The sequence below is a fragment of the Dipodomys spectabilis genome, unplaced genomic scaffold (assembly GCF_019054845.1).
Source record: "Dipodomys spectabilis isolate Male_0828 unplaced genomic scaffold, ASM1905484v1 ptg000360l, whole genome shotgun sequence".
Taxonomy (NCBI): domain Eukaryota; kingdom Metazoa; phylum Chordata; class Mammalia; order Rodentia; family Heteromyidae; genus Dipodomys; species Dipodomys spectabilis.
The window spans coordinates 2,327,958-2,458,413 of NW_024871037.1; the positions used below are offsets into that span (position 1 = coordinate 2,327,958).

At 50.8% G+C, this 130,456-nt stretch overlaps 9 protein-coding genes across 15 annotated transcripts; 3 read left to right on the forward strand and 6 right to left on the reverse strand.

The window, feature by feature from the left end:
* The first annotated feature begins 9,171 nt into the window (after positions 1-9,171).
* Apeh (acylaminoacyl-peptide hydrolase) lies at positions 9,172-19,641 on the forward strand. The gene is made up of 22 exons (XM_042666010.1): positions 9,172-9,228; positions 9,307-9,439; positions 10,401-10,527; positions 10,926-11,019; positions 11,124-11,199; positions 11,292-11,455; positions 11,606-11,743; positions 11,842-11,933; positions 12,008-12,048; positions 12,139-12,260; positions 13,666-13,726; positions 15,333-15,430; positions 15,913-15,964; positions 16,558-16,646; positions 17,261-17,399; positions 17,786-17,869; positions 17,958-18,038; positions 18,421-18,509; positions 18,613-18,803; positions 18,916-19,018; positions 19,132-19,238; positions 19,348-19,641. The coding sequence occupies exons 1-22, from the start codon at positions 9,217-9,219 to the stop codon at positions 19,451-19,453; spliced, it is 2,199 nt and encodes a 732-aa protein (XP_042521944.1). The 5' UTR covers positions 9,172-9,216; the 3' UTR covers positions 19,454-19,641.
* Positions 19,642-21,002: 1,361 nt separating this feature from the next.
* Positions 21,003-26,947, reverse strand: Mst1 (macrophage stimulating 1). Its single transcript, XM_042666012.1, is given in 19 exon segments — positions 21,003-21,220; positions 21,359-21,498; positions 21,596-21,702; positions 21,785-21,931; positions 22,084-22,161; positions 22,314-22,434; positions 22,539-22,574; positions 22,672-22,802; positions 23,121-23,223; positions 23,332-23,462; positions 23,605-23,773; positions 24,185-24,303; positions 24,426-24,546; positions 24,880-25,016; positions 25,096-25,210; positions 25,298-25,410; positions 25,490-25,637; positions 26,858-26,914; positions 26,917-26,947. Coding segments are annotated over 19 exon segments (2,166 nt in total). The 3' UTR covers positions 21,003-21,058.
* Positions 26,948-27,830: 883 nt separating this feature from the next.
* Rnf123 (ring finger protein 123) lies at positions 27,831-56,798 on the forward strand. 3 transcript variants are annotated; one of them, XM_042665965.1, is made up of 39 exons: positions 27,831-27,842; positions 29,617-29,860; positions 30,125-30,209; positions 34,116-34,192; positions 34,324-34,418; positions 35,031-35,085; positions 35,187-35,272; positions 35,470-35,556; positions 35,775-35,842; positions 36,011-36,136; positions 36,678-36,792; positions 36,904-37,008; positions 37,710-37,835; positions 37,966-38,058; positions 38,161-38,234; positions 39,159-39,276; positions 39,442-39,541; positions 39,926-39,987; positions 40,156-40,227; positions 40,388-40,508; positions 41,408-41,509; positions 42,927-43,033; positions 43,754-43,952; positions 44,146-44,291; positions 44,538-44,621; positions 45,943-46,050; positions 48,226-48,403; positions 49,035-49,109; positions 49,246-49,333; positions 49,436-49,523; positions 49,614-49,698; positions 51,114-51,253; positions 51,354-51,542; positions 51,652-51,727; positions 51,915-51,999; positions 55,231-55,373; positions 55,507-55,601; positions 56,299-56,384; positions 56,457-56,798. In XM_042665965.1, the coding sequence occupies exons 2-39, from the start codon at positions 29,779-29,781 to the stop codon at positions 56,572-56,574; spliced, it is 3,939 nt and encodes a 1,312-aa protein (XP_042521899.1). In that variant the 5' UTR covers positions 27,831-27,842; positions 29,617-29,778; the 3' UTR covers positions 56,575-56,798. The 3 variants fall into 3 exon arrangements, with proteins under 3 accessions (XP_042521899.1, XP_042521900.1, XP_042521901.1); XM_042665966.1 differs by having other exon boundaries at positions 29,664-29,860; XM_042665967.1 differs by lacking the exons at positions 55,231-55,373; positions 55,507-55,601; positions 56,299-56,384; positions 56,457-56,798 and having other exon boundaries at positions 51,636-51,727.
* Positions 52,338-54,743, reverse strand: Amigo3 (adhesion molecule with Ig like domain 3). Its single transcript, XM_042665968.1, has one exon. The coding sequence runs from the start codon at positions 54,741-54,743 to the stop codon at positions 53,214-53,216; it is 1,530 nt and encodes a 509-aa protein (XP_042521902.1). The 3' UTR covers positions 52,338-53,213.
* Gmppb (GDP-mannose pyrophosphorylase B) lies at positions 56,769-59,518 on the reverse strand. Of its 2 annotated transcripts, none has more exons than XM_042665972.1 (9): positions 59,183-59,518; positions 58,989-59,069; positions 58,851-58,899; positions 58,572-58,714; positions 58,216-58,374; positions 58,049-58,127; positions 57,849-57,976; positions 57,242-57,424; positions 56,769-57,150 (listed from the first exon to the last, which is right to left on the reverse strand). In XM_042665972.1, the coding sequence occupies exons 1-9, from the start codon at positions 59,309-59,311 to the stop codon at positions 57,019-57,021; spliced, it is 1,083 nt and encodes a 360-aa protein (XP_042521906.1). In that variant the 5' UTR covers positions 59,312-59,518; the 3' UTR covers positions 56,769-57,018. The 2 variants fall into 2 exon arrangements, with proteins under 2 accessions (XP_042521906.1, XP_042521907.1); XM_042665973.1 differs by having other exon boundaries at positions 58,989-59,065; positions 59,183-59,266.
* A 378-nt stretch (positions 59,519-59,896) lies between these two features.
* On the reverse strand, positions 59,897-88,101 carry Ip6k1 (inositol hexakisphosphate kinase 1). Of its 2 annotated transcripts, XM_042665970.1 has the most exons (7): positions 87,908-88,101; positions 69,003-69,353; positions 68,602-68,812; positions 66,334-66,426; positions 66,047-66,228; positions 63,857-64,032; positions 59,897-63,140 (listed from the first exon to the last, which is right to left on the reverse strand). In XM_042665970.1, the coding sequence occupies exons 2-7, from the start codon at positions 69,223-69,225 to the stop codon at positions 62,631-62,633; spliced, it is 1,395 nt and encodes a 464-aa protein (XP_042521904.1). In that variant the 5' UTR covers positions 69,226-69,353; positions 87,908-88,101; the 3' UTR covers positions 59,897-62,630. The 2 variants fall into 2 exon arrangements, with proteins under 2 accessions (XP_042521904.1, XP_042521905.1); XM_042665971.1 differs by lacking the exon at positions 66,334-66,426 and having other exon boundaries at positions 87,908-88,100.
* A 2,257-nt stretch (positions 88,102-90,358) lies between these two features.
* Cdhr4 (cadherin related family member 4) lies at positions 90,359-100,516 on the reverse strand. Of its 2 annotated transcripts, none has more exons than XM_042666080.1 (19): positions 100,468-100,516; positions 98,980-99,164; positions 98,702-98,861; positions 98,531-98,622; positions 97,044-97,154; positions 95,888-95,991; positions 95,630-95,766; positions 95,060-95,243; positions 94,807-94,960; positions 94,467-94,560; positions 93,761-93,967; positions 93,541-93,680; positions 93,154-93,304; positions 92,858-93,078; positions 92,508-92,650; positions 91,731-91,787; positions 91,549-91,636; positions 91,339-91,366; positions 90,359-90,421 (listed from the first exon to the last, which is right to left on the reverse strand). In XM_042666080.1, the coding sequence occupies exons 1-19, from the start codon at positions 100,514-100,516 to the stop codon at positions 90,372-90,374; spliced, it is 2,355 nt and encodes a 784-aa protein (XP_042522014.1). In that variant the 3' UTR covers positions 90,359-90,371. The 2 variants fall into 2 exon arrangements, with proteins under 2 accessions (XP_042522014.1, XP_042522015.1); XM_042666081.1 differs by having other exon boundaries at positions 90,372-90,421; positions 91,339-91,369.
* Positions 100,517-103,662: 3,146 nt separating this feature from the next.
* Positions 103,663-105,485, forward strand: Inka1 (inka box actin regulator 1). Its single transcript, XM_042666082.1, has 2 exons — positions 103,663-103,854; positions 104,642-105,485. Exons 1-2 carry the CDS (start codon positions 103,804-103,806, stop codon positions 105,443-105,445), a joined length of 855 nt encoding a protein of 284 aa, XP_042522016.1. The 5' UTR covers positions 103,663-103,803; the 3' UTR covers positions 105,446-105,485.
* A 171-nt stretch (positions 105,486-105,656) lies between these two features.
* Positions 105,657-116,061, reverse strand: Uba7 (ubiquitin like modifier activating enzyme 7). Of its 2 annotated transcripts, none has more exons than XM_042666079.1 (24): positions 115,906-116,061; positions 115,654-115,822; positions 115,421-115,555; positions 115,191-115,297; positions 114,816-114,906; positions 114,589-114,721; positions 114,307-114,395; positions 114,056-114,202; positions 113,309-113,479; positions 113,031-113,138; positions 112,814-112,894; positions 112,392-112,547; positions 112,136-112,301; positions 111,845-112,050; positions 111,704-111,768; positions 111,431-111,614; positions 111,279-111,353; positions 110,568-110,751; positions 109,143-109,225; positions 108,604-108,696; positions 108,325-108,516; positions 106,481-106,573; positions 106,283-106,383; positions 105,657-105,874 (listed from the first exon to the last, which is right to left on the reverse strand). In XM_042666079.1, exons 1-24 carry the CDS (start codon positions 115,959-115,961, stop codon positions 105,718-105,720), a joined length of 3,042 nt encoding a protein of 1,013 aa, XP_042522013.1. In that variant the 5' UTR covers positions 115,962-116,061; the 3' UTR covers positions 105,657-105,717. The 2 variants fall into 2 exon arrangements, with proteins under 2 accessions (XP_042522013.1, XP_042522012.1); XM_042666078.1 differs by having other exon boundaries at positions 114,298-114,395.
* Between the last annotated feature and the right edge of the window lie 14,395 nt (positions 116,062-130,456).

The following is a 130,456-nucleotide window of genomic DNA, read 5'->3' on the forward strand; positions in this document are numbered from 1 at the left end:
CTTATCATATGGTTATTTTGCTTATTTTATTCACTGGCTGACTTCACTCCATGTGTGTTTTCAGATAATGAGTAGATGTAATTATAAATGATGTATATAAACTCCAGGGATTGAGTTTTGATTCAAGTGCTTGATGTAAAATATATCATAAAAATAAACATACTTTAAAATTTTTTAAAGAATCTAGCCAGGCACCAGTGGCTCATGTCTGTCATCCTAGCTACTCAGGAGGCTGAGATCTAAGGATCACAGTTCAAAGGCAGCCCAGGTCAGGTCAGAAAGTCTATGAGACATTTATCTCCAATAAACCACTCAGAAAACCGGAAGTGGTGTGGTGGCTCAAGTGGTAGAGTGCTGGCCTTGAGTTGAAGAGCTCAGGGACTGTGTCCAGGCCCAGAGTTCAAGCTGCACGACCAGCAAAAAAAAAGAAAAAAAAAAAGAATCTAGTCTTTAGTGGCATGAACTAGAACTATAATGTGCTTTTCTCATATAATGAGAATATGGAAAGAAAAATGAAGCCAGCTCAGTAGAAGTCCCCAAGAAACAAGATCAATGTCCTTTGTCTTTTTTTCTCTTTCTTTCTTCCTTCCTTCCTTTCTTTCTTCCTTCCTTTCTTCCTTTCTTCCTTTTGGTTGGTTGTGGGGCTTGAACTCGGCCTGGGTGCTGTCCTTCAGCTCTTCAGCTCAAGGCTAGCACTCTACCACTTGAGCCACAGCACCACTTCAGGTTTTCTGGTGGTTTATTGGGGGTAAGAGCCTCACGGACTTACTTGCCCAGGTTGGCCTTGAACCGTGATCCTTAGATCTCAGCCTTCTGAGTAGCTAGGATGACAGGCATGAGCCACCGGCACTCGGCTCTGCTCTTTTCTTTTCTTTTCTTCCTTTTCTTTATTCTTTTCTTGTGGGTCATGGTGCTTGAACTCAGGGCCTGGGTACTGTCCCCGAGCTTTTTTGTTCTACCACTTTTAGCCACAGTGCCACTTCCAGTTTTCTAGTGGTTAATTGGATGTAAGAGTCTTACAGACTTTCCTGCCAGGGCTGACTTTGAATTGTGATCCTCAGACCTCAGCCTCCTGAGTAGCTAGGATTATAAGCATGAGCCACTGGTGCCTGGATCTTTGTCTTTCTATTTCCTTATTTTATTATTTATTATTATTATTTTTTTTTTTTTGCCAGTCGTGGGGCTTGAACTCTGGGCCCAGCGCTGTCCCTGTGCTCTTCAGCATGAGGCAAGCGCTCTACCACTGGAGCCACAGTGCCACTTCCAGTTTTCTGGTGGTTTACTGGAGATAAGAGTGTCACAGAGTTTCCTGCCCAGGCTGGCTTTGAACTGTGATCCTCAGATCTCAGCCTCCTGAGTAGCTATGATGACAGGTGTGAGCCACCGGTGCCAGTATCTATCTTTTATCTCCTTGAAGTGCTCTCATAACTGTGGGCTGACTTAAGTTATACATAGGGCTCCCTGGCACAACTCCTTTCCAATGCTCTTTTGTAACTGCTCCATAGGTTCTTAAAGACATAAAGAAAGATATCATTGCTGTGGAAAAATCTCTGGAGTCAAAGGCCTGGGCACAGCTCTGGACTCTGCGTATAACAGTGAGTGTTGACCAAGGTGGAATGATAGGACAGAGTAAGGTGCAGAGGGTCAAGGCCTGAGTGAATGAGCCAGCCTCTACAAAGGACCTGATTGGCTTCTTCAGGTGGGATGGGCCAACAGCCCCTTGGGAAACAGGCCAATCAGCTGTCTGAGATGGTGGCAAGTAAGTTAAGTGGTACCCTGGGGGAAAGAGGCCTCTGGTGAAGCCAATTGTGACATACATCTGAAGGTATGTATGCTAGGCACTGAGTCCAAAATTATTTTGGATAATGGGGAGGCCATGGCAGTTCCCTGACATCTGGTACTGATGCCCTTTGCCAGAGTCCCCAAACTCCGCAGAGCTTAGAAATTTTGGTCATACGGTCAAGACATTGCTGGAATGAGGCAAACAGAAAAAAGACAGAGAGAAAAAAAGGGGTCACTGGCCAAGCAGTCTTAGTCCCAGACTAGGTCAACCTAGCAAGGGTCCTAGTTCTGTCTGGGCTGCTGAGATCTGAGGATCGTGGTTCAAAGCCAGCCTGGGCAAGAAAGTCCATGAGACTCTTATCTCCAATGAACCACTAGAAAACCGGAAGTGGCGCTGTGGCTCAAGTAGTAGAGTGCTAGCCTTCAGCTGAAGAGCTCAGCGACAGCGCCCAGGCCCTGAGTTCAAGCCCCACCACCAACAAAAAAAAAGAGAGAGAGAAAGAAATATGAAAACATATGTGTACTATCCCATGGCAGGCCTCAATAATTACCAGATCATTTCAAGTAAGCCTGGTTAAAAAAAATAAAGAAAAAGAAAAGAAAAAGGAAAAGAACCCATCCTCAGGGTTAAAAGCATGGCTCTAATAGTAGTATTTACCAGTGATTGAAAGTGTTAGGCACTAAGTTCAAGTCCCAGTCTTGGACCTAAAATAAAAGAAAGAAAGTAAAAACGATAAGCAAGCCTGGTCAACACAGTGAGATCCTGTCTCAAAAGAAAACAAAACAAAAAGCCAGTACCTGTGGCTCATGCCTGTCATCCTAGCTACTCAGGAGGCTGAAATGCGAAGGTCACTATTCGAAGCCAGCCCAGGTAGAAAAGTCCCAGTGAGACTCTTATTTCCAATGAACAATGAACCACTCAAAAACCGAAAGTGGAGCTGTGGCTCGAAGCGGTAGAGCACTAGCCTTGAGTGAAAGAGCTCAGGGACAGTGCCCAGGACCTGAGTTCAAGTCCCACCACTGACAAAAAAAAAAAAAAAAAAAGGGAAGTTATGTCTCTTCCTGGCAGATTTGGTTCTTTTCTACCTGTCCTTTTCCAATCTGTCCAAGCACCTGTCTCTCCATGCCTGTGAGTCCTTTGGAACAAGACGTATGATCAATATCTGAGAGGAACGTGAGGGAGGGAAGCAGGTACCCAGGAATCTTGACAAAAACCTTTTTTTCTTCTTCTTCTTCTCTCCCTCCATCCCTTTCTCCCTTCTTCCTCTTCCCGCCTCCCTCCCCCTCTCCCCACCCCCTTTTAAAAAAATCTTTCCCAAGCATCTACAATCTAGCAAACCTTTGGCCCAAAGACTCACAGCCAGGTGGGCTACAGCGGACCAGGTCTCAAAGTTGAGGACAGGATGTGTTCTAAACGGCAGCTGCCCGGGTGAAGTATCTGCTGGACAAATGGGACCATTGCCCACCCCCCCTCCAAGAGGGGGGGAGGAAACCTTTGATTGTCTTTCCAGAGAAGTCTGCCGTCTGCTGCTCTTCCCACAGCTGCCTCTCTGCGGTCTTGGCCAACGCTTCCAATGCGTTATACACAGAGTTTGGGCAAACCAACAGCCCTCCCTCCGAGATGCCAGACGTTTTTCCACAGCCTTGGAGAGGATCTTTGAACTGAGGGCTGAGGGGCAGGGGGGTGGTGGGGGGGAGAAGGGGAAGGGGCATGGCCCTCCCCTCGCACCCCCACCCTACTCCCCTCCAGCCTGGGCTCCTGTTTCCTTCACATTCCAGCTGGCCCAAATCCTTCTGTAGCCACAGGGCCCTGCCCCTCTCTGCCCACCCCCCCCCCCTTCACCCTTTGCCCTCTGGGTGAACATTGGAGGAGATCTCCATGTGGCCAGCCTGGGGTTGGGAGAACTTTACAAACATTTAGGACCTACCACTGTCTCATCGCTGAACCAATAAGAGGCCATAGCACCGACAAAGCAGCGTGGGCGCCGGCTGAGATGTCTCCCAGCCCATGGATGGCAGCGTGTTAGGCACGCTAGCTATCACCTTAAAGCCATCCTCCCCTCCCCACCCCACTTCCCCCCCACCCCCACCCCCAGCCATCATTATTTCAACCAGCCGGCTCCTCATCTGTCCAACCTGGGGATTTCTTTTGATTTCAAGAACAGCCTTAATCATTCCAGTTTGATTTACGTGTATACCTCATAAACATATTTCTCTTCCCCCCCCTTTTTTTCTCCCTCTCTCTCTCTCTTTTATTTTGTTTGTTCATCCCTTGCCTCTCCCCTTGTGACTGATGGTTTGGTTTCCTCTCTGCTCTGCCCCTGATCAGCACAGGGAGAATGTTGACTTAGAAGCAATAGGGGGCAGTCGGCCATCAAGAGCACAACCCCAGAGCCAGGTCTAGGGAAGCCTCTCAGCCCGCTTCTGTTTACTGTGCAATTCTAGTCCTTCTTAAGCCATCACCAGTGGGTATGCTCAGAGCAGAGGGGTCAAAGCTCCTGCCAGCCGAGGTCAAGGCCCAGAGCCCTGTGTAGAGGAGTATGCTATTGTCCATCCATCTGATGGACAGGACAGTAGTTCTCCCCCCCAAAAAAAATCCTTCCCTTGGCTCTGACACAACCACAAGTCTCATCTCTGATGTTCTATGCAATGAACTATTAAAAAAAAAAAAACCCTCAAAGACAACTGTTAATAGTTAATCAATTCCGTGTTACGTATAAGGAATTAATTGCACATGTGCAATTGAGAAACTGAATAGATATGCTCATATCACACACCACCCTCACCCTGACCCCTGCTTCCCCTGTGTGTGTGTGTGTGTGTGTGTGTGTGAGTGTGTGCGTGTGTGTGTGCGTGTGACATTCTCAGTCTGTGGCATGTTTGACCTGTGGCAGGACTCGCTGCTGTCAGGTGAGTCACCGCCTGCCCTGCAGCGGAGCATGCGCAGCTCGCAGCCTCTTTGCACGATTTCATCCATTTTTAAATGCTTTGACCCTCTTGCTTGGAGTTCTTTTTGCCTCCGAACCTCTTTTCCTTTAGGAGCACTTGTGGCTGTCTTCTGCATATGCTAGTCCAGGACCTGCCAGAGTTGTTGTCTGAGTGTACCAGACTGGAGGACAAGCAATTTGAGGTCCCACACGGCCTGACATTTTTTCTACCAGGATCACAAGCTTTTTTTAAAAAAAGAAAGAAAGAAAGAAAACCCCAGAGTAGATAGAACTGTAGGAGCCTGCACAAGATATAAGTGTATGAATGTTATGCAAGTTCGATATAGGATTTCTATATGTATGTTGTTTTCCTACCCAGTCTGAAGCTAGAGAAATCTGGCTGCCCCTTCCCAATAGGGCACCTGTCAAGGGCAGAGATGGGCTGTGACCATCATCAGAGACTAAGGACAAGACCCAGAGAGCCTAGCTGTGATCTAGGGCCCCTAGGTCCTGACTGAACCTATTCCATGCTTCTCCTTTAAAGTTCAAAGGACTGGTGGCCGGGAGATCGAGTCAGAGCCGCCGCAGGATCTGATCTTTAGCTGAAAAAAAAAAAAAGTCTTCTGGAGCAGATGAACTGTTCACCTAAAGAATGGTTTCAAACAACTTCTTGGGAAGCCTCTGGCGAGTAAAGCATCTAGAAGGCTCTATGTATCTTTCTCCCCAATTGCCCTTGGCATACCTATCTTTCCTGTTCTACCCTCTTCTCAGAAACCCAAATATTCCATTGTTGTCATTCCCCCTCCCCCCCACCAACTGAGCCAGCAATGGGGCAGGCAGTAGGTGTCTGATCCCCCTTGAGGCTTTTCCCCTAGTGTGCTCTAGTGTGCACCGTGCATTTTTCTCAGGGGTCTACATTTCTCATGCTTCTCTATAAGGCCTCCATATCTCCTTAGAGGGGGGGGGGGGTCTTGGCCTACTTCTGGCGGCTGTAGACGGCACAGTCTGCTGCCTCCTCCTATGTTGTACCTAATCCTAATGGCTGCCTTCCCCATGCCAGGGAACAGCTGCCTCATCCCAGAGATCAGGCCTGAACTGTGAGACCATTCAAGAATGGCTAGCAAGGACCAGGTTCCTATGGGATGGGCCTAGTGGCTAGATACTTTAAAGAGACCAAGACCAGTTTACTAATGGCCAAGAAGATGGCAGCAGGCCATCCTCTAGCTCTGGCTTTTCAACAAATCCCCTTGTTAACCAAACACTCTTGAGTTTGAAATTTCGGACACGTGCCACTCCTGATCTAACCCATCCATACCCACAGGACACCCCCAAGTTGGCATTCTGAAGAAGGCTGCAGTAGGCCCCTGGGTCTTGGGTATTCTAGGCCTTGTGTGGCTATGGCTACGACTCTGGTGGAATAGGCAAATCTCCCAATGGGTAAGAAGTCTCTGGGAGTATAGTCCAGGCTTTCCCCAGGACTCCCCTTTCCCACTTGAGGGCCTAGTGAATCATTTCCTAGAGCTAGTGCTCCTCCTACCACCACTGTCTTAGTCCCTTGGCGAGAATAGGTGGTAGTTCCAGGACCCACAAGGAAAGATCAGCAGAGGCAGCAACTCTGGCTTATTTCTGGAGGCTGTAGGGAATTTCCAGGCAGGTCTTTTGCCATGCCAGTGCAGTGTTTCCTATTGGTCCCCTTCCCTTGCTCCTTTACCCTACTCATGCTGTAAATACTTATGGTCGTGGACTCCAACAGGGTTAGAGGGATAGGCCTAATCAAATGAAACCCCTTGGAGATGCCATCTCCGTCTCTCCCCGGGTGCCAGCATCCTGCTGCTCTGTGCATTGGAGATGGCACAGGTGAGCCATGGAAGTGGTGAAATATTGTGTGTACACATGTGAACGCCCGTGTGTGTGTGTGTGTGTGTGTGTGTGTATGTGTGTGTGTGTGTGTGCGTGCCTCATTCAGCCTCTGGGGTCAAAACAGCTTCTTCTCTCCAAATTCAGTACCCTGGAGAGTAGTGGTCACTCGAATAACTTTTCCTCTAGCTTCCATGTCTTGTTTTTGCTTCTCCCTTCCCACCTCTCTCCCTTCCCTTTCTTCTTTCCTTCTCTCCTTTATCCGAGGGAGGGAAGAGTGCTGTACAAAGTCAAACAAACAAGTTTACAGTTGTAAGTGCAATGACCCGAGTCCTCCACATGACCTTGTGAACTCCGTGCCGTCCTCCTGTGCTCTATGAGAACTCGTGGTACTTCTGTGTCCCTTCCCCCCTTGTATTGTGACAAGGTATTTCTGTGGTATCCGAATAAAAAGGACTTGATATAAACAATCTGCAGACTTGTCTCTGGGTTGGTTTCTATGGCTAAAGGAGTAAATCCCCAAATGTGTGATCAGTGTACCCCTCCCTGTCAAATGGGCACAACTAAGAAAAGGCAAAAAGCTTCACGTGTGCTGGCCTGAATGGGACTGAGTTCATCCCAAGGAACTCAAAACACAATGGGTCCTCCACAAACCTGCTTGAGGGTGGGTTCAAATAGGAGTTTCAACCTGAAGCAAGCAGTTTACTGCGCAGACTCTTGAGATATAATGGCTTTCCATGCTGAGCATACAGCTTTCTTAGGCCAGGTTCCCGGTAGACCAGTGTGAAAGTCCAGCCAGGCCTAGGTACACATAGGGGACTGGGCTGTTTTCCTGGCTCTCCTGCTTTCCATTGCCACCTGTGCCATGTGCATTAAGAGCCTTCCTTCCTAGCTTCTTTTTTTCCACAGGAAGCTCTTGGATCCTGAATGGAGGCCCTTTGCTCCAGGGGAAGATGGCTTAGGGCATAGTCCACTCATGAGTGGATTCCCTAGCTAGGTGCCACTGAAAAGGGTGGGTAAAGGCTGCAGGGACAGATATCTCTAGGAGCAGGATTGGTGACTGATAAGCAGAGGCAGCTTGACCCTGAGAGCTCAATATCTGATCCACAAATCTGCTCTGTATGTTTCTCTGGGACCTGCCCCATTCCCCTCCCAGGCCAAAACATGGGCCTGGCACCATCTGGTGAATGTTTTATCGCAAAGTGGGTGGGAACCTCACAATCATCCCCAGAGCTCAGAGAAAACCACACATGGACAGGCTCTGGCTTCTGTAGAGTCCTGCATCCTTAAGGCTTTCATTGAGCCTCAGGATCACTGTTTTCAGCTCCTGTCTTTCCCCTTCAAGGACCATTTGGTCTGCGTTCCTCTTGGGCCCTTCAAACATTCTAGAGACCTGGCTGCTAATCTCGCTGTCCTGTCCAGACTCAAGCCCCGCCTACCTTGCTCCTCTACACTCCTGTATTCAATGGCCTGACAGCTTCTCTCCTCCATGATCTCTCTTGCCTCCACTGAAATAAAAGGCTGGTGTGTGTGTGTGTGCTCAATAAACTCCCAGACTTCCCACTTGTCCAGCCTGACCTCTAAAAAGCCATAAGCAGCTAGGCACTGCTGGTGGCTCACTCTTGTATCTTAGATACTCAGGAGTCTGAGATCTGAGGGTTCAAAGCTAGCCAGGGGGTGCCTCCAATGAACCACCAGAAAGCCACAAGTGGAGCTGTGGCTCAAAGTGGCAGAGTGCTAATAACCTTGAGGAAAAAAAGAAAAAGAGCTCAGGGACCAGTGCCCAGGCCCTGAGTTCAAACACCACAATCGACAAAAACAGATACATAAAATAAAATAAATAAATTGGAGGGGAGGGGGGAGGAGCTGGGAAGGTGGCTCTGGTAGAGTGCTTGCCTCGCATGCAGGAGGCCCTGGGTTCGATTCCTCAGCACCACATAAGCAGAAAAAGCCAGAAGTGGTTCTGTGGTTCAAGGAGTAAGAGGGCTAGCCTTGAGCTGAAGAACTGAGGGACAGTGCCCAGGCCCAGATAGATAGATAGATAGATGGATGGATGGATGGAAGGATGGATGGATGGAAGGATGGATGGATGGATGGATGGATGGATGGATGAATGGATAGATAGATAGACAGACAGATAGACGGAAGGTGGATGGATGGATAGATAGATAGATGGATAAATGGATGGAAGGATGGATGGATGGATGGATAGGTAGATAGATAGACAGACAGACAGACAGGTAGATAGATAGATCGATAGATAGATTTGGAAGTGGTGCTGTGGCTCAAATGGTAGAGTGTTAGCCTTGAGCACAGAGTGACACAGCCCAGGACCTGAGTTCAAGCCTTGGGACCTGCAAAATTAATCCATCAATTAATTAAAAAAAAGAGACATAGGCTTTTTTTCCTCCAGGTTCCTGCTCCCTTTCCTCTCCCCCTCCCCCCTTCCCCCTCCCCCCTCCCCCCTCCCCTCTCCCCCCTCCCCCCCTGCCCTCCAGGGCCTCTTCCCCCGGGCCTCCCAGGCCCCGCCCCTCTCCCGGGCGCCTGCGGGCTCTAGCGGAAACGGGGCGGGGTCGTCGCCGGCTCCGCCCCTCCCCTCCCGAAGCCTCACTTCCGGGGTCTTAAGCACTCCCGAGATTCCGCAGACTTCATGGAGCGTCAGGTGAGGGCTCGGCCCGCGGCGGCCGCGGCGGTCTGTGCAAGCCGGGCCGAGTCTGATCCTGGTGTGTCCCCTGCGCAGGTGCTGCTGAGCGAGCCCGAGGAGGCGGCGGCGCTGTACCGGGCCCTCAGTCGCCAGCCCGCGCTGAGCGCCGCCTGCCTGGGCCCGGAGGTCACCACGCAGTACGGGGGCCGCTATCGGACCGTGCACACGGGTGTGTGTGGGCCGGAGGGGGACGGAGGAGGGGAGGGGAGGGGCGGGGGGGGACTTCACTGCTGGACTGTGCAGACGAAATGTGTGGAGGAAACTGAGGCTTGGAGGACATCCCCTCCTCTCCCCCCGACCCCCTTCCCTGCACACAGGTAGCTATGCTAGTGAGTGTCCAAAAGTGCATGGAGTGTGGAGGATCAGAGGGCTGGGAAGGTGGCCCCAGGGCCTAGCGTGTGTGAAGCCCTGGGTTCCATTCCTCAGTACCACATCCACAGAAAAAAAAAAGCCAGAAGTGGCGCTGTGGCTCAAGTGGTAGAGTGCTGCCTTGAACCAAAGAAGCTCAGGGACAGTGCCCAGGCCCTGAGTTCAAGCCCCCCCAGCGACCCCCTCCCCACACCACCAAGCATACATCTTGTGCCCAAGTCTACATTCTTCTCTGATACTTTTTTTGGCCAGTCCAGGGGCTTAAACTCAGGGTCTGGGCACTGTCCCTGATTTGTATTTTGTTTTTTTTGTTTTTGCTCAAAGCTAGTACTCTACCACTTGAGCCACAGGCTCCATTTCCAGCTTTTTGGTGGTTCATTGGGATAAGAGTTTCATGGATTTTCCTGCCCTGGCTGGCTCTGAATGACGATCCTCAGATCTCAACTAGGATTTCTGACATGAGCCACTGGCACCCGGCGAGGGGTTATGCTTTGTAGGGTTTCTCCCCTGCCACTCTATTCCATACACATGGCAGGCTGCTCTTAAGATCCCAGAGTAGACGCTGGGGGTAGCAATGAGTTCTATGCAAGCAACTGTCAGTGGAGACACTGAAGGCCTGGATTTGGCCAAGTGTTGTCCAGCGTTCCTTCAGGTTGTCTGGAGGCTGATTGGGAGAGGTGGATCCGGGCCTTCTTGGGTGAAAAGGGTAGTGGTCCTTCCTGGCCAAGACAAGTTGAGCAGCCTCATGCTTTTCCTTGCAGAATGGACCCAGAGGGACCTGGAACGTATGGAGAATATCCGATTTTGTCGCCAGTACCTGGTGTTTCATGATGGAGATTCAGTGGTGTTTGCAGGGCCTGCGGGCAACAGTGTGGAGACTCGGGGGGAGTAAGTTTGAGGGAGGAAGCTTATGAGCAAGCTATCTGCCATGCCAACCTTTTATGAATACCCACAGACACTTAGGTGTGGGTAGGGCCCAGAGGGAGGCCTGGCACCAAGTGTTTGATTGCTTGGGTGCTCATTTGGTCTCCATTAACATGATCGGATAAGCACTGGAGTCTTATTCCAAACTTAGGCCCAGCTTTGAGCCTATAGAGCCCTGGGAATCTGAAGAGAGTAGAATAGAAGCTGAGGGAGAGAGGCAAGGCAATTCTAAGGTTAGGGGTACTATAAGGACTGATACAGTATCCAAACCTCAAGAATCTTGTCTAGGAGGTTATGGGAACAGCACAGGACTATTTGGGAGTAGGAGACAATCCTAACCTGCTACTCCATATCTTCCTCAGAATGATGAGCAGAGAATCGCCATCAGGCACCATGAAAGCTGTGTTACGTAAGGCTGGAGGCACAGGCTCTGGGGAGGAGAAGCAGTTCCTGGAGGTGGGTCTGTGATAGGACAAGGGGGTGGGTGATAGAAGCGCTCAGCCTCACTGATCAGAGCTCTCTTGAGGGGAGGAGGCATCCTGACACTCAGATTTCTTCAGGTTTGGGAGAAGAATCGGAAGCTTAAAAGCTTCAACCTATCAGCACTGGAGAAGCATGGGCCTGTTTATGAGGATGGTGAGGCACTTGGTCGGTAATTCAGGCAGGGTGGACAGGAGGAGCAGCCATTAACCCTGGACACTTCCCTGATCCACCCTCCCTGTACCCAGACTGCTTTGGCTGCCTATCCTGGTCCCACTCGGAGACACACTTGTTATATGTGGCAGAGAAAAAGCGCCCCAAAGCGGAGTCCTTCTTTCAGACCAAAGCCTTGGACGTCAGTACCAGCGATGATGACATAGCCAGGCCGAAGAAGCCAGACCAGACCATTAAGGTGCTTGTAGTGTGGCCAGACTAGAAGGCTTTACCACATCCGGGGTTCTGTGTGTTTCTTTGCCACAGAGCACCTGTCAGAATCGGGCACTGGCTTTTAGGAGGCGGGGCAGTACCTTGCAGACAGGCATTGAGTTTCCTATGTTCGCAGGGGGACCAGTTTGTATTTTATGAAGATTGGGGAGAAAGCATGGTTTCTAAAAGCATCCCTGTGCTCTGCGTGTTGGATGTCGACAGCGGTAACATCTCGGTGCTTGAAGGGGTCCCTGAGAATGTATCCCCGGGACAGGTTAGCAGCCACTTGCCTTATGTCCCTCCTAAAGTCTGGGGTTTCCTTGCTGCACGACTGTCCCTTGCTCCTATTTGCCCCTCTGGTCTTGTTTACAGGCTTTCTGGGCCCCGGGTGACACTGGTGTGGTGTTTGTGGGCTGGTGGCATGAGCCCTTCCGGTTAGGCATCCGCTTCTGCACCAATCGCAGGTAAGGAAAGTGGGATGAGCTTGGGGCCTGCGCAGTTCCCGTCATGAAGCTGAGTGTCTGTCTGCCCATTACAGGTCAGCACTGTACTACGTGGACCTCCTTGGGGGGAAATGTGGTAAGTGGCTACTGCCCACATGTTGCTTTGCTGGCACCTGTTCACCTTGCCAATGTGTGTGTGATTCTCACCTGTCTCTGTGTGGCTCAGAACTCCTCTCAGGTGACTCCTTGGCGGTTTCTTCTCCTCGGCTGAGTCCGGACCAGTGTCGCATCGTCTACCTGCAGTACCCCTCTCTGGTCCCTCATCATCAGTGTAGCCAGCTGTGCCTGGTAAGCTGGAGGTGGTGGGGAGAAGGGCATATGATCCCAGTAACCAGGTTGGCCTAGGGATTTAGTTCCTGTGCTCAAGTTTACAATTAAGATTTTGGTTTCGGGGCTAGGAAGGTGGCTCAGTGGTAGAGTGCTTGCCTTGCATGCATGAAGCCCTGAGTTCGATTCCTCAGAACCACGTCAACAGAAAAAGCTGGAAGTGGCACTATGGCTCAAGTGGTAGAGTGCTAACCTTGAGCAAAAGAAGCTCAGGGACAGCGCGCAAGCCCTGAGTTCAAACCCTAAGACTGGCAATAAAATAAAATAAATTGCTTTTTCCAGTGTCTGCTTAAGAGGAGCTGACAGACAGAATGAGCCCTTTCTCCAGGGATGGGAAGAGGGAACCAACAGTGTGTCAGGTTCCTAGTAGCTAAATGAGAACATAAGGGCCAGGAGCTTCTTCCCATGGATCCTTAATGGCTGTCCTCTTCTATGGAAGAGTGCTGTGTTGCTGCTTGTTTTTTCAAGGCAGGAACTGGGAGACTAAGAGTGCTGATACGGATATGACAGCATCTATACCAGTGCCTTCTGGGCTATATCCCACACCTGTGATCCTAGCTACTCAGGAAGCTGAGATCTGAGGATCTTAGTTCAAAGCCAGCTTGGGTAGGAAAGTCCCTTATCTCTTATCTCCAGTTAACTAGCACAAAGCTGGAAGTGAGAGTGTGGTTCAAGTGGTAGAGTACTGGCTTTGAGCAAAAATATAAAAGCTCAGGGACAGCATCTAGGCCCTGAGTTCAAGACCCAGGACTGGTGCACACACACACACACACACACACACACACGAATTAAAGCCTGTGTTCTGGGTTGGAGGTATGGCTCAGGGGTAGGACCCTTGCTTAGCAAGTGTGAAATCCTGAGTTCAAACCTCAGTACTGCCATAAAAGAAAAAAAAAAGTTCCTGGGCTGGGAATATGGCTTAGTGGTAAAGTGCTTGCCTAGCATGCATGAAGCCCTGGGTTCGATTCCTCAGTGCCACATCAACAGAAAAAGCCAGCAGTGGTTCTGTGGTTCAAGTGGTAGAGTGCTAGCCTTGAGTAAAAGAAGTTCAGGGACAGTACCCAGACCCTGAGTTCAAGCCCTAGGACTGGCAAAAAAAAAAAAAAAAAAAGCTCCTGTCCTTGGTTCTCATCTGCAAAGAGCTAGGCTCTGCAAGGAATTAGATGTAGTAGGGTGTTACACAGTCCCAGGAAGAGCTTTAAACCCCTAGTGAAAGTCAGAGGGACATGCCTATAGGAGACCCCTCTGGACATCAGGAAAGGAAATACATAAGACTTAGCCCTAGTACACCCTTGCTCCCCTGAGGCTACCCAGATCTCTGCATTGCCCATTTCCTAGTGGATCTGACCATTGTGTTCTCTTGCAGTATGACTGGTATACCAAGGTCACCTCAGTGGTGGTGGACATTGTGCCCCGGCAACTAGGAGGTAAGGTGGGGGGGGTCCCTGGTTTGGGGAGTTGGGGGGTGGAGATTCGGTGGCACCTATAGCTCTGTGAGTTCTGCTGTTTGTGAGTTCTGTTGTATGCTCCATCTGTGCCTAGCTTTTCCTTCCTGGGTTCTTTGGGCTTCCTGCTGGGCCAGCCCTGGGCCCAGCCTCCACAGGGAGCAAAGCTGTCTAGTGCTGAGACTGGAGATTTAGATGCTCTCATCCTTGTATTGAAATTCACAATTAGGCTTCTTATCTTTCCCAGTAACTGGGGAAAATCATTGCCTTAGAGTGGGTCTTCGCTAAGTTGGGATGTCAGAGGGGGTCTCTGGGCCTGAGGGGTGTTGTTAACCCTGTCCTCAGTCCCAGCTCAGTAACCTTTGTCAACTGGAAAAGTAGCACTTGGCTAATCCAGGTGTTTACAAGCTCTGCTTGGGATCTGGTCCGTCCCAAGGACATGAGCAATGGAAGTCTTTTGCTTTCTGAAGCCACCCAGAAAGTTCCAGGAAGCCCAAGGGCCAAGTTGAGTGGACAGTTCCAGGATTACAGTGAGGTTGTTACTAAGTGCTTAGCCTGTACAAGGCCCTACGTTTAATCCCCACCACCCACAAAAAGAGAGAGAGTTCAAGCCCCACGCCACGACCGACCAAAAAAAAAAAAAAGAAATGAATTATGTCTTTGGAAGTGGCGCTGTAGCTCAAGTGGTAGAGTGCTCGCCTTGAGCTGAAGAGCTGAGGGACAACGCCCAGGCCCAGAGTTCAAGCCCCACGACCGACAAAAAAAAAAAAAGAGAGAGAGCTGGGTGCTAGTGGTTCACATTGGTAATCCTAGCTAGCTACTCAGGAGGCTAAACTCTGAGGATTTCCGGTTCAAAGCCAGCCACAGAAGGAAAGTTCATGAAACATTTCCCATGAACCACCTCAAAACCGGAAGTGGAGCTGTGGCTCAAAGTGGTAGAGCACTAGACTTGAGCAAAAGAATTCAAGGACAGTGCCCAGGCCCTGAGTTCAAGCCCCATAACTAACCAAAAAAAAAAAAAAAAAAAGGTGAGAGGAAGACAGACAGACAGAGATGGCCTCTTTTTCTCTTTGGGATTCAGAGATGAAGTGGAGAGGACCTAGATCTGAATCTCAGCCCTGCCCCAAATGAGCTGTGTGTCCTTGGACAGGACCTGGGAGCTTCCATTTCTTCATCTGCGAAGGGAATGGTTGTCTTGACCTTCCTTGTAGGATTATAGTGAGGGCTAAATAGGGAATGATATTCAAGGGTAGGATTTATTGAGCCCCTGTGCCAGGTGCTACACTCAGGCCCATAATGGACAGAGATTTTGGTTATAGCCCCTGATGTTGCCAAAAGCCCCGTGGAAGTAACTCAGGACATTTCCTTTTAGTAGTTCTGCCTCTTCTGGGTCCTCTATCCTCCCCCCCCGCCCCCCCAGCTCAGTCACCTCCTCTTCACCACCGGTGCCCTGATTTGTGGGACTGCCATCCTACGTATGTTATAGGTACCCTGGTCCATTCCCCAGTAGCCTGGCCTGCCCCACCCATGGTCTTGATCCCTTCAACCTACACGGTTGGATCCATACCAAGTCTTCCCATCTTTGCAGAGAGCTTCTCTGGGATCTACTGCAGCCTTCTGCCTCTAGGATGCTGGTCAGCTGACAGCCAGAGAGTGGTCTTTGACTCTGCTCAGCGCAGCCGGCAGGTAAAGGCCACACACTGTGCGGATAAGCAACTCCTCCAAATCAACTACTAGAAGCCTGGGACCTGGGGCAGGGCATATGCATGACCCTGAGGTAATACCCAGCTCTAGGTCTCACTGGCCCCTTGAAGGACTAGGTACCCTGGTACCCAGCAGCAGAGCCTTTGACCTTTTTGTTCCAGCCAGGAGATAAAAGAAAGCTGCCTCTAAAATGAGTTCCCGAATATACTGTAAGGACATGAGGGTGAAGGCATTCAGTCATGCCACACTTCCTTGAGGTATATCATTTGGCTTCACATTAACTCCATGGCATTCGTTACCTTGTCCCTTAACCTAAGCACTCAGGCAACTCCTTACCGCACTAAGTAGACATTACACATAGGTGTCTTTGGTCATAGCTTGGCCCTAGGGTCCCCAAGAAGCTAGAAAGGAGGTGAGGAACTCTTGGATGTACAACTTCATGTTATCTTTCCCTTCTGCCTTAGGACCTATTTGCTGTGGACACGCAGACAGGCAGTGTGGTCTCCCTAACAGCTGGTGAGCAGAGTTGGCGCAGTAGAGGCAAGGGCCAGAGCTGGTGAGCCAGCCAGCCATCACTTAGAGTGTGAGCCAGAAGTAACACTCTCACCACTGGCCATTCTACAGCCTTAAATAAGTCCTTTGAGGATCCCGTCCATGCTGCCCCTGCCCCAGCCAATATACCATATCTTCAGGGGCTGCAGCGTCCAATCATGGGCCCTGGCCCAGATTCCACACATTGGCCCCACCCCTACCCTAAACCCTAAACCTCTCTCTTGGCCATGATCTGCCAGTCATCCTCTTTCTCCCCCTGCCTTCATACCGCACTCTACTCCCTAGACCCAATTGCTATCCCTTCCCACTGAGGGGAGGGTAGAATGAGGTTGTAACCTAGTATGTCGCCATGTCTGGCAGTTCCTGGACATAGCCAGTGTCTACCAGATAAACCAGGGACTAAGCACTCATCCAGGGCCATTTGCAGTTGAGTGTCTGTGAGAGACACCTCTCTGGGTGGATGGGACACTGAAGAGTCTCCATCTGGAACTCTACAGATAGCACAGGAAAATGTGGCTGCCTCTTAGTGACACTTAGTGGGCCTGTGTTTTCTCCAGGAGGGTCAGGTGGAAGCTGGAAGCTACTGATGATTGACCAAGACCTTATGGTGGTACAGTTTTCTACACCCAGCCTGCCCCCAAACCTGGTAAGTGTTGGTACGTGGACACAGCATGATTCATAAGGTTTGCAACTCATGGGAGAGGAACTCATGGGCTAGGCAGGGTCTGTTCTGTCCTGAACAGGGCACTTTGGAAGTGCCCAGTTTTCTGCCATTACAAAGCACAGGTAGAAAGCAGAGCTTAGAGGCTAAGGAGGGCAGGGAAGGGGGAGGTGTTCATATGTGCCTGTGAATACCTTGGGTATATAGCACTCACACAACAAGAGTCCATGCTCAGGTTGGGCATGTGGCTTAGTGGTAGAATGCTTGCCTGGCATGCATGAAGCCCTGGGTTCGATTCCTCAGTATCACATATAACAGAAAAAGCCACAAGTGGCACTTTTTCTCAAGTGGTAGAGTGCTAGCCTTGAGCAAAAGAAGCTCAGGGACAGTGCCCAGGCCTTGAGTTCAAGCCCCACGACTGACCAAAGGAAAACAACAAAAAGAAGAGAGTCCATGCTGTATTTATCCTCTGGAGGTTGGCAGAAAGACCCCAGCTTATTAAATGGGCAGTTAGAGCCGCCCATCTTCTACACTGGGAAGAAACAAGGTCAGGGAAGGCATAGCCAGGTCACCTGTGACACTTTCCTTCCCCTTGGCAGAAAGTTGGGTTCCTGCCTCCTGCAGGGAAGGAGCAGTCGGTGTCATGGGTGTCCCTGGAGGAGGCGGAACCCATTTCTGATATCCACTGGAACATCCGGGTGCTACAGCCACCCCCAGAGCAAGAGAACGTGCAGTATGGTAAGCTGGGCCATCCTTCAGCTCTTGTATCACCACCTGGCTCACATGGCTGAGTTTCCTAGGAGTTCCTCTAGTCTGTGGTCATGGGGATTGCCATCTGGGGATCTGAACACTTGCACTTGGTATTATCAGGCCAAATCATTTGTGATGAGAAAACTTAAGTCCCAAAGCAAAGAGACCTCATACAGTCATTCAAGGATAGTGTGACCACCCATCGCCCAGAATACTGTCCTGTCTCATTGAGGCTTCTTGACAAAGGCAGTAAGGCAGGTCTGTGTTCTACAGGTCAGCCCCCAGACCTACAGCTACAGACAGGGGCCTTAGTGGGGAAGTCCCTGAGAGGTAGCATTGCGTTGATCCTGCTCCCCGCTGCCTTCTCCCTGCAGCTGGCCTTGACTTTGAAGCAATCCTTCTGCAGCCCAGCAGCCCTCCGGATAAGACGCAGGTGCCCATGGTGGTCATGCCCCACGGTAGGCATTTTGCCTGAAACCTTGTGCTCTTCCCCCTCACCCACTCCTCTGAGCTGGTCCATTGACCCTCTGTTCCCTGTCTCTGCAGGGGGACCACATTCATCCTTTGTCGCTGCCTGGATGCTATTCCCCGCCATGCTTTGTAAGATGGGCTTTGCAGTGTTGCTAGGTAAGCAAGGAAGGTCCCTGCACAACTCTCTTTGGATTGGGGTGAAGTGATTGGGCTGCGCCTGGTTTGTATAAGCCGGGGGGGGGGGGGGGGGGGGGAGGGGAATTTTCTGTAGCCTGGATTATTTTTCTCTAGTGACCAGAACCTGGGACCCACTCTGAGCCAACAAGTGCTCTGTGGCCTGGTTGATCATGTGAATTCATTTTGAGACTTGCTTGGCAAGAATGCTGTGATTATTGAGTAGCAGACTCAGATCCTTTGGTCAATTCCCCCTGGTGGGTCTGTGGTACAGCTTGGTCCCAGGGTCCACTTCCCAGATGTGTACTGTGGTATCCGGGAGGGGCTGAGAATATTGCCTGAATACCCTGTCCCTCCCCTTCAGTGAACTATCGCGGTTCCACGGGCTTTGGCCAGGACAGCATCCTTTCCCTCCCAGGCAACGTGGGCCACCAGGATGTGAAGGATGTCCAGGTAGCAGGGGTTGGGGGGGCTTCTGGAGACAGAACTGGAGGGTTGGACATCAGGAGAACGATATTATTCGTCTGGTTACAGCATGCTCTGCCCTCCCCTGTAGTTTGCAGTAGAGCAGGTGCTCCAGGAGGAGCATTTTGATGCAGGCCGAGTGGCCCTGATGGGTGGTTCCCACGGTGGCTTCCTCTCCTGCCACCTGATTGGTCAGTACCCAGAGACCTACCGAGCCTGTGTGGCCCGGAACCCTGTGATCAACATTGCCTCCATGATGGGCTCCACTGATATCCCTGACTGGTGAGTCTCTCTATCCACACGTCCCTGTCCTCTATGCCCATATGCCCTTGGAGCGCCCCCTGCAGGTCTCCCCTCAGGATTCCCGAGGTTGCAACAACTCGCTTGCTTGCAGGTGTGTGGTGGAGACCGGCTTCTCTTACAGCAACGAGTGCCTGCCCGACCTCAGTGTGTGGGCAGAGATGCTGGACAAGTCACCCATCAAGTACATCCCTCAGGTACTCAGCCCTCCTCCTTTCTCCAGGCTGCCACTCAACCCATCCAGAAGAGAGAGCCCAGCTTCTAACTACTGTCCTGTGCCCTTCCCCCTCCCCTGCTCCCCAACCCCTAGGTAAAGACTCCAGTGTTACTGATGTTGGGCCAGGAGGACCGGCGTGTACCCTTCAGGCAGGGAATAGAGTATTATCGTGCCCTCAAGGCCCGGAATGTGCCTATTCGGTGAGTGCCACAGGATAGCCCTGGGGTAGCTGGTGGGCAGGTAAGCAGGGGAGATTTCCTCCAACCCCAGATGTTGCTGCCTCCCCCCCCCCCCCCCCACCCTTTACAGGCTCCTGCTCTATCCTAAAAGCTCGCACGCACTGTCAGAGGTGGAAGTGGAGTCAGACAGCTTCATGAATGTCGTGCTGTGGCTACACACACACTTGGGCAGCTGAAGCCCTGCCATTCTACGTGAACTGGTCAACCCGTCACATTCTTGCTCTTGGGGAGCTCCAGGGTCTGGCAGAGAAGCCAAGAGGTTTTCTGGCCTCTGGACTCCAGAGGTGGGTGGAGGAATGTAAACTACATAGTCATAATAAATGAGGACCCGTAGCTTGGTTCCAAGCCAGCCTCAGCCCTGAGAGACCCTGGGTTTTCAGTGTAGTAGTCCTGTGGGCTTTACCTGTTTCCAGTATCAGAGGGGAAGGGGTTAATAAGAGGCTCCGCCTCTGTCTGTTCTACCCAATTGGAACTCTGCACCAGGCTGGCTCTTTCTGCTATAGTCCCATCAGTTAGAAATTGCTTTGCAAGCTAAGTGCCAGTGGTTCACGCCTATCATCCTAGCTACTCAGGAGGCTGAGCTCTGAGGATCACAGTTTGAAACCAGCCTGGACAGGAAAGTCTGTGAGACTCTGATCTCCAATAAATCACCGAAAAAGCTGGAAGTGTTGTTGTGGCTGAAGTGGTAGACCACTAGCCTTGAGTAAAAGGAACTCAAGGATAGTTCCCAAGCCCAGAGTTCAAGCCTCAGGATAGGCAAAAAAAGAAAAAACAAGAAACTGTTGTGCAATACTCCTCTACTCTCATGACTGCTTCTGTAGGACCAGCAAGGCCCTGCCCTTCCACAGCACCCAGAGGCTAAAGTAGCTGCAGATTCAGATCTTCCTGGCCCTCTCAAGTAATCATTATTGGGTGCTAGAGGTTCACACCTGTAATCCTAGCTTGTCAGGAGGCTGAGATCTGAGAGATCAAGGCTCAAAGCCAGCCCGGGCAGGCAGACAAATCCAAGAGGCTCTTATCTTCTGTTAACCAGCAAAAAGCCAGATGTGAAGTTACGGCTCAAGTGGTAGAGTGCCAGCCTTGATTGAACAAGTTAAAATGTCTACACTGAAGCACCTAGTACCAGCACAAAAAGAAAAAAAGAAATCATCAATTCAGCCTCATGCCTGTAAACCCACCTGCTCAGGAGGCTGAGATTTGAGGATCATAGTTCAAAGACAGCCCAGGCAGGAAAGTTCCCTGTAAGACTCTCTTTTTTTTTGGGGTGGGGGGGGGGGGTTGGTTGTGAGGCTTGAACTCTGGGCCTGAATGCTGTCCCTCAGCTCTTCAGCTCAAGGCTAGAGCTCTACCACTTGAGCCGCAGCACCACTTCCGGTTTTCTGGCAGTTTATTGGAGATAAGAGTTTCACGGACTTTCCTGCCTGGGCTGGCTTTGAACCGCGATCCTCAGATCTCAGCCTCTTGAGTAGCTAGGATGACAGGCGTGAGCCACCGGCGCCCATCTGACTTTTATTTCCAAGGAACCACTCAAAAAGCCGAAAGGGCACTGTGCTTCCAAGTGGTAGAACACTAGCCTTGAGCTGAAGAGCTCAGGGACAGTGCCCAGGCCCTGAGGTCAAGCCTTATAACCAGCCAAAAAAAGGAAGGAAGGAAGGAAGGAAGGAGGGCAGCCAATTCAGTCTCTAGAAGCTGCAGCAGGTAAGAAGCACTGTGCACAGGTTTAAAGAGAAATTACAGCTTTATGTCTGACATATTCCCAAAACAAGAGGTCAGGGCCAGGCCTACTCCAGTTGCAGCACCTTCTGAATCCAGTCCACAAACACAGACACACGCATGAAGATGGCTGGCCAGCGGGGCCGGGCACACACTCGGTTGGGGATTATAATTCCCTGTAGGACCCAGCAGTCGTGGGTAAAGCAGGCAAGTGGGCCTCCGTAGTCACCCTGGGCCAGGTAGAAGAACTGATGAGAACTTTGAGCTTTGGACACCTGCAGGGACTACTAACTTCCTTCATGATGACACAAGGACCTTTCCAGACCTTTCCCCACCCCTGGGCTGGCCTCAGAGCCTCTACCACTCACCTCACAGGCCCCTGTAGGGACCAACAGCCCTTCCGTGCACATCTCATTCTCGTGGACACGCCCTCGGTGCTTTACGTTACATTCCTGGTTGGAGATGACGTTCATCGACGCTACATGTAAGACTGAGGCACTGCTTGATCCTGCTGTGAGGAGATTCAGAAGGGTGAGGAAAAGAACCTGGGGCAGGAGGGCCCAGGACTGGGCTTCTGAGCCAATGTCCTGGAAGAGTCCACTCACCTTTGCCCTCTCCCCAGCCTGCGATCTCACACTTGGTCCTCGGAGGTACCACATACCGCTCCGGGGGCAGGCAGATGAGGGCCACACGCTGGTTCAGGGTCACTGATCTTTAGCAGGAAAATGAGGGCAGTAAAGGGGCCGGATATCTCAAGACCCCACCCATTTCCCACTCTCACCTTGTCCACGTACCTCGCCAGCTTGAGCAGTACAAGCTGGGAACTCGAAGGGCCACACACCATCTTGGCTATAGGAACCCGCTGCAGGTCTGGCTCTCCAGGCTGTGGGTTCTGGAACAGGGTACCCGACCAGACTTCATATCCAGTGAGAGGTTCGTGGCTGGGAGAGAAGCTAAGTTAGGTCATCCTTGACTTCTAGTCTCCTGCCCCCATATTTTGGCTTGCCTGGGAGAAGGGTAGAGGTGGGGGACATGGCGGGGGGGGCGGGTAGCTAAAGGAATTAGGGGGTCTCCAAACCCTAGGGAGGCTTACCAAGATGAGAAGCATTGCCGGGCAGTCAGTACCCACTTCTCCTTTACTAGAGATCCCCCACAGAAATGTTCACCTTTTCTGGAAGAGTGAGGATCAGGAGAAGGAAACTGAGTCAGGGGCTACCTCCTGGACCTGCCAGCTTCTGGCTAGGAAGTCGGTCAAGTGGCAGGCCACACGGGACACTCTGGAGGTGGCGGGGGAGGGGGGGGAGTCAGGCATCTGGGCCTCACCGATTACGTAAGCTGACCGTCCAAGGTGAGTTCCCTGGTTGGCCGCCTACCACACGCATCATGGAGCGCCGCCGGTCCATCCTGTCTACCCGCTTGCCACACTTCTCAAACTGCACCGGGACTGAGGAATGGGATGGCGTGGGGGGAGGAAAAACCCTCTTGGATGGAGGTAAGGTTCAAAGGGGGTGGTAACCCCACCTCCCCAGAACTGGCTCAGATCTGTACCTGGGGGTTTCAGGATGGATGGTAACTGGTCTTTATCTGAAAGATACACATTGACCCAAGTTAAGGGAGGGCAGTCTTGGAGAAGGGCGGGGGAGGGGGGGTAAACTAGGGGAAAATGGTCACCAGCACCCACTACAGTGTTTCAAAGCACAGTAGTCAAATAGCGTCCCTGGGTCCGTAGTATAACACCAGGGCCCGTGGCTGTCTCCATCTGGGTTCCGACAGAAGTTTTTCTCCAGTTGTGGAGCAGAGGCCGGTGTGAATCTAAGATGGGAAGGGGGCGAAGCAAAGCTGTGGCTCAGCGTTGGTCTGTAATCCAAACTAGTCAGGAGGCTGAGAGCAGAGGATCGTGCTTTGAAGCCAGCCCGGTCAGGAAAGGCTGTGAGACTCTTCAATTTAACCAACAGAAAACCAGAAAGTGGGGGCTGTGGCTCAGAGTGGTAGAGCCTTGAACACAAAGTACTCAGGGGGCCCTGAGTTCAAGCACCATGACCAAAGTTGGGGCAGAATCAGAGCAAAGCAGTCCCAGAAGTCTAAGCATGTCACCTTGTCAACCCCCAAAACACCCACACAGAGACTCACTGTGGTTTGTGGGGTGTCTCTGCAGACCAGTGCTGACACGGGATACCCTTGCGTGTCTTGTTAACTGAGCCACGGTACTGCTTTCCTGAGCCCTGGTAGCAGTCTAGTGGGTAGGCCAGAGTGGCTCATCAGAGCCAGTGCTCAGCCTGGATCCCGCTCAGCCTGGAAGTTTCCAGCCCTACCTCTCACCCCCTCCTCTCCACAGCCTTACCCTCGGGCAGAATTTCATCCGTACAGCGTGGGATCTGGTAGCAAAAGGCCACGCGCATGCCCGGCCGGGTTGTAAAGCACCAGGGTGCTTCTGAGCCATCCGGGTTCCTGCAGAAATTCTCCCGAAGGTCCCTGAGCAGTGGGTGGCAAGAGTCACCATCAATGCTTGGGGAAGGTCTCCCCTAACCCTTGAGCTTCAGATTGGGGTGCAGCTTTGAGCTCCACCCAGGCCCCTCTCCCCCACCCCCCCCACCCTTCCTATCCATCAACCCACTTGCATGCGTATTTCTCCGGGGAGAAGCCATGTTGATGTGGGCTCTGAGAATCCCAGCGTTGGCAGGGTACACCGGCGGTAGTGGTATTGGCCGTACCCCGGTAGCCCTCACCCTTCCCTCGGAAACAGTTGAACGTTGTGACCACCTGATCTGGTGGTGCCTTGGACCCTGAGATGAACCGAGACTGGAATTGTTTTGTTTTGTCGGTGGTGAGGCTTGAACTCTGGGCCTGGGCGCTGTCCCTCAGCTCTTCAGCTCAAGGCGAGCGCTCTACCACTTGAGCCACAGCGCCACTTCCACTTCTGGATGGTTTATTGGAGATAAGAGTCTCATGGACTTTCCTGCCCCGGGCTGGCTTTGAACCATGATCCTCAAATCTCAGCCTCCTGAGTAGCTAGGATGAGAGATGTTGAACCATTGACACAGCCCGAGGCTGGAATTCGAGCTGAAAGATTTTTGTGCTCAACTCAGCCCCCTTCTAGACCCTCCCCTAGGCAAGCCATGTTCTGTTCCCCTCACCCCTTCCCCAGCGCCTCTGCCCTCCAGACCCTGTCTCCCCCCCCCCCCCCCAAAGTCTACCACAGCTGGGAATAGTGCAGAATTCCCGCTCAAGCTGCGGGTCTGTGGTGTAACACCAAGGCCTTTCTGATCCATCTGGATTTCGGCAGTAGTTGTCATCCAAACCTCGCTCCATGAACCTGAGAGTGGGAACTGACTGTAAATAAGACTCTGGAATTCTGATGAGGGGGGCTTTCTCCCTCCTTCCCTCCCTCCTTTCCTCCCTCTGGAGGTGTGGACTCTGCCCTTAATCCACACATACTTGCCAGGATGGAAGGGATGTTGATGAGGGTATTGCAGATCCCAACGCTGGCACTCTCGTCCTGACTCTGTGTGGTCTACAGAGCCACGGTAATCTTCACCATTGCACCAAACGCAAGCAGCTGGAGAGAGAGTTGGTTTTTTGGTTTTTGTATTGGATCGATCAGAGAGGCCTAGGATAGATCTGGTAGCTGCAGCCAGGCGCCGGTGGCTCACGCCTGTCATCCTAGCTACTCAGGAGGCTGAGATCTGAGGATCACAGTTCTAAGCCAGCCTGAGCAGGAAAGGCTAGGAAACTCTTATCTCCAATAAACCACTTAGTAAACCAGAAGTGGTGCTGTGGCTCAAGTGGTAGAGCGCTCCCCAAGAGCTGTGAGACAGCACCCAGGCCCAGAGTTCAAGCCCCATGACCACCACCACCACCAACAACAAAAGAACTGGTAGATACAGCTTACCTTCCTGGCAGGACTTGATACCACAGCTTTGGAAACGCACAGAAGGGTTTGTTGTGTAGCACCAGGGACCTCCAGGGTCCCCATCGGGATTCCGACAGAAGTTCTCTTCCAGGCCATTCTGGAGTGTGGGCGTGTACCTGCCAACAACGAGCAGCAATGGCAGTGTGTGCTGAGGGAATGCTGCAGGCAGAAATGGCAGGAAGATGGCCGTCTCACCTGTGATCATTAGGAAACCTGTGGTTCCAGCTTTGGCAGGTCAGGCCACCTGCTGTCGTGGCCACAGTGCCCCGGTACCCGACCCCTTTGTCCATAATACAGGTCCGGATGTAGTCTGGAAGTTAAGAGGGAAAAAAGGTCAATAGGGACTGAGGTTAAGGTTCCTCTCTCTCCAACCTTGCTGCTTCTCACTGTTACTTGCCTTTCTTCTGGAAGAGATCACAGCACCCAGAATGGTGTATTTGGGTGTTGGGGGAGTTCTGGGTCCATGGTAACAATTGGCAACCGTGGCTACTCCTATTGTAGTGGAAAGCCCTGGGGAAAAGGCATGGGTGTTCCCGAGTGGCTCAGGTTGCCATGACACCAGCCATACCTAGGCTACTTGGCCACTCACCGGCAATCCAGGAGAGGCCCACAGAGCCTAGCACATTCTTCAGCATTTGCTACGTCCTCTTGCCAAGGCCCAGGCACCACGGCATGTAGCAGATTCTGCAGCTGGGTGCCCCGGAGCAGCTGGAAGTCATTCAGTGGTGAGCGTTGCCCTATATGGGTGGGCATAAGGTTAAAGGGGACATGCATGTCAGCTGATGTATATTGACTCATTATTCAAATGCAAGGCCTCGAGGGTGGGCCTTAAGTATTCTTTCTTTTCTTTTTGGTCAGTTGTAGGGCTTGAACTCAGGACCTGGGCGCTGTCCCTGACGCTTTTTGTGTTCAAGGCTAGTGCTCTACCATCTGAGCCACAGCTCCACTTCTTGTTTTCACAGAATTTCCCACCTGGGCTGGCTTTAAACTGGGATCTTCAGATCTCAGCCTTCTGAGTAGCTAGGATCACAGGCATGAACCATTGGTGCCTGGCTTATTTTTATATTGTTATTATAAAGGTGATATTGTCCTTTTGGGGCAATGTCCCCACTTTCCTTGGTCTTGCCTAGTATTTCCCTTCCATCCCCACCCACAAGTTGTACAGCTCATTTTCCACCATTTCTAGTGAGTACCACTGCTGCATTTGTTCGCCCTTTGTCCCTCCGTTTCTTTTTCTTTTCCATTTTGTTGTCGGTGGTGGAGCCTGAACTCTGGGCCTGGGCGCCGTCCCTCAGCTCTTCAGCTCAAGGCTAGCGCTCTACCACTTGAGCCACAGTGCTGCTTCCAGCTTTTTCTGCTTATGTGGTGCTGAGGAATCGAACCCAGGGCCTCATGCATGCAAGGCAAGCGCTCTACCACTGAGCCACCTTCCCAGCCCTGTCCCTCCATTTCTGTGCCCTCCCCCCCACCCACCCCCAAGTCTCCCTCCCAAAGACTTTCAAAGGGAGAAACAGGCCCAAATATGGTGGTTAAGAGTACCTACATTTAGTAAGCCAAGCACTGGACTCAGGTGGGCAATGGCGCTTTCCCTGAAGACCTTACCCTATCTCATCTCTCAAATGAGATCATCATTACAGTACCCAGAGAGGAACCTTAGCATTCTGACTCCAAGCGCTCATCAGCATGGAAGCATATTAGAGGGAGAGAAATAGTTGTTGTCTGTACATCTGTCCTAGCACCAACAGCAGACATGCTAGTTTAGCAGGCCCAAGTGGCGGTGTGTGTACGTATTCCCAAAGCTTCCCAGCTCATCGAAAGGAGCCAAGGTCACTGCTTTTTTCCCCTACTAGGAAAGTGAACTCTTGGCAAGCATAGTGTCGCATGGATTTGGCGCCAGTCTCCTCCTGAAGGCAGATGGGGAGAAGGGCAGGGTTAAGGGGACAAGGGGGCCACTCACCGAGAGGCCCTAAGCACTGCATCAGAAGCAGCAGCAGTGCAAGCCACCCCATCCTCCTGGAGGCTGCACTGTCACCCACCACAGCCCCATCCAGGAAGTTGTGAAACCTGTCACTACAGGATTGGATGGCTCTACCTCCACACCCCCTACTCCAGGCATGCTGGGGCCTGACCTGAGACCTTGCTAACCAGTCAGATGGGGCCAGGCCCTCAGTGCTCTGTGGGAGCAAGTGCAAATACTTTCACTTTGGTATAGGTAGACCCCCTGAGAGGCCTCCCTGGGTAGCAGGAAGAGGCTTCGTAGGTTCTGTGGGTTTATAGGACGTGGTGTGTGTGTGTATGTGTGTGTGTGTAGCTTCCTTGAAGCCTAACCTGTCTGGGTTCTAATCCATGCAAATGGTGTTATTCCACTTTCGCCCCTGTAAAGTGAGGAACATTTCTGCCTTCCCCTTTATCTACTGGGCCCCAGCTGTAAGCAAGTCAGCCCACACCCCTGGCAGCAAAGCCTGCCAAGCAGATCATCCCATGGAAGGTAAGTAAGCAAGGCGGCCTTTTGAGTCTTAATAGAGGTAGCTTGGCTCCTGATAGAAATAACCTGGCCTTCAAGTAAGGTAAGAGTTGTTGAGACAGGTAACTTAGAAAGCCTGGTGAGGGCTTCAATCTCCAGCCTCTGAGATGAGGTGAGCCTGGGCAGGTGGGGGGGGGGGAGCCCAGGGAGGCTACAGAGTGGATCCCCCCCCCCCCAATCCCATCCCTCGCAGTCGTTAATAGGACCTGGGCAGCAGGCCGGGCCGGGCTCTCCGCGCGCGTGCGCAGCTGGAGGCGCAGCGCGCCAGCGGGCGGGCGGGCGCGGGGTTTGGCTCCAGTCGGGCACCGTAGCGGCGAGAAGCCGGGCGGATGTTGTGAGCCGGTGGTGGCGACCGACGGACGGGCGGACCAGCCGGCCGGCGGGGGTTGGTGGTGGTGGTGGTGGGGGGAGGCTGAGGGTGAGTGAGGGGGCCGCCCGGGCGGCGAGGCTGGGGCCGGCTCCGAGGCGCTGGCGCCCGGCGGGGCGGGGGGGGGGGGGCGGGCCTGACAGGTCCCGGGGAGCCCTGGGGCGGGACGGGGGGGGGACCCGGGCGCTGCCCGCCCCGGCCTGGGGCTCCCGGGCCCGCGTCGGCCCGGCTCCGCGGCCGGGGGGTCCCGTCGGCCCTCGAGCCGCGGTGTCGCCGGGGTCCGGTAGTTTCCACCTGATGCCCGGAGCCGGCTTCGGGCCGGGATTGGCTGGGCCGGGCTGCGGTCCCGCCCCCCCCCCCAGGCCCGGCCCACACCTGAGCGGCCCGGGAGGGCGTCCGGGCGCGGCGGATCGCGGGCGGCCCGGGGGCTGCGGTAGGTGACGAGGAGATCGGGCGGCCGGACGAGGAGAATCACCTCCCCCTTCCCTCCCCTTACTGGGCAGACAGACAGACAGATGGACGGACGGGCGGGCAGGCGTGGTGCTGAGGCCGGGCCGGGGCCGGGGAGGTGGTGTCCCGAGCCTGTCTGCGGTGAGATCGGCGTGAGCCGGCCAGAGGCATCGCCCGAGGTCCACGCGCGGGAGCCCGCGGTGCCCGGCCCCTCCGGCCACACGTGCGCCTTTTAACTCTGGGGAAAATGCGGCTTCGTGGAATTGAGATCTTTGTTTTTCCGCTCCCCTCAGCTCTGGGGCAGCGGTGTCATGGTTATGTTTCCAACACCTGTTTGCAATGAACCATCATCCCTCCTACCCCTCACACCCCACCCCATCCTTCTCCTTGAGTTTTTAATTAGTACTTTTTTTTTGGGGGGGGGGGGCCAGGCCTGGGGCTTGAACTTAGGGACAAGGTACTTGTTCTTTTCGTTTTTCCGCTCAAGGCTAGTTGCTTTTATCGTTTGAGACACAGCCCCATGACTGGCTTGTGTGTGTGTATGGTACTTTAGAGATAAGAGTTTCACAGACTTTTCCTACCCCTGGCTTAGTCTTCAGATGTCAGCTGCTTCCTGAGTAGCTAGGATTACAGGTGTGAGCCTCCAATGCCTGGATTTTTTTTTTTTTTTTAAACACCACATATAGCTACTGAACTGGATGGTACAGCCCCCAATAATGAAGCCAGTAGCAGGTTCTAGAGCAACTGCAGCAACAGCATGCTATGTGAGGGTTAGATAAGCAATAGGAAGACCATTGGCGTGTTCTTGGGGGAGCAGGGGCGGCGTGGTTCTGGGAAGAGGAAGGCAGGCCCATGTGTGTGATTGGAAGCCAGAGCATGAGTGTGGACTAGAGAAAGCAGGAACTTGGGGTGAAGGGAAGAAGTCGCAGCCTTGCTGGGCACCAGTGGCTCAAACTGTAATCCTAGCTACTCTTGAGGCTGAGATCTGCAGCCTGGTGGGGCAGGAAAACCCACCAGACTCTTGTCTCCAGTTAATCACCAAAAAGCTACAAGTGGCTCAAATGGTCACCAAAGCATCAGCCTGGAGATTTGGGCAATGTAAGGGCTGTAGCTGACCCAATTGGTCTTGGCTTACCATAGACTTGGAGGAATGTGCTTTTTTGTTTTTGGTTTTCTGGATATGATCTGGATTCTGTGTGGCAAAACTGAGCGACCCCCTCACTTTGGACATTGCCATTTGATGTCCTCAAGAGCAGAGGCTTTGGGTTAGGAGTCAGCAGACATGGCTGACACGGTCCTTGGCACTATGAGTGTATGCCCCAAGTGCCCTCCTTTGTGTTGGAAGCTGGAAGTCCCTTGCCTTCTCCTTCCCTAGATTGGTTTGTGGGAGACTGCATGAATCTGACCTCACCTGCTCCCAAGCCTTCCTGCCTTTGCAGGGCTCGGGTCTGGAAGAGTCTGTGGCTCGCCTGCAGGAGACAGACCACATCCGGGCTCAGCCTCCGGGACCACTGGCCCTGCCCATGACCGATGAAGGATGGCATCCAAGGGGGGCGGCGTGTCCTTCTCCAGCAAGAACTATAGACTGAGCTCAGATGCTGAGAAATCCAGGGTTACAGGTAAGGATGCACTTGGGATAGGGGGAAGGAAACGAAAAGCATCAATACAGCCAAGACCCCGATCAAGTGAGCCTCAGGCCTTTTAGCAACCCCTTTGTCCCCGTGAATCAATTCTTCACTAGCACCTATGGAATGCTGCACCCAGCATGGCTACCAGCCTCACTCCTGTGCCTGGCTAAACATCAGTGATCTCTAGGGCCAGCAGGGATCAGGAATTGTGCTAACCACCCCTGCTCTTTTTCTCCCTTCTGACCTGCGGTCTAGGCATTGCGCACAAGAAACTGCTGAATGACTACCTGTACCACATCTTTTCCTCTCCTGACCATGAGCCCTCCACGACTACCAGCAGGTATGCTTGGGTGGGGAGTCCGTCCTTGCTCTGTTGGATCAGGTGAGACTAGACAGAAGAGGGTCACTGGGCCTCTTCCTTCCTTCCTTCCTTCCTTCCTTCCTTCCTTCCTTCCTTCCTTCCTTCCTTCCTTCCTTCCTTTCCTTCTTTGTGCTAGTCCTGGGCCTTGAACTCAGGGCCTGGGCACTGTCCCCAAGCTTCTTTTGCTCAAGGCTAGGACTCTACCACTTGAGCCATAGCACCACTTCTGGCTTTTTCTGTGTGTATGGTACTGAGGAATCGAACCCAGGGCTTCCTGCATGCAAGGCAAACACCTCTACCACTGGGCCTTTTTTTTTTTTTCCCTTGCAAGCTTAATACTTTTCAGTTTAGTTCTTGTAAATGAAGTACACCTTTAGCAAAATCATCAAGTCAGAGAGGCAAAAGCACCTGCCATCTTGTTATTCTGTGTGATTGTCTGAATGGGATTCCAGTTTGGGGTTTGGTTTTTGCCACTACTGGGTTTGAATTCAGGGCCTTATGCTTGTTCAGCTTGCTTGCTTAACTGGTACTCTACCACTTAAGCCACGCCTCAAGGCTGGCTTTTTGCTGATAATTTTTTTTTTTTGTCGGTCGTGGGGTTTGAACTCTGGGCCTGGATGCTGTCCCTCAGCTCTTTAGCTCAAGGCTAGTGCTCTACCACTTGAGCCACAGTGCCACTTGTAGTTTTCTGAGTGGTTTATTGGAGATAAGAGTTTCATGGACTTTTCCTACCTGGGCTGGCTTGGCACCATGATCCTCAGATCTCAGCTAGGTTTACAGGCATGAGCCACCGGCGCCTTGCTCTTCTTCTTTTTTTTTTTAAATCTGTACTGAGGTTTGAACTCAGGGCCTTGTGCTTGCTAGGCACATTAGCATTGCCCCCAAGTCCTTTTTACTTTATTTTTTAGATGAGATTTTACATTTTCACCTAAGCTTGCTTCAGACATTGATCCTTCTACCCCTACCTCTTATGCAGCCTGGATTATATGCATGAACCACCACACCTAACTCACTTTGAGAAAGCCCTAGGCTGGCCTCCAACTGTGATCTTCTATCTTGGCCTTCTAGGTAGCTGGGATTACAGGCATGAGCTACTCTGCCCAGCCCCAATTACTGCTTTACAGGTTCATGTAGTTCTCTCTCCCTGCAGTAAGATATGGCCGCCCTTCAGCAGCTTGAACTTAGGGCCTGGGTGCTGTCCCTGAGTTTTTTCATTCAAGGTTAGTGCTCTACCACTTTGAGGCACAGCACGACTTCCAGTTTTCTGGTAGTTCATTGGAGATAAGTCTCACTGAAGCCGGTGGCTCACACCTGTCATCCTAGCTACTCAGAGGCTGTGATCTGAGGATTGCTGTTCAAAGCCAGCCCGGGCAGGAACATTCGTGAGACTCCTATCTTCAATGAACCACCAGAAAACCGGAAGTGGTGCTGTGGCTCAAGTGGTAGAGTGCTCACCTTAAGCTGAAGAGCTGAGGGACAGCGCCCAGGCCCAGAGTTCAAGCCCCATAATGGACAAAAAAAAAAAAGTCTCATGGACTTTTCTGCCCAGGCTGCTTTTGAACCGTAATCCTCAGATCCCAGCCTCCTGAGTAGCTAGGATGACAGGCGTGAGCCACTGGCACCCACCAGCATCATTGCCATTTCGATTCAAGTAGCTGTGGTAGTCAGAAGGTGCCTGGCTTGTTCCCAGGGCCATCTGATCCCTGGCTCATGTGATACCAGAAATGGGTCCCGCTGTGGCTGGGTGCTGTGACCGCCAGGAGGGAAAGCAGGTGGTAGGGCCATCACTCAGTGGTTATGGAGATGGAAGGCCTTGGAGGTGGAACCCGAGAACTCCAGAAAGGGCAGGCAGGAGCTCAAGTTGGTCAAATGAGAGCTTGGGCACCCAGTGGAGGCTGCCTCCCGCCAGCTGCCCACAGCTGTCTCTGGAGGCAGACACCAGCCATAGCTCTCCCATACATGGGCCTGGGATCACTTCCAGATGTGGGGCTGGTGCTTAGTCTTCCGTGCATCTGGCCGAATAGTCCATTTGCATTGCTGGCCCTTGGCCCTGAAGCTCCGTCCTGAAGCTCCAGGTCAGGTAGTGGCTTACAGCCAGTGCATGTGGGGGTCCCTGAGCCTGGGTCATAGCTACTTTGCGGCCCATTTGTGTTCCCAGAGTCTGCTGGCGAGGTGGATGAGAGAGGTAGGCTCTGAGATTAAAGGGGGAAAGAGCAGGTGCTGGCAATCCAGATGGCCCCAGGCCACTGCTTGCTATTCTTAGCAGCTGAGCTCAGGACAGAAGTGATTAGGTGTTAAACCAGGCCTTTCTTTTTTTGTCGGTCATGGGGCTTGAACTCTGGGCCCTGGGCGCTGTCCCTCAGCTCTTCAGCTCAAGGCGAGCGCTCTACCACTTGAGCCACAGCGTCACTTGCGATTTTCTGGTGCTTAACTAGAGATAAGAGTCTCACAGTCTTTCCTGCCAGGACTGGCTTTGAACCACAATCCTCAGGTCTCAGCCTTCTAAGTAGTTAGGATGACAGGTGTGAGCCACTGAAGTGCAGTTTTTTTGTTTTGGTTTTAAGTCTTGGTTATATACTTCAGGTTTGCCTCAAGCTTGCAGTCCTCTTACCTCCAGCCTCCTGAGTGCAGATTAGACACACCCACCACCACAGCTGGCCTAATAGGCCATTTTCACTCTTGGTGTTTGTGTTGAGAGGATAAAGCAGCACCAGATAAAATTTCCCAGTCCCTCCCTCCCTCCCTCCCTCCCTCTCTCTCCCTCTCTCTCCCTCTCTCTCCCTCTCTCTCCCTCTCTCCCTCCCTCTTTCCCTCTCTCCCCCTTCCTCCCTCTTTCCCCCTCCCTCCCTCCCTTTCTCTCGACCTCCCACTCTTCCTCCCTCCCACTCTCTCCCCCTCCTTCCCCCTCCCTCCCTCCCTCCCTCCCTCCCTCCACCTCCCTCCCTCCCTCCCTCCCTCCCTCTCTGTCCCTCTCCCTCCCTTTCTCCCTTGACCTCCCACTCTTCCTCCCTCCCACTCACTCTCTCCCTCTCTCCTTCCCTCTCCCTCCCTCACCCTCACTTCCTTTCCCTCCCTCCCCTCCCTCTCTCCTTCCCCCTCCCTCTCCTTCCCTCTCTCCTCCTCTCCATTCCTTTCCTTCTCCTTCCTTCCCTCCCTCCCTCCTTCTCCCCTCTCTCTCGCTCTCTTCCTCTCCCTCCCTCCCCCCTCTATTTATTTATTTTTTACCAGTCCTGGGGCTTGAACTCAGGGCCTGGGCACTGTCCCTGGGCTTCTTTTGCTCAAGGCTAGCACTCTACCATTTGAGCCACAGTGCCACAGCCAGCTTTTCTGTGTATGTGGTACCAAGGAGTCAAACCCAGGACTTCATGCGTGCTAGGCAAACCCTCTATCACTGAGCCACATTCCCAGCCTCCCAGTTCCCTTTAGCTACAGCAGATGGTGGGTAGGTAGGTCATAAGGTATGTAGGCAACATGTGTTATTCCTTGGGGCTGTTCACGAAATCTCTGATACACAGCTGTTCCCTTTTTATAGATGAGGTCATGAGGCTTACAGAGAACTGTTATTATTGTGGTATTCAGGGTTGCTAGGTAGGCACTCTACCACTTGAAAATCCCCGCCACCCCCCCCCCCCAACATTTTTGCTTCATTATTTTGGGGATTGGGCTTCATGTATATGGCTAAGCCAGCCTGGACCACGATCCTCCCATTTATGCTTCCTCTGTAGCTGGGATGACAGACGCATGCCACCGTACCTAGCAATTGGTGGAGATGGAGTCCAGACAGCCACGCTCTGAAAGCTCAGGGGAAAGGGGGAGGGAGGGGCATTGTGTCAGCCGGCCGATCACACAGACTGTGGGTCCCTGGCAGCCTCTTACTCTCCCTAGGAAATCCCTGAACTTCCAGAACCTGCCAGAGCATTTGGATCAGCTGCTACAGGTGGACGAGGATGAGGCGGGCCAGGGTAGGTAGCATCCTGGAGAGAGGGGGGAGGGTTGCAGAGCTGGGCCCCGGCGTGTTCCCTGGGGAGCTCAGTGTGTGCCCTGTGCATCTGTCAGACCTTCTGCTCAGCCTCCCCTCCTCCCCCCTTTCCAGGACAGGTTGAAGGGCGGCTTGGCCCAGCCACTGTGGTTCTGGACCACACAGGAGGCTTTGAGGGTCTTCTGCTGGTAGATGATGATCTTCTGGGGGTGAGTGACAGTGGGGTTTGGGATCCCTTTCTGAAATAGCCCCGAGCTACATCTGATATGGCCCTATGTCTGACCCCTCCTTTTTTTTGGTGTGTGTGTGTGTATGTATGTGTTAGTCCTTGGGCTTGAACTCAGGGCCTGGGCGCTGTCCCTGAGCTGCTTATTTTGCTCAAGCCTAGCACTCTACCACTTGAGCCACAGTGCTACTTCTAGCTTTTTTTTTTTTTTTTTTTAGTGGTTCATTAGAGATAAGAGCCTCATGGACTTTCCTGCTGGGGCTGGCTTCAAATCACGATCCTCAGATCTCAGCCTCCTAAGTAGCTAAGATCACCACGTAAACCACTGGCACCCAGCCCTATAGTCTTTTTATCCAGATGTGGCACTAGACAAGGATATTCTCAGCCCCTAACGCCCTCGACGTAGCCCCAGCCTCAAACCCTTCCCAACAAAGCCTCCAGTCCCTTCCACCATGCCTCTGGCTTCAAACCTCCTAACATAGGCACAGGGCAGTGTGGGCCCCAATAGACCAATCCCGCCAGAGCTGGCTCCACTGAGGATGGGGCTGGGGACCTGGGGGAAGCTCACTGCCCTGCCCCCTCCTTCCTCCCTCAGGTGATTGGCCACAGCAACTTTGGCACCATCCGCTCTACCACCTGTGTGTACAAAGGTAAGCCATCCCTCCTGGTGGAGCTGGGAAGATGGGTGGGGACCCCTGGCCGGAAGGCCGCCTTCACTCACGTACCTGCTGGCCTCCCTCGCTCTCTCCAGGGAAATGGGTGTATGAGGTGCTCATCTCCTCCCAGGGACTCATGCAGATTGGTTGGTGCACCATCAACTGCCGCTTCAATCAGGAGGTATTGCGCAGCCGCGGGTCTCCTTATAGCGAGAACAGCCCCCCCCCACATAGAACCCCTCACCCATCTGCAAGAATAGCAGCCTCCCTCTCAAGCCATGAGGACCCAAGATGTGATTGGTGATTGGGGGGCCTCTGCTCCTCCCCACCCCCATGGCCTCCCCCCCCCCCACTTCTCACAGCACTTCCTTTCTCCAGGAGGGTGTGGGAGACACGCACAACTCCTATGCCTACGATGGAAACCGGGTGCGCAAGTGGAATGTGACCACCACCAATTACGGCAAGGTAAAAGGCCCCGCCCCTCGGTGCTCCACCAATCGCAAGACGTTCTCCTAGCCTGCTGGGAGCCTTGGGGAAGCCACCAAGGGAGGCCTGTAGACCCCAGGGAAGGGACAGGGATATTTATCTTTCCACGGGGCCAGCCACCCCCCCACACCAGCCCCCCCCTCTCCCCGTGGGTGGGCCTGGAGATGCAGCTTGAGCAGGCTTCTCTGCTTCTGCAGGCCTGGGCGGCGGGGGACATTGTGAGCTGCCTGATTGATTTGGATGATGGAACTCTGTCCTTCTGCCTGTGAGACTCCCTCCCACCCCCGTAGCGCATGCCTGGCCTCTGGGCCTTCCCTAGATTGGCCCAGGTTCACCTGCTCTGTGGAAGGAGGCTGTGTGAAGTTCTAGTAGCCTGAAGGTGGGTGGATCCCTCCTTCCAGACACAGCTCACCCACCCATCCTTCTCCTCTAGGAATGGTGTGTCCCTGGGCACTGCCTTTGAGAACCTGGCCAGGGGCCTGGGCATGGCCTATTTCCCAGCCATCAGCCTGTCTTTCAAGGAGTCTGTGGCCTTCAACTTTGGCAGCCGTCCTCTGCGATATCATTTGGAAAAGATGCCCATGGGTGGCTTTAGCATCTAGGATGAAGGCATTCTTCCCCCCAGGAGCACTGTGGGCTTGGGGTCAGGCCCTGGCTATTGAAAGAAGTCCACAGGGTGTAATTTAGGTCTGTGGGTATACACAGCAGTCTTACCTGTTAGATAGATGCTGATATAAAACACGTTAAGGGCTGAGAAGGTGGCTCAGTGGTAGAGCGCTTGCCTTGCATGCCTCAGGCCCTGGGTTCGATTCCTCAGCACCACATAAGCAAAAAGAAAAAAGCCAGAAGTGGCACTGTGGCTCAAGTGGTAGAGCGCTCGCCTGGAGCCAAAGAGCTGAGGGACAGCGCCCAGGCCCAGAGTTCAAGCCCCACAACTGACCAAAATTAAAATAAATGGCACATTAAGTGTCAACAGTAGTTTGCCTCCCAGAGATGGGAGTTGAGTTGCAAATGCGGGAACCCCTCCTTGGGCACGCTTGGGGAGGGGGGGGCCACCTCTGAAGCTCAGATCAGGCGTTGCTGGCTTAACTCTGTGGCACCTACCCAGTGGCGGGCTTCCGGCCCCTGCAAGACCCGCCCCATGCCGACCTGGTACGGGCACAGAAATTGTTGGGCTGCTTCCGGGCAGTGCTCAGTGTGGAGCTGGACCTTGTGGTGAGCCAGGGTTTGGGCTGGGTGATCAAGGAGCAGGGCAGGGGTGGGGAGGTGAGCGGGGAGGTCCTGGCCCAGCCCTCCTCCCCTCACCGTCTTCTCCCCTACCCACAGGAAGGGCGACTGGTACCGAAGGAGAGCTCTAAGTGGCAGCTACAGGGCCAGCCCACCGTCCTACTTACATTGGCACACATCTTCCACCGCTTTGCCCCTCTCCTGGTGAGGGGCACCACCGATCTGGGCAGACCTGGCAGCGCCTCCTCTAGCCAGAGGGCTTAGCTATTGGGGTGACACTTCTAGTTCTATCATGGATCTCCTAGAGAGAAGATGGAGCCACCTGTAATCCTAGTTGCTCAGGAGGCTGAGATCTGAGGATCCTGGTTCAAAGCCAGCCCAGGCAGGAAAGTCTATGAGACTCTTCTCTCCAATAAATTCTTCCCAAAAAAGCTGGAACACCTCAAGCCGGGCCCACGGTGGCTCACGCCTGTAACCCTAGCTATTCAGGAGGCTGAGATGTGAGGATCAAGGTTCAAAGCCAGCCTGGGCAGGAAAAAAAAAATCCCTGCGACTCACAAAAAGCCAGAAGTGGCGCTGTGGCTCAAGTGGTAAGAGTGCTAGCCTTGAGCGGAAAAAAGGCAGGGAGAGTGCTCAGGCCCTGAGTTCGAGTTCCAGGATCAACACACACAAAGATGAAAGGGAGGTAGCATCCCAGGTGAAGGACACTGGCCAGCTCTAAAAGGATTATGGGACAGTGGCCCTTCTTGTCTCAAGCCCTGAAGGGCTCCTCTGTCTGTCGGGGTGGTTTTGGGGGTGGTACGGTGGGGGAGACCCCAAGGCTTTATGCCTGAGGCTCTGTCCTTCAGCATGGGTCAGAGGAGAGGGACTGTCTGCTCACTGTGCCCATCCGCCCTGTGGTCCAGCGCAAGGTGTACCTGGTGGAGGCCGTGCTCATGAGCTTCCTGCTAGGCGTAGTGGAGAAGGGGGCACCAGAAGAGACCCACGCCGTGGTGCACCAGGTCCTGGACCTCTTGTGGCTCTTCATGGAAGTAAGACTGGGTGGCAGGCTCATGCCAGGCACTCACCCTTCCCGGGGGGTAGCAGGGAGGGCTTAGGCAAAGTTCCCCCCCCCCCCGCCCCATCTTCCCCCTCAATGGCGGCCCTGGTATCTGTCTTCAGGACTTTGAGATTCAGGATTGTCTCAAGCAGTTGATGATGTCTCTGCTGCGACTGTACCGGTTTTCACCCATCGTTCCAGATCTGGGACTGCAGGTGAGCCACATTCGTCTATCTAGAAGTCTTCCCCCTCCCTCCTCCCTCCCCCGCAGCCCCAGAGCCCCGCCACCTCCATTCTGAGCATTTGCTTCTCCCCAGATCCACTACCTGAGGCTCACCATTTCCATCCTGAGGCATGAGAAGTCCCGCAAGTTTCTGCTTAGCAACGTCCTGTATCCTCCCCTTGTTGCCAGCGGTGGGGATCACGGCCTCTGTGCAGGGGGGGAGGGGGGGTCACGGAAGTCAAGAGGAGGCAGTGGTCATCTGGCCAGGGCTCCCCAAGCAGGCTCAGGAGGACCAGCGCTCAGGCCCTAGCTCCAGGCCTAGCGTTCCCAGCACCATCTACAGATCAGAGAAGCCTGAGGCGCCTAGGTGTGGGAAGGCCCCGGGGCCCCAGGGCCTGCCCATTTCAGCTAGAGTCTGCACTTTTAATTTTTTGATAAGTTGTGGGGCTTGAACTCAGGGCCTGGGTGCTGCCCCTGAGCTTTTTCACTCAAGGCTAGCACTCTACCACTTGAGCCACAGCGCCACTTCATTGGAGATAAGAGTCTCACAGATGTTCCTGCCCGGGCTGGCTTTGAACCATGATCCTCAGATCTCAGCCTCCTGAGTAGCTAGGATTACAGGTGTGAGCCACCGGTGCCTAGTTCCCATAGTCGTTATGAAAAAGGTTTTATTATGTACTTATTGGATATTGAGTTTGGTGGGATTAATAGCCCTAGATTTCTGTGTGTGTGCGCTTGCATGCGTGCGCGCGTGCGCGTATGCCAGTCCTGGAGCTTGAACTCAGGGCCTAGGCACTGTCTCTGAGCTTCTTTTGCTCAAGGCTAGCTCTCTACCACGTGAGCCACAGTGCCACTTCTGGCTTTTGCTGTTGATGTGGCACTGAGGAATCAAACCCAGGGCTTTATACATGCTAGGCAAGCACTCTGCCACTAAGCCACCTTCCCAGTCCAATAGCTCTCAGGCCTGGGGAGGCAGGCGGACCCATGCTGACAGGGCCCCCCTTTGGTGGTGAGAACATGGTGGACACACCAAGGTGGGCTTTCCAGGGACGGTTACTTTGGCGAGCTGAGCTGTGCCTTGACCACCACCAGCTTTGACATGCTCCGGTCTGTCGTCTTCTTTTACATCAAGAGCCCCCTGCGCGTGGAGGAAGCTGGCCTGCAGGAGCTCATTCCCACCACTTGGTGGCCCCACCGCTCCAGCAAGGAGGTAGGCAGACCCGGAGTGGGTGGAGAGCCACCCTCGGGAGGGCCGGTCTGCGGCATGGGAGCGTTCCTCTCCAGCCCTGCTCCCTGGAGTCCTGAGGGTGGGTGTCTCGGCCTGGGTGAAGCCCCTGGCAAGCCCTGCTCACTTCGGTCCTCTGACCCTGCCCAGGGCAGAGAAAGTAAGGAGGTGAAGGAGGAGACCCCGGAGGAGCGGCAGCGACGGCGAGCCTATGAGCGGGGCTGCCAAAGGCTCAAGAAGCGCATTGAAGGTGGGCCCTCTTCGGGCTGGGAAGGTGGCTTAGCGGTAGAGCACTCGCCTAGCATGCATGAAGCCCCGGGTTCGATTCCTCAGTACCACATCCCCAGACAAGGCCAGAAGTGGCACTGTGGCTCAAGTGGTAGAGCACTAGCCTTGAGCAAAAGCAGTTCAGGGACAGTGCCCAGGCCCTGAGTTCAAGCCCCAGGACTGGCAAAAAAAAAAAAAAATGGTGAGCTTTCTGCCTTGGACACTTGATTAGGGTGTGGGGGTTCACACCCAGGTTCTTGGGAGCATTAAGTAGTGAACGCACACACCTAGGTTGGGTTCAGGAAACCTGGTTGGTAAAGAAGAGATTGGACCTGAATGTCTACCTTCTCCTATTCCCCACCACCAGGGGTAGAAGAGTTACAGGTGCAGATCTTGAAGCTGCTTTTGGACAATAAAGATGAGAATGGGGTGAGTGGCTCTAAGCCCCCTGTTGGGTGCCCGGCCGGGAAGGATGCCATCTTGGCAGAGCTGGTTCACCGTCCCCTGGCAGAGTTTAGGCTGCGTGGTGGCACTGAGCGGATCCTGTCTGAGTAGTGTACTTAGCCTTTCACAGCGTTATTTCTCCTTCCCTTGAAGGGTGAAGCTTCTAGATACATCTTCCTGACCAAGTTCCGGAAGTTCCTGCAGGAGAATGCCAGTGGCCGGGGGGTAGGTGCAGACCCAACTTGGCTGCTTTATAGCTTTATGACGCACCTCGCTCTGCTCCCCTCTCTGCCCAGCCCAGGATCCTGGGGCAGGGCCTTGGATGAGGAATGAGCTGGACTGTGGGGGCTGGCGCCAAGGTCTGTTTTATGCCCTGTGCCCATAGAACATGCCCATGCTCTGCCCTCCTGAGTACATGGTGTGTTTCCTGCACCGGCTGATCTCTGCACTGCGCTTCTATTGGGACGAATACAAGGCCTCCAACCCCGGAGCTGCTTACAGTGAGGGTGAGTTAGCACCAGACCCCAGGTCAGCAAGGCGGGCATCAGACCGAGGACAGCCTCTGGGGTTGGTGTCTCCAGCCTGTGGCCTGATTGAGTCCTTCTCTACCCGTACAGCAGCTTCTTCTCCACCTGGGGCAGCGGGAGCCCTGCACCCCCAAACCACTGCAGCCACATTTGCTCTGTCTGCATAGGCTCCTGCTCATTCTGGGTTTGAACTCAGGGCCTGTCCCTTAGCTTTTTCACTCAAGGCTGGCTTTTTTTTTTGGGTCCGGTCGTGGGGCCTGAACTCTGGGCCTGGGCGCTGTCCCTCAGCTCTTCAGCTCAAGGCTAGCACTCTACCACTTGAGCCACAGCGCCACTTCCGGCTTTTTTCTTTTTGCTTATGTGGTGCTGAGGAATCGAACCCAGGGCCTCGAGCATGCAAGGCAAGCGCTCTACCACTGAGCCAACTTCCCAGCCCAAGGCTGGCTTTTTTTTGATGGTTAGAGATAAGCGTCTCACAGACTTTCCTCCCTGGGCTGGCTTTAAACCTTGGTACTCAGATCTCAGCCTCCTAAAAGAAACTAGAATGACAAGTGTCAGCCATCGGCACCCCAGCTCCATTATGGGCTCTTTTCCTCAGTCCAGACTCATCCAGTTCCTCTATGTTGGTCAGTCTCGGATGGGTGCTGGGGTGGGGATGGGGTGGGAAGAGACAGGTTAGCCAGGGTTCAGAGGAAGGCTTATTTACCCTGGATTGGGGAGTAAGATATAGGTCTGGACCCTCCCTGGCCAGATGCTAAGAATACCAAGCTGTGCAGTGGTGGACAAGGCAAGGCCAGAGTCTGGCTGTGCATAGGACAGGAATATGGAGAAGGTCTTCCTGCCAAGCCCTAACATCTATCTCGGCCTCCCTGTCACAGAGGCTTACATCCCTCCTCAGATCTTCTATAATGGCAAAGTGGACTACTTTGACCTGCAGCGCCTTGGGGGTCTCCTCTCACACCTTCGCAAGACCCTCAAAGGTACGTGGAGGCCTGTGGATGATGAGCAGGCCTGTCCCAGTTGGGGCAGTGTCTAGCTTGTGTCCGCCAGAGGGCGCTCAAGTCTACTCATTCAGGCAGAGAGCTGCTGACCCACCAGTGCTGCCTCTGGTCCACCAGATGGCGCTCGAGTCTCTTCATAAGTCAGAGAGCTGCTGGCCTGCCAGTGCTGCCTCTGGTCCACCAGAGGGCGCTCGAGTCTCTTCATACAGGCAGAGAGCTGCTGGCCTGCCAGTGCTGCCTCTGGTCCATTAAAGGGTACTGGAGTCTCTGTTCATGCAAGCAGGGAGCTGCTGGCCTGCCAAGTGCTGCCTCTGGTCTTGGGTCCAGTCCGCTATCTTTTTCTTGGGCAATCATCCCCAAACAAGGTGGGGAACACAGTGGTGAGGTGAAGGAAGGTGCACGTATTGCCTGAGCTGCCTTCAGGCTTCTGCACAGATTGTTCCAACACAAAGGGCTGAGGGCACCGTGCACCCAAGATCAAGAAGCCAGAAGCAGGCCAGCACGGCCTGGGGACTGAGAGCAGTTAGCGTGTTGGGGAGTGAAATGGGAGGGGAACAGTGGGAAACGAGGCAGAAGCAGACCCAGCCTGGACTAGGCAAGGCAGCAAAGTTGGGTCCCCGTTGTTAGACAGCAGAGTTCAGGAATTGAGAAAGGGGACAGCCATGGAGGATAATGGCCTGTATGAGGGAGGTGGAGGAGCTGAGGATGGCCCCCATCTTGCCAGAGCTTGTACGGCTTGGGTGTCTGGAGGCAGGAGGACTAAAAAGGGAGGGAGGGGTGGTAAAGTCATCACTGGTAATAAAGCATCTGCTGAGGGAAGGTGGTTCTGTTGGCTGTCAGCTAAAGGCAAAGAGAAGCTACCAGAAGCAGAGTCAGCCTGGGTCCTCCTTTATTTGTGTGTGTGCCCATCAGAGACTCGAACTCAGGGCCTGGGCACTGATCCTGAGATTTTTTTTTTTTTGGTCACCCTACCACTTGAGCCACAGCTCCACTTCCAGCTTTTTGGTGGTTAATTGGCAATAAGCCTTATGGGACTTTTCCTGTCCAGTCTGGCTCTGAACCACAATCCTCACATCTCAGCCTCTCAAGTAGCTGAGATTAGAGGTGTGAGCCACTGACCCCTGGGACGGGGAACTCCTTTGGTTTGTAAAGTGGTCAGAGAGTAGAGGAGGCCTTGAAGATCTCAGGAAACAGATGGCACGGACAGGAGGCGTTGGGATGGGGGATGCTTCCTCCTGCCGAGTTGCTGCTAGAGGAGGAGCAGAGAGGGGCCGGTCAAGGGGTAAATGGGGTCCTGCAAGGCCTCCTGCCCAGCCTGCCAGTGCTCTTTCCCCATCTGGGCAGTTCCACCCCTGGTACAGGCCTGAGAACCCTCTTGTCTTGCCATTGCTCCCAGATGATCTTGCCTCCAAAGCTAACATCGTGATTGATCCAGGAGAGCTCCAGGCAGCCGCCATGGATGACTTGGATGAGGATGAGGAGCCAGCCCCGGCAGCAGCCCAGGTGGGATTGTAGACACGGGGTGGAAAGTTGCTTTTCCTTTATTTATTTGTTGCTGCTGGGCCTGGAGCTTGAACTCAGCGTCTGGGTGCTGGCCCCTGAGTTTTTTTTTGTGTTTTTTTTTTTTTTTGGGTCCGGTCGTGGGCCTGAACTCTGGGTCTGGGCGCTGTCCCTCAGCTCTTCAGCTCAAGGCTAGCGCTCTATCACTTGAGCCACAGCACCACTTCCAGCTTTTTCTGCTTATGTGGTGCTGAGGAATCAAACCCCAGGGCCTCATGCATACAAGGCAAGCGCATTACCACTGAGCCACCTTCCCAGCCCCATGGCCCCTGAGTTTTTGTTCCTTAAGGTTAGTGTTCTGCCACGTGAGCCACAGTTCATTTCCAGCTTTTTTGGTAGCTCCTTGGAGATAGAGTCTCATGGCCTTTCCTGCCCAGGCTGGCATCGAACCTTGATCCTCAGCTCTCAGCCCCCTGAGTAGCTAGAATGACAGATGGGAATTACAAGGTTACACCAGCCTCCCAGCTTGGTTTTTCCTTTATTTTGTGGGCTGGGGAACTGTACAGGGACATCACCCCTTCATGCACATCGGGCCTTCTCTTTGCTGTGAGTGATGGCATAACCCCCCCCCCCCCCCCCGACCCCCAAAGATCAGAGAGCCCTTGGAGAGCTCCAATCTTGGGGAGCTGAGTAACCTCCTACCTCCTCCTCTCTCCACCACAGCGCCCCCTGCAGGCCTTGGCCATAGGAGGGGCACTGCCTCTGCCCCGGCCCGGTTGGCTCAGTTCTCCAACTCTGGGCCGAGCCAACCGCTTCCTCAGCACGGCCGCGGTGAGTCTCATGACCCCACGGCGGCCTCTGAGCACATCGGATAAAGTGAAGGTCCGCACGCTGAACGTGGAGCAGCGGACCCGTGATGACAGTAGGTGCTGGGTGGGGTTGGCCACCTGGGTAGAGCCAAAACACACACCATCCATCCCCCCTGCCCCCCCCCACCCCCCCAGCTCCCAGCCCCACAGCCCCGCCACATCCCAAAGGCCCAGGAAGCACAAGCTGCAGGCAGGAAATCCAGGAGAGAACCAAGATGGCCCAGCTCTGATCTCCCTACTCCCCAGTTGAGGGCAGCCACTGGAACGAGGGCCTGCTGCTGGGGCGGCCCCCCGAAGAGCCTGAGCAGCCCCTCACCGAGAACTCACTGCTGGAAATCCTGGACGGCGCCATCATGATGTATAATCTCAGCGTCCACCAACAGCTGGGCAAGGTCTCCCCCTCCTCTCCGCCCCCCCCCCCCACCCCGTAGATTGAGGAGCATTGGGGTGAAGGTGTTCTGCATGGGAGCATACCACCCCCCACAAAGACAGAGCTCCCGACATGGTTATCTGGGGGGAGGAGGCTGTCCTGGGCTCAAGGATGGGAACCTGACAGGACTGGGGTTCAGGCTGGGTTTGAGGAAGCCGGGTTGAGGGGCCCAAGGGTCACCCTAAATGTGTGGTGCGCACTGCTCTAGATGGTAGGTGTGTCTGATGACGTCAACGAGTACGCAATGGCTCTGAGAGACACAGAGGACAAGATCCACCGGTGCCCCAAGAGGGTAAGACCTCGGTGGGCAGAGAGGTCTGGGGACGGGGTACCCCAGGGTACCCCTCAAAGGAAATCTTGTCATGAGGCTGCCTTGGCAGTTGTTGTGTGTGTTTGTGTGTGTCTGTCCATCTGTCCGTCCTGGCCTTGAACTCAGGGCTTAGGCTCTGTCCCTAAGCTGTGGTGTTCAAGGCTAGTGCTCTACTCCTTGAGTCACGGCTCCACTTCTGGCTTGCTTTTGGACACAGAGTTTCTACCCAAAGCGGGGTGCTGGTGGCTCACGCCTGTCATCCTAGCTACCCAGGAGGCCGAGATCTGAAGATTGGGGTTCAAAACCAACCAGGGCAGGAAAGTCCGTGAGACTCTTATCTCCAATAAACCACCAGAAAACCGGAAGTGGTCCTGTGGCTTAAGTGGTAGAGTACTTGGCTTGAGCTGACGAGCTCAGGAACAGCGCCCAGGCCCAGAGTTCAAGTCCCATAATGGACAAGAAAAAGTCTCATGGACTTTTCTGCCCAGGCTGGTTTTGAACTGTGATCCTCAGCTCTCAGCCTCCTGAGTAGCTAGGCTGACAGGCGTGAGCCACTGCCTGGCCCTCCCTCCCCGCCTTGCCTCGACAACTCTTGTCCCCCATCCCTGCTGTGACCCTACCACCATAGTGCGAGTGAGCCTGACAACAGCCTGAGCTCCATCCCCCAGCCGCCCTCTGCCAGGGTGCTGCCACCCCAGCCCACTAAGTGCTGATGCACAGTCCTCATCAATTATGGATGGGCCTTGAGTGCTTCCTTGGCTACTTGCAAAGTCAGCAGGAAGTAGGACTTGCCCCCCTCCCCCGGGGCCGGCTGCTGCGGCTTTCCTGGCCTGGGCTTGGCTTCCCTGGAAGGCTGCCCCACCCCCACTGTTAGCAGCGTCCTCCTGAGCCACAGCCCAAGCCGCCAATTCAGACCCCGGGCCGGGCCTCAAGGTCACCACCAGCATTAGAGCTTAGAAAATGGAAGCTGGACACTAGCAGCCCACACCTACTATCACTATCCTAGCTGCTCAGGAGGCTGAGATCTGAGGATCATGGTTCAAAGCCAGCCTAGGCAGGAAAGTCCATGAGACTCTGATCTCCAATGAACCACCGAAAACCAGAAGTGGCGCTGTGGCTCAAAGTGGTAGAGGTAGAGCACTAGCCCTGAGTACAAAAGCTCAGGGTCCAGTGCTCAGGCCCTGAGTTCAAGCCCCAGGACCTGCACATTAAAAAAAAAAAAAAAAGTGGGGGGAGGGGAGCGGCACTAGCAGGGCCTGGGCAGAGGCTGGTCCTGAGCGTCCTCCTCCCCCTCGTGTGGCAGAGAAAGGACATCCTTGAAGAGCTGACCAAAAGCCAGAAAGTTTTCTCGGAAAAGCTGGACCACCTGAGCCGTCGTCTCGCGTGGGTGCATGCCACCGTCTACTCCCAGGTGAGCAGGTGCCACCCAGCTGGCTGTGCTTCAGCCTGAGGGTACCACTCCCTGGCGACAAGGAGCGCTGCAGGACCCTGGATGCCCCTGTACACCCCCTAAGATCCTCCCCTCCCCTCCCCTCCCCTCCGTTCCCCTCCCTTCCCCTCCCTTTCCTTGTCATGGGGCTTGAACTCAGGGCCTGGGCCCTGTCTGAGCTTTTTAAAGCTCAGGCTAGCAGTCTAGCACTTTGAGCCACAGCGCCACTTCCAGTTTTCTGGTGGTTCATTGGAGGTAAGAGCCTCACAGACTTTCCTGCCTGGGCTGGCTTTGAATTGTGATCCTCAGATCTCAGCCTCCTGAGTAGCTAGGATGACAGGCGGGAGCCACCAGCACCCAGCTAAATGGGGATCTTTTTCTAGACCTTCAGTACCCTCCAAATCATGGGGCAGTGTCTACCTGCCTCTTCTTTGTTGAGGGGCTCTTCGATCTCTCCTAAACCAACCAGGGCTGTGTGGACTTCCCTGTGCTTCATCCACTCTTCAGCAGCTGATTCATTTAATAACACATACCCAGAGGTTCACCTGTGCCAAATGCAATCTCAAACACAGGAGACACACAGCAGGAACCAGAAAGACCTGACCCCCCTCCTCCCTAGTTTCCTTTCCCTGCCTGCCCAGCCCACTCATGGAGCCCCAGGGGCTGTAAGCAGTTGCCCGTGTTAGGGTATCTGTTTTCTTCTTGGCCTTGCGCCTCCCAACAACTAGACGATTGAAGCTCATATCTCTATCCTGCCGTCTCTTCCTGGTTTATTCTAACTGCTTGTGTTCTTAATCTTTAGGGTTTTCTACACATAAGACTGTGTTTGCAAGCTTTGAGCTCAAACTTGCCACTTTCCTTTCCCATTCAAATGCCTTTTGTTTCTCTTTCTTGTCTAATTTGTTCTGGGTACTCTGTTGAGTAGAAATGGGTAAAACTCAGGCTTCCTCGTCATATCCTCAATTCCAAGCTTTTGCTGTTGAGTATGATGTTACACGCAGGCTTTTCATACATAGCTTTTATTATATTGAACTGCCTTTTTTTTTTTTTTTTGATGGTACTGGGATTTCAATTCAGGGCTTCATGCTTGCTAGGCAGGCACTCTACCACTTGAGCCACACTCCTAGGCCTGTTTTGCTTTAGTTATTATTTCAGATTGGGTCTTCTGTTTTTGTTGGGGGATAGCCTCAGATTACAATGTTTTTACCTAAGGCTCCTTCACAGCTGACATCACAGGCACAAGCTGCCCCACGTGGTGATTGATTGACATGAAGGTCTTGTGGACTGGAGGCATGGCTCAAGTGGTAGAGTACCAGCCGTGAGCGAGAAAGCAGACTGAGAGCCTAAGGTCCTGAGTTCAAGCCTGGCATAAGCACAGAAACAGAAAACCTGAACCTCAGTTCTCTCTGCTCCCCAAAACTATAAGGATGAGCCATCATGCCTAGTCCTTTCTTTTGCATCTTCAGTAGCCATTCATCCATCTGCTTTCAGAAATGTTTCCCAGAGGAAGTGTCTGAGACCTTTCCCGGACTCTACACCTGTCCCTTCAGGTCCCTATCATCGCCTTTACCTGTGTCTTTTTCTGGTCATGGGGCTTGAACTCTGGGCCTGGGCTCTGTCCCTGAGCTCTTTTGCTCAAGGCTAGTGTTCTACCCCTTGAGCCACAGCGCCAGTTTTCTGTGGTTCATGGAAGATTAGAGTCTCCCAGCCTTTCTTGCCTTTTCTAGCTTCCCACTGAGATCCTCAGAGCTCAGCCTCCTGAGTAGCTAGGATGACAGGCGTGAGCCACCCTCGCCCAGCCTCTAAGCACCTTTGATCTGCATGGAGGCCCTGCCACCTCCTAAACATAACCTCCTCTCCCCTCCCCCCCCCCCCCCCATGGCATCATCCTCTTGCGAGCTTGAGCTCTGGGCGGTCTGATGGCATCATCCTGTTGCGAGCTTGAGCTGTGGGCGGGTCGCAGCGCTGCTCTCAGCAGCCTCCTGTGGAAAGGTCTCATGGCTCCTGCCTCCGCCACCGCGTCACCCTTGCTGGACTCGGGGCGTCAGTTCTGACGTCACTGTCCTGGGAGGCCTTCCTGATTCCCCAGGCCAGAACATGTCCCCGTGACCCTTCCAGTGACCCGCCCAGCAGCAGCACCTTGTGTGCCTCCTGCAGGAGAAAATGCTGGACATCTACTGGCTGCTGCGCGTCTGCCTGCGGACCATTGAGCACGGGGACCGGACCGGCTCGCTCTTCGCTTTCATGCCCGAGTTCTACCTGAACGTGGCCATCAACAGCTACAGTGCCCTCAAGAATTACTTTGGCCCTGTACACAGCATGGAGGAGCTCCCAGGTGAGGGGAGCAGATAACAATCCCCCCCCCCCCCGCAGAACCCTGACCCCCATACCCCAGAAGCACCAAGCAAGTCTTTGTCCCTGGTCTGGTGCCTGTAGCCACAGACAGAGCAGTTTTTTCCTGGGTCCTGGAAGGAGCGCAGATAGGTGTGGACACCGACCCTCCCTTCTCTCGATTCTGCTGAGGAGCTGCCTAGTCCCCGTGGGCTGCAGGCCCCTCGGTTTGAACTGAGATCCTCAGGTCTCAGCCTCCTGAGTAGCAAGGATGACAGGTGTGAGCCACGGGTGCTTGGCTGGCTTTGTCTTTAAAAACAGCTATGGGGACTGAGAGCTATGCTGGGTCATCCACTATGTACCAAGATGGGTGAGAGGCTAGGTCAAGGCTCTGGCTAGGACCTTCCTGCCCGCTTCTTCCCACAATGAATCTGAGCATTGATTGGCTCTTCCTCAGCTGTTAGTGAATGCCTTGACTGATGTCCCTAGATACCAACATGAGTCCAGACTGGTCCCAGGAGCCAGTTCTAGGGCCACATACCCAAGCCCCCCTACCGTCCCTCCCCACTGCCAAGGGATGTGTTTATTCCTGGAGTCCCCCATCCTGCAGCTGTTTTCACTGCCCACCTTTGCAGGCTATGAAGAGACCCTGACACGACTGGCAGCCATCCTGGCCAAGCACTTTGCCGACACGCGCATCGTGGGCACCGGTGAGGGCCCGAGGGGACAAGGATGGCCTGGCCTGTCTAGAAGATTGATTTCCATGCAAATTGACAGCCATGTGGTGTGAGGCGTGGGCTAAGGTTCAGGCTGATTACCTGCTGAGACATAAGCTTCTCCCTGCAGATATCCGAGACTCGCTGATGCAGGCCCTGGCCAGCTACGTGTGCTACCCACACTCGCTGCGGGCTGTGGAGCGCATCCCTGAGGAGCAGTGAGTATGAGTAGGGAAGGATCCAGCACGGGGGAGGCACCCCATCTTGCAGAGCCCTGTCCCCACACTCGCCCTGAGTCTGTCCCTGCCCTTTCCCGTCAGGCGCATCGCCATGGTGAGGAACCTCCTGGCCCCCTATGAGCAGCGGCCTTGGGCTCAGACCAACTGGATCCTGGTGCGGCTCTGGAGGGTAAGCCTGACCTAAGGCAGAGGTTGGGGCCAGTGCAGAAAGGGTGCCTTGCCCTCCCCCCCAATCAACTCTCGCTCTCTCCACTCCCAGGGCTGTGGGTTTGGGTACCGCTACACCCGGCTGCCCCATCTGCTGAAAACCAAACCAGAAGATGCCAACTTGCCCAGCCTCCAGAGTGAGTATCGAAGTTGGTGACATCTGAGCCACCACCAGGCAAGACAGATTTGGGTGGCTCCATTTTCAGTTTTCTGGGAGTTAATTGGAGTCTCATGGACTTTGCTGCTCAGGCTGGCTTTGAACTGTGATCTTCAGATCTCAGCCTCCTGAATAGCTAGGGGTTATAGGTGTGAGCCACTAGCACCCAGCTTCCAAAATTTTAATCTTATCCCCAAGGTATCAATGAAAAGAAGCTGGCTATTCATTTGGGGAGACAACTGTCTGTCGTCCTGTATACTTCCAGTCTTAGTTGAGAACAGTGTTTTGTTGTTTTTTAATTGACTGGTGCCAGACTCAGGGCTTGGTTTTTAGGCCTGGGATCTTCGAGTCAAGACAGGTAGTGGAAATTGTTCAAAGCCCTCAGAGGGCACTCCTAAGGCTTCCTGGAGTGGAGTACTGGGCTGCGAGCAGAGTACCTCTCCTCCTCCAGTCTTGTGCGTTTGAGGGCCTGTACCGGGCCCAAGGCTTGGCGATGTGCGATTTGCAGAAACCCTGCTACACATGACTGAAGGCGCACACAGAGTGCTTTGCCCTTGCTGGCAGTGTTTTGAGCTGCAGGATTGTCCCGGGAGAGGCTAAATGCCTTGTGCAATTCCCACAAGCCTTTGCCAAATGCTTCTGTCCTCTACCTCGAGGACAGAACTGAGCTGCAAGTGGAGAGGGGCACCGGGGCCAGATACCATCCTGTGGCTGCAGGAACTATTGATTCGCATCAGAGAGCTCTGGTTACCACCGCCCGCCAGCCCAGACTTGGCGCCCACCATCTGGGCCAAATGCCAAGGGCAGCAGAGGACAGTAGAGGACAGCAGGGCTCAGACTACCCTCTTGAAGAAGCTGGTCTTGACGCTAGTGGAGAAGGGTCTAAGTCCTGGCTATGTCTGACCCTGTCTTTTGGGGTGTGGGGCCCAGAGCTTGCTGGGGGTCAGGCTGCAGCTGTGACACGGGGAATAGGAAACACCTCCCACCCTACGGTTGCCTGGAGGAGGAAACAGCTTTAGTTCTAACCCCTGGGCAGTTTGACACCCTGTTCTCCATGATTTGTGTTTCCAGAGAGCCATCTATTTTATTTTTAGTTTTGGTGCTGGTTCCAGGGCTGAACTCGGGGCCAGGGCGCGCTCTCTGGGTTTCTTTTGCTCAAGGCTAGTGCTCTACCACTTGAGCCACGGCTCCACTTCCGGCTTTTTGGGTGGTTAGTTGGAGAGAAGAGTCTCATGAACTTCGCTGCCTGGTCTGACTGAACTGCGATTCTCTGATCTCAGCCTCCTGAGTAGCTAGGATGGCGGGCATGAGCCTGGCCATCTTTCTGTCTTTATACTCAATGGATGAAGACAGATAAACAGGCCTGCTAATGCTGCTTCCCCCCTCCCCTCCCAGAGCCCTGCCCCTCTGTCCTGCTGCAGCAACACATGGCAGATCTGCTGAGGCAGGGTCCTGACGTGGCCCCCAGCTTCCTCAACAGCGTCCTCAACCAGCTTAACTGGGCCTTCTCTGAGTTCATCGGCATGATCCAGGAGGTGGGCCACGGCAGGCCACGGCGGGGCTGGGATCCAAGCATAGAGCCCTGCAGGGCAGCTAGGCCTCTGACGCTTGCCTGTCTACCTGCTGGCTGCTCAGATCCAGCAGGCTGCTGAACGCCTGGAGCGGAACTTCGTGGACAGCCGGCAGCTCAAGGTCTGCGCCACCTGCTTTGACCTGTCGGTCAGCCTGCTGCGAGTCTTGGAAATGACCATCACACTGGTGCCTGAGATATTCCTCGATTGGGCCCAGCCTGCCTCTGAGATGCTCCTGCGGCGTCTGGCACAGGTGTGTCCATCTGGGCAGTGAGGGGGAACCCTGGGGGGGGGGGGAGGAGGGAGGGGCGAGGCTCCAGTGGTGAGCTCGCCCATCCACCATCAGGCTCCCGCCCTCACAGCTGCTGAACCAGGTGCTGAACCGAGTGACGGCAGAGAGGAACCTCTTTGACCGTGTGGTCACACTGCGGCTGCCCGGTAAGGATCTAACTGCTCTGTGTTCCCGCACACCACGGGCCTTGGTCCTGCGCCCATCGCTTCCCACTCCCAGCCTCAACTTGACCTACTGAAGGAAGGACAGTGGGAAGGGTGGATGGCATCAGCCAGGCCTGGAAGCCCCTGGCATGAAGCATGTGAATGGTGCAGCCTCCTTCCCCCCCCTTAGGCCTGGAGAGCGTGGACCACTATCCTATCCTGGTGGCAGTGACAGGCATTCTGGTGCGACTTCTGGTGCACGATTCAGCCTCGGAGTAAGTGCTGGGAGCTGCTGGCTCGCAGGGGAGCTAGAGTTGCCTTTTGAGGGGGGACAGGGCAGGGCCTGAGGTGCCTAGAGACTGGATCTCAGTAACTAGGAGGCGGTGGACCAGTGGTGGCCTGTGAACTGCCTAAATTGGCGCTAGAAGCAGCTGCGGAGTGGGAGGGTGTGTCTTAGCTTGTGAGGCTGTGCCTCTACTAAGGGATCGGGACTGGGCACATTCACGCGTGTGTGCATGCATGCATGTGTGTGTGCGTGTGTGGGTGGTAGCCTGTCATGGCCAGGGCAACACAGCTGGATCAAAAGCTGAGCACACAACGCTCCCTGTGTCTGTGAAGGCTCCAGTGATGCGCACGGACAGTCTTTATTGGGAAACACCGTTAACAGCGTGGCCTGGGGTAACCATGGGGATCCCCAGCTCAGCCCTGACACCTGAGGGGCCCCTGCAGTGGGGATGCTAAGATGCCTGTGGAGCCAGGACACCGCCTTAGCTATTAGGCTGAGACTAATGCCAGTCCTTAAGAGGCTCCTGTCCTCTGGGGACATTGAGTTCCAGCTAAGGCTCTCTTCGTTTTCTACGCTTGCCAGGCTTTTTACTGCCCTCAGAGGGCCTGCCGGAGAGCAGGGTCCCTCTGGTTCAGGCTAAGGCTGGATCCCCCAGGGGTCTCTTGGAAGTGTGCCTGACTCACGCTTGCCCCCCAGCCTGCACGTGAAGCATTGTGCTTGCAGACTGGAAGGTTTGCAGACTGGAGACGGGGCTCGTTCACTAGAGGGAGGGCTTGTTTTCTCCTTCCACCTGGGGAGAGTGCGGATTTTCTGAGCCCTCCTCCTTTTCTCCTGCCCTCTGGGACATGGTTGGAGGAGAAGGTAATGTGAATCCATTCCTTGACATCTGCCTCGGCCTGAAGATGGCGGTCCCGGGGCTCTTAGGAGAAATGCTTATTCCCCAGCCCTCACCCCACACCTAAGCGCTAGGAGGTCCTAAGGGAAAGCAGGCACTAGTGGGCCCTATGCTAAGCTGTGGGCCTTGAGGTCTCGTGCTAGGCAGAGCAGGAGGCAAGTTGGGGACCTCAACCCCATTACCAGTGGGTTGATTGAGGTTAAGGCCTATATAGGAGCAGGTTTGTAGGGCTTCGCCCCCAGCACCTGGCAATGCTCTGGACTAGGGAGGAGGGCAAGCAGGAGGGCTATGGGCGGGGCCGGGGGGCCTCAGGCAGACTGAGTCATCATGAGGCCCTCTGAGCCTGTGGAGCTGGCCGTCTCAGAGCCAGCCTTGAGTGGCAGGTCCACAGTGTTGCAGAGATCGAAGTCCTCGGCCACTGCCAGCTGCACACGCCCATTGAGGCCTCTCCGGCTGGGTTCCAGGAAGACCACATGTTTGTGGACACTAGCCTTCCGGCTGGGTGCGTCTGGCGGCGTGGTGCTGAGCATGGAGGACTGGGCGCTCAGCTCCTGGAGCGGGCTGGGTGTGCGCGGCCAGCGGCGGCGGCAGGTGTGGCAGCGGCGGCCGCAAGCCCTGCAGGGCGGCGCGAACAAGTAGAGGAGCACCAGCACCAGGCCCACGGCACAGCCGAGGAGGGTGGTGAAGCCGGTGTTGAAAGCCTCGGGCTCGGGGCGGGGGAAGTGCACGCTCACGTTGTACTCTAGCGTCTGGTTGTGGTGCAGGTGGGGCCCGCTGGCCAGGCACACGAAGACCCCCGCGTGTCGCTGCTGTACTTTGGCGATGGCTAAGCTGCCGTCGGCCAGCACCACGATGCTGCCATCGCGAGATCCGGGAGCCACGAGCAGCTCATTCTGGGGCGACACCCAGGCAATGCGCACAGCCGGGGCGCTGGTGTTGCAGTAAAGCCTCAGGGACCGACCCACCTGCGTGTCCAGCTGCTCTTCCGGCTGCTCCAGGTTGGGAAGCGAGGCCGCCGAGCAGTTCTCAAAGACGCGGCTGTGCTCAAAGAAGCGCACTTGGGAGCCGGGCACGGGGAAGGCCAGGCAGGTGTACTGGCGGGCGAAGTCGCGCACGGCGCCCAGGCCCCGCTGGCGCCAGCGCCGCAGCAGGTGGTAGAGGCGGCAGTCGCAGGGCAGCGGGTTGTCGTGCAGGTAGAGGCCGTTCTTGAGGAAGGTGGGCAGGGCCGCCAGCTCGGGGACCGAGAGCGGCCCCAGCTGGTTGGAGGACAGGTCCAGCGTGCGCAGGTGCGCGGGGCCCAGGCCGTGCAGGTGATCGAAGGAAAAGGAGGCGAGCTCGTTGGAGCCCAGGTACAGGTGGCGCAGCGCGGGCAGGCCGTGGAAGCTGCGCGCGTCCAGGTGCACCAGGCAGTTGTTGAAGAGCAGCAGCCGCTCCAGCGCCCCGAGCCCGTCCAGGTCGTGGCGCCCCAGCGCGCGCAGCGCGTTGGAGGACAGGTCCAGCAGCGTCAGGCCGCTGGCGTTGGCGAAGACGTGGCGCCCCAGGGCGTCCAGCCGGTTGTGGCCCAGGCGCAGCGCGCGCAGCCGCGGGAGCGGGGCCAGCCAGCCGGGGCGCAGGCGCCGGAGCCCGTTGTGGCTCAGGTCGAGGTCGGCGGCGGTGGGAGGTAGGGCGGCCGGCGGGTCCCCCAGCCCGAGGCCGGCGCAGCTCAGCACGTCCGCGGCACAGACGCACGGAGCGGGGCAGCGGCGGGGCAGCGCGGGCGGGAGGACCTCGGGGTCCGCGGCGCCCGACCCCGGGCGCAGCGCGCACAGCAGGGCGCCCAGCGGCGCCAGCCAGACCATGGCGGCGACCCCGGGAGGAGCGGACCCCCGGCTCCACACTCACCCACTGCTGCTCTGGCCAGCTCCGCTCGCCTCTGGGTGGCCCATGGCTAGGGGAGAACGGCAGGCTCCTCTCGGTGTGGATGGGCTGTGAGGCGGGCTGCGCTCCGCTCCAGCCGCGCGCGCCCGGAGCCCTCACCCCGGGGACGGCCTAGGGGCGTGGACCTGGCGCCTATTGGCTACTGCCGCAAGAGGGCGGGGCATCGGCTTTCCCCATGCTTGGTCACCAGAAAGGGTTCCCACAGGGGCCAGCTGCCTTCCATCTCAGCTAAAAAGGGGACTCTAGGGAGACTGTCTTCATGCTGCTCTTTGTTAGGTGATGGTGCTCTGGTGTCTCGTATTCTGGGCTTTTGATCTGGGCTGTATGGGATCTCACTGGGATCCAGGACTTAACTTTCAGGCAGACCCCCAAGCTTTTTGACAACCCTTGCAACCCTCCCCTACATAGGACAGAGAGAGCCACGTCAGTGCTCCTGGCTGATCCCTGCTTCCAGCTCCGTTCCATATGCTATCTCCTGGGGCAGCCAGAGCCCCCAGCGCCTGGCACCACCTTGCCTGCCCCTGACCGGAAGCGCTTCTCCCTGCAGAGCTGTAAGTGGGCAGGCGTGGGTTAGGGAAGACGTTTGGGATTGGCTGGATTCAGGACCCTCCAGCACAGCAAACTCCCAGGCTGGGAATATTCAAGAGGCCACATGGAGCCTGACACCACCTACCACTAACCCAGATACCGATTATATCAGCGCTGAGGAGCTGGCCCAAGTGGAACAGATGCTGGCACACCTGACAGCTGCATCTGCCCAGGCCGCGGCTGCATCCCTGGTGAGCAGAGCGCCCAGCTCCATGCCGCTTTATTTTTGGTGTGGGGGGGAGGGTCCGGTCGTGGGGCCTGAACTCTGGGCCTGGGTGCTGTCCCTCAGCTCTACCACTTGAGCCACAGCACCACTTCCGGCTTTTTTCCTTTTGCTTATGTGGTGCTGAGGAATCGAACCCAGGGCCTCAGGCATGCAAGGCAAGCGCTCTACCACTGAGCCAACTATCCCAGCCCATGGTTTTTAGCTACTCTACTTGGTGGTCAGCGTGGGCTGCAGCTCAGTGGAGGCACCTGCCCACAGACTAAGAGGAGGGATTTTTTTTTTTGCTTATGTGGTGCTGAGGAATCGAACCCAGGCCGCAGGCATGCAAGGCAAGCGCTCTACCACTGAGCCAACTTCCCAGCCAACTTCCCAGCCCATGGTTTTTAGCTACTCTAGCTACTCTACTTGGTGGTCAGCGTGGGCTACAGCTCAGTGGAGACAACTGCCCACAGACTAAGGGATTTTTTTCTTATGTGGTGCTGAGGAATGGAACCCAGGGCCTCATGCATGCAAGGCAAGCACTCTACCACTGAGCCACCTTCCCAGCTCTCCATGCCACTTTTAAGACATGTGTGCGCGCGCGCGCGCGCACACACACACACACACACACACACACGCATAGATATCCAGCCCACCACCCTACCCTTCGCTCCTCCCTGTAGCCCACCAGCGAGGAGGATCTCTGCCCAATCTGCTATGCCCACCCCATCTCTGCTGTGTTCCAGCCCTGTGGCCATAAGTCTTGCAAGTAAGTGGGCCCCCTGGAGTCGGGTTGGGGCCATGGGAACACCCTGGGCAGCCCTCGTCCCTCCTGTTGTAGAGCCTGCATCAACCAGCACCTGATGAACAACAAGGACTGCTTCTTCTGCAAAGCCACCATCGTGTCTGTAGAGGACTGGGACAAGGGAGCCAGCACAAGCACCACCTCAGCTGCCTAGGTTGCCTAATGCACACAGCTTACAGACCAGCTTCCACCCCTGAACCCACCCAGGCCGAGCCCTGTTTAAGAGCTCCCTTGGCTCTGTCCCCATGGCCCTCATCCCGCCCATCCGCCTCCTTACCTGCGAGCAGCCTCAGTGGAACCCCAGCCACGGCCCTAATTATGCCTGAGCTTGACTTTCAGTCAGGGGTGCAGTGAACATTAAATTATTATTCCATACAACCCTGACCCCGGCCCTTTTTGAGGGAGAGGGGTTTGTGGGGAGTGCCCAGCAGGTACCCTGCCAGTTTCTGTCCACATGAGAAGGAAGGCAGGTGTCCCATGGGTGCCGCCTCATCCAGTCCTCCCCAGACACAAGTCCAGGGCCTTCTGCTGTGTCATGACAGTGCCTCCCCCTGCTGACAAGGAAGTGGGGGCTCTCAGCCAGCCCCCACATACTCCCTCACATGATGATACGAGGCTCGGGCACTGATTCACCAATAGACTTGTGGGGCAGCACACTGGCTCCATTGAGGTAGAGTTCATCGTTAACTATGACATCCTCACCCAGCACTGTTACGTTCTCCATGCGCACCTCGGGGAGGGGAGGGGGGGAAAGTAAGCCTGTCAGTCAGGCAGACATATTCCCTGCCCACCTCCCCAACCTGGTCTAGCCTGAGACTTACCCACTGGCCAACACGACAGCGCCAGCCCACAATACATGACTCTAGCCAGGAGTGGGAGCGGATATGGGCATCCCGAAGCACCGTGCACCGCCGTATGCACACACCATCCTCCACCACCACGCCAGGACCCAGGCTCACATTGGGGCCAATGCTGCAGTTCTGGCCAATCCGGGCACTTGGGTCCTGAGATTCATGGGGAGATAAAAGTGGGCCACTTAGCTGGCTGCAGGTGCCTCCTGCCTGTAATCCTAATCAGGAGGCTGAAACCTGAGGATTGTGGGTTGAAGCCAGCCCTGGCAGGAAAGTTCGTGAGACACTTGTCCCCAATAAACTACCAAAAAAAAAAGGTGAAAGCAGGGCTGTGGCTCAAGTGGTTGAGTGCTAGCTCTGAGCAAAAGATGCCCAGGGACAGTGCCCAGGCCCCGAGTTCAAGTTGCAGGACGGGCACTAAATAAATAAAAGCATTTGCTTTCTAAATCTAAGGGGATTCATATCTTGGTTTTGCCCAGGCTCTGAGTTCAAGCCCCAGGACTGGCACTAAATAAATAGAAGTGTGCCATTTGCTTCCTAAAGCTGAGAGGATTCATGATCTGGGCAAGGGCCTTACCACAAGCACATTGCCCACAATGCCAGGGCCTGAGCACAGCCGGTCTGGTTGCTTCTGTCTCACTGATTGCAAGAAGAGGCACATGCCGGTGAGGAAATCCTTGGGTTGCCCAATGTCCATCCAAAAGCCTGTAAAGGACACATCAGGAGGCTAAGAGCCAGCCACAGACCACCCCCACCCTGAGGACCTCCTTGACTCACCCTGCAGCTCCATTGCATATAGCTGCCCTTCCTTGGCCATAACAGGGAAGACCTCCTTCTCAATGGAAGTTGGCTGCAGCTGTGGGAGTAGGCAGCTTGTGAGCAGAGTCATGGCAGCAGAGGCCCACTCTACCCTAAACCACCACGCAGCTGCCTCCTATATATACCTGGATGCGTCGCAACACAGCAGGGCTCAGGATGTACATGCCTGCGTTGATCTTATTCGACACAAATACCTGTGGCTTCTCCACAAACCGGTGAATGCGACCCGTGTCAGCCTCACATACCACCACACCATACTTGGAAGGTTCCTCCACCTTGGTCACCTGAACACAGGGGGACCACAAGCCTAGTAATGAGCCTTGATATTCACTATCCTCTTAAGGACCCTGTCCTAAACACCTTTAAAAACATAATGCAGGTCTCTACACACACACACACCCTCAACAACATACTGAGAGTGTTCAAGGCTAGGGCACTGAAAGTGAGAATGACAAAGGAGAAGGAAAACTTAGTCCCTTACCAAAATGGTGCCCTCCTGGCCATGGTGCCGATGAAACTGCACCATAGCTTGAAAGGGAAAATCACAAATGACATCACTGTTGAGGACGAAGAAAGGGTCTGAAGTCTCACAGAGCAGGTCTCGGGCTAGTGCTAGGGGTCCAGCTGAAAGGAGCAGATCATCAGCTTGCTGGGGGGCTGAGAACCTGAATCCCAGACTTAGCAGACCCCATTCCAGGCTAGATCATATCTTCTGCCTAGCCTTAAACCCTATCCAAGTCGTCTCCCTGTCTGCACTGACCTGTTCCCAAAGGTTCCTCTTCATGGGACATGGAGATTCGGATTCCCAGCTGGAAGGAAAAAGCCACCCCATGAGGTTCGCCCTTCAAGGATTGAAGCTGAGCAGAGACCAAGGGAAAGGGCTGGGTCCGTGACTCACCCTCTGCTCCTGAGCCTTCATTTCCTTCTCCAGCACCTGTGACATGTAGCTCACGGCCAGGATCACGTGGTCCACGCCTGCCTGTCGAACAGAACGAGACTCAGACAGGCTCCAGGCGGAAGGTACGGGGGTACACCCCTCATTTCCAGGCGCCGTTCGTCGCTCTTCCCACCAGGTCAGACCCCGAGCCTTACCGCTGCAAGCGCCTCTACTTGGTGCAGCAAGATGGGCTTATTGCAGAAGTCCACCAGTGGTTTCGGGGTGCTCAACGTCAGCGGCCGTAGCCGCGTCCCGTAGCCGCCCACCAGGATGAGAGCCTTCATGGCGCCTGCGGGCGGTGGGATGGGGTCCCGGACGCCAAGGTGCCTGAGCCCGTTCGGTCGGCCTCGGCCGAGCAACTTTCGCCGCCGTGCTCGGACCTGTTCCTCTTACCAGTTAGACAGAACAACTCGAGTCCCGGCTCGTCCTCCGGGTCAGTCCGGACGCGGGGCACGGCCGCCAGCACCCCGAAAGCGACGCTAGCCCGGAACTTCGGCCGGACGCGGCGCGGGCAGTGACGTAATCCGGACGAGCCAATCGGATGCCGCCTACGTGGCACAGCCGCCGGCGCCGGATCTGCGAGCGCAGCGTGGCTGCAGACGTAGCCAATGAAAACGCGAACGCTCCCGGTTGCCGTGGGGACCGGGATGAACCCGCGGGTCAGCTGCTCATTGGTGCATCCGAAGGCGGAGCTGGCGCCAAGGCTGAGGCCGGGTTCTGCGGCCACGCGCGGCAGCTTCCGGCCCCAGCCAGCCAGCCAGGGCCTCGCCCAGGCTCCCCGGCTCCGGGAGGCGGCTCGCCCGGGCTGCCGGTGGTTCTGAACCAGCCCACCCGGAAGCTGTGGGATTTTTACAAAAACCCGAACAAACTTCAGTTTCTAGCGGTTTTATTTGGACGTATACGACCTCAGACACAAGCGGGCGGGCAGCACTAGATGTACAGAAAGGGGTAGGCTCCGCCCGAACCCCCCTCCAAGATCTGGAGGAAACACAACTGTGCCTAAACGCAACCGAAGCCACGAGGAGTATCCGGGTGCAGGCCTACGGGCGCGGACGGACGGCGGGACAGGCTTAGCTTCCAGGAAAGAGAAGCAGGGAGCGAGGTCTTACATTTCCCCCGAGAAGCAAAAGGACCAGGTCCTTCCCAGGGCTCTCCTCCCCCCACCCCCCGACATAACCACATTGTACAGCTGCAAAGTTCAGTGCAATCTGCATCCAGGAAACGTGCACGTGGCCAGGAGCGAGCGCGAGCGGCGCTAAAATCCCCACCCCCATTCCACTGGCCGAGGTGGGGGGGTCCCTGGCAAGTTGCTACTACTGGTCCCATCCCCCTGTAAGCACCACCTACCCTACCCCATTCCCCTCACGCTGGACTGGTGTCGGCAGGGGCTTCCGGAAAACTTGCATGGGTGACCTGGGCTCCCCAGCCCATGATCCCGAGTTGCACTTTGGTCCCAATTTGGGGCTGGGAAAGCAGGCCCTGGAAGGGACAAGGCTGTAGCCTGGATCAGAGAGCAAGTAAGCAGTGGCAGAAAATGTGTGCCCACACATTTGCCACCACCCAGCAAATCAACAAGGCTGCATCACCAGGTATCAAAAGTGCTGAAAAGTGGGGTCCTGTCCTGGAGAAAAGCAGTGAATCCCAAAGGCAGAATAAGTGAGTATAGCTTCTCTTACTATGACCAGCACAGAATGGGGCAGCATCTGCTCCCCGATTTTAAGGAGGCACAGCACATCCCCAGCTATCTCCAGTGGATAAGGCAAACTTATCCTCTATCCTGCCAGGGAAGTAACAACTGTCTTCTCTGCCTTATCATTCTGTGGCTTCAGCCACAGGGGATGGGAAGGCAGCAGCTCTTCCTTAGTGTAGACAAAAAGACAAAGCTGTACCTCCCAGGCCCAAGCAATGGGAACCTGCCCACCACTGACAGGGGAGTCTGAAGTCCAAGAGATTGAATCAGTCAAGGATGGATCTGTACGGACTGAAGAATTTGTCCATCATTTACCAATGCCTCTCACAGACACAGGCTGGCAGGCTTACCTTGAATGCCCAAACAGGGACATGTCAAAGTGAGACAGTGGCCCTAGGCTTGGAGGGTGCTAACCTTGACAATGGCTGAGTGTAGTGTAGCCACTGTTGCCTGTGTTACAGACAGCAGGTTTTGTCACAAAAGGGCTGGCAGCAAAAAAAAAAAAAAAAGACTAGAACCATGGGATAAGATCGCTCCTTGAATTTTCACTGTCCCACCATCACTACTGAAAGCCATACTCCAAACCCATAGGGAAGGTGTTAAGTAAGCAGGGAAACTTTACCTGCAATTCATTCTGTTACCAGGACTTTATAAAAAGGTGGTATCTTCTGAGGAAGGGCATAGGGGCAAAAGCTCACTCACATCAGAAACAGGAGTATTTTGCTGAGGAAAGCATGACGGAAATCAATATATACTAACAAGCAAGGCTACACCCTAAGGGAAGGCTCCCCATGAGAAGGGGGCTGGCAGGTGGACAAATGAACAAACTGACTAGGATTAAGCAGACAAAGCTCCCATTAGCAGAATCTGGGCACTTGCACCAGGGCCCGATGTCTTAAAAGCAGACAAGGTTAAAGTTCTCCCTTTCCAAGCTCAGGGCTTGGAATGCTCCCCACAATGGGCTCCTGCTTTGAGCTTGGCCTGGGGAAGTGTACAACCCTGAGCGGACCACAGCCCTTGAGCCCTAGGAGAAGCAGCCCATCCACAGGCAGCACAGCTGCCCAAACTAGATGGAGGGACGGAGGGAGACTCCCATCCACAAGCACAAGAACTGAAATACTGTCTGGGCCAGAGCCCCTAGAGGCCCTGAGACCTACGGGGACACCAACTCTCCTCGGAAAACAGAGCTGTGTCCCCGTGGGGCAGGAGGGAGTAGCCTCTCTTAGCAAGAGATCTTGGTGAGAAAGGCTGGCTGGGGCTGTGGGGCAGAGGAGGAACAGGTTCATGAGCCAGTTGGTGGCTAAGGAACCCCAGGCTTGCCCTCTTGTCAGTTGGCTTCAGCTCAGTTTCATAAATCCAGCCCCATACCAAGATCGGACCTAAGGATGGGTCCAGCTTTGTAGTTCGCCCTGGGGTATCCTGAGGGCCTCTGTTCAAGAGCTAGCTGACACCAACAACATGAGACTGGCAAGCCTACAAGAGATAGGCTCCCCGGTCCCCTCTACTTCTGAGAAACAAGAAATGGAAGGACCCTGTGCCAGCCCAGGGCTTCAGCAGCAGCAGGGCCCTGCAACCACAGACCCCCAAAGACTAGGCAAGAGGAACCAAAGTCCAAGGGTATCCTGTCTCTGCTGCCAAGCCCACCAGGGGCACCTCTTCTTTCCTAAGTCAGCCTGGACACAGCAATCAGAGCCACCGAGCTGAGGAGCCTGGCTGAGAGGACGGATGTTTTCTGCCCTCCTTCACTTTATATATATGGATTCCAGGCTACAGCTAAAAACATTTCTTTTAGTTTACACCAAAGAGAAATATAACCCTTTAAAAGCAAGTCTGTGTGTCCTCACGGCAAGTTCAGAGCAATGGTCCCTGCCTGCGGGTGGAGAGGAAGGGGTCCTGGGAGCCCAAGACTGGGCCTACTGGTTCTCGTCCCGCATCTGTTCCATGATGCTGATGAGATTCTCCAGGCCAAACACGTAGCCTCTGTCTGGCCCATCATGCACAGTGGGGTCATCCCGGAAGCCCTTGAACGTGCTGTGTGCAAAGTCAATCATGCGGACATCCACTTTGGGTGGAGAGGAGAGGCCAGCCTCAGGGTTGGTGCTGCTGGGGCTGGTACTGGGGCCACAGAGTGGTGCCACCTCAGAGAGCCCCATGTCCGGGTGCTTGAGACGCAGCTCAGATCGGCATTCCTTGCCATCATAGATGACAAGCAGAGAACTGGAGTAGAAGCGGTAGGAGGCCTGCCGCTCCAGCACAGCTTTGAGGCCCCGCAGTTTGCTCAGGATAGGCTCAAAGAGGTCACGTCTCAGGTCCAGGCCATTATGTAGGTACTGATAGAGGGCATTGCGGAAGCCTTCAATGGAGAGCCCACGGCCATAGTACTTGTTCCTGCAGAGGTAATGGCCTGTATCCAGCTGGTACACCTGAAATTCCAGGAGACAAACAGGGTGAGTACCACCAATCTTGGCCCTGCAGCTCCTCCACTGGAACAGGCGTAGGCTACATTTACCCAGGGTTTTCCCATCACAATTACACAGGCCAGCACTGGCCTAAAGCCTTTATCTTTGAAGTCCTACTCTAAGCTGCTGTGGGGCTCACTTACTAGACTGTTTTGTTTTTTTTTTCATGCCAGTACTAGGGCTTAAATTCAGAGCCTGGGTGCTCTGACCTTTTTCACTCAAGGCTAGCCTTCTACCACTTGAGCCAGATCCACTTTCAGCTTTTTGGTGGTTAACTGGAGATGAGAGTCTCTCTCTCAGACTTTCCTGTCTGGGCTGGCTTCAAGCTCCATCCTTGGAGCTCAGCCTCCTGAGTAGCTAGGACTATAGGTATGAGCCATGGGTGTCTGGCTTCAGCTAGAGTCTTTACTAGCTGCTGACCGGCAAGGCTTAACTTGTCCCCAGGTCAAGCTCTCACAACAAATATGCACCTGCCAAATCTGCATCTGTCAACAGGTAAGACTGCAGGACTCAGGGATCCTATCTACAAGGACATACTCAGCACCCTGTGGGGAACTCACCCTCTCGAGGAGCCTCTGGAAGAGTGGGGCCAGGACACTTGGCATGGGTGGCAGGCAGGTATGGGCCCAACCTAAAACATGCAAGTGGCAGCGCTAGGCTTTCACGTGCTGGCGACTTACCTGCATGCCACAGACCCTGACCCCCAGCGTAGCAGATGTGCTCTGCTCGCACTTCCTCATCTGCCGGGCTGCTTTCTCAGCAGATGCGTCATCTCCATGCTGCCGAGTGCCCATCTTCAAGTCCAGTACACAGGGGTACTTGAAGTGGTGTACCACATTCTCAAGTAGGAGGAATTCTGGGCCACAGTCAAGAAGAATGACAACAAAACTCATTGTACATCCCGCCCAAAAAAGCACAACGAAGTTTAACACAAACTAGATTTACCTCAGACTCTTAAATGAGCATTTCACACCTCTGGCTTTAATTTCTCAACAAATTTTGTGGTTAAAACAATTATATACTTAGACGCACACCAACATCTAGACATGAACTACCAGTGTCCAGCCCTACTGATCTCTTTAACTTATTTTGATTATTTAGGTCTTCTTTTTTTTTTTTTTTTTTTGGTCTGGTTGTGGAACCTGAACTCTGGGCCTGGGCGCTGTCCCTCAGCTCTTCAGCTCAAGGCTAGCGCTCTACCACTTGAGTCACAGCACCACTTCCGGCTTTTTTCTTTTTGCTTATGTGGTGCTGAGGAATCAAACCCAGGGCCTTATGCATGCAAGGCAAGCGCTCTACCACTGAGCCACCTTCCCAGCCCCTATTTAGGTCTTCTTTGTAGGCAATAAAGAAGATTTGGCAGATTTTGCTACATCCTGCCACCATCAGTCAACCTGCCCTCCTTAAGCCAGAACTTTACACAGGCCTAAGAAATGAGTGAAACATCTTTACAGCACTACTACAAAAATGAGTAAATCATGACAGGAGCTGGTAGCTCACGCCTGTCATCCTAGCTACTCAGGAGGCTGAGATCTGAGGATCATGATTCAAAGCCAGCCCAGGCAGGAAAGTACATGAGACTCTTATCTTCCATTAACCCCCAGAAAACTGGAAGTGGAGCTATGGCTTAAAGTAGCAGAATGCTAGCCTTTAGCAAAAAAGCTCAGGTACAGCACCTAGGCCCCAAGTTTAAGCCCCATGATTTTTTTTTAAAAGCAAACTAAATTCTAATGGTCATAATTGAAAATTTTAGAAAATGCTTGACTTAAAATATCTATAAATAAATAAATATCTTGGAGTTGGGCACAGTGGTTCATGCCTTCTTGAGAGGCAGATTGAGAGGATAGAGGTTGGAAGCCTGCCTAGGAGTAAGACTCCATATCTTAATAACTAAGCCAGAGGGCTGGGGATATGGTTCAAGTGGTAGAGGACCTGCATAGCAGGCTGTGAGTTTAAACTTTACTACCATCGAAGAGAAGAGGGAGGGAGGGAGGGAAGCGAGAAGGCAGTGAGGGGAGGGAGAAGAGGGAAGGGAAGAAAAGGAAGGGGAAGGGAAGAAAAAGCAGTTAAGTCAGGCATAGTGATGTACTCCAGTGACCCCAAATACTCAGGAGGCAGTAGGTAGGAAGACTATGGTTTGAGAATGCTCTGGGCAAAGACACAGATCCTACCAGAAAAATAACTAAAGAAAAAAAGGTTGTGGGTGTATCTCAGTGTTCAACATGCAGAAGGCCCTGGGTTCAATCTCAAGCACCAAAAAACATTTTTTTTAGAATTTAATATTGACATTTTCTCAGAGTTTCAAACTAGTGGACCATTTAAAAATATCCCACAGCACTGTTACAGACCACCAAATTTTAAGCTTCATTCTTACCATATCAAAAAGGCAAAATAAAAATAAATAAATAAATAAAAACTACAGTAATCAAAGTAAGAAAAAGGCTGGGTACTGGTGCTGATGCTCATTATCTTAACTATTCAGGAGGCTGAGATCTGAGTAGTACCCTTTGATGCCAGCCTGCGCATAAAAGTCAATGATTCTCTCCTTACCAATTAACCAGCAAAAAGCTGGAAGTGGAGATGTGGCTCAAGGGATAAAAATGCTAGCCTTAAATGAAAAAGCTATTCACAAGGCTCCGAGTTCAAGTGCCAGAACAAACACATGAACGAACACACACACACACACACACACACACACACACACACACACACACACACACACACACACACACACACACACACACACACACTAAGATAAAGAAGATGAAAAATCTATTAAATGAAGAGAACTTCAGTCAGGGTCCAGAGATAGCCATGACACAGGCTCCAGAGACCTGAAAGCACTACTGAAGGAGAGCTGACAAGGATACTGTAGAGCTTTCGGTCCTTGGACTCTGAGCGCATGCGGCTCAGCTGCTGTTTGTGACAGCGCAGGCTCCAGGGGTTATGGCTGATCTTCTCAGAACTCACACCACTGTTGCCATCTAGCATCTGGAAAGGGACATCTGAGTGGCTGTGTAGCTCCACCTTTGGACTCTTTGCCTCCTGGGAGCTAGAAAGGAAGAACACACACACGCACACACACACACATCACTAAGGGACTTAGGCCAGTGATCATCAGGGAGACGGGGGAGAGGAGGGTCAGATCAAGTCTAACCTGCCTCCTTCAGGCTCTGCTAACAGGTGGCACAGAGGCCCAGATACGTGAGACAATAATCTGGAGTAGTGCTCTTGTGTCTCTGAAAACTGCCTGAAAAAATAATTATTTGTATAAAATTACATGATAAACATTCATATGACAAAAACTATACAAGGCAAGATGTAGATTCACAATAAATACACAGGGTAGAGCATGGAATGTTCTTGTTAAGGATGGGAATAACTGTCCTGTTTTGGTCTACAACATTTAGGAGATCTTCCTTTAATACAATTTTTTTTAAGTATATGCTATCATGCTTACAAATGTCAATCTGCATCAATGCTTTGTAGAAAGAGGAAAACAGCAAAAAAAACAAACAAACAAAATAGTAATTCCATTTCCTTTGTGATGAGGAGGAAATGCTTCTCCCTACTTCAATTCTGTCATACTAAAATAAATCCTTGCTACAACTTAAAAAAAAAAGTCAAGATGGACTACCCTGAGTAGGCCAGTACCTTTGTTTATCTAAGTAAGGTTTGCTGGAAAGCCATTAGAAGAAGAGAATTTTATTCTGGAAATAAATCAAACCAAGAGGTTTTGACAGAAAGATGACTCCAAATGAAAACAGTGAAACTATCACAATTTTGTTATGCTCCAACAAAAACCTTTGGAAGTAACTGGCATTGCTAGTTTTCACACTGGTAAGCCTACAACAGCACACCACTGCCGAAGCCACATGCCCTAGAACTGTGGAGCAAGCCTGTGGCTCAGAGCAGCGGGGCAGCGCAACAGCAGTTATCAAATGCCACTCTGCCCTCCAGAACTGTGGGACGAGTCACATGGACTCTGTATGAAGTAGGGCACTGTCTTCTTGATACAAGGGACCTCTTCCTGGTGGGAGTAAGAACGCCAGGATGCTTTGGTCCTGAAAAGGCTCTGAGAGCTAGGATGGGCAGTATGGATCAAGGAACTGAACCCACTACCACATCTAACGTGTAAGAAAATGCCCAATTTCAACTTTATCACTTTTTTTTTTTCAGTGCTAGGTATGGAACCCACGGTGGCTCCATGTATGCCAGGCAAGCATTCTACCACTGAGCTACACCCACAGTGCACACCCTAAATTCAACTTCCAAACACATCGCAGAACACTTTATTCGCTAAGACTTTTTGAATAAAATTAACTGTATAATTTTTATTTCACTTTGCTTTTGGAAACTCATATTATTTATTGTTAGTCCACATGATTTTTTTTTAACCATTTAGTGGGATTTTTTTTCCCTTCGGTATGGATATTCACAAGTTTGTAATTTTCAGAATCATTTTTTCACCCCAAAAGCAAGTAATTCCAATGATCCTTTACCAACAGAAAGCTAACATTCGCCTGCTCTTTTTATATATGGGTTTGCCTGTCCTAATTATTTTATTTATTTATTTATTTTCAGTAGTGGGACTTGAACTCAGGGCCTGGGCACTATCCCTGAGCTTTTTTGCTCAAGGCTAACACTTTGAGCCACAGAGCCACTTCCAATTTTCTGTGGTTCACTGGATATAAGAGTCTCATGGACTTTCATACCCAGGATGGCTTTAAACTATGATCCTCAGATCGAAAGCCTCTTGAGTAGCTATGATTACAGGCATAAACCACCAGAGCCTGGCTTCCTAATCTTTTTATTTTATTTTTTTTATTTTTTTTTTTGTCGGTCATGGGGCTTGAACTCTGGGCCTGGGCACTGTCCCTCAGCTCTTCAGCTCAAGGCGAGCGCTCTACCACTTGAGCTACAGCACCACTTCCGGTTTTCTGGTGGTTTATTGGAGATAGGAGTCTCACGGTCTCTACTGCCCGGGCTGGCTTTGAACCGCGATCCTCAGATCTCAGCCTCCTGAGTAGCTAGGATTACAGGCGTGAGCCACCAGCGCCCGGCTCCTAATCTTTTTAAATAAACAATCATACAGTAGAATGTGGTGTTGTGTCTATCTTCCTTTACTTACTGCTTTCAAGATCTGTTCATGTTGTAGCGTATCAGTACTCCAATCCTTTTTTTAATGGATGGATAATATTCCATAATATTTTTTCATCCATTCACCAGCTGATGGACATTGGATGTTTCCATCCATATCTTAGGTTCATGCTAAGCACATCTCTGCGCATTGTATGGATAGATACTCAATTCTCTAGGGCACTGCATTTTGTGTGCTTTGGTATCTTGGTGGTGCGCTTGCCTCTGCGCGCTTATGTCCTCAGAATTAGACATGCACCTGCACCTTTGCTCCCCCTTCTCTCACCTCTCAGAGGTCTCAAGGGACAGGCTGGCTTTCTCCTCCTTGTGGTCACTGCCACTACCTGAACGATGCAGGCTCCGGCGGGAGTGTTTGCGCCGAGGTTGCTCCCGATCGGGTGTGTCATCCTGCTCCACAGTCTCACTCTCCACGTAAGGGTAGGCCACCAAGTTGATGTAACCATCACTATCCCCCTCAAAACAGACTGAGACCACTCCTGTTGATAAAAAACAAAACAGTCAGTCACTAAATCTCAACACAAACCGTCCTAGGAGTTGGGAGACTGTCAGCACTCATTTTGTACAGCACACAGACCCACAATCACATGACAAAACCAGGACAACCGAGCCAAGAAACCATAAACCCAAACAAACTTGCTACTCTCATGGAAATGCCGAGCGACTAACCTTTGTATTCAGGGGTAAACTCTTTCATCTCAGGAGGGAGGGACTCGTAGAAGCGCTGTTCCCGGGAGATGAGGGGCTTGCACACAGTGTGGTCGTCGTAGCGCATCATGCTGCTGTGTCCGCCCACCTGGTGGATGAAGGGCTCCAGGAGGACTCCCCGGTTTCCGGCCCGACCTGCGTTCTTGCCATACTGCCCCACTTCCATGGTTTGACAAACACACATTGCGTTGGGGGCCGGTTGCACACTGACGGCTAAGGATGCAGCACATGGGCCACAAAGAGAGAGCTAGGTAGAAGATCCTGGTGAGTGGAAGGCCAATGGTCAGAGCTTGCTCAGCTTATTATTTGGTCCTAAGGAAAACGAAAGAGGAAAAAGGAATTGAAATGTCTGGTAATGGCTGATGAAATGGTTCAAGTGGCAGGGTGCCTTCCTAGCAAGTACAGGACCCAGAGTTCAAACCCCAGTGCCACACACACACACACACACACACACACAAAAGCAACATCTGGCAAACTAAGATGGTGGTGCACACGTATAATCGCAGTATTTGGGAGACTACATAGTGAGACCTTGTCTTGGGGGGAAAAAAAAAATCTAGCAAGTCAGTCTCCTGGGGCTCCCTCATCTTTATTCCTAGTGCTCAGAACCCTTCTAAATTCTCCAGGGATTTTATTTTAGAGTTATAGTATGTTACAGCTATTAAAAAGGCAATTATCTGGAAGGCACTGGTGGTACATACCTATAATCCTAGCTGCTTGGGAAGTAGAGATTAAAAGATTGCAGCCTGGGAATGAAAGATCATAGATCTCAACTGGGCATGGTAGTGTATGCCTTTCATGCCAGCTACAATGGGCAGCTTAAGATACATGGATCAGCCGGACGCTGGTGGCTCATGCCTGTAATCCTAGCTACGCAAGAGGCTGAGATCTGAGGATCATGGTTCAAAGCCAGCCCGGGCAGGAAAGTCCATGAGACTCTTATCTCTACTAAACCACTAGAAAACCCGTAGTAGTGGCGTTGTAGCTTGAGTGCTCGCCTTGAGCTAAAGAATGCAGGGATAGTGCTCAAGCCCAGAGTTCAAGCCCCATGACCAAAGGGGGGGAAAAAAAAAGATACATGGATCAGAGTCCAGGTATGAGCCTATCTCAAAAATAACCTGGAGGTGTGGATCACTGGTAAAGCAGCAAGTGGTCTAGCAAGTACAAAGGACCTGAGTTCAGACTCTAGTACTGCCAAAAAAAAAAAAAAAAGGCCGATTGCCCAGTTTACTTCAAATTTCAATACTGAAATAAAGATTTTTTTCTCTCTCCAAATATCTTCCTGATTCAAGGGAAGGATTATTGCCTGAGAAATAAGATCTGACACATCAGACAGCAGGGAGCCATCTCTATTTGAGGCACTGGGGCAGGAGTCAAGCTGTTAAATATTGTTAATGTTAAGCCTTTAATAAGCCTTTTTATTTATGCTTTTTTTGTTGTTGTCGGTCATGGGGCTTGAACTCTGGGCTTAAGCGCTGTCCTTGCACTCTTCAGCTCAAGGCGGGTGCTCTACCACTTGAGCCACAGTGCCACTTCCGGTTTTCTAGTGGTTTATTGGAGATAAAAGTCTCATGGACTTTCCTGCCTGGGCTGGCTTTGAACTGTGATCCTCAGATCTCAGCCTCCTGAGCAGTTAGGATTACAGGCGTGAGCCACTGGTACCCGGCTGCTTTTTCGTTTTTTTTTTAAAGTCAGTTGTAGGGCTTGAACTTAGGGCCTGGGCACTACTGCTGAGCTTTTTTGCCCAAGGCTAGTGCTCTCCCACTTTAAGTCACAGCTCCACTTCTATTTGTTAGGTGGTTAATTGGAGGTAGAGTCTCATCGCCTTTCCTGCCCAGGCTGGCTTCAAACCATGACTGTCAGACGAACTTAGCCTTCTCAGTAGCTAGGATTACAAGAGGGAACCACCAGCACCCTGCTTTTATTTTTTACTTTTTCTTAACATAAACTATGAGGTTGAGGACTGAGAAGACTTCATTCCCTAACTGACAGCTGTTAGATCCTTTTCTGGTGTCCCAGCGCCCTTGAGCAAAGTACCATCAGCCAAGCAGCCAGCCAGACTGCCCTCAAGCCAGCATCAGCTTCCATGAGCACTCCACAAACATGTCGAGGAAGCTACATGATGAAGTACAACTCCAGTTCCCAAAGGAACCATATTTTCTACCTTCACAAGACAGTGAACTTTTATGACTCTACAGCCATTTCCATCCAGACCGCAGCAGCAGCAGCACTTCCTACTATGGCCCAGTAGGGAGGCTGGTGACTGATGCAAACAAACCCTTTACTTGTGTAACAGACTACCATAACTGATGACAGGTCAGGGCCCTTAACGTGGCATGACTGGTGCCAACAGTCCTTCATTTGGATGAAGGAATGGTCATAATTGGTGGAGACAACCTTGCCACATCCCCTTTCCTGGCTGTAATATAAGCAAGGCTGGTTCACCTCACTTTATGAGTCAGCCAAAAGACACTCTCCTGTGCTCTTACACTCCCCCAACTACCGGTATTGTAACATTTGGACCTGTAAAGACTTCTCTCTCGTGGTCTTCGTCTATTTTAATTTCCTTCATTCGTAGAGCAGATGAGCTGTGAAGATGTAAAGAGGAACAAGTACAAGCCGTGGCGGCGACAGCAGCCGTGGCCGAGGCAGCTGACTGGGGAGCTGATGGTGATGGCAGCAATAGTGACTGCGGACCTCCCAGAGCCACCATCCAGCAGCAAAGCGACAATGCCCACAGTAGGAGCAACAGGAGGCACAAATGGCAGACACAATGAGGAACAGTCAAAGTAGACAGAAAATGAGAGCTGAGGCTAAAGAAAGTCAGGAGAAAAGGCTAGGGAGCCAGAAAGAAGGAAATATAGACCCGGGGCTTCTAAAGTCAAGTGCCCTGGGACCTAACCCCTGAGGTGCAGAAGCTGCACACTTTTTACAGACCTTCACCAAAGCTAAAGACCTACTGCAGTCTCCAGTCATCCTTCAGGTGCTACTTGCTAAGGACTACAACAACATGCTGAGGGCCCAGAATAGCTCCAGGAGCTTCTCCTCTTCTACCCATGATTCCTATCCAAGTAGAGCAGAAGGCTCCCAGCCAGCTGAATGCTAACGAATCTTCCAACTTCAAGGTACTAAGGCCCAGAAGCCATTCCTTTGTGTTATAAAAGCATTAAAAAATAAATAAAGAGCTGGGTGGTGTCTCACCTCTGTAATCCTAGCTACTCAAGAGGCTGAGACCTAGGATTGAAATTGTAAGGCCAGACAGAAAAGTCCAGACTTTATCTGCAATTAACCAGCAAAAGAGCTGCACGTGGAGGCTTAGCTCACGTGATACAGTACCAGTGTGAGCAGAAAAGCCAAGCCCTACACCAGCACACACCCCCAAAAAGAGGATGGGTTTATATTTTTACAGATGATACTTTTTTGGGGGTGGGGGTGCCATCCTGGGGCTTTGAGTCAGGGCCACAGCTCCATTTGTGTTTTTTGTTTGGTTTGGTTTTGGTGGTTAACTAGAGAGATAAGTGTCTCATAGACTTTCCTGCCCAGGCTGGCTTGGAACCATGATCCTCAGATCTCGACCTCCTGAGCAGTCAGGATTACAGACATGAGACATGGGTGCTAGGCCAAGTTTTTTGTTTTCTTTTCTAATATTAAGCCTTTAAACCAAAAAGCTTCAGAACAAAAAGGTAATGCGGCTTTACAAAGAACAAAGTATGTTGGTCATGTGGCAGAATTCCAAATCAGTAAATAAAGAGAACATAAAATTCCTTTAGACTCTCAAAAAATATTTGAAAAGTATTTTTGATATAAGAAATGCCTAATTAAATGCACCTAGACAAGAACAGCAACAATAAAAAGCTTAAAGTATGCAAAAAAAGAACTTAATGAAGATTATTTTGTAATCAAAGATACAAAAGAAACAAAAGCAAGAAAATTAAGCAGACACAAATAATTTCAACAATAATCAATGAGCCAGATCAAAGTCCATGCTAAACTTAATTTAGACAAAGGAAAGTATAAGGAATTTTTGGTTCTGTTTTTACTTCTTTAACATAGAAAGTCTTTAAAATGGCACTTAATAAAAAGTCTTGGCAGGACAGGGAAGTTGGCTCAGTAGTAGAGTGCTTGCCTTGCATGCATGAGGCCCTGGGTTCGATTCCTTAGCACCACATAAGCAGAAAAGGCCAGAAGTGGCACTGTGGCTCAAGCGGTAGTGCTAGCTGTGAGCTGAGGGACAGCGCCCAAGCACAGAGTTCAGGCCCCAGGCCTCATGACCGACCAAAAAAAAAAAAAGTCCTGGCAAATTAGAATCAGCTCTGGTGGCCAAACAAGATCACAGTCTCCACAACAATTCCAAGAATATATCTGGCCAACATATTCTTTAGTCAGGCACAAACAAATGGAAGAGCAGCAGGTATGTACTTACTTAGGCTTAGTTAGAACTCCAAATTCTATGGCCAACATTTATGGCCACAGGTTAATCACTGGGATTTTTTTTTTTTTTCCAGGGCTGAGGACCGAACCCAGGGCCTTGCATGCGCCGGGTGGGCGCCCTTCCACTGGGCTAAACCCCCAGCCCCAATCACTGGGATTTTTTTTTTTGAGGTCCGGTCGTGGGGCCTGAACTCTGGGCCTGGGTGCTGTCCCTCAGCTCTTCAGCTCAAGGCTAGCGCTCTACCACTTGAGCCACAGCATCACTTCCGGCTTTTTTCTTTTTGCTTATCTGGTGCTGAGGAATCGAACCCAGGTCCTCGAGCATGCAAGGCAAGCGCTCTACCACTGAGCCACCTTCCCAGCCCCAATCACTGTGATTTTTAAATGCAATTATTTTTCCTTCTTATGTTTTTGTTTGTATAGCTCTTTTGTTTTTGCTGTTTCTGCAATATTTTTTATAAAGTGAAGTATGTCTTCACATTTCACAGGAAATTTGCTAACTGCCCTCAAGATTTCATTAAAACAGGGTCATAAATATAGTATTATTACCTCTTTTAAAGGTCAATATATCATTCTCTGCTCACAATTATGCTAAGCAAGACCCACAGGACTACTACAGGGCTGTGACTTTAACTAGCAAGGTAAAGCATCACAGAATCAGTCAAATCTTGCCTAACCCACTTACAAGTGCTACATAGGGTCAAATCTGGGAAGCACAGTGTTAGATGGATGCAAGAAATGCTTCTGAAATAAATGAGAACATCTAAACTGCCACCAATCCTACTGAGGACAAAAGCTAAAGAGAAAGTTTCTATACAACTGGAAGACAGAAGGGACAATACCAGGCTTGGTCATACTGTAGCTAAACTAAAAATGTAGCTGAGCTTGGTAGGAGCAAGCTGACAAGACTAAAGAAAACAAACCCTCAAATGACTTGGGAGACGGTTGCACACACCTCCTCACCAGGGGTGTTTCCCGTCATACAGCTTTTGCATAAAATCCGCTTGTTCTATTTCTGAGCAGAACAATAATTCATACTAATAACTCATACTAATTTCAATTATCTATTTACTAGGTTTATCAGTGGATTGCTACCTTATACAGTAGTGATTTTCATGTATGTCCTACTAGTAAAACACAGATTAAATGTATGTATGTAAAACACGATAGTGAAAACCCCTTGGTACAATTAATACGTAGTAAAAAAAAAAAAAAATGACAGACAAGTAAAACTGGCTCTGTGGGAAGGGTATCAATGGGGAAGGGGGCACAATAACCCTCCCACAGGGCCAGTTTTACTTTCAAGCAGAAAGGGTGAACAAGGGGGCTGGGAAGGTGGCTCAGTGGTAAAGCGCATGCCTTGCATGCATGAGGCCCTGGGTTTGATTCCTCAGCACCAAATAAGCAGAAAAAGCTGGAAGAGGTGCTGTGGCTCAAGTGGTAGAGTGCTAGCCTTGAGCTGAAGAGCTGAGGGACAGTGCCCAGGCCCAGAGTTCAGGCCCCACGACCAGCAAGAAAAAAGAAAAAGAAAAAGAAAGGGTGAACGAGGATGAATATGGTCAAAGTTTGCAAATATGAAAACAGAACAGTGAAATATGAAATTCTTTTACCAGGGGGGAGGAGAGCAAGGGAGATACAACATGCACATACGAAAATGTCATGATGAATCCTTTTATTTTTTGGGGGGGGGGGTCTTCAGCTCTTCAGCTCAAGGCTAGTGCTCTACCACTTGAGCCACAGTGCCATTTCTGGCTTTTTTTTTTTTTTCTGCTTATGTGGTGCTGAGGAATCCAACCCAGGGCCTCATGCATGCAAGGCAAGCGCTCTACCACTGAGCCACCTTCCCAGCCCATGATGAACCCTTTATACAACTAATATATGCTAATAAAAATTGTTCAAAACAATTTACTGCATTATACTAGTGTTTTTCATATACATTCTACTATTAAAAAGGTAAAATATGAAAATAAAATCTTTACACCCAGGAAAGTTTTAGTTAATCATAAAACTGATCTTTTTAGATTATCTTGGGGCCTCATTTTAATTTCCCCAAGGAAAGGAGAGCAATAGAAGGGGTGAGATTGATTGGACTATAATGTAAATGTGTGGAAATGTCACAATGAAACCCCATCCATATACCTAATATATACAAATATACTAATACATACACACATATTAATGGTTACTAATTTAGAATAAGAAAAATCCCCAGCCCCATACCTACTAAAAAGAGAATGGGTTATCAGAAATCTTCCCAAGTGCCAGGTGCCAGTGACTCATGCCTATAATCTTAGCTACTCAGGAGGCTGAGATCTGAGGACAGCCTAGGCAGGGAAATCTGTGAGACTCAAAGTGGTACAGCACTAGCCCTGAGCAAAGAGCTCAGGAACAGCACCCAAGTAATAAGTTCAAGCCCCACGACCAAAAAAAAAAAAAAATCTTCCCAAAAAGAAACTCTTGCCTGATACTGGTTATCAATTCCTGAACTTTGGAAGGTGGGAACAGGAAGATTACAGGTCAAGCCTAGCGTTGAGATTATCCTAAGTGTCATATAAGACCCTGTCTCAAGGCTGGGAAGGTGGCTCAGTGGTAGAGCGCTTGTCTTACATGCCTGAGGCCCTGGGTTCGATTCCTCAGCACCACATAAGAAAAAAGCCGGAAGTGGCGCTGTGGCTCAAGTGGTAGAGCCTTGAGCTGAAGAGTTGAGGGACAGCGCCCAGGCCCAGAGTCCAGGCCCCACGACCGGACCCAAAAAAAAAAAAAAAAAACCTTGTCTCAAAAAGAAATAAACAGTAAGTTAAAAAAAAAAATCACAGCCAGGTGCCAGTGGCTCATACCTATAATCCTAGCTATTCAGGAGGCTGAGATCTGATGATCATGGTTCAAAGCCAGCCCGGGCAGGAAAGTCTGTAGAAAACCTGAAGTGGCGCTGTAGCTCAAGTGGTAGAGAGCTCACCTTGAGCTGAAGAGCACAGGGACAGTGTCCAAGTCCAGAGTTCAAGCCCCACGACTGACGAAAAAAAAAAATCACATGGAGCTGTGTGGTAGATGGGAGGACTCAATATTGCTAAAGTGTCAATTCCCTCCAAAAACTTAATAGATTCAGTGGAATCTCAATGCCACCAGACTTCTTTCCAGAAACTAGTAAATTAACTTTAAAATGTATATAAAGCATACAATGAACTGGAGAGGAGAGGAGAGGAGAGGAGAGGAGGAGGGAGGAGAGTAGAGGAGGGGGGAGGACAGGAGAGGAGAGGAGAGGAGAGGAGAGGAGAGGAGAGGGGAGGGGAGGGGAGGGGAGGGGAGGAGAGGGGAGAGGAGGAGAGGAGAAGAGAAGAGAGGGGAGGAGAGGAGAAGAGAGGGGAGGAGAGGAGAGGAGGGGGAGGAGAGGAGAAGGGAGGGGAGGGGAGGGAAGGGGAGGAGAGAGGAGGGGGGAGGGAGGAGAGGAGGGGGGAGGAGAGGAGAGGAGGGGGGATGAGAGGGGGAGGGAGGGAGAGAGAGAGCACGAGTGAGCGAGAAAGAGCCAGCGAGAGCGAGCACCTTGAGCATGCTAAGCATATGTTCTACTTCTAATCTACATGCCTAACCCTGCTCCCCAATCCCCTTTCCCTTCCTTCTCCTTCCCTCCCCTCCTTTCCTGGAAGTACAGGGACTTGAATCCTGGGCCTTGCATATGCTAGGCAAGCAAAAGAATCTGGAATATTCAAATCAATGCTGATAAAAAGGATAAAACTGAGCAAGGCACTAGTGGCTCATGCCTATAATCCTAGCTACTCAGAAGGCTGAGATCTAAGGATTGTGGTTTGAAGCCAGCCCAGACAGGATATTTCGTGAGATGTTTATCTCCAATAAAGTACTCAAAAAAAAAAAAGTACTCAAAAAAGTCAGAAGTGGTACTGTGGCTCAAGTGGTAGAGCACTTGCCTTGATCAAAAGAAGCTCAGGGATAGGGCCCAAGCTCAGAGTCCAAGCCCCTAGGACTTGGGGTGTGGGGAGGTGCAGGATACAACTGGATGATTTATACTACTGACTCCATGATTTGCTATAAAGCTACAGTAGTGGGTTACTGGGAAATGAGATAAACAGACTAGTGGAAGAGAATAGTTATTCCAGAAATAAGCCTACACTTACACAGTCAATTGTTTTGTGCATGTGCCTGTGTGTGTGCACGTGCGCACAAGCACACACATGCACACACAGGTAGTGGTCTTGAACTCAGGACCTCAGGTTCCCCCATGGCCTTTTCATTCACCACTTGAGCCACCTCCACTTGTGTCTTTTTGCTGGTTAAGTGGAAATAGGAGTCTCATGGATTTTTCTGCCCTTGCTGGCTTCAAACTATGATCCTCAGACCTTAGCCTCTTCAGTGGCTAGGATTATAGGCATGAACTACTAGCACCCAACCTAGTACCTTTAAACTGTTTCAAATTTTTGACATTTTTTACTTCCTATGTAGTGCCCTCTTCCCTACAGGATAGGCTAAAGTGAAAAACATGACAGCAAGCATGGTAGAACATGCCTGCACTCCCAGCTACCCTGAAGGCTGAGGCAAGTAAGAGGATCACTGAGCCCCAGGTGTAAAGTGCTTGTCTACCAAGTCCAAAGCTCTGGGAAAGAGAGGGAAAGGAAGGAGAGAGGGATAATGAAGAGGAAATAAGGGAGGGAGGAAGAAAAAGTGAGATGACTATGTAATTTGGTTAAGAAGGCACCATAGTTTCTTCTGTATTCTGTTTTAGATCATTTGCCCAAGAGGTGAAACTCATGTCATAGGACGTCCAAAGAAGCTCCAGTGCAGGTACAAAAGAACTGAGCCCTCCAGCCAACAGCCAAGTAAATCTTGAAAAAGACCCTGTGGCTGCAGGCAAACCTTAGATGTTTATAGCCTGAGAAGGCATCTTGACTGCAGATTTCTTGAGCCAGACCACTCTGCTAAGCCATTCTTTTTTGGGGGGATGAGGGTGGGGGTTAGTCATGGGGCTTGAAATCTGGGCATGGGCACTGTCCCTCAGCTCTTCAGCTCAAGGCAAGTGTTCTACCACTTGAGCCATAGTGCCACTTCCGGGTTTTCTGGTGGTTAATTGGAACTAAGAGTCTCATGACTTTCCTGCCTGGGCTGGCTTTGAACCATGATTCTCAAATCTCAGCCTCCTAAGTAGCTAGGATTACAGGCATGAGCCACTGGGGCCCAGCTCCATTCTTGAATTCTTAACCCTCAGAAGCAAAGGTTTGCTTTTTAAATGGCTACATTTGGGAGTCAATACTAAATACAAAAACAACAAATCAATGTTGCTGGTATTGGAACAAGTAGATAAAATCCTTGTGGAGAAGATAAATCTCAATTGCAATTTCATACATCAACATAGATTAATTCAGGGACTGGAATGTGGCTTGTTTAGCATGCATGAAGCCCTCAGTTTGATTCCTTAGTACCACATAGACAGAAAAAGTCGGAAGTGGCGCTGTGGCTTAAGTGGTAGAATGTTAAGCCTTGAGCAAAAAAAAAAAAAAGCTCAAGAACAGTGCCCAGGCCCTGAGTTCAAGCCCCAGGACTGGCAAAACAAACAAACAAACAAAAAACCCAAAGACTAATTCAAGATGAATCAGAGATGGAAATGTAAAAGCTAAAACTATAAATTAAGTGAAAACAGAAAGTTGTGGTGCTGGGAAGGTGGCTCAGCAGTAGAGTGCTTGCCTTACAAGCATGAGGCCCTGGGCTCAATTCCTCAGCACCACATAAATAGAAAAGGCTGGAAGTGGTGCTGTGACTCAAGTGGTACAGTGCTAGTCTTGAGCTGAAGAGCTAAGGGACAGCACCCAGGCCCAGAGTTCAGGCCCCAAGTTCAGGCCCCATGACCACCACCACCACCAACAACAACAAAACCCACAACTAAAATTAAAACCCCTAAACCAGGTACCTACTGATTATAATCCAACAACTAAGGAGGTTGGGATTTAAGAGAATTGTGGTGCAAAGCTAGCCTAGACCAAAAAAAGTCCATGAGGAAATTCCATCTCCAAAATAACCAATAAAAAACCTGGCTGGCTAGGCACCAGTGGCTCATACATGTAATCCTAGCCACTCAAACAATCAGATATCTAGAAGATGGCAATTTGAAGCCAGTTGAGAAAAAAAATAAAGAAAAAAAGTCTGAGACTGTGGTCTCCCACCTCCATTTACCTAGAGGCCTCACATGGTAGACTATCAGCAGTGAGCAAGAAAGCTGAATGAGAGCACACAGTATTGAGATCAAACCCTGGACTGACAAAAAATAAAAAGTAGCTAAGTATGGAGGTGTATGCCTATGAGTCCCACCATGAAGTAAGACCTTATTTCAAAGAATGGCTGAAGTGATGGAGTACCTGTCTAGCAAGTATAAATCCCAGTACTGTACTGCCCCCCAAAGAAAAGTTACCAAATTTTGCCCACTTTATACATGTTTTATGTCCCCCAAAGAGTTATCTGAAAAGAAATTTTCTTTTAATTTTAAAAGAAAATTCTAACATGGGCTAGTGTTCTATGTAGCCAAAACCTTGGTTATCAGAATTCTCATTTAAAGCTTCTCATACCAAACACTGGGGGCTCAGACCTGGAATCCTAGCTATTGAGGCTGAGACCTACAGGATAGTAGTTTGAGGCAAGACAAGACAGAAAGTCTGCAAAATACCGTCTCCAAAATAACCAACAAAATATTGTACTGCAGGTGTGGCTCAAGTAGTTGAGCATCAGTCACAAGCAAGCAAGTGAAAGTGCAGTCAATTTAAAAGCTAGTAACTGACTCTCATCCCCCTAAAAATACTTTCCCACATTTCTTAAGGAGTTAAACTATTAAAGAATAGATGAAATTTCATGTTTCTGAAGTTCATCCATATTGTAACATGTCAAAACTTTTTTATTGCAGAATAATACACCGTTCTATGTCCATACCATATTTTATTTATTTATCAGTTAACACTGATAAGCTAAATCCAAATAAAAATTTTAGGGATGAGATCAGAGCAGATTTTTCTAAGGGCTCAACAAAACACAGTCCCTATTGGGATCCAGCAAAGATGTGAACATATATTACCAACAAAATTCATTTATAATGCCTCCTACATAAAGCAACTTCAAACCATAACAACAAAGTCTTTTTTTTTTATCATTTTTTATAAAAGAACCAAAACCAGCCAGGCACAGTGCTCACGCCTGTCATCCTAGCTACTCAGGAGGCTGAGATCTGAGGATCACAGTTCAAAGCCAGCCTAGGCAGGAAAGTTCATGAAGTAGAGCTGTGGGTCCAGTAGTAGAGTACCAGCTTTGAGCACCAAAGCTCAACACCCTGAGTTCAAGCCCCAGGACCAGCAAAGAAAAAAAGAACCAAGATATCTTAAATTTTCCCACCCAGAACCCAATCCTGTTGTAGAAGAAATGAAAATCTGCATTTAAAAATCAGTGCAAAAAGCTGGGTAGCACTGGTTCATGCCTGATATGGCTATTCCAAAGGCTGAGACCTAAAGGATCAAAGATTAAGTCCAGCAGAGCAGAAAAATCTGCAAAACTTCCACCTCCATTAGCCAGCAAAATGCTAGACTTGAGAGGGATGGCTTAAGTGGTACAGTATGCCACAAACAAGTAAGCCAAAAGCCAAATGAGAATGTGAGACCCTGAGTTCAAGCCCCAGTACTGACACCCCAAAAAATAGCAAGTACAAAAAAGCAGGCTTGATGGTTCATGCTTATAATCCTCACTACTCAGGAGACAAAAGATGATGCCAACCTAGGCAAAAATAAATTTGTGAGATCCCTATCTCAATCAATTTTTTTTTTTTTTGGTCGGTTGTGGGGCTTGAACTCTGGGCCTGGGCACTGCCCCTCAGCTCTTCAGCTCAAGGCTAGCATTCTATCACTTGAGCCAGTGTGTCACTTTCGGTTTTCTAGTGGTTATTAGAGATAAGAGTCTCACTGATTTTCCTGCCCAGGCTGGCTTTGAACCTCGATCCTCAGATCTGTCTCCTGAGTAGCTAGGATTATAGGCATGAGCCACCAGCACCTGGCCCTCAACCAATTTTTTTAAAAAGTCGGTCATGTACCTGTTATCCTAGCTACATGGGAAGCATAAACAAGGGAGGCATAAGCAAGGTCATATGTTTATGACCCTTAGGCAAAAAGATCCTAGAGGTTGAAAGCATGGCCCAGTTGGTAGAGAACTAGCCAATAAGTGAAAGCGTCAGGTATCGAGTTTAAGTCCTCAACTCAGACCAAAAAAAAAGCGAGACCCTATATAGAAAATAAGGCAACAAGACTCAGAGAACTGGGGAGTGGCTCAAGAATAGAGCATCTGCTTAGTAAGTATGATGCCGAGTTCAAATCCCAGTACTATTAAAAAAAAGTATTAAAAAATAATCAGTGAAAAGGCAGACTCAGTGGCATTAGCACACAAAATACCTGTTTATTTTCTAGCACCAAACCAGAGACAGATTACTAGGTAGTCTTTCCCCAGCTCTACCTATCACTGCTCCTTAACTGTGTCAGGGCAGCAGAAAATAGGAGGGAAACAGTAAATTATCTGTATCGACACAAGCCCAAAACTCAATCAAAAAGAGAACCTTCCTTAGAATATCGAAGGAGGGGGGTAACAAATTCAAAAAGAAATGTACTCACTACCTTACGTATGTAACTGTAACCCCTCTATGTGTCACCCTGACAATAAAATTTTAAAGAAAAAGTATTACTACACCATGCCAAGATCATTTAATTTGCTGTCAGAGTCATTTTAGCAAGGAGGAAAGTGGGCCACACGGCCCAAATTTTGTTTTGTTTTTTAGGCCTTATTTCTGCCCTTGGGGCGAGTTCTGCAGCGCTGAGGATGGGTCTCCCTCCACAAGGCACTAGAGACAACCTATGCAAGCACTTCAGGCACAGTAAGAAGTAGGAATCAGCAAATCTTCATTTCTACTTGTCCACTTCAGCCATTTCCCTGTTTGATTACAGATGTGTCCAACTCACACATCTCATATTTGACAGGGGACTGTTACCTTACATCTTGAATATAAAAGACACAGAAAGAGAGCTAGACGCCAGTGGCTCACACCTTGCAATCAATCTCAGCTACTCAGGAGGCTGAGATCTGAGGATCGAGGTTCAAAGCCAGCCTGGGCCATGAGACTCTTCTCTCCAATACACTACTCAGAAAAAGTCAGAAGTGGCATTCTGGCTCAAGTGGTAGAATGGTAACCTTGAACACAAAGAGGCTCAGAGACATCGCCCAGGCTGAGTTCAAGAAAGAAAAAAAAAAAAAAAGGTACAGAAAGAAATTAGGTCCTATCAGAAAAAAACCAAAAAGTTATTCTTTTTTAAGCAGTATTTGAACTCAAGAGCCTCAAGCTCACAAAGCAGGCACTCTAGTACTTGAGCCATGCCCCTAAGCCATTTTTTACTTAGTTTTCAGGTAGGGTAACACTGACCTACTGACTCTAATCCTTCCTACATAGGTCTCCCACATGGCTAAGATCACAGAGGTGCCCCACCATGACTGGCTTTTTGTTGAAATAGGGCCTCAAATTGAGATCATTCCAAACTCCACTTCCTACGTAGCTGGGATATAGAAGTACACCACTATATCTGGCCAGAAAAAATTATTCTTACACAAAACTATGAACACTGTATACATGTATGTGACTATATCACAATGAAATCCCCTGTACTGGTATTTCAAAAGGAAAAGAAGCCACTATGGAGGCACTTGTCTGTAATCTCAGCACTTGGGAGGCTGAAAGAGGCCAGCCTGGATTATGTAGCAATACACTGGTTAAAAAAAAGAAAGAAAAAAATAGAGCCGCTGGTGGCTCACGCCTGTAATCCTACCTACTCAGGAGGCTGAGATCTGAGGATCTCGGTTCAAAGCCAGCCTGGGCAGGAGAGACCAGGAGAGACGGTGAGACTCCTATCTCCAATAAACCACCAGAAAACCGGAAGTGGAGCTGTAGCTAAAGTGGTAGAGCGCTCACCTTGAGCTGAAGAGCTGAGGGACAGCGCCCAGGCCCAGAGTTCAAGCCCCACGACCGACAAAAAAAAAATAGAGCAAATACTATTATTTTGTTGCCCAAGAGCCATAATGCTGTGTGTTATTAGTTTAAGGAGGGAACAGAATATTCCCAGACTGAAACGTTCTAAGTGTGTCTTACAATGAAGATAGGCAGTACCTAATATGGACTCTGGATATAAAGGTAAGTAAAGGCACGGGGCATCCCAAACAGGGGCAAAGGTCATGAGTAGAGATTAAGAATGGAATGGTTATTTTTTTTTTTTTTTTGGGTCCGGTCGTGGGGCCTGAACTCTGGGCCTGGGCGCTGTCCCTCAGCTCTTCAGCTCAAGGCTAGTGCTCTACCACTTGAGCCACAGCGCCACTTCCGGCTTTTTTCTTTTTGCTTATGTGGTGCTGAGGAATCGAACCCAGGGCCTCGAGCATGCAAGGCAAGTGCTCTACCACTGAGCCACCTTCCCAGCCCTGGAATGGTTATTGAGAAGTGGAATAAAAAGCCTAGGGAAGAGGGTTTGAGCTGGCTGGGCCACAGCTCCTTGAATGTCACATTATAATGGACACCAGTTCTCATTCCACAACCCCACAGAAGCTCCTGACTTCAGATAGGATCCTATGTCTGTTAAGTTCCTACTTGTTGTCCATAATAGTCACAAGTACTAAGCTATACAGGGTGATTAACACCTATAATTCTAGCACTCCAGAGGTAGAGGTAGGAGGATTCTAAGTTGAGGTCTGCCAGGGATAACAAAGCAAGCTCCAGAGCGGCCTCCAACACATGACAACAGGTTGTTTCCAATTCTAACACACTACTGCATTTCCTTTAATCAAATTGACAGTGAGATCTTGCCTTGAAAAATCAAAAGTGCTGAAGTACACAGGTAAATTCTGCAAAGATAAAGTGGCTACTATTATAACAAGTTTCATTCATTTGCACTTAAAAATGCTCAGTGCATAAGTATTGTTATCCAATGCCTTTGGGCACCTGTTTAAGCATCATCAACTACTCATAAACATTCATGAGGTAGTGAAAGCATTCAACAAAGACAATAAAGTTCCTGGGTATTTTGATTTCCTTAGGACAGTAGTTCTAATATAGGGCTACAGCAAGTATGGATGTTAAAAGGCCCTTAAATTTCCTAAAACTGTATGCCAAAGCAATTGGTAAGAACTAAGGACAGACTACTTTTTCTTCTCTTTTTGTATTTTAAAGGAATCCAATATCCAAAATAGGGCTCTAACTTAGAATAACTGCTATTTTAACAAAAATAGCTACATTAACTTCTTAAAAGAACAAAAAGGCAGGAAAGGTTGGTTTGGGACAATTTTGAGAAGCTCCTAACATTTAATATCTCCCCCTAAGGACTACCCAAAGGGAAATGATGTTACCTAGGTCAAACTTCCCTAAAGAAGGGCTAGGAATGTGGTAGAGTGCTTGCCTAGCATGCATGAAGCCCTCAGTTCCATTCTTTAGAACCATATAGTGGTAGAGGGCTAGCCTTGAGCAAAAGAAGCTCAGGAACAGTGCCCAAGCCCTGAGTTTTAACTCCAGGACTGGCACAAAAAAAAGGGGGGGGAAAAATTAAAACCCTTCACTTAAAGGTTTTTTTTTTTTTTAAGTCAGTACTAAGCTAGGCACTGATGCTGAGATCTAAGAATTGCAGTTCAAAGCCAGCTGGGGCAGGAAAGTCTATGAGAATCTTACCTATAATTAACTATCCAAAAAGCTACTCTTATCCACAATTAACTACCAAAAAGCCTGATGTGAAGCTGTGGCTCAAGTGCATGTTAACTTTGAGCAAAGAAGATCAGGGGCAATGTCCAGGCCCTGAGTTCAAGTCCCAGGACTGTTTCCATCTCCCACCCCCCAATGGGGGGCGGGGGGGGAAGAGAGCTAATACTGCAAAATAATAATTTTTTAAAGATTAAAAAACACCTTGGTGGAGGGCAATAAAATAAAGATCATTCAATTTCTCTTTCTTCTCAAGCATAAAATCAGGCAAACAGTAACAAGCTACCTGCCTCTTCTGGTTTCAGCATCTGCTTTTCAAAAGAATCTTCAAAACAAGCTGGTTTCTTTTCAAATTAAACATTCAGAGGTGACATGACCCTAACTGAAACGAACAGAGTATTTGTTGCTTCATCTCTTAGTCATTTCATGCAGGTTTTGTATAACGATACACAATATGCCTATGTGGAGACGCCCAGGGAAATGTGTTTTTGCCAGGTGCCGGGTGGCTCATGCCTGTAATCCTAGCTACTCAGGAGGCTGAGACCTGAGGATCGAGGTTCAAAACCAGCCTGGGCAAGGAAAGTCCGGGAGACTCATCTTCAATTACCCATGAGAAGACTGGAAGTGGCGCTGTGGCTCAAGTGGTAGAGCGCTGGCCTTGAACTGAAGAGCTGAGGGATAGTGACCAGGCCGAGTTCAAGCCCAAAACCAACCAAAAAAAAAACCCCCAAAAACAGAAATGTGTTTTGGAACTGAAAAGAAGCCTTTCTAGCTGCATAATGTGCCTGGGATCTCTATCTTCCGCCTCTTGAAGGAAAGAGACCTAACTCTGTTTTTACAGAGCCTATTAATACACTTAGTATTGTTAAAACTGAATTTGTCAGCTAGATGCCAGTGGTTCATGCCTGTAATCCTAACTACTCAGGAGGCTGAGATCTGACAACTGAAGCTCAAAGCCAACCGATGCAATATAGTCTGTGAAATTCCTATCTCCAATTAACCACCAAGAAAATAAGAAATGGAGCTGTGGCTCAAGTGGTAGAACACTAGCCTTGAGAGGGGGAAAAAAAAAAACCTCTCAGGGACAGCCCTCAGGCTCTGAGTTCAAGCCCTAGGACTGGTACACCCCGTCCCCCCCCCAAATTAATTTGTCAGTTCAAGATTATCCAGAGCAAAAACAAGTATTCCTCCCCCCCAATTCTAATATACTCCTAGAGTACTATACTATCAAATACACTCCTAGTGTATTAGAAGAGATCAAATTAGTCCAGTTACCATCACAGTTATTCTCTTAAAGAATATGTTGTGCGGGTTTGTGCTTGTAATCCTACCTACTTAGGAGGCTGAGCTCTAAGAAAAAGGAAAGTGATTCAAATGCCAGCAGGAAAGTCCCTGACACTTATCTTCAATTAACCACCAAAAAGCTGGAAGTGGAGCCGGCTGAAGTGGAAGAGTGCTAACCCTGAGCAAAAGAGCTCAGGACAGCACCAAGGCCCAGTCAGTTCAAGCCTCAGGACTGGCACACACACCCACTCTCGCGCATGCGGCCCCGCACACACAAAGACACAGCAAACACCAAAAAGTGATGGTCGGGCACCCAAGTAAAATTTCAGTATTATGGCCTGGCGGTGGCTCACACCTGTAATCCTACCTACTCATGAAGAGGTTGAGATCTGAAGATCGAGGTTCAAAAGACCAGCCCCGGCAGTAAAAGCTCACGAGACTCTCATTTCCAATGAATTACCCCCCAAAAAAATAAAAAAATAAAAAAGCCAGAAGTGGAACTGTGGCTCAAGTGGTTGAGGCCCTAGCCTTGAGTACAAAAACTCAGGGCCAGAGCCTAGGCCCAGAGTTCAAGCTTCAGGACCCGCACCAATATATATTATATATATATTATATATATATTATATATATATTATATATATATTATATATATAATATATATGCACACACATATACGTATATATACACACACACATATATATATGCACACACATATATACGTATATATACACACATACATATATGTGTATACATGTATATATACACACATGTGTATACGTGTGTATATATGTATGCATAAATATATATTCTAGTATTGTGGATATTTATCCAGACTCTTCAAGAAGCAGCAAACGGCTCCACAGAAGGGGAGGCCTCGGGAAGAAGGTACCAAGAGGTTCTTCAACCAGCAAGAATCACAGGGCCGTGACACCAGCCCGTCTGGTTCTCGAAGCTTTTTCTTTCTGTTGTTTTTTGGGGCCTGTTGGATCTAATCTTAAGTCTCTAGCGGCCTGAAAATGAACTCTGGACTGATGATATCTAAGAAAGAGAGAAGCGTCATCTCCCACCCCCCCACCCCCGCCCCGGATCCCAACACCCCGGAGCAGGACCCCCACCAGGCTGACACGGAAAACGTTCCCAGACCTGCGGGGTCGGCGGGGCCCGGCGACTGCGGTCGGACAGAGCTGTTTTCCCGCTCCCTCGCGGGGCGGCCGGCCCTTCGGAGCACGGGGCTCTCCGACCTCCACCCAGGCTGCCCTCCCGGCCTCGGTGCCAGCCTCGCCCGAGGGATGTTCCAGCGGCGCTCGGCCGGCCTCCCGCGCGCCGACTCGCACCCCGCGCCCGCCGCCACCCTCCCCGCGGGCGTCGGGCGGGTCTAGCGGCCCCGGCTCCTGTCACTCACCCACCGGGCCCGGGCAGCGGGTGCCCAAGGCTCCCCACGGGAGCTGGGCCCCCCGGGCCTCCAGGTTTCGGCCCGCCCCCTGGCAGGCAGCGCAGGTGGCTGAGCCCCCGCAACAGCGGCCCCGCAGCGGCCGCTCGGTCCAGCTCCCGGCGCTGCCCACTGGGTACAGATCAACAACAAGATGGCGGCCAGCCGAGGGGGCGGGGGCCGGGCGTCATAGTAACCAGGACGGCAAAGAACCCGCCCCCGACTGAGGGGATTCCCCAATCAACAGCTGCTTCTCCCGAATCCTGGAGGACCGCTTCCCACGGACAGGTCAGTTGGTCCGTCAGTCACAGCCTGCCTCTCACGCCCCGTGCCGAATGCCCGGGGCACGTGACTGTGACGGCACGGGTTGGCGCATGCGCCGCGTTCTTGGAGTGTGCGGGCGGCGGCGCAGCTTCGGCTTGGTTACACGCAGGCCCGCGCGCGCGCGCCCTTGGCTTCACGGGTCTGCGTAGCTCGCTGGTGCCCAGCCCGCAACGGCTTGTCACCCTGGCGCGCCCATTTAGCCAGCCGTGAGATCTATTGACTTTCTTTGTCTCTCACCCTTAGGGTTGACCCTCATTCATTGGGGTGCGCAGAAGAGAGGCCTGGCCAAGGTCAACTCAGTCCCTGGAAGTGGAGGTAACTGGGTCTCGAACCTCCTCCTTACTAGCCCCAGAGTGTCCAGAGCCTCTTCCTGGCATCTTCCGCCCCTCGCTGATCCCGATCTGCAGCTTTGGGCCTCAGGCCCTTTGCCCCATGCTTGTTCTGGCAGGGGATGCCTGGCACACAGCGGATGCTCCCTTTTCTCTGCCCCCAAAGAATCTTGCCTTGAGTTTCTTTGATGGCATCTTTTGCCCTGAACTATCCCCACCTGTCCCCAAAGTGGATTGACTATCAAGGTGGTTATCATCCATGTTCTGCAGAGCCACGCCAATTGCAGTCACGTGGCTTGAGCTCACATCCAGATGCCCCTGCTGGCTAACTCTTTGAGAATTTGCAGGCTTAACTACCTCTCTGAACTTGGGTTTCCTCACCTGTGAAATGAGAATCAAAGCTGAGCTGCTCAGAAATGTAGATTTAATGAGCCCTTACAACAGGCTAAAATCTATGCACAGGCACTTTTGAGGTGTTTGAACTTGAAATCTACTCTAATACTAGCTTTAGTGATAGCCCCGTTAAGAAGTTTTGGGTGGTTTTTTTTCCCCACCTGCCAAGTGTAGTGGGTTATAATTCCAACACTAGGAAGGCTGAGGCAGGAGGATGTGAAGTTCAAGACCAATCTGGTCTACGTAATGAGACCATTGCAAAGGAAGAAAAGTTTTTGCCACAGAAGGCATTCCATTTCTTCTCTGAGCCTAGAAGACCATAACTAGTTCAGGAAGGGAAGTTGTCCACTGCCCTGAGAGGACTCAGGCTCACAGATCTGACCAAGGGGCAAAGACTTGAGAATTTAGATAACAAGGATAGCATGCTAAAGGCAACCTTTACCCAGGCATCAGGTCCTCCTGAGGGCTGACAACCTGAACTTGATGTCAGGCCAGGCATGGGAAGGGAAGTCAGCATTACACACCATCAGACCAGTTGCTGTAAGCCACCTTACTTAATAGCTCAATGAGCACAGGGAGAGCTGAGCACTAAGGAATTCGAAAGAATGAAATCAGGAAGAAATGACCTCAGAAGGAAGCTTCCAGCAATCCCAAGATCATCTGTGCACAGATCAAGTCTATCTACTACTCAAATCAATACAAGAGCTCTAGATCCTTCCCAATAAAACTTGTACCACTAGTTGTCAAACTGTCATGAAGGTTGGTGGGACTCTTAACAAAGTTACTAGTGTCCTCTTACGTATTCCAGGACTGTGGCTTCAACTCAGGATCTCAGACTCTAGCTCACAGCTGATTCCCTACCACTTGAGCCACGCTTCTAGTTCTAGCTTTTTTCTGATTAATTGGAGATCAGAGTCTCTCAGATTTGTTTGCCTGTGCTGGCTTCACACCTTGATCCACAGATCTCAGCCTCCTTAGTAGCTAGAATTATAGGTGTGAGCTACTGGTACCTCGTGGTGTTACAAAGAAGCAGGTAGCCTCCAAGCGAACAGGACAACTAGAGGCTCACTGTGTCACTGACAAAGATAATAGTCTTTAATCTCTGCCGAATGTCAATCATTGCCAGTCAGAGTATAATACAGTGCTTCTTCGAAGAAAAAAAAATAACTCTTACTGTTCCCTAGGGTGTGCCAACAAGATAAAACTTTCTCGGAGGAAGAATAAGGAAGCACAGATCTAGGAGCTTCTCCTACACACAGATTAGATTACTAGGCTGGGATTTTTCTGTTTGCAATTTTGTTTATTATTAAATCAATTTGAAAACAAACCCCTAGTCATGTGAAAAAGAAATCCCACACATTAGTGAGTGAAATTGTGGCTGAGCTTCAGATCTAGCGCCGGACTCCTGTGTGTGTGTTGAACAGGTAATCTCTGCCAGTACCTGAACCCAAAAGATGGGAGGAGAGGGAATGGGGGTGGGGAGGAGCAGGGGAGAAGGAAGGGGGGGGAAGAAGAGAGGAAAGGAAGAAGGGTGGAGAGAGCGGGAGGGAAAGACATACAAGAACACAATTTCTGCCTTCAGCAAAACTTCCCTCCGAGCAATCCTCCCGTCTGCAGAGATTCAACCCATCCCCTCCATTTCTCCTCAGTAAATATTCTGAAGACAGGCTCAAATGCATCAAAAGCTTCTTTGGTTCTTTAAAACTAAACACCCTGTCAGGCACCAGTGGCCGTGGGCCTATGGGCCAGAACACAGGCTCACACTGGTTGCCAATGATGCAGTTCTGGGCAATACAAGCAGCTGGGTCCTGAGATTCACTGGGAAATAAAAGTGGGCCATTTAGTTGAGTGTGAGTGGCTCACACCTGTAATCCTAGCTACTCAGGAGGCTGAGATCTGAATATCACAATTGGAAGCCAGTCAGGTTAGACAAGTCTGTGAGACTCTTGGATCCAATTAACCAGTAAATGGCTGGATGGAAGTGGAGGTTTGGCTCAAGTGACAGAGGGTCAGCCTTCAGTGGGGAAAGCTAAGGAATAATGCATAATGCCCAGGCCCTGAGTTCAAACCCAAACACACATACACACACACACACACACACACACACACAAACGTGATGCAGGAAATATCTGAAGGGCTCTCCCTTCACCACCATTCCACTTCCCATGTAGACAGGAACCAAACCAGGCCTGAGTTACCTGTTGGCCCTAGACACACATTGCCTTAAAGGTAGGTGGGAGTAAGAACGTATCCCATTCAGTGACAAGGTAGCTACTTGATAGTAGGAAGAAATAATGAGACAGGGACAGGAGAGAAGGAAGGGGTGAGGACACAAGTAGAAAATGGTTTGAGACTCACGTGCATCTTGTGCTCTGCCATCATAATGCTGCTGAGAAAAATGAGAGAGTTAAACCCTGTGTATCCACAGGGAGCAGATGGAAGGAACTAGGCGCCTCCTGCCTTTATCATGATAGTGCTGATGTGGATACTACCACAGGCAAGGGGGTGGGCTTGGCAGAGGAGGGGAATACCTCGGTGCCCACTTTGGGAGGGGAAGTTGACACATACCAAGTTCGTGACACTACTGTTTTCCTGAGACATCTCCATCCTTGGTATATCCATGAACCCCTCTTTGGATCCTTTATTTCCTTGGATGCTGGGGCAAAGTAGGAACAGAATAGGACAAAGCCTTTGGGACCCAGGCTAAAACAGTGGACTCTTAGGCATAGAGGTAGGCAAAAGAGACTGACCTGTTTAACAACAGAGTCTGAGTTGGTTTGCTTGGTGCCTGCAGTACTTGGGTCAACCTAAAATCCCAGGAGGAGGAACCAAACAGTAAAGGCGGCAGCCCAGCTGACACCAGGAACTAGTGCCATTTCAACTGTCCCTTTATGGTGGGGATAGTTGGTATGTATATGTGATGCCCACATTTTTTTTGGGGGGGGGGGGTTGGTCGTGAGGCTTGAACTCTGGGCCTGGGTGCTGTCCCTCAGCTCTTCAGCTCAAGGCGAGAGCTCTCCCACTTGACCCACAGCACCACTTCCAGTTTTCTAGTGGTTCATTAGAGATAAGAGTCTCATGGACTTTCCTGCCCAGTCTGGCTTTAAACTGTGATCCTCAGATCTCAGCCTCCTCAGAAGCTAGGATGACAGGCGTGAGCCACCGGTGCCTGGCCAATGCCCACATTTTTATCATCCCTTCCACTGGGCCGAGCTCTGTAGGCATTTAGCCTACAGCAGAAAGGCAGGTTTCAGTGGAAGGGAAGGCATCAGGAGCAAGAATAAATGCCCCAGGCCCAATTGCCTCAAACCTTGAGCCATCCATACCCAAGACTGGACTCCAGCAACCCTGGAGACCACTTCCAGTCTCTCTGACTCTAATCTGAAGACCTCTGGAGGGACAGCAGCAGCCCTCTTCCACATCAGTCAACTTGGGTATTGTCATCAAATCTTGGCGACACCATCTATGGCAGCCAGTGTCTAGAGATGGGCTGGGGAAGGTAAGGAGCACAGAGATAGGAGCCCTACCCCTGGAGGAACTTGCTGAGGAGCCAGCCCAGAGTCAAGAGAAGCAAGGCACCAGTTGCTGTCAGCACCCCCACAAACCAGGGCTCCGGCTGCCAATAAACTTCTATGTCTGTCACAAGCATGGGTGCCATCGTTGAAGACACCTGGAATGAAGACCACAGTCTCATTATTGCCTTGCCAAAATCATTTGACCATCCGTGGGTTGGGCCACGCCCCCCCATTCTAGATTTGCTCTTCTATGTTGCCAGGTTCTCTAACTGCAGCCTTCCCCCATCATTCCACAGCAACCCCATCTCCCCCGCCAACAAACTAAATGTTCTCACCCTTCAAGATCTTCTCCTCCCCCTTACTGTGTTTCTGTGGGTGCTGGTGGCCTCTGTGCTGACCCTCTGGGGAATTAGATGCACAATAATGGTGACTGTAGTGCTGAGGTGGTGGATGGAATTGCCTGCATCAGCCACGTGAATCAATAGCCAGTAGGTACACGGCTGGTCCAGCCAAGGAGGTCCCAACAGAGTATCATCATACACCAAGCTGGCCCCTTGCAACCTAAATCGGTTCTGGGTATTCCCTGAAAGCAGAGTGACAGGAGATGGAGATACCACTAACCAGCCCCCTCAACTACATACAGCCCAATGGTCCTCACCTCCCACAATGCTGTAGGCAAAGGCCAGGCGCTGTGGTTCCTGGGGAATCTGACACGACACCTTGGTCACCTCCATGCTACGTCCCAGCGGGGTGTAGATGGTGAGCTCTTGAAATGGAGGTTCACATTCTGGGGTATGGTCATTCACATCCTGTAGAAAGGCCACTGGATCAGAAAGGCCACTCCTTGAACTCCAATACCCCGTTTCCTTCTACAACAGTCATTAGGTAATGACTAATGACCTAGACGCCAATCAATGGGCTCTAATACTATCTATGGCCAGTTCCTCCTCCTCCGAAGCAGCCAATGGAAGAAGCAAGCACATCAAGGGAAAGCAATCGATTGAAGAGCAATTTATCTTTCCAAGGCCCCTGGGAGGTTAATTACCTCAACCTCAATGGTAATGGTACAAGAACCCGAGCGGCGGTAGGTGGGGTCCCAGTCTTGGCCACGGTCAATCAGGAGAATAGTGATCCTGTGCACCCTCTGTTGCTCATAGTCCAAAGGTGCCAAGAGGCGAACCTCCCCTAAAGTAGTTGACCACAACCTCAGCCTGCAGCGCCAACTCCAGCCTCATCCCTCCATCCCAGCCGAGGGGCAGAAATACCACTGAGATGGTCCACAGCAAAGGTGGAAGAGGGTCCACCGGAGATGTAGTACTCCACGCTGTTATGTGGATAATCCATATCCACGCCCACCACAGTGCCCAGCAGAGTGTGGGGCCTTGCATCCTCTTGAATCCGGAACGTGCGTGGGGTACAGGCTGGGGAGAACTCATTGATGGGTGTCACCATCATCAGTACTGGCACCTCAGCTGTGGGGGGAGGGAAATGAAAGCCAAGAAGTTGGCCTAGGCCAGGCACCGGTGGCTCACGCCTGTTATCCTAGCTACGCAAGAGGCTGAGATCTGAAGATCACGTTTCAAAGCCAGCCTAGGCAGGAAAGTCTGTGAGACTCTGATCTCCAATAAACCACTCAGAAAACCAGAAGTGGCACTGTGGCTCAAGTGGTAGAGTGTGCGCCTTGAGCTGAAGAACTGAGGAACAGTGCCCAGGCCCAGAGTTCAAGCCCCATGACAGATGAGCTCTCCCCTAGGGCTCTGAAGAAAGAAACATAGTCCTGCCCTAGAATTCAGAGAAAGGACTTGAAGGAGGGAAGCAATAGCCCTCCCTCTTCTACTGGCAAGTCTAAGGGAGACACCCTGGAGTCTAAACCAGTGACAATCCCATCCTCTTTCTAAACAAGGGAAAGCATCTATGTCTTGGAAATGGGAAAGGAGGACAGAATGTCCAGGCCTGAGTATTGTCACTCACTGGTCATCTGGGGCTGGCCATCATCAATCACCAGGATGGAAGCTGCATGCTGGAAGCAGGTCCCAGGAGTATCACAGTCCAGTGTGGCATTGACCTTGACAGAGGGACCAAGAGGGTAAAGCTCAGGCAGGATCTGGGAAAGTTTGGACCTCCCTTAGATCAGAACATTCACAGATGGTCTATCCCAATGGTCTCTTTTTGAAGGTTACAAAGCAGATTGCTCAACACCCATATTCCCACCCCACCCACATGGTATCAGTGTCCACAGACCCTTGGGTCCACTCATCCTTCTTGGCCCCAAGTCCCTTGCTTGTGAATCTGGAAGTGGGGGGCTATATACCTCAAGGACTCTGTCATGAAGGCGGAGGCTGGCCGAGTCAGGAGGGCTATGGAACTGCAGCTGGTAATCCAGACTAGTGCCCACCGAATCTGGATCTGTGCAAGCAAAGGTGCCCAGGACTGTGCCCACAGGGGCCGTCTCAGGGATTTGAGTCCTGGAAGAGGGAGGCAGGGGACAAGATAAGAGTCTAGCCTGGCTGTGAGCCCACTGATTTTCAAGCCCAGGAGCCCAGGCAAGGTTTCTGGGTACTCACACAAAAAGCGCTGGGAGGCAGCGTGGGGGCCATTGGTTGACCAACTGCACGTCCACAGTGAGTTCCAGTTCTGCGCTCACCCAAGGCTGGTGATGCTCAAAGGCCTTCACCTGCAGCCTGGTGACGGCTGTGCCCGGGGCACGAGTCAAATCCAGAGGCGAGGTGAGCCTGATCACTCCATCTGCTGAGGTGTGGGGGGAGAGTGATACGGTGCTTGGCCTCGCCCCTAGCTCCATCCCTTCAGGCACACTGGCTCCTCCTACTTCTCAATCACTTCAGAAGAGGAGGTCACTGGTTCTGGCCACTCTAGCCCCGCCTCCCAACCCAACCTTGTTCCAGTCACAGCCCTACTAGCTTCTGGCTACTTTTCTCCGGAATGCCTGGTGGGGGTAATGAGTCACCTTTGAATCAGGCACAGAGGCACCTGGGGTGGGTGGGTGCATACACACACACACACACACACACACACACACACACACACACACACACACACACACACACACACACACACACACACACACACACACACACACACACACACACACACACACACACACACCCTCTCCTTACCACGTCCAATGGAGTAAAGCGGGCTGGGCATCGGGGAGATGATTTCATAGCGCAAGTCCGAGCCCCTGGCCTGGACTTTAACCACTTCACTGCCAGGGGCCAGATTCTCCAAGATGGTGATATTCTGAACAGCCTGCCTAAACCAAGAATGGAGCGCTGTCCCCTGCTTGCTCCTTCTCACCCCAGAAGGATCTGCTCTGAATTCTCTCGGGTGGATTCTGCCTCCCTCACCGTTTTCCCAGGCATGGGGAGCCTTACGGAAAGGAGACCTGGCCAGAAAGAACACGGACAACTTGAACGGTCAGCCTCCCTTGGCAGCTTTGGCCTTGTCCTGTCGACACTGAGATTTGCAGGTGGAAGACCTGTGGTTCATACAGGACAGGGAAGGAAGCAGGGTGTGTGGTCAGCTCTATATTTAAACCCAATTCTCCCTTGGGGGACCTCCATTCACTCCCCTCATGACCTATCACTCTGCAACAAGTATTCTTTTGAGGCCTATACCTCTGGGGTAGGAGTTCTTCTATTAGGTCACAAACAACTCAAGAAAGAGTGAGAGCTGAGTCATTCACAGTGTGAATTATTAGATTACAAATGCTAAAGAGCCAATCATTAAAACTAAAATTGCTTATGTATGTGTGTGTGTGTGTGTGTGTGTGTGTGTGTGTGTGTGTGTGTGTGGCCTAGGTGCCGTCCCTTAGTTTTTTCATTCAAGGATAGCACTCTACCACTTGAGCCACAGCTCCACTTTCAGCTTTTTGCTGTTTCATTGGCAATAAGAATCTCACTTTTCTGCCTGGGCTGGCAGATCTTCAGATCTCAGTCCGCTGCCCCTCTGAGTAGCTAGGATTACAGGTGTGAGCCACTGCTCATCCAGCTCTTATGGAGGTTGTGAGAGAACTTGTCTGACCTTCCCATTGGCCATTTTTATCCAGAATTGCTTGTTCAAATGTGATTAACCTGGGGCTGGGAAGGTGGCTCAGTGGTAGAGTGCTTGCCTTGCATGCATGAGGCCCTGGGTTTAATTCCTTAGCACCACATAAACAGAAAAGGCTGGAAGTGGCGCTGTGGCTCAAGTGGTAGAGCACTAGCCTTGAGCTGAAGAGCTGAGGGACAGCTTCCAGGCCCAGGGTTCAAGTCCCAGGACTGACCCCCCCAAAATGTGATTAACCTAAACACTCTCCTTTCTGTTAAAGGACCTATGTCTTCACAAAGTTAGGAACCCTTCCTCTTTTCTGAAACTTCAGATCCCAGCACAGAACCAAGCAAAACTGAGAGGACAAGTCAGCAAGGGATGGGAGGTGCAGGTCTGGAAGAGGCAGAATGATGAGGAGACCAAAAACCAAACCATTTTTCAGAAGATGAGATCTCTGTTTAATCCATATATAGATATAGCCAGGTCCCTCGCTATGCTCACCTTTTCAGCCTGGCCTTTGAGGCCCTGGGATGGTGCCAGTAGCCAACCTCTCTCATTGATGGAAAAAGGTCCAGGAAAGTATGGAGGGTCCTGGGCACTGGTAATGTTCATCTGGTAGAACAGAGATACTAGCAACCCAATCCCAGTATCCCAAGCATCACTGTCAACATCCATTTTTAACTACCCATGAGGCTCCTGATCACCCTCAACTCTCCTATAATCTATCCTCCACTAGGGCTGGGAAGGTAGAGCACTTGCCTTGCATGCCTGAGGCCCTGGGTTCGATTCCTCAGCACCACATAAGCAGAAAGAAAAAAGCCGGAAGTGGTGTTGTGGCTCAAGTGGTAAAGCGCTAGCCTTGAGCTGAAGAGCTGAGGGACAGTGCCCAGGCCCAGAGTTCAGGCCCCACAACTGGACCCAAAACAAACAAACAAACAATCTATCCTCCACTATGTGTCCTAGCTCTGGTCCTCGGTTCTTTTAAAATAAGCTATGTGAGGGTATTTTTTTTTCTCTAATCCTGGGGCTTGAACTCAGGGCCTGGGCGCTGTTCCTGAGCTGCTTTTACTCAAGGCTAGCATTCTACCACTTGAGCCACAGTGCTACTTCCAGCTTAATTCTGTGTATGTGGTACTGAGGAATTGAACCCAGGGCTTCATGCATGCTAGGCAAGCACTCTACCACTAAGCCACATTCCCAGCCTTAAAGTACTGGAGTTTGAATTCAATGCCTAGGTGCTGTCCTTTAGCTTTGTTTGCTCAAGGGTAGTACTCTTTCTCTTGAACCACAGCTCCACTTCTGGCTTTTGAGTGATGAATTGGAAATAAGAGTCTCATGGATTTTTCTGCCTGGGCTGGCTTTGAACCTGGATCCTCACACCTCAGCCTCCTAAGAAGTTAGGGATTACAGGCACGAGCCACTAGCACCTGGCTATGTGGGTTTTTTCCTTCCTACTGCAGTTTTTTTATTATTAAGAAATTAATATAAAATTGTCATAGAGAACTCAAAACATGTAGGAGAAATTGAAAGAATAGTTTAGCTCCTGAGAGCTCCCTATGGGAACCACCAGGGTCAATGGGAGTTAGCAATGCTTAAGAGTCTCCAGGACTGGGAAGGTGGTTTAGTGGTAGAATGCTTGCCTAGCATGCATGAAGCCCTGGGTTCGATTACTCAGTACCAAAAACACAGGAAAAAAGCCAGAAGTGGTGCTGTGGCTTAAGTGATAGAGTGCTAGCTAGATTTGAGCAAAAGCAGCTCAGGGACAGTGCCCAGGCCTTGAGTTCAAGCCCCAGGACTGGCAAAAACAATCAAAAACACATAAGAGTCTCTCTTCAAGAACATGTACCATTCAAACATTCAGCAGCAGCATCCCTCTGGCAGGCTTGACAGGGGCTGAGCTTGCTCTCCCTTTCGTATTGCCTTTTCCCCCCCTTCCCCAGCCCAACTCCCGCCATTCTGTCGCTCATGGTTCCATGGGCTGGGCTCACCTTGGTTCCTTGGCCTTGTAGGCCTGGGAGCAGCAGTGTGTACAGCCGGGCCCCAGGTATGACTGTCTCTGGCACATAAATGATTTCCCCAGCTGACCAGAAAGGAAGGCAGGAAGGTTCTAGACTCAGGCCATTCCTTCCCACCTCCCTTCCTGCTGCTTCTAGCCTCACCTTGGCTAGCAAATCGGCCAACACACTGGATCCCAAGGTCCCGCTGCACCAGCACAGAAAAGGGTCCATCCATCACATAATTGCCACATTTGTACCGTAAATACAGCTCATAGTGGTTGACGGCCAGGGCATCCAGCCGGGCTGAGCTGCTCAAGATGATCTGTAGGAAGGGAACAGTACCAAGGGAGGCTTATGCCACCTCTGGTTTAGGGAATTTCAGGGCTGTCTTTAGATCCCTCACAATCTCCAATTGGACCCATGACCCACCCACCCCCTACCTTGCCCACATATCTCCCTTGATGCCCAGCCAGGGTGGGTGGGTTGAAGAAGGTAGTGTTTGGCTGCACGCTAAGCAACTCCAGGGTGGGTATGTGGGAAGAGCAGTTGAAGGAGAATGTCTGAACAACAGTGCCAGGACCTCGGCGCTCAGAAATATCCGTAAACCAGGGGAGGCTGTGGAGGCCTGTAAAGATCAGAGATTTCAGGCTGGGGCATCTCCCCTCCATCTTGGGACCAAGCAAGCCAAGATCCTTCCTTGTCCCCCATAGCTAACATTTCACAGATGAGGGGAACAAGAGCTAGGGATTCTTTCCTTCCCTCTCTCCCTCCATCCCTCCCTCCCTTCTTTTCTCTTTCTCGCTCTCCTTTTTCTTTCTTTGTGGGTAATAGAGCTTGAACCCAGGGTCTAGTCACTGCCCCTGAGCTCTTTTGCTCAAGGCTAGCACTCTACCATTTGAACCACAGTTCCATTTCTGGTTTTTTGAGTGGCTAATTGGAGATAAGAGTTTCAGCCCAGGGCTGGGAAGGTGGCTCAGTGGTAGAGCGCTTGTCTTGCATGCCTGAGGCCCTGGGTTCGATTCCTCAGCACCACATAAGCAAGAAAAAAGCCGGAAGTGGCGCTGTGGCTCAAGTGGTAGAGCGCTAGACTTGAGCTGAAGAGCTGAGGGACAGTGCCCAGGCCCAGAGTTCAGGCCCCACGACTGGACCCCCCAAAAAAAAAAAAGAATTTCAGCCTGGCCCCAGCGGCTCACAACTGTAATTCTAGCTACTGAGGAGGCTGAGCTCTGAGAAATAAAGTTCAAAGCCAGCCTGGGCAGGAAAGTCTGTGAGACTCTTATCTCCAATAAACCAACAGAAAACTGCAAGTGGTGCTGTGGCTCAATGGTAGAGCGCTGAAGAGCTGAGGGACAGCTCCCAGGCCCAGAGTTCAAACTCCACAATCAGTAACAACAACAACAACAACAATAACAACAAAGAGTTTCATGGGGACTTTTCTACCCAGGCTGGCTTCAAGCTTTGATCCTCAGATTTCAGCCTCCTGAGTAGTTAGGATTACAGGCATGAGTCACTAGCACCAGACTCTTTTTTTTTTTTGCTTTGCTTTGCTTTGCTTTCCTTTTCTGTTCTTTCTTTCCTCTCTGTGCCAGTCCTGATACTGACATGAACTGAACTTAGGGCATGGGCACTGTCCCTGAGCTTTTGTACTCAAGACTAGCACTCTACCACTTGAGCCATTACCTCCACTTCTAATTGTTTTAGAAGTTAACTGGAGATAAGTCTCGTGGAGTTTCTTTTTCTGGGCTGGCTTTGAACCACAATCCTCAGATCTCAGCCTCCTAGGTGGCTAGGATTACAGGTATAAGCCACTGGTGCCTGGCTAAGGAATTCTTTTCTGACTAAGGTTCTACACCTGCCCTCCAGAGTAGCTTATATAAGCATCAGGATTCCAAAAGAAAACGGAGTTCTTCCACCCACCCTCTCCTCACCAGGGACAAGCAGAGCAAAAAGAAGCGTCAGGAGCTTGAGCAGTGTCATGATGTCCTGGCGTGATGGTAAAGGAGATTGTTTGTCAGACCTGCCCTGTTGCCAGGTTAGTTGCTTAAACACAGCTAGGCAGGCAAGACTGCCAGACTCCAGCCCAACCCATTCCTGGTGACTGAGCTCTAGACCTCTGGCAGGCATCCACAGGCCTAGAAAAATCCCATTTTCCACCACTCCCAGTGAATTACTCCATTCATTACTACAACCCTAAGGGGATGTAATAGGAGGAGGATCAAACTACAGATGGAGAAACTGGTCACCCTGTCCTTGGAGTCAGGGCAAGCATAGCATCTAGGAAAATTAGACCTAAGACCACAGAATCTGAACTGCAGCTACGCCCCTCTCCACCGCCCCCCCTTGCCCCCCAACTACAAATTCACACCTAACCACCAAGAAAGTCTCTCAAATGCCAGACGTAATGTTCATGGCTACAATTCCTGCTGCTAGGAAGGAGGAGATCTGGAGGATTTGAATTTGAGGCCAGCCGGGCAAACAGTTCCTGAGACACTATCTCAACCCATAAGCCAGGCAGTAGTGGTTCACACCTGTCATCTCAGCTACCAGGAGGTACAGGTAGGTGGATCATAGTCTGAGGCTAGCCCCTGAGCCAAAACACGAGAAAAAGAAAGCAAGATGGGCTGGGTTTGTGGCTCAAGTGGTAGAGTGTTTGCCTAACATGTGCAAGGTCTTGAGTTTAAATCCCAGTAGAGAGAAAGGAAGGAAGGAAGGAAGGAAGGAAGGAAAAGGGAGGGAGGGAGGGAGGGAAGGAAGGAGGGAAGGAAGGAAGGAGGGAAGGAAAACTCTTAAAATTGTCTTCATACAACTAGGTGCCAGTGGCTCACACCTGTAATCCTAGCTACTCAGGAGGCTGAGATCTGAGGATCGAAGCTTGAAGCCAGCCCGGGCAAGAAAGACTCTGAGGCTCTTATCTTCAATTAACCAGCAAAAAGCCAGGAAATGGCCCAAGTTATAGAGTGTCAGATCTTAAGGGAAAAAACTAATAGACAGTGCCTAGGCTTTGAGTCCACACACACACTCTCCCTCTCTCCTTTTCTCCCTCTCTCCTTCTCTCCCCCCCCCCCTTTGTCTGCATTCAACAAGCAAAAGGGATCCTTGATGGTAGAAATAAAAGTGGTGGTTACCTGTGGGAATAACAACTGGAGGAGGTACAAAGTGGCTTCCTAGAGAGATACTGTATCTTAATCCAGGTGACAGCTGCACAGGTGCCTGAAGATTTTAACATTGATTGCGCCTCCGCCTCCACATGCTGGGATTACAAGAGTATACCACTAGCCTCATCATGTTAGTTTTTCTACTTTTCTTGGCTTGTGCCCTCCAGTTCTTCATCTCTTACTCCTCTTCTCTACCCCTACTAGTCAAGTTTGTCCCTCTTTCCACAAAACTGCCCTTGGATAAGAACTTCAGTGACCTGTACACTGTTAAAAGCCATTAGTCGCTTTTGGCTGGGTTTGGATTTGTGATGGGGTCTTGTAATGTTGCCCACGTTAGCCTTCAAATTCCTGGGCTTAAGCAATTCTGCTGTCTTGGCCCCTTTAGGTGCTATAACTACAGGCATATGCCACTGTACCCAGCTATGAGGCCATAGTTTATTTTCAATCTTCCCCCCTCTCTACAGAGATTGATGTTTGCTGCCTTTGGTTCCTATTTTTTTTTCCTTCCAGTGCTGATCCTGGAGCTTTACCTAAAGGTCTAGACACTGTCCCTGAGTTTTTTTTTCTGTACTACTTGATCCAGAGTTCCATTCCCAGCTTTTTGCTGGTTAATTGGAGATAAGAATCTCAAGACCAAGCCAGGAACTGGTAGCTCACGCCTATAATCCTAGCTACTCAGGAGGCTGAGGATCTCAGTTCAAAGCCAGCCCGGGCAGAGAAGTCCATGAGACTCTGATCTCCAATAAGCCCAGGTCCAGAGTACAAGCCCCATGACCAACTAAATAATAATAATAGTAGTAGTAGTAGTAGTAAAAGAATCTCAAGACTTTCCTGTCCTGGCTGGCTTTGACCTGCGATCCTTGTATCTCAGCCTTCTGACTAATTAGGATTACCAGGCACAAGTCACCAGCATTTGGCTGCATACATCTTTCTTTATGTTTGTCACTGTTGCTCCTAGTCTTTGCAATGACCCCTTTTTCTAGCATGTTCTCATGGTGGTTCAATCAGGCCACATCCTGAAGATACTTCTAAAAAGCTCTATCTCCGGGCTGGGAAGGTGGTTCAGTGGTAGAGTGCTTGCATTTGCATGCATGAGGCCCTGGGTTCAATTCCTCAGCACCACATAAATGGAAAAAAGCCAGAAGTGGCACTGTGGCTCAAGTAAGTAGATTGCTAGCCTTAGGAGGAGGGGGGGAGGAGGAGGGGCAGAGGAGGAGGGAGGGAGAGAGAGAGAGAGCGCATTGCTCTCCCACTACTCCTGCAAACCAGCTGGGCTTGAGGTTTCTCCCCACTAGAGGGCGGTCCAGCCTAACTTGGCTAGGGGCAGCCCTTTCCTTGCCATCCAATGCTAGGAAGTCCAGCGCTCTGAAGTACTCAGAGGGGATCAACCATGTCCTATCACTTCCTAAGGGCTTTTCTAGGCCAGCCTGACCTGGGTCATGAGTTCAAACCTTCCCATCCCCTTCCTTCCCCCCCCCCCGCCCCTCCCAGTGATCTACATCTTCAGGTCAGTCTGGCATTCTTGCCCACAACATGGGTGCAGAACAAACCGACCCTTCCAGGGAGAAGGGTACAAATGGGTAAACTGAGGCCAAGTGGAAGGAACTGACTGATCCTGGAGTTATGTAGCAAGATTAGCTAAACCTAGGAGTTTCGTGGGGGAGAGGTAGGTGTGTGTGTGTGTGTGTGTGTGTGTGTGTGATCTGAAGTTGGAGGGTTGTTTTTTGTTTTTTGTCTAGCTTCCAGTCACAGCTAGGCTTCACCCTGCAAAGCGGATGTCAAGTGGGGAAGAGATGCCCAAGTCACCACCCCCCTCCCCAGTCCGGATAGGGGGTGGGAGGGGAGGGAGGGCCTTTCATCCCGTCCCGCCTCTATTGGCTAAGGCGCCAGGGGCGGGGCGCAGCTGCCAGATGTTGGGGCGGCCTCAGGCAGGGAGCTACAGAGAGCAAGGAAGGGGAGGTGGTGGAGGAGAAGGAGGAGGAGGAGGAGGGTGGGTGAGGGCGCCGCTGGCCGGCCAGCCCAGCCCTCCTCGGTGCCCCCCGTTCTTTCCTTTGGGGATGGTCATAGAAGAGCTGGCAGGCGCTGGAGGAAGGGGGCTCGGGCATCGACATGCACAGTGCTCGGTTTGACAGCTTTCTGAGCCAGCTCCGCTGGGAATTGGTGAGGCCTGAGAGTGGGTGTGGTCGGGAGATGGGTTGTGTGGGGTACCCCAGTGCCTCTGGGCTGGAACAGTCAGTTGGGGTGTGTGTATGTGCATGTGCGTGCGTGCTAGGGTTTTTTTTTTTTAATTCCCCCCTGGGTGCCCATCCCAAGCAGAGTGGGGGCTGGGTGGCCCTGGTACAGATGGCCCAGATGGCTCGAGTCGGGTTTCTGGACGGTTGGGAACTGTTCTGTGGGCATCAGGTAACAGTCATCCAGCTGGCCTTGCTGCTGGGGGTTGGGGGGAGGCAGGGAGGGAGGACTAGGCAGACTTCTTTTGAGGTAGGACGGATGGAGGGTGCCTCAAGCCATGCTGGTGCTCTTTCTGTGACCATCTCCTCCACTTCCTCCACTCCCTCTCTTCGTAAACACTCTCGTCTTTGAAAGGCTAACTTTGGGGATCTGTAATCCACCCCCACCCCAAGAAGCACAGGATGCTTTCTCAACCCTGAACAAGACTTACTTCCCGATGCAGGCCCACAATCCTGCCTGCCTGCCTGCCCTGGTGGCGGGTAAAGACTTGCCCGACCTTGCGTGCTGCAGCCTGCCGGATTGCCACCAGCTCGGAGGAGAGGAGCCACACATACTTCGTGTGCCAACTCCCCGGTGGCTGGCCCTGGGCTCGTTTCCCCCCTTAGCCTGCTAGGCCTAGCAAGCCCTCCAGTGCCTCTGTTCTCAGGACAGGCCCGGCAAGACAAGCAGAGATGACAATACCCCTCTAACTTCTGTGTCTTTCTCTTTCCTTTAGTTGTGTGGCCGGGACACAGGCTCACCCCCTATGCCTGGCCCTCTCCAGCCAGCCCCCAAAACCAGCCCAGGTGTACAGCCCAGCCACCAGCTCAGGGTCTCAGATACTTTGGAGGAGGACTCTGTCTGCTGTATGGAGGAGGAAGAAGAGGAAGAGGAGGCCGTGGTAACACGAGACAGGGGTGCTGCTTTTGGAGGGCCCAAAGAACACACCTTAGACTGGGACTCCGGTTTCTCCGAGGTATCAGGGAGTACGTGGCGAGAAGAAGAAGCATCTGTACTGCAGCGCCCAGCACCTCCAGCTCGGCCCCCTCCCAGCCAGCGCTTCTCAGTCAGTGGCCTTCCCCTGCCCAGCCGGGTACCTGCAGCCCGAGTGCCACCCGTCCACCGTCCACGGCCCAAATCCACGCCAGATGCCTGCCTAGAACACTGGCAGGGACTAGAAGCAGAGGACTGGACATCGGCGCTGCTCAACAGGGGTCGAAGTCGCCAGCCCCTGGTGTTGGGTGACAACTGTTTTGCCGATTTGGTCCACAATTGGATGGAACTGCCCGAGGCAGCAGGTGAAGGGAGCGATGGAGGTGTACCCCGGGTCCGGGCCCGGCCCCCCCAGTTCCTGCTTGGTCTCTCGGAGCAGCTGCGGCGTCGGCTGGCCAGGGCTCGGCGGGCGGCTGTGGCCGGCAAGCAACTGTCCTGCCCGCCTCGCTCAGCACCTGACCTGCCTGTAGAAGTCTCACGCTTCGCAGCCCTCATGAACTGCCGGAGCCGCCAACCCATCATCTGCCATGACGTCAGCTACCTCTGACCCTGCCCTTCCAGCCTGGGACAATAAAGATCTTTTTCTAGACTGGTGGTTCCATACCTCTGAGGCATAGAACACTGGCCCGGCCTTAGGAAGCACACGATCTAGACAGGCAAACCTAGAGTGAATGCTCTCCTTTTGCAGGGCCTTGTCCATGTTATACGCATGTGCGTTACCAGCCCAAGTCGTATCAGGAATCCTCTCCACTTAGATCTTCCTTGAATGGGCATTTATTAAGGGCCTGCCACGGGCTCATAACGTAGGGGTCAATAGAACTAGATGCTGGGGTGTTGGCTGTCGGGTCGCAGCTCATAGTGCAGAGGGGGGAAGGCCGTGTGGTCTTCCTCACCTTCACAACTCAGCTCCAGTACCAGCACCCGCACCTCAGGATCAGGTACCTTGTTTGTCACCTGCTGAACCAGTTCTGTCACCCTGGCATGGGGGGGGGGGGGAGTGTGGTAAAGGGGAGATTGGGGAGGTGAGCAGAGGTATACAGTAAGTAGACCAGCTGGCATAGACGACAACGGGGCTGGGGAATCTTTGGGAGCCCAAACCAGGAGCAAGAGCAACTCAAGACAGGAAACATCTGAAACTATTTTAGGAGCAGCTGACGGAGCGGGCAGGAGGCAGGAAGCCATGAGTCTCTTGGGAGTGGGCTGTGAAGTGGGGGGCTGGGTAGTGTGGGGAGCCAAGCCATTGAGCTCTTGAAGCCTTCATCCCACCCCCCCCCCCCCTCCCAGCCCATTTGCTGGCTCCATTTGGTGAAAGAATGCTTCAGGAAGGTGTGAGGGGCCTAGAGTTGGGCTGGGTAAAAAAGAATGGCTGTGGGCTTAGGCTCACCTAAGGGCCAGGCTCCGGGTCTGTTTTTCAGGTGCCCATCTTGCAGAATAGAGTATTGCTGAGCCATGTAGCAGCATCCTCACCCTCAACCCATGTTGTTCCTAGAAAGATAACAGGGCAGATGTCTGCTGGGACCAGGCTGTCCTGGGTCTGGGGGGCAGGGCGGAGAGGGGCAGAGCTGGGGGAAACAAGTCACACCTGGAGACAGGCCAGCAGTGACTCCAGTGTCCTCTCTGGCTGCCCAGCTGACACCTTCAGGCGATCCCAACGGGTCCATTTCATGTCTTGAAACTTAGGGGGGCATGTGGGACAGGGGGAGAGAAGAAGTGGGAGATTGCTCATACATAGTAGCAAACTCTGGTTCAGTTATTCACACACACACACACACACACACACACACACACACACACACACACACAGCCTTGCCTAGGGGAGGAGGAGCTGGACTGGAGACAGGAAGCGGGGGGGGGGGGGGGGGGGGGTGAAGTGTGCAGCCTCTGGTTGAAGGTGGGATCTGGGCCCAGAATCTCAGCCCCCTTCCAACCCAGGCTGTGGCCAGCACAGGAAATGGGACTATGGGGCCCTGTACAGGGATGCAGACATCCATCACACCAACCAGTGGAGAGGGGTGGGGTGGGGGGAACGCTAAAAGGGGGTGGTGCTTCCTGAGGAAGCTGGAGCAGAGCTGCTGGCAGCCTCCGATAAAGTGCTTGTTCTTTAAATGAGATTCTGGGACCTTGGGCGGAGAGTTGGGGGCAGTGTGTGGAGGGGGGGGTGTGCACATTTCTATTTCCTTACTCTTACTTCCAGGACCTAGACTACTTATGGACACATGAACAAAGCGTACAGTGACCACCAGACTCTAATGCCCACTCCCCCCACCCCCTGAGATCCCAGCAGAAACACAGTTTATATAGAGACCTCCTTTTCCTGTCTCTTTATTTTCCCATTTGAAAAGTCTTGTTGATCCAGCGCCTAGAGCTGAGGACAAGAGGTAATAAACAGCCAGAGTCCCCAACAAGGGGCTCTACCAGTCTTTCAGAGATCATACTGGGGTCAAGCTGAGACTAGGCTAGAGGCAAGATGGGGGTTCAGCCCCTTCCTCCTTTATTGACAAAGGCAGTCTGTGTGCTGGTTAGGGGGTGAGTCATCTCACAAAGGGACTCTGTGTATTGTGTCCAGAGGGACCCTAGGGCTACTGGGCAAAAGCTCAGGACTAGCCAGTGACCTCTGTCCTCTCCTCTGATGAAGGCATTTCCTGTACCCCTATTCTGTGCCCCAAGGAAATGCCAACCATTGTAGAGTGTGGGCACACAACTGGGGGGGGGGCCTTCCCAGCCTTGCATTCCCAGGAACACATATACACACCAACCCAGGGACATCTTTGTGTATATACTTATACATAACCATGAATACCCACACCAAGCAAGACCCTTGTGTGCCCATCTGGCACACAGATGTGCAAGCTTGCTGTCTCCATGCCACACACCAGGAATGACCAAACCCTGGTGCATTCACATGGATGACATAAACACAGGCACCTATAGGGCTGCAAACCCACATCCATGGTGGTAAGCTCATGCCATCAGATCCTGCAGAGCAAAGCTAGACTCTCTGGGGGCTGGGACTTTGGACTCTCCTTCTTACCCTTCTCTTCCTCTCCTCCATCTCCCTCCTAGGGATCCTGCCTAGGAAGGAGGGGTCTGTGGGGGAATGTCTGGCTCCACTAATGAGTTAAAGCTGCAGCTCCCCCCAGACCCTGGACTGTAGGAGTGTGTGTGTGTGTGTGTGCGTGTGTGTGTGTGTGTGTGTGTGTGTGTGTGTGTGTGTGTGTAGGAATGGATGACGGCTGCTTCCTGTGTCTGACAGGCCCCAGCCTGGCTTCCTAACAGAAAGGGGGTAGTGGCAGGAGGGAGACTTGAGGACTTCCCTTACAGTCTGGTGGTAAGACAGCCCACAGCTAGAGTGGGACCTGATTGACTGGGTGGGTGTGGGGAAAGCCCGAGACTGGTAGAAGCAGGGGTAAGGGATTAAGAACTCACCTTGTGGATGGCTGGGGCAGAAGGTACATTTCGGTAGAAGCGGTTTTCAGCCAGGGATAGATAACTGTGACGAAAGGTATGGAGGGGCCGGGGCCCACTCACCACCTTATACAGCTCCAGGCCCAGCAGGCCCGCCACAGCCGCTGTACTGGTAGCAATGGCTGGGATAATCTGGCCCACAATTAGCTTGCTCTGCCAAGGAGAGGGGATTTGGTCTAGGCCCAAGGGCTAGGGTTTGGCCTTCCGCTTCTAGACCCAACTCCCAAGGAGTAAGATTACCTGGGCACGGCTGGCTGGTAGGATCCCATAGTTCTGAGATCGTAGATTAGCTGCTGCTGTCAGAAAGTCCATATGGAAGTTACTGTCATCATCCTACAAGGCCCAAAGTATAGTCATGTTAACATGGAAGCAGTGCCCCTCACCTGGGCCAACTGTGTGCCATTGTGAAGGACTTTGCACAGCTCTCTAGGTGGTTCATTATCTTCCCCTTCATCCCAGTTAGGCTGAGGTACAAGGATGGTGACCTGCTTCTTCTCCAGTAGCTAGTGCTGCTAGCCACCCCAACCACCGCCCCAGTCCAATTCCTCACCCCTATTTATTGTTAGGGTTTTTTTTTTTCCAGTCCTGGGGCTTGGGCACTGTCCCTGAGCTTCTTTTGTTCAAGGCTAGCACTCTACCACTTGAACAACAGCACTACTTCCAGCTTTTTCTCTTTATGTGGTACTGAGGAATGGAACCCAGAGCTTCATGCATGCTAGGCAAGCACTCTACCACTAAGCTACATTCCCAGCCTCCTTCGCCCCTATTTAGGATCCCACCTTGTCAAACAGCAGAGGCTTCAGTGGGGGGCCCTTGCTCCAGACTTCCAGGGCCTTCTGTAGTTCTTTTAACTGCTCAGGACCTGCCATGGGACGGAGTGTTCTTAGTACCTATCTCCTGAGCTCTTCATGTCACTGCTCCTGTATTAAATCAAGGAACGTTTCCCCCACCCCCAACTTCTTTTGGCTTTTTTTTTTTTTTTAGGTCCGGTTGTGGGGCCTGAACTCTGGGCCTGGGCGCTGTCCCTCAGCTCTTCAGCTCAAGGCTAGCGCTCTACCACTTGAGCCACAGCACCACTTCCAGCTTTTTCTGCTTATGTGGTGCTGAGGAATCGAACCCAGGGCCTCATGCTCTACCACTGAGCCACCTTCCCAGCCCACCCCCAACTTCTTTTGATGCCAGTTCTGGGGCTTGAACTCAGGACCTGAACGCTATCCCTCAGCTCTTTCACTCAAGGTTAGTGTTCTACCACTTGAGCCACAACTCCACTTCTGGTTTTTTTTTTTTTTGGTCCAGTCATGAGGCCTGAACTCTGGGCCTGGGCGCTGTCCCTCAGCTCTTCAGCTCAAGGCTAGCACTCTACCACTTGAGCCACAGCGCCACTTCCGGCTTTTTTCTTTTTGCTTATGTGGTGCTGAGGAATCGAACCCAGGGCCTCAGGCATGCAAGGCAAGCGCTTTACCACTGAGTCACTTTCCCAGCCCCCACTTCCGGTTTTCTGGTGGTTAATTGGAGATAAGAGTCACAAGGACTTTCCTACCTGGGCTAATTTACAACTGCAGTCCTCAATCTCAGCCTCCTAAGTTGCTAGACTGACAGATGTGGGTCACCGGCACCTGGTGTGACCCCTAATCAAGCTCCCTTAGCCTCCCTGGAGCCCCAACCTGCATGTGCATAACTCCTACATGACTGTCATCACTAGAGGCCACAGCCAGGCAGTTTCCAGAACTTTTTTTTTTTTTTTTGTCAGTTGTGGGTCTTGAACTCTGGGTCTGGGCGCTGTCCCTCAGCTCTTCAGCTCAAGGCAAGCACTCTACCACTTGAACCACAGCGCCACTTCCAGTTTTCTGGTGGTTCATTGGAGATAAGAGGCTCACGGACTTTCTTGCCCAGGCTAACTTTGAACCATGATTCTCAGATCTCAGCCTCCTGAGTAACTAGGATTATAGGCATAATCCAGAACTTTTTTTTTCCCCTAAGACTTTTCCAAGTGAACTGGGATTGGCATAAAAGCAGCAGGAACAAGACTTCCTCAGGATCGGAAAATGTGGCTAAAGCTAGAGAGAAGCAAGCCAAGAGGCCCTAAAAGGTAGTAAGTTAGATAGAAGACACTCTACCTCATCTTTCCTCTGTCTCACAGGCTGAAGATAGGATCAGGTTATTTAGTGGCAGTATCGGGGGGAGGGCAGGGTCAGGGGCCTCACCAAACTCAGCAGGTCCCCAAGCCAGCTTTAGTTTACTAGCAAAGATAGGGTTCTCCTGTTGAGGGTCAGGCTGTAGCAGCAATTTCAGCAGTCCCCTGAGCGCAGTCTGGTCTGATGAGCCAGGTAGTCCATGCATCTGGGCATACAAATTAGCAGCTGCCAGCACATAGAGAAAGTGCATGCCCTACAGTCAGATCAAGAGCAGGGCAGAGGTATGGCTATTAGTAAGTATGCATAGGTGCACTGAGCTAAAGTTTACTGTCCATTTGAGTATCTGAATGCCTGACTACTACGCGTGTGGACACCCACATATGCACAAGTGTGGCTCTCAGCATCTGTGCATTGTGTGTGTGCACACGTGTGTATATGTGTATGTGTGTGTAAAGACCCTGGGGCTTCTGAACTCAGGACATGATTTCTGTCTCTAAGTTTTTGTGCTCAAGGCTCTATTACTTGAGCCACAGCTGCACTTTTGGCTTTTTTTTTTTTTTTTTTTTTTGGTGGTTAATTGGAGAAAAGAGTCTCATAGACTTTCCTGCCTGGGCTGGCTTGGAACCATGATCCTCAGATCTCAGCCTCCTGAGTGGCTAAGATTATAGGCATGAGCCACCAGTGCCTGGCAGTATCTGTAGTGTAGTTCTGCAAAATGAACTTCTGTTCAGAGGAGACACATCTCTTATCTCAGGGTTCCTGAAGGGGACCTCAACTCACTTGGCTAGAATCAAATTCCAGGGGCTGAGGACATTGTTTGGATCCTGACCAGAATTGAGTTCCATCCTCAAGCACCTGGGGAAATAGAGAATGCTGGGCAGAATCTGATCCTCCTGAGCCCTCAGCAATCCCATCCCTTAATAATCGCTCACTTTATCAGGTGGGAAGCACGTTCGCAGTTGGATGATGTCATAATGGAAGCACACTTGCCATTGGTGAAGGGCCCACACCACACAGTCTTGCCAGGTCTGCGGGCGTACGCTCAGGATACCCAGCACCTGCTGTAGTGAGATCAGGATCTGTTGCCCATCCATGTGTGAGAGGGTAGTGCCCGCCCTGCATAGAAGAAGAAGAGGAAAAGTGTGAGGTTGAGTTTTGTGCTTGGAGCTCTGGATTTCCTATCCACCTCTGTTGGGTGTGCTTACTGTTGATAGCGGTTGATGGTCTCTGCAGATAATCGGAAGAGTCCTTCAAATTTATCCTGAGCCCACTGTGGACAGTTGGATGTTAGATGAAGCACCCATCGGCAGCTGAGGGCTGGGCTGGTTGGGGTGGGATGGACTCACCTGCAGGGTGTGCTCGAACGTGCTGGGGAGGTAACGGATAGTACAGATAGGGTAGGGGGTATCCTCAGAAGTTGGGTCTGAGGCAGGGCCACTATAGGTCTCGGTTACACGCGGAATGTACACTGAAGCACTGCCCCTGGTGCCCTGTGTGCCCGTTTCCAGCAGTGGTTTCAGATAGTGGGTGCATCGAGCAGCCACGTAGTATCCTAGCAAGGAGGGAAGAGGGTCAGGAGCGAGGTTGGCCAACAGCCAACCTCGGACAAGAGGATGAGCTCCAAGTCAAGCACTCACGGGCCTGGAAACTATCTACGGCAGCAACCACGCCATCCACATGAGAGAAGACGTGGTCTCCGTAAATGTGCTCTGTGGCGGGATCGAGTGGATGGATGAATGGAGTCACTTGTACGTTTGGGTTCAGACCATGGACAGCTGCTGCAGCGACTTCTGCCTTAGGCCTCTGGAAAGAACAGATAAAAATGTCCGGTGTATGGAGCATTCTGAGAAGGAAGTCTGCAATTACCTGAGTATGGGAATGGCCAGTACTCACACCAATGTCCTGTGACCGGAAGAGGAACTGACGACTGAGATTGGAGCGCTCGATATGGTCCATGTCAGCAACAGCCACACCTCCACTGCCCCCTGCTCCCAGGCCTACTAGGGCAAAGCCTTTGAGCATCTCACAGCCGATGGCACCAGCACCCACCTGCTGGGCAGAAGTACCCTTAGCCAGGATTGGGAATGTGGCTTAGTGGTAGAGTGCTTGCCTAGCATGCATGAAGCCCTAGGTTGGATTCCTCAGATAAAGCGGGAAGTAGCGCTGTGGTTCAAGTGGTAGAGTGCTAGCCTTGAGCCAAAGAAGCTCAGGGACAGTGCCCAAGGCCCCCAGTTCAAGCCCTGGGACTGGCAAAATAAAAATTTCTTTAGCAAGGGAACCTGTCATATTCCTCCCATCCTCACCCCACAGCTTACCAAGAGGTAATTCTGGCAGCTCAGTCTGTCCTGAAAACTAGATCCAAACACTGCAATCTGTCCATCATAGCGGCAGCCTCTCTACAGAACAGACAGACAGAGGTCAAAGGACACAGACTCCTCAATGAGTTTGAATCAGGACTTTGGGATCATTCCACTTGTTTTCCCCTTTGCCCTGATTTTGCATAAGGCTTGCACCCTTCCTCTAGACTCTCACCGGGGCACACTCCTCAGGATTGAGACGAAGCTCCCCATCTTCTGGAAGACAATCAAGGGCATCAAAGTACAGCCACTGGTCCAGGGGCACGAATTTCCTGGAGATTGCCTAGGGATACCACCAGGATGAGGCCTTCTGCCACTTCCTAACTCTCTCAGACTCCAGCTGAAAGCAGCACCTGGGTCAGTAAAGACTCTGGGGCTGCTGTCTGGTACTGGGTAGTCTCTAATACACACCCCCCCTTCCCAAGCTTCTTCCCCTTTTCTGCCTGCACCTACCTTCAGGACTTCTTGGGCAGTCACTGCTCCTAGAAAGGCTGCCATGGGACTCAAATAGCCAGCACTACTCAGGGCAACCATCCGCAGTAGAGTCTCATCCAATGGCTCTTCATTTGTCCCGTTTAGTGGTTCCAGGGCCTGAGCCAAGCTCACCACAGCCTCTGCATCAATCTGTTGAGTAAGATCGTGGTCATAGCCTCCCCAGCCCGAGTTCTGTTCCCTAGAAGTCTAAGTGGGATAGCCTGGTACTATTGCCAGCCTGGGAAAGCCCCACCTGAGATGCAGAGCACCAGATAGAGGACCCTGAAGGCTTCACCAGTTTGGATGAAGCTTCCAACTGAGCCTTGAGCGTAAGACAGTGCATTCCTGGCTACGCGCTCCCCGCCCCCCCCCCCCCCCCCCCGCCCTTGGTGGCTCTGAGCTTTTGTGCTCAAGGTTAGTGCTCTAGCACTTGAACTACAACTCCCATTTTCCTCCTTTCTGGTGATTAATTGGAGATAAGAGTCTCATGGACTCTCCAGTCTGGGCTGGCTTCCTACTGTAATCCTCAGATCTAAGCCTTCTGAGTAGCTAGGATGACAGTGTGAGCCAACTGCAGGCACTCTGCTTCTTCAGCTTTCTTTCTCTCTCTCTCTCTCTCATTGAGAAACACCACCTGGGATTCCATCTTGGATCTGTGAATGATTGTTGACATGATGTAAGACTCCAATAAGACAGGGGCTGAGATGGTGCAACAGGGCTACTCACTGGATCCCAGGGCTGGGGAAACCGGCCATACAAGTGCTGGAACTCATGCAGTGCACGAAAGGCCTGATGTAGGCAGTGGGCACGGTGGACTTCCTGGGTATTCTGGGCCACCACTCGGGGCTGGAGCAGGGCTATGTCCAGGGGCTCCTGCAGGTGACACCTGGCTCAGAGTCAAGTCCAGGGACTTGACAGTGGGCCCATCAAAGCTCCCCAAAGTGCTCCCAACTCAGCCTTGCACTGACATGTCTCACCATCTTGAATCTCTTGACTTCAGTGATGGTCCCACCACTTAGATAATGGGAGAAAGTTGCTGTATCTCCGATCTCCAAAGACCCATCCTCTGGGAGAAAATCCAATCTAGTAAGTCAAGATCTCTAAGCTCAAGTAGTTCCCCTCCTGTCTTAACATCTGTCTTCCAGACTTGGTTGCACCATGGTAAGGTGTAGGGAATACCTACCCCCAAAGACCAGCTTTCATTCATCCCCAGTGAGGACTTGGGCATTGAAATTGGGGTTGAATTGGGGTTGGCTTACTCTGTACACGGATAGTACGGCAACAACCATTGAGCTCAATCATCCCTTTAATGTCTGAGAAAATCACCAAGTCCCCGTCACAGAAGGAGTGTCCATGGTCCTTATCTCTCAGAGTGACAATGCCTGGAGATCCCTGGATGATAGGTAGCTTGGTTCAGGGTTGCGTTCTACAGGTCCTGGGACCCTTCAATGGACAGTGAGTAAATGCCCACCATCTTGGTTCCTACCTGGGAGATGTCCTGAATGGCAGCTCTCAGGGCTTCAGCCTCTGTTAGTTCCTGCACAATGAAGTCCTCACCGAAGTCACAGAATACCTGCCTATGTAGGATGTGGCACGGGACACTGAGTTGTCTCATAGGTTGGAATTAATGGTAGGAGGCACTAAGACAAGTTCATAGGGCCTAAATTGGGAAAGGACTTCTAGGAAACTAGAAAGTGTGTGTGTGTGTGTAGGGGTGGGGTAGACTGGAGACTAAAACTGGAGGGGATGCTTGGACAGGCAGAAGGCTGAGTAGAGGGTACCAGAACTAATTAGAGTAGGTGGTCAAATACTGGGAAATATTGCTGGCTGTAGTAATGGTAGGCTGAGCAAGCAGTCTTACCCCACCAGCCCTCGGGTATCAGCCACCAGAAAGCAGATTCCATGTTTGTGGCACAAGTTGCCCACCTTCAGCTGCTCTTCTAGTTTTGAGGCAGTCAGCACCACTACCTGAGAACAACACCCCGATCAGCAGGACCAAGACTCAGCCCTTCCTGCTGTTGAAGGCGAAGAGATAAGGGTCTGGGCTAGCCTGGAAAGCTGAAGGGGAGCCGGAGGAGATGGAGGAGGTACCTGGAAGTCTAGAAGGATGTCCTCAGTAATATCCCCTGTATGGATGGAGACTTGGACATCTTCATTGAGCTGAGTCAGCCGTGAATGAGACACTTCAGCTCTGTTCCTTCCCAAATCCTCCTCTGAGAGGAAAAACTAAGGAGAGATGCAACACATCCTGAGTAAAGAGATGCTCCCCCCATCCCGCGCTTTGACTGCACCCCGACTCTAGTCTGGTCCCTATAGACTCTTACCTGAGAAGCCAGGTCAGACCAGCAGGTGGGCTGGGGATCGTGAAGTGTCAGGCTGCCCACCCCCATCAGGACCAGGTTCTTGGCCACCTCAGCCCCTAATCCCTGTAAGCCAGACAGCAGGACCTTGGCTTCCCGAATCTTCTGCATGGCAGGTAGACCCAGCACATACCTGTGGATGGGAAATAGGAAGGCAGACAGGTGAAGACAAGTCTGTAGGCTATCCCAGTTCCTACCCCTCACTTCAAGACTCACAGCTGCCGAGAGTACTGCTCCTCATCCAGCAACTCAGGGCATTCTGGGACATCCATTTCTCAAGCTTGGTGCTGGTAGCAAGACCCCAGGGCTCTGTGTGTGTCAAGGTACAAAATCTAAAGGAATGAAACCAAAGGGGCGGGTGACAGCCCTTCCCCTGGCTCCTCTGTCATTTCAGGAAACTGAAAGTGAAAGTTAACTTGGACGCTGCAGCTCCCAGATCAACACAGATGCCAGCCAGCCTCAAGCAGGCGCAGCTGTGTGTTATCCTAAAGCTGCAAGAGAGTAGTCAGATCTGAGGGTGGGAGACAGGAACCATAAGATAAAGATAAATGAAAGGGGGCGGGGCAAGGGGGGAGCACAGAAATGGAGGGAGGGAGGCTGAGCAAATGCAGTCATTGTATTCAGTATACACTATGTTAAAAAATAAACTGGGCAAATGGAAACAAGTGTTTTCCCCCCTTGGTTGCTGTTTTTGTTTTCTTTCTTTGGGTCTTGTTTGTTCATTTATCTGTCTTTGGGAGGGTAAGGGGTGGGCACAGAAATGGAGGGACAAAGGGTGAACAAATGCAGCAGTGGTACTCACTAGATACTTTGTTGAAAATGAGCTCTACCACCTGTGGGTGGGGATGGGAGGTAAAAACTGGGAGAGAGGGAAGGAAAAACTGGTAGAAAGGGACGTGGTGACATTATCCAAAAAGAAATGTACTGGTTCCCTGACTTATGTAACTAACTCCTCTGTATATCACCTTTATAATAACATTTAAAAAATCAGCTATGCAACTTGTGGGCAGGGATGGGAAGGAAAAATGGAGGAAACCAAATGGAGGGGTGATATTGTCCAAGAAGCATGGTACTAATTACCTGACTTAATGAATTGTAAGGCCTTTGTGCAACTTCTTAATAATAACAAATAAAAAGATAAGAATATATGTCTTTAGTTTTAAAATAACAGACCTACAATAGAGTACCCTTTGTAGATTTTTGGGAGGGGGTGGGGGTTGGTTTTTGCCTTAGGAACTTGTGGCCAGTTCGCTTAGGAAGTAGGTGGATGGATTGCAGCTAACCATAAAACAATAGCTAAACCAAGGGCTGCCATATGGTTTTTGTTTTGTTTTAAAAAAAATGCGGCAACATTCATATAACAGAAGTAACCAATTTAGGGGCTGGGGATACAGTTCAGTAATAATGTGCCTAACATGTGTGAGGTCCTGGGTTCAATCCCTAGCACTGCCAAAAAAATGAACTATGTTAAAGTAAGCAATTCAACATCATTTAGTAAAGCCACCATCCCTCTCTAGTTCCAAAATTTTTCCATGACTCCAAAAGAGCATTCCAAAGATATTTTATTTATTTATTTAGTGCTGGTACTGGGGCATGAGCTCAGAACCTCATACTTTTTTTTTTTTTTTGGTCAGTCCTGGGGCTTGAACAGCACTACTTCCAGTTTTTTGATGGTTTATTGGAGATAAGAGTCTCACAAACTTTCCTGCCTGGGCTGACTTTGAACCAGGATCCTCAGATCACAGTCTCCTAAGTAGCTAGGATTACAGGCGTGAGCCACCTGTGCCTGGCTAGGACCTCATACTCTTTAATTGTTTATTTTCCACTCAAGGATGGTGCTTTACCACTTGATCCACCTTCTACTTCTGGCCTTTTGTTGCTTAACTGGAGATAAAGTCTCATGGACTCTTCTGTCCAGGCTGGCATTGAACTGCCATCCTCAGATCTCAACTTCCTGAGTAGCTAGGATTACAGGTGTGAGCCACCAGCACCCAGCTCATTTTCTCCTCAGCTCAATTAGCTCTACTAAAGATAGATAAAAAGTTGGCCAAAAAGAGCCCACTTGAGGGAAGCCTTTTATTGGGACTGTTTAAATTAAACCACCACCACCACCAAAAACCCTGCCCAAAAGAAGGCTGGAGATGAGTGAAATTCTGGTAAGAAAAGGAAGCACCAAGCACTTAGGAAGGCAGGAATAGCACCTGGAAGAAACCACAAAGAAAGATATGCCAAGCCAAACTGCTTGAATATTGGATAAGGAAAAGAAAGCAGAGGTCAAACAATAGACAAGTACTTGCAATCCCCTGGGCACTGGTGGCTCATGCCTGTCATCCTAGCTACTCAGGAGGTTGAGATCTGAGGATCACGGTTCAAAGCCAGCCCCAGGCGGGAGAGACTGAAAACTCTGATCTCCCAATTAACCACCAGAAAATCAGAAGTAGAGCTGTGGCTCTAAGTGGTAGAGCACTAGCCTTGAGCAAAAGAGCTCAGGGATAGTACCCAGACTTTGAGTTCAAGCCCCATGACAGACTTTTTTAAAAAAACTATTTAGGGTAGAGGTGGAAAGAATAATAATTCCCTTCTGCAGGATCATATTAATCTACATCAGAGGTATTTCTGTGTGTATGCGCCAGTACTTGGACTTGACCTCAGGACCTCACACTCAGCTCTTTCTTTTGTCGGTTGTGGGGCTTGAACTCTGGGCCTGGGCGCTGTCCCTCAGCTCTTCAGCTCAAGGCGAGCGCTCTACCACTTGAGCTACAGCGCCACTTCCAGTTTTCTGGTGGTTTATTGGAGATAGGAGTCTCACGGTCTTTCCTGCCCAGGCTGGCTTTGAACCGCGATCCTCAGATCTCAGCCTCCTGAGTAGCTAGGATTACAGGAGTGAGCCACCAGCGCCTGGCTACACTCAGCTCTTTCTTTCTTTTCTTTCTTTCTTTCTTCCTTCCTTTCTTTCTTTCTTTCTTTTTCTTTCCTTTTTTCTTTTCTTCCTTCCTTCCTTCCTTTCTTTTTTTCTTTGTTGGTTATGGAGCCTGAACTCTAGGCCTGGGCACTGTCCCTCAGCTCTTCAGCTCAAGGCTAGCACTCTACCACTTGAGCCACAGTGCCACTTCCAGCTTTTTCTGCTTATGTGGTGCTGAGGACTTGAATCCAGGGCTTCATGCATGCAACGCAAGCGCTCTACCAGCCCTTTGCTCAGCTTTCTTGTTCATGGTCAGCATTCTACCACTTGACTTACATCTCTATCATTTTGCTGGTTAATTGGAGATGGGAGTCTTGCAGACTTTTCTGTCCCAGCTAGCTTCAAACTTCAAACCACTATCCTCTGGGTCTTAGCTTCCTGAGTAGCTAGGATTACATGTGTGAACTGCCAGTGCTAGGCTTAAAACAGATGTATTTGATCTGTCATGGTATTAAAATATATGACCAGGAAGTCAGCGCAGTCATGTCTGGTGTGTGAAGAATTCAAGCAAGGTGCAATATTAGTGAAATTGGTAGCAAAGTTTATTAGAAAAGATATATAAGGGAAGTAGTGCTGTGGCTCAAGTGGTAAAGCGGCTCCCCTTGAGATGTCTGAGTGCAGGGACAGCGCCCACACCCAGAGTTCAAGCCCCACTACTGACAAAAAAAAAAAAAAAAAAGATATATAAGGCTGGGAAGGTGGCTTAGTGGTAGATGTAAATTGCTTACCTAGCATACGTGAAGCCCTGGGTTCGATTCCTCAGTACCACATCAACAGAAATGGCTGGAAGTGGTGCTGTGTCTCAAGTGGTAGAGCCCTAGCCTTGAGCAAAAGAAGCTCAGGAACAGTGCCCAGGCCCTGAGTTCAAGCCTCAGGTCTGGGGGGGGGTGGGTAGGGGGGAGGTAAGGTGGAGGGGGGTGGAGATATACACTTTCAATAGACTGAAATCAAAGTAGGGCATCTCTAGGGTGAGAATGACCTGTGTTTTTATCAGGAAAGTGTTGCACATTTTGTCAAATGCCTTTTTTATATCAACTCAGATAACACATCGTTTTTCTCCATTTTATTATTGTTCTACCTATGTTGGACCCCCCCTTTGCATTCTTAACATAAAACCTTGCTGGTTATGTAAAATCCTTTTCACATGCTGCTGGATTCAGTTGCTATTATTTTATTTACTTATTTATTGTTTTGTTGGTCGTGGGGCCTGAACTCTGGGCCTGGGCACTGTCCCTCAGCTCAAGGCAAGCGCTCTACCAGTTGAAGCACTTCCAGCTTTCTTTTTATTTTTTATTTTTTTTTTATTTTTTTTTTTTTATTGTAAAGCTACTATACAGAGGGTCACAGTTACATGAGTGAGGTTATGAGTACACTTCCTCTTGAACATTGTTACCCCCTCCATTGTTTTCCCCCTACCATCCCCTCCCTCCCTCCCTTCCCCGAGGTTCTTTTTTTTTTTTTTTTTTTTTTTTTGATTGTGATTAAATGATTACATAATTTCAAAGTCACAAGTTCATTCTAACTTCCCTGGAGCAAATTGTCTACCACAGTCTGTAATATATAACAGTGTTCACATGTTATATACCATATTTGTGATCAGCAGCATGAGGATATTTAGTAGTGGTTCAACCAGATGAGCGGGAGTTCTTTGTTTCTTAAGTCCTGTTAGTTTTGTCGTATCACTAACCTTTTGGATTTAGCATCCACTTATGAGGGAGACCATGTACCGTTTGTCTCTTCGTTCTTGGCTTACCTCGCTCAACATGATTCCTTCTAGCTCCATCCATTTCCCTGCAAATGCCATTATTTTGTCATTTCTAATGGCTGCATAATATTCCATTGTGTATAGATACCACAATTTTTGGATCCATTCATCTGTGGTGGGGCACCTAGGTTGTTTCCATATCCTAGCTATTGCGAACAGTGCTGCAATAAACATGGAGGTGCATGTGTCCTTGTATATTGGTTCCTGTTGTTCAGGGTAGATGCCTAGAAGTGGTATGACTGGGTCGTAAGGGAGGTCAATCTTTAGCTTTCTAAGGACCCTCCAGACTGCTTTCCAAAGTGGTTGTATAAGTGTACATTCCCACCAGCAGTGTAATAGGGTTCCTCTTTCTCCACATCCCCTCCAGCATTTGTCGTTGGCTGATTTGTGGATGTGGGACATTCTGACTGGGGTAAGGTGGTATCTCAGGGTTGTCTTTATTTGCATTTCCTTCACCACCAGGGATGATGAACATTTCCTCATGTGTTTCTTTGCCATTTTTATTTCTTCATTTGAGAAGTCCCTCTTTAGTTCCCTTGCCCATTTAGTAATTGGTTTGTTAGGTTTGGGAGGGATTAGTTTCTTGAGTTCCCTGTATATACAGGATGTTAACCCCTTGTCTGATATATTGCTGGTAAATATTTTTTCCCAATTAGTTGGTTGTCTTTCTAGCTTAGTTGCGATAGATTTAGCTGTGCAGAAGCTTTTTATTTTAAGGTAGTCCCATTTGTCGAGTCTCTCTCCAACTTGTTGTGACCCTGGGACTCTGTTCAGGAAGTTCCTTCCTGTGCCTATTAGTTCAAGTGTCTCTCCTATTCTGTCCTGCAGTAGTTTCAGAGATTCAGGTTTAATGTTAAGGTCTTTAATCCATTTTGAGTTGATGTTGGTGCATGGTGATAGGCTGGGGTCCACTTTTAGTTTTCTGCATGTGGCTGCCCAGTTTTCCCAGCACCAGCGGTTGAAGAGGCTGTGTTTCTTCCATTGTATGTCTTTGGCTCCTTTGTCGAATATCAGCTGGCTGTAGGCCTGTGGATTTATATCTGGATCTTCTATTCTGTTCCATTGGTCTTCGGGTCTGTTTTTGTGCCAGTACCATGCTGTCTTTGTGATTATAGCTCTGTAGTAGAGTTTGAAGTTCGGCATGGATAGCCCTCCCATATTGTCTTTATCCCCTAGAATTGTTTTGGCTATTCTAGGTCTTTTGTTGTTCCATATAAATTTTTGGACTGTTTTCTGTATTTCAGTGATGTATGTCATTGGGATTTTAATAGGAATTGCATTGAATTTGTATATTAATTTTGGAAGTATCACCATCTTTACTATATTAAGTCGGCCTATCCAGGAGCATGGGAGGTCTTTCCATTTCCTAGTGTCTTCTGCAATTCCTTTCTTTAACTTTTTATAGTTCTCATTAAATAGTTCTTTTACATCTTTGGTTAGGTTAATTCCTAAATATTTTATTTTTTGGGAGGTTATTGTGAATGGGGTTGCTCCCTTTATTTCCCTCTCTTCCTGTGCGTTATCAGTGTATAGGAAGGCAACTGATTTTTGTGGGTTTATTTTGTATCCTGCTATTTTGCCGAAGTGACTTATGATTTCTAAAAGTTTGGGGATGGAGTTTTTGGGATCGTGGAGGTATAGTATCATGTCGTCTGCAAAAAGGGATAGTTTCACTTCTTCTTTCCCTATGCGGATCCCTTTAATGTCTTTTTCTTGCCTTATTGCCCTGGCTAAGGGTTCTAGGACTATGTTGAAGAGGAGTGGAGACAGTGGACATCCTTGCCTTGTTCCTGTTTTTAGGAGGATTGGTTGTAGCTTTTCCCCATTAAGTATAATATTGGCTATTGGTCTGTCATAAATGGCTTTTATTGTTTTTAGAAATGTTCCTTCTATTCCTATTTTCTCCAGAGCTTTTAGCATGAATGAATGTTGAATTTTATCAAAGGCCTTTTCTGCATCTGTGGCGATAATCATGTGATTCTTGACCTTGGCTCTGTTGATATGCTGGATTACATTTATTGACTTACGTATGTTAAACCATCCCTGTGTCTCTGGGATGAAGCCTACCTGATCATAGTGTATTATTTTTTTTATGTGTTTCTGGATTCTGTTAGCTAGAATCTTGTTAAGGATCTTTGCATCTGTGTTCATCAAGGAGATTGGCCTGTAATTCTCCTTTTTGGTTGGGTCTTTGCCTGGTTTGGGGATGAGTGTGATATTGGCTTCGTAGAATGAGTTTGGGATAGCTCCCTCCTTCTCTGTTTCTCTGAAGAGCTTGAGGAGTATGGGTATTAGTTCTTCTTTAAAGGTCTTATAGAATTCTGCTGTGAATCCATCTGGTCCTGGGCTTTTTTTTGTTGGAAGACTTTTGATAGCTTCCTGTATCTCATTATAGGATATTGGCTTATTTAATTGGTTAACTTCTTCTTTGCTCAGTTTGGGTAACTTGTATTTCTCTAAAAATGCATCCATTTCCGCCAGATTTTCTTCCTTTAGAGAGTATAGCTTTTGAAAGTAGTCTGTTAGAATTGTTTGGATATCTTGGGTACGTGTTGTGATGTTTCCCGTGGCATCCCTAATCCTATTAATATGGGTTTCCTCTCTTCTTTTTTTAATTAATCTTGCCAACGGGCCATCAATTTTGTTTATTTTTTCAAAGAACCAGCTTTTTGTTTGGTTTATTTTGGTTATGGTTTTCTGATTTTCTAATTGGTTAATCTCTGCTCTCAATTTGGTTATCTGGCTTCGTCTAGTAGCTTTAGGTCCCATTTTTTCTTGTTTTTCTAGCTGTTTTAGTTGCAACATGAGATTATTTACTTGGTCTGTCTCCATTCTCTTGATGTGGGCACTGAGGGCAATAAATTTGCCCCTCAGGACTGCTTTTGCTGTGTCCCACAAGTTTCTTTGTGAGGTGTTTTCATTTTCATTGAGTTCTAGGAAATGCTTTATTTCTTCTCTGATCTCTTCTGTTACCCAGGCCTTGTTAAGGAGTGTGCTGTTCAATTTCCATGTATTAGAGAAATTTCTGCGGTATGCTTTGTTATTGAGAGCTAGCTTGATTCCACTGTGGTCAGATAGGATACAGGGGATTATGTCGATCCCTTTGTATTTGCTTAAGTTCCTTGAATGAACTATGATATGGTCTATTTTGGAGAAAGTTCCATGAGCTGCTGAGAAGAATGTGTACTGTGTTGTTTTAGGGTGAAATACTCGGTAGATGTCAGTTAATTCCGCTTGAAGTATGGCCTCACTTAATTCGGTAGCTTCTTTGCCAATCCTCTGGTTGGTAGACCTGTCCTTTGGTGAGAGTGGCGTGTTAAAGTCTCCTAGTATTATCGTATTGGGATCTATTTTATTCTGTAAGTTTGAGAGCATTTGTTTAACATATCTGGGTGCACCGATATTTGGGGCATATAAGTTGATGATGGTTATATCCTCCTCTTGGATTGTTCCCTTTATTAATATGTAATGTCCGTCCTTGTCTTTCTGTACTGATTTTAATGAAAAGTTTATTTTGTCAGATATCAGGATAGCTACACCTGCTTTCTTATTGGGGGAATTTGATTGGTAGATCCTTTTCCACCCCTTCACTCTGAGTTTGTTTGTATGTTTGGCTGAGAGGTGGGTCTCCTGAAGGCAACAGATGGATGGGTCTTGTTTTCTGATCCAGTCCTCAGTTCGTTTTCTTTTAATTGGCGAATTCAGCCCATTTATATTAAGAGAAAGTATAGAGAGATGCATTGTTGTCCCTGCCATTCCGTTTTCCTAAGTTTTTCTTCTTTCCTTTCCTCCTGTGCTTGCTCAGTTAGACTTTGAGTAATGCCTGTTTGGGGCAGGTCCCAGTTCCTGGTTGCTTTCTTCAGGTTGTGTCCCCCCTCTTAGAATTCTTTGTAATGCTGGCTTAATGTTTATGTATTCATTTAGTTTTTCTTTGCTATTAAAAGTTTTCAGTTCTCCATCGAATGTGAATGCTAGCTTTGCCGGGTATATCAGTCTGGGTTGGCAGTTATTGGCTCTCAGGGCTCGTATGGTGCTTTCCCAGGCTTTTCTTGCATTCATTGTTTGTGTGGAGAGATCTGCAGTGATTCTAATTTTTTTCCCGTTGTAGTATAGCTCCTTCTTCATTTTTGCTGCATGCAGGATTGTTTCCTTATTATTCAGATCCATCATTGTTACTATTATGTGCCTAGAAGTGTTTCTCCTGGGATCTTGCTTGTTGGGTGTTCGATAAGCTTTTGTGATGTAGTTAAGATGGTCGTTTTTGAGGTGGGGAAAATTTTCATTGACTATCTTGTTAAATAGGTGTTGCATTCCCTTGCTCTGGAATTCCTCACCTTCGTCCACTCCGATTATGCGAAGGTTAAATTTTTTAGCATTATCTGCTTGCTCTTGAATTTCCCTTTGGTTTAATTTGAGTGATTTTTCCATATCTGTCACTTTTTGGTCCAGTTGGTGTATTCTGTCTTCTGTATCTGACACTCTACCTTCCATTTCATTCACTCTGTTGACCGTGGCTTCTATTGTGGTTTGCATGATGGAAATGGATCCCTTTATGGATTCAATGTTGGTTCTCAGAGTACTGATCTCACCTCTCAATGAGGTGATATCAGTATGCATTACCTCTAATTTGGCGTTTATCTCACTTCTTACTGAGGTTTGTGCAGCTTCTATTTTTGCATCCAATTTTTGTTTGATATCCTGTATATCTTTTGATAGTTCATCCTTGTGCTCTTTCAATTTCTGATCCATTTCTCGCTTTATTTCTTGAGTCATTGCCTCCAGCAACCCTTGGATGTAGTTTTTGTCTTCCATTCCTGCTTTGCTCCCACTGGGGCTCTCCCCTGCGTGGCTGCTGGCTTTTGAGGTGAGCTTGCTGTCCTGGGTAGTGGTAAACCTTGTGATTTTTCTCTGTGATTTTCGCATGGGGGTTCAGGAGACTGCTCTTCAATCTTGTTTTGGTGTGTCTGTCTTTGCTTGGTTGCTGATTCTCTATTGGTAGAGAGAGTCTGTGTCTGATCTGGATTCTGTTGGGAGCCTATTTCCAGCTGCTATTCACTTAGGATTCTCAGCTCTCTGCTGTAGCAATTCCCGCCTTTGGAAGGGTTGAGCAGCCTAGACTGCTTGTGTTTGCTCCTGCGGGTGCTCTTGGGAAGATCAGATGCTCTGGATGCACTCTCCCAAATACTGGAGTCTGCTATGGGCTCCTGATGTGTTTTTGTTTGTTTTGGGCTGGTTGTGGGCTTGAACTCTAGGTTTGGGTGCTGTCCCTCAGCTCTTCAGCTCAGGGCTGGCACCCTACCATTTGAGCCACAGCCCCACTTCTGACCCTTTTTGCTTTGTTCAGGCGCCGGTCCCCTGGCCTGGTTCCGGCCCCAGCCTGGAGCGCGCTCGTTAGGCCTGTGCTAATGTGTATACCACCTTGGTTATGCAGCCTGGAGGACACAGTTCAAATTTCTTCTACTGTTGGTAGTCTTGACCCAGGGGCACTGTTCCTGGCTTGAGCATTTAAGCTCCCTTCCCGGGGCGCTCTTGCTCTGGCCTGGCCAGCAGAGTGTGCTCCACCGGCTGGTGGGGCTCTCGAACAGTTCCCAGTTTTAGTGGGTCCTGTGGTCCGGGTGTTGGGGTAGGGAGTCTAGGTCAGGGTCTGGGGATTCCCTCCAGCTCTGGTCTCCCTTGATGGATTCCCTGTCCCCTGATGGGTACTCACCCTGTAGGTCGTCAGTTGTTGTTGCAGTCCGTCAGTTGTTGTTGCAGTCCGAGTTCAGTTGGGGTGGTTGCGGGCTGGGTTGGGCGGCCCCCCGCCGGGTCGTTGCGATCGCGACAGGTCCCTTTGTGGCGCTGCTGGTGCCGGGCGGCTTTGGCGGGATGGAGCCTCTCCGCTCCGGTGGAGAGTGATGGGTGGGGTGGGATCCTCCTGGAGACTCCCGGCTGGTAGGTTTCTCTGTTCCTGGCGATCCGCTGTTCTGCAATCTGGTACCTGGTGATCTGCAAGCAGCCCCCTGTGTCTCTGTGGCTCCGGCAGCCCCTGCCGGGCCGGCTGGCCGGCGGCTTGGCGCACTGCCGCGCGGCCAGTAAAGGTTGGGGGAGGGGTCTTCGCTCTTCTCTGTTCTGAAATTCTTCTTTTCCTCTCTTTCTTTTTTTGTTATTTTCCACCTCTGGTTTTTCTCTGAGTGTTCGTCTTTTTGTTGTTGTCGGTCTCTTGGGGAGATTAAAGGTTGGAACTCGAACTCTCTTTTTGGTTGGAGAGAGCTGTGGCGTTTCCCTACTGCCCCGTCGCCATCTTGAGAACTCCCCTTTTTTATTTTATTATTTTATTGTAAAGCTGCTATACAGTGGGTTACAGTTACATGAGTGAGGTTATGAGTACACTTCCTCTTGAACATTGTTACCCTCTCCATTGTTTTCCCCCTACCATCCCCTCCCTCCCTCCCTTCCCCGAGGTTCTTTTTTTTTTTTTTTTTTGATTGTGATTAAATGATTACATAATTTCAAAGTCACAAGTTCATTCCAACTTCCCTGGAGCAAATTGTCTACCACAGTCTGTAATATATAACAGTGTTCACATGTTATATACCATATTTGTGATCAGCAGCATGAGGATATTTAGTAGTGGTTCAACCAGATGAGCAGGAGTTCTTTGTTTCTTAAGTCCTGTTAGTTTTGTCGTATCACCTAACCTTTTGGATTTAGCATCCACTTATCAGGGAGACCATGTACCGTTTGTCTCTTCGTTCTTGGCTTAACTCGCTCAACATGATTCCTTCTAGCTCCATCCATTTCCCTGCAAATGCCATTATTTTGTCATTTCTAATGGCTGCATAATATTCCATTGTGTATAGATACCACAATTTTTGGATCCATTCATCTGTGGTGGGGCATCTAGGTTGTTTCCATATCCTAGCTATTGTGAACAGTGCTGCAATAAACATGGCACTTCCAGCTTTCTGAATGGTTTGTTGGAGATAAAGAGTCTCATAGACTTTCCTGCCCGGGCTGGCTTTGAACCACAATCCTCTCAGATCTCAGCCTCCTGAGTAGCTAGGATTACAGGTGTGAGCCACTAGCACCTGGCTTTAAAAAATAAAAAAAAAAAGTTTTTTAGAATAACCAACAGAGCAAATGGAAGATTTTTGATTACTGATGAAACATTTAGACATTAATTAAACATTAGGCATTTAAACATTAGGTCTACTTAGATTTCTGTCTCCTTGAGTCAGTGTGTTAGTCTGTATTTCAAAGAACTTATCTATTCTAATTAGGTTATGTGATTTGTTGGCATACATAGTTCATCTTTCTTTTTTTCGTGTCAGTACTGGGGCTTGAACTCAGGATCTCAGCCTCCTGAGTAGTTAGGATTACACGTGTGAGTCACCAGTGCCTGGCTTAATGTCTTTTTTTTTTTTTTTTTTTTTTTGGCCCAGTTGTGGGGCCTGAACTCTGGGCCTGGGCGCTGTCCCTCAGCTCTTCAGCTCAAGGCTAGCGCTCTACCATTTGAGCCACAGCGCCACTTCCGGCTTTTTTCTTTTTGCTTATGTGGTGCTGAGGAATTGAACCCAGGGCCTCATGCATGCAAGGCAAGCACTCTACCATCTTCCCAGCTCCTGGCTTAATGTCTTTCACATAGCAGGAAGTTGTTTTTTGTTTTTGTTTTAATTTTCCTTTTGGTGATGGAGACTGAACCAAAGGTGAAAGATTTATTTCTGGTACTAGGGCTTCAATTCAGGGTCTGAGCACTGTCCCTTAGCCTTCTTGCTCAAGGCTGGCACTCTACTACTTGAGCCATGACCCCACTGAGTCTCGAGGACTTTCTTGCCTGGGCTGGCTTCAATTTGTGATCCTCAGATCTCAGCCTCCTGAGTAGTTAAGATTCATAGGCATGAGCCACCAGGGTCTGTGGCTGAGTTTTAATTTTAATAAAAATCCAACTTACTGTTTTTCTCATTGGTCATGATTTGGTGTTATATCTAAACAGTTATTGTCAAACCCAAGATAAAGTACACATTGTCTTCTAAGTTCTCTTGCAGTAGTATTATAGTTTTATATTTGACAGGCCTATGATCCATTTTGAATTAATTTTATGAAAGGTCTGATATGTCTAGATTTTTTTTTTTGCATGTTGATGTCTAGTTATTTGACAAGTTTTTTTGTTTTTTTTGGGGGGGGGTCTGATTGTGGGGCCTGAACTCTGGGCCTGGGCGCTGTCCCTCAGCTCTTCAGCTCAAAGCTAGCGCTCTACCATTTGAGCCACAGTGCCATTTCCGGCTTTTTTCTTTTTGCTTATGTGGTGCTAAGGAATCAAACCCAGGGCCTCATGAATGCAAGGTAAGAGCTCTACCACTGAGCCACCTTCCCAGCCCCTATTTGACAAATTTTTGAAGCAGCTATCCTTTTTCTAATTGAATTGCCTTTGCTCTTTTGTCAAAGACCAGTTGACTATATTTGTGTGGATCTATTCTGGGGCTGTATTTGTATTCTACTGTTTTTTTTTTTGAGATTAGTTCTCTGTATGTAGCTTAGACTACAAGTTTGTTTTGTTTTGTTTTTTTTTTGGTGTGTGTGTTTATGTGGTGCCAAGGAATCGAACCCAGGGCCTCAAGCATGCTAGGCAAGCACTCTACCACTAAGCCACATTCCTTGCCCGCTTAGACCACAAGTTTTAAAACCAGTTACCCCCTCGAAGATTCCATCTTCCAAAAAAGCAAAGCAAAAACAAACAAAAAACAGGTACCCCTAGATACCCAGGAGGCTGAGATCTGAGGATTGTGGTTCAAAGGCAGCCCAGGCAGGAAAGGCCATGAGACTCTTACCTCCAATTAGCCACCAGAAAACCAGAAGTGTCACTGTAGCTCAAAGTGACAGAGTGCTAGCCTTGAGTGAAAAAACTCAGGGACAGTGTCCAGGCCCTGAGTTTAAGCCCCACAATCCCCCTGCCCCCTAAAAAAGCAAAATCAAAAACATCAGGTACCAAGTCAGTATCAATCCTTTGACTGAATTCAATATTCACTTTTCAGTTTTGCATATAAACCTTTTCTGTTTTTCTCGTTTTGTTGTTGTTGATTGTGGGGCTTCAACTCTGGGCCTGGGCACTGTCCCTCAGCTCTTCAGCTCAAAGTGAGCACTCTACCACTTGAGCCACAGTGCCACTTCCAGTTTTCTGGTGGTTCACTGGAGATGAGTCTCATGGACTTTCCTTCCCAAGCTGGCTTTGAACCCCAATCCTCAGGTCTCAGCCTCCTGAGTAGCTAGGATTACAGATGTGAGCCACCAGTGATTGATCTATAAACTTTTTATCCATAGCTATAAAAATATGCTGTGATTTTATTAGGGTTTCACTGGATTTAGATCAAGTTGGAAAGAAATAAAACTTATATAATTTACCTAACATCTTTCAGCAGGTATAAAGGGTGCTGGCAGCCAGCTTCTACTCTTTCATTTTGATATTGCACTTCACCTCACCAAATCTTGTTGGCTCATCAGCCTGAGAAGAGTTCAGCATCTATAACCAAGATGCCATCCCTTTCCTATATAGGTTCCATGTTCTTCTAGATTTGCTGGTAAGTAGCTGGATACCTTCAGCCTTCACTCACTCCTTATACTTTTCATCCCTGGGCCAGGCCCATGCTATGAAGAAACAGGTGACCTCCTGTCCAACAGTCAGAGAGACAAGTTAAGAGAGCCTCACTCAGACTAGGAATCAAGAAGGGAAGTTACTAGGAAAATGTGCCCTATAGCCAATACCTAAAAGCTAGCAATTTGGTTCCAGGTTATTTGTACTTGTGAGTTTACTCATTCTCTTTCCTACTTACATCCTTCAGATTGCAGTGACATCATTCTTGCTAGTCAACTTGCCATTTGAAAGCATACATACTGAGGGATAAAATTGCTAGATCTAACTGCTAGGTCTGAGTTTAGGTAACATTCCTGCTTTAAACATGCCAGTTTTCTAAAGACTTGGTACAAATTTATACTCTTAGAGTCAGACAGAAAGATTCACTTTTATTTTACATGGAAGCTTTTCCCCACCTCTCTCCACCATTAGC

What these genes read in the sequence shown, in the direction of transcription:
- Apeh (XM_042666010.1), top strand. An exon ending in CTGCTCAGCGCAGCCGGCAG is followed by an intron (nt 15,431 to 15,912) that starts GTAAAGGCCACA and finishes CTTCTGCCTTAG; the next exon opens with GACCTATTTGCTGTGGACAC. An exon ending in TGTGGTCTCCCTAACAGCTG is followed by an intron (nt 15,965 to 16,557) that starts GTGAGCAGAGTT and finishes TGTTTTCTCCAG; the next exon opens with GAGGGTCAGGTGGAAGCTGG.
- Rnf123 (XM_042665965.1), top strand. Translation starts at nt 29,779, where the DNA reads ATGGCATCCAAGGGGGGCGGCGTGTCCTTCTCCAGCAAGAACTATAGA. An exon ending in TCTTGTGGCTCTTCATGGAA is followed by an intron (nt 37,836 to 37,965) that starts GTAAGACTGGGT and finishes ATCTGTCTTCAG; the next exon opens with GACTTTGAGATTCAGGATTG. An exon ending in ACAATAAAGATGAGAATGGG is followed by an intron (nt 39,988 to 40,155) that starts GTGAGTGGCTCT and finishes CTTCCCTTGAAG; the next exon opens with GGTGAAGCTTCTAGATACAT.
- Amigo3 (XM_042665968.1), bottom strand. Translation starts at nt 54,743, where the DNA reads ATGGTCTGGCTGGCGCCGCTGGGCGCCCTGCTGTGCGCGCTGCGCCCG.
- Gmppb (XM_042665972.1), bottom strand. Translation starts at nt 59,311, where the DNA reads ATGAAGGCTCTCATCCTGGTGGGCGGCTACGGGACGCGGCTACGGCCG. An exon ending in AAGTAGAGGCGCTTGCAGCG is followed by an intron (nt 59,070 to 59,182) that starts GTAAGGCTCGGG and finishes TCTGTTCGACAG; the next exon opens with GCAGGCGTGGACCACGTGAT. An exon ending in CTGTGTTGCGACGCATCCAG is followed by an intron (nt 58,128 to 58,215) that starts GTATATATAGGA and finishes CTACTCCCACAG; the next exon opens with CTGCAGCCAACTTCCATTGA.
- Ip6k1 (XM_042665970.1), bottom strand. Translation starts at nt 69,225, where the DNA reads ATGTGTGTTTGTCAAACCATGGAAGTGGGGCAGTATGGCAAGAACGCA. An exon ending in GCAGAGCCTGAAGGAGGCAG is followed by an intron (nt 66,229 to 66,333) that starts GTTAGACTTGAT and finishes CTTCCTTTCTAG; the next exon opens with CTCCCAGGAGGCAAAGAGTC. An exon ending in CAAGGACCGAAAGCTCTACA is followed by an intron (nt 64,033 to 66,046) that starts GTATCCTTGTCA and finishes ACTGTGGCCCAG; the next exon opens with AATTCCTCCTACTTGAGAAT.
- Cdhr4 (XM_042666081.1), bottom strand. Translation starts at nt 100,516, where the DNA reads ATGACACTGCTCAAGCTCCTGACGCTTCTTTTTGCTCTGCTTGTCCCT. An exon ending in TACAAGGCCAAGGAACCAAG is followed by an intron (nt 97,155 to 98,530) that starts GTGAGCCCAGCC and finishes CTGTTCTACCAG; the next exon opens with ATGAACATTACCAGTGCCCA. An exon ending in TGCTGTGGACCATCTCAGTG is followed by an intron (nt 93,681 to 93,760) that starts GTATTTCTGCCC and finishes CAACTACTTTAG; the next exon opens with GGGAGGTTCGCCTCTTGGCA.
- Inka1 (XM_042666082.1), top strand. Translation starts at nt 103,804, where the DNA reads ATGCACAGTGCTCGGTTTGACAGCTTTCTGAGCCAGCTCCGCTGGGAA. An exon ending in GCCAGCTCCGCTGGGAATTG is followed by an intron (nt 103,855 to 104,641) that starts GTGAGGCCTGAG and finishes TCTTTCCTTTAG; the next exon opens with TTGTGTGGCCGGGACACAGG.
- Uba7 (XM_042666078.1), bottom strand. Translation starts at nt 115,961, where the DNA reads ATGGATGTCCCAGAATGCCCTGAGTTGCTGGATGAGGAGCAGTACTCT. An exon ending in GGTCTGACCTGGCTTCTCAG is followed by an intron (nt 115,556 to 115,653) that starts GTAAGAGTCTAT and finishes ATCTCTCCTTAG; the next exon opens with TTTTTCCTCTCAGAGGAGGA. An exon ending in GCTGCCAGAATTACCTCTTG is followed by an intron (nt 112,548 to 112,813) that starts GTAAGCTGTGGG and finishes TCTGCCCAGCAG; the next exon opens with GTGGGTGCTGGTGCCATCGG.